The following is a 127,212-nucleotide window of genomic DNA, read 5'->3' as shown; positions in this document are numbered from 1 at the left end:
TCTATGGGTGATACAAAGCATGTTCATTATGCTTTTTTCCACAAAATAATTTTCAGGTTTTAGTCTGGTCAGTTCTGCCTAATTTGAGCTCCTTTCAGAATGAGCTGTTTTAGGGCGTCTTGTCACTTTAAATCTAAATAAGCAGCCGCTGGTCACCCTCCCAACTCACACTGAAAATGGCTGCAAACAGATGTACAATAACATAACTGTACATCTTCAGAAAGCAGAAGTGGAGCCTAATGCACAAACAACAAGAATGCAGTAAGTGGTTTCTGAAAAAGACAAAAACACTTGTCTTTTCCAGCAGCCATTGTACAGCGCATACAGTGGTAAAACCAGTTGACCAAATGTACTGGTGCCTCTCTTGGGTTGCTAGGTGATGGAGGGTGCCTGCTGTTTTGTGATATTCCCGAGGTTTTTGAAATGGTTTATTTGGCTCACATGATCATTTGGTAACATCAGGATGTTGTCCCCTAACCTCAGGCAGAAATTACGACAGACGACACAAAATAGTAGGAGGATGATGGTTTGTTTTTGGTTCCACCAGAGCTCTCACAGCATCAATCAATTCATAGAAAGTTGTGTCATTCATCACTCCTCTGTAAAATCACAGACTGCAATTTCTCTGCTAACACCATGGATGAATTATGAATATATCTCATGTTGCTAGCATGATTTTTAATTACTTATCGTGTGAACAAAGTTATTCAGATTTTAATTTTGTTTCTTATTTAATGGAAACACCACAATTGCAAATTGTGTTTATTTGACATTAGGACAATATAAACAAAGATTTGTGCACATTTGTAATGGAAACGCAGCTACTGACAGACTGGCTTCACTGCCCTGTGGTGTGATGTAGTGATGACAAATAGACCGGGTGAGCTTTGAGGAGCCAGCAAGACCAGTTGACTGAACCACTTCAACTGAGTCTTTTTGACGCCTCTGCAGTGCTGTCATACTAATAGCTATATCTGTTAGCTTTTATCAGATATCTTGTTCCTCCTCGTGATCCATAACGTATGATGCATGCAGAGGGCTGAGACATAGATGAACTGGTAAATCAAAACTTCTGACTTTTAACTCTCCTCTTTCTTCATCAGGACCAGCCAAACTTGCTCTTTATGAAGATGATTTATGTAATTTAGCGCTTGCTCTTCTGTCATTTACTCTCCAGCTCTTCCTCTCTGTCCTCTCCTGCCTCCTGGGTCAGGTTATGCCCTCTCTCTAAAAAAACCCCTGGCCGTAAATCAGAGCCACAATGAGGGCTGAGAGAAGCGAAATGTCTCAGGTTTGCCCCGTGCATGCCAATGCACCGGGTATAAATACATCGGTCACAGGGGCCCCTGTGTATTTTCATGCATCCGCTAAACAGCTAATTTGAAGTATCATGCAAGGCCAGAGTGTTAACTAAGAGTGTGAGGAAGGAGATGAGTGCAACTTGACCGGTACGGCAGTGGTAATGCTGTGTAAAGGTGTATAGTGTTAAAGGGCTATCAGCAGTGTCAACAGGAAGATCTGATGAGGAAGAGTGTAAAGTTTCAGCTTTAAATGCTTCACGCACTTCAAATCAAGAATATAGAAATGTCATTGAAGAAGACATCACTGACCATCTACTCATAAAACAATCATGCAAATATGAATCAAATTTGACTTTTTCACAGCAGTCTGAACGGCCCGATTCCAATATTTCCCCCCCAAAAATCTGATTTGTGTTACGTGGTACTAAATTGGATACATCCAATTATTTTTTAAAGTGTCTGCAAACTGAACGGTGACATTCCTTTTTATCTGACTTTTATATCATTGATGTCTGACATGCATCATAATTCTGCACTACAGAAACCAGACCTGGTCCATCTGGATGTAAACAATGGCTGAAAATTATAGTTATGAAAATTTAAAAATTATTAAAGAAGACTGTTTCAGTGAAGCGCATGACATCACAATCCCTCCACTCCTGGCTCTGACTGCACATCCAGACTGACTTCCCTACAGTAGTTACAGTCAATGATCCACCTACAGTCATTGCTATACCACTGATCACCTGCGTCAAACTACTAAATTTAGATCAGGGAACCGCCATTTTAGTTTCGGACAAACAAGAGCAGTAAGCTGTCTGAACAGCTAATTTTGTTTGTGCTCCACTGATTTAGGTTATTAATATGTACAATTAAGTGCCCGGCAATAGTTGTTTGATAACGACAAATCAAGATGAAGAACTGTTTTATATGAAACAGAGCTGATAAAGTAATGGTGAGAGCTGCTGAGTGTTGCTCACCAAAGCTCGACAAGAGAACAGGCATTTCCAAATTGATATTTAATTGCAAAAATGAACTGCAAAGCATCAAGAAATCAATATTTTTTTTAACTTGCAATTGTTGTGGCACAGGAACTTGGTTTAGTAATCAAAGTTAACTTAGTGCTAGCAAGTGCTAATGCTAGCTGTCATACGTCCATAGCTTAAAAAAAATCCCCTACCTTTCAACCAACGTTTCCTTCTTTCTCCTCACGTTGAGTCCTTTGCATTTCAACCATGGTTTAATCTTTTAAGTTTAAAGCACTCATTTCATGACCATGAATAATTTTCAATATTTAGTATATTATTGATAAAATAAAAAGATTTTTGCCACTAGCTAAATAGTTAGTGCCCTGTATTTAAAGAAATGACAAACAAAATATAAGCTAACAGCGAGAAGGATGGCAGCATTCGACCGGAAGACAGCTCAGCTGTTGCTATGGCATCTTAGTGGCGTTCTGCTTAAACGTTATGGCGGCAGGGAGCATCAAGGATTTTATTCGGAGGCACACAGGGAGCCATTGCAAGGATAGTAATGCTGCTGTTCGGACACAAATGGAGGAGAATGAGCCATTAAACCGAGACAGACCAGCCGACTGTCAACATCACCGGTGTAACTAGGTACCGGCAGCCAATTTTTTTTCTTTAGATTTTTGGTACTCTAAATGCATTTTTCTACTAAGTGTATTACCAGAAAAGAGCAGAAAAAATTTCAGCCCATTATCTCTAACGGTTTTTGAGATTTTGGGGGTTAGGTGTACCTTCCCACAAACGCACTTTGGAGTAGAAAAAGATGTGGTTTTTGAAACTCGATTACTCAAAAAATAAATCAATTTAACACTTATTTGTAATTACATTCTTTAAATAGATATAAATTATATTGTAAAACATGAAAATGTGCAGTATAATTAGCTTACTTTAAAAATGAAGGTTCTTTAAAAAATTGAATTTTTAAAATAACTGAAATTTCAATATTTACCCTGACAGCAGAGATGGCATGTTTGGGATATGATATTAAAAAATATATATTGAAACTAAGGCCCAAAAGCCATTTTTACCAGGCTGCTATGTGATTTTAACAAGCCCAATTTTTTGTAGGGGTCTGAGACAGTCAAACAAAAAATTATTTGGCTGCAAAAATGCTTCCTAAGCTAATTTGACCGACGGAACAAAATTTCAAAAATAGACAAAATTGAGTATTTTTTGACCACTCCTCAAATTTGTATCTTTCATTGGATTTCAATGAAACTTCTTTAGTACAAGTAAATTAGCTTGCTGAACATTATAAAGACATCCATTTTTGGCTACCTTCAATAGTTTCCTTAATATTGCAGGTAGGAAAGATGGATTTTGAGGCGTTTTTTTTTTTAAATTCGTATTTTAGACAATTTTTGACTTGCTCCAAAATGTTTGTTGTTTTATGCGTTTCATAGAAACTTCCTTCCTAGATGTCAATTAGGCTGCTGCATCAGATAAAGACATTTACTTAGGGCTATCTTCAGTAGTTTTCTTAATAAAGCTGGCACAGAAAATATAGATTTTTCCTTTTTTTTAATGGAAAATTCACTATTAGCGACCATCTGAAAAAGTGCCAAAGAAGGTGCCATTTTTCATAAAAATGGTCTAGAGTTAACGAGTAGTAGTCATCATTCACTGAAAAACAAGAAAGCAGCAATGAATATTCTCAATATCAAATTTTTTTAAGCTTTACACGTATTTGAGCTTCTACTGAAATTAGATACCCTGATTTTCTTTATTGCTCACGTTGATTTTGATTATAAAAATGAACACATCTTATTGTTAAAAAAAAAACACAAAATAAAACTAATAAACATGAAAAAACACCATGTTCATTTGTTTATTTTTTCATCCATGAACTGTCATGTCGGATGTTTTTCTGTACACAGACATTGGGAAATCGATCGATTTCACAGACTCTCGTCTGTGAAACCTCGCACGTTTGTGCTGCGATGTCACCAGACAAGTAAAATTAAATAGTCTATAAAAAGAGTCCGATATGAGAAATGAAGTAACAACGTATCTTTAATAACTAGCATGTATAATGAGCATAATTCGTTCGCTATTTGACGAAGTTTTGATACTTTTATGATTTACAAAAAAACTAAAAAAATAATCCTTGACAAACCGGGTATGTAGAGAAAGCCTATAGTTTAAGGTTTAATATGATATCACTGTTGACTCATTTGGTCATATGTTCGTGACGCGCCAACTGATTTTCTTGAACTATGTGTCAGGAGGGGCGTTCGAATTAGCATAAATAATGCGGCTTTTCGAAAAAATTATGAAAATTACTGGGAAATTTAAAGTGTTTAATTTGCTTCAACATACATAAAACTGGTATCATTGGAAAGGAAAATCAATGAACTTTAACACAGTAGTGTTGCTTTTGGAAAAAAAATATTCTAAAAAGGACTTTTGATGGTGGGAAGTTAGGGCATTTTCTATGATCAGCGCGCGTTCTCTCCCATTCCTGAGTGGAAAGAGCGTCGCTGCCGGTACCTAGTGTAACAGATCATAACATCTGATTTAATATTCAAAATGTGTCCTCAGACAACTAAAAGTGTAAAAGTTATGTGAACATTCTGATATTTTACAGAGTGTTACCAAAATATTTATATAAATGAGTTAGGTTTGGAGGCTGGTTCTAGACCAGATTTACCACAGGGGCCAGGATAGTCGATGTTTTTCAATGGCAACACTTGAAAAAGAATGAAACAAAAAAACCCTAGAGGTCAGCCCGTAGACCAACAGGACTCACTATGAACCCTAGAGGTAAGCCCGTAGACCAACAGGACTCGCTATGAACCCTAGAGGTCAGCCCGTAGACCAACAGGACTCGCTATGAACCCTAGAGGTCAGCCCGGAGACCAACAGAACTCGCTATGAGCCCTAGAGGTCAGCCTGGAGACCAACAAGACTCCCTATGAGCCCTAGAGGTCAGCCCGTAGACCAACAAGACTCCCTATGAGCCCTAGAGGTCAGCCCGCAGACCAACAGGACTCGCTATAAAGCCCTAGAGGTAAGCCGGTACACCAACAGGACTCGCTATGAAGCCCTAGAGGTCAGCCCGTAGACCAACAGGACTCGCTATGAACCATAGAGGTCAGCCCGTAGACCAACAGGACTCGCTATAAAGCCCTAGAGATCAGCCCGTAGACCAACAGGACTCGCTATGAACCATAGAGGTCAGCCCGGAGACCAACAGGAGTCGCTATGAGCCCTAGACCAACAGGACTCGCTATGAAGCCCTAGAGGTAAGCCGGTACACCAACAGGACTCGCTATGAAGCCCTAGAGGTCATCCCGTACAGCAACAGGAGTCGCTATGAGCCCTAGAGGTCAGCCCATAGACCAACAGGACTCGCTATGAAGCCCTAGAGGTCAGCCCGTAGACCAACAGGACTCACTATGAACCCTAAAGGTCAGCCCGTAGACCAACAGGACTCGCTATGAAGCCCTTGAGGTCAGCCCGGAGACCAACAGAACTCGCTATGAGCCCTAGAGATCAGCCTGGAGACCAACAAGACTCCCTATGAGCCCTAGAGGTCAGCCCGGAGACCAACAGGAGTCGCAATGAGCCCTAGAGGTCAGCCCGTAGACCAACAGGACTCGCTATAAAGCCCTAGAGGTCAGCCCGTAGACCAACAGGACTCGCTATGAACCATAGAGGTCAGCCCGGAGACCAACAGGAGTCGCTATGAGCCCTAGAGGTCAGCCCGTAGACCAACAGGACTCGCTATGAAGCCCTAGAGGTCAGCCCGGAGACCAACAGAACTCGCTATGAGCCCTAGAGGTCAGCCCGTAGACCAACAAGACTCCCTATGAGCCCTAGAGGTCAGCCCGCAGACCAACAGGACTCGCTATGAAGCCCTAGAGGTCAGCCCGTAGACCAACAGGACTCACTATGAACCCTAGAGGTCAGCCCGTAGACCAACAGGACTCGTTATGAAGCCCTTGAGGTCAGCCCGGAGACCAACAAGACTCCCTATGAGCCCTAGAGGTCAGCCCGGAGACCAACAGGACTCGCTATGAAGCCCTAGAGGTAAGCCGGTACACCAGCAGGACTCGCTATGAAGCCCTAGAGGTCATCCCGTACAGCAACAGGAGTCGCTATGAGCCCTAGAGGTCAGCCCATAGACCAACAGGACTCGCTATGAAGCCCTAGAGGTCAGCCCGTAGACCAACAGGACTCACTATGAACCCTAGAGGTCAGCCCGTAGACCAACAGGACTCGCTATGAAGCCCTTGAGGTCAGCCCGGAGACCAACAGAACTCGCTATGAGCCCTAGAGATCAGCCTGGAGACCAACAAGACTCCCTATGAGCCCTAGAGGTCAGCCCGGAGACCAACAGGACTCGCTATGAGCCCTAGAGGTCAGCCCGGAGACCAACAGGACTCGCTATGAGCCCTAGAGGTCAGCCCGGAGACCAACAGGACTCGCTATGAGCCCTAGAGGTCAGCCCGGAGACCAACAGGACTCGCTATGAGCCCTAGAGGTCAGCCCGTAGACCAACAGGACTCGCTATGAAGCCCTAGAGGTCAGCCCGGAGACCAACAGGACTCGCTATGAGCCCTAGAGGTCAGCCCGTAGACCAACAGGACTCGCTATGAAGCCCTAGAGGTCAGCCCGTAGACCAACAGGACTCGCTATGAAGCCCTAGAGGACGGACAGGAGACCAACAGGACTCGCCATGAAGCCCTAGAGGTCAGCCCAGAGAGAAACAGGACTTGCTACGAAGCCAATGAGGTTGGACAGGACTCTCTATGAACCCCTGGACGATCACTTCTTCATTTAGAAGTACCACCTTTCGACCCAGTACCTTAGAGTTCCTGATTGGTACATTTTCAGAAGTGTGTTGCAGACGCCTCCTATCACACGTCTGAATGGATGTGGCTTCTTCTGTGGCTCGTCTGAAACCCACTGGCTGTCTTTGTGCGTTTCCTCTTCAGATGGCTGCTGGTTTTGTTGTTCCTCTATGTCTCTCAGCCTTTTGTTCAGCTGTTCTACCTCAAGCTCCAAGTTGGCGTTTTGCTCCTCCAAGAGGTTGTTTACCTGCTCGAAGTCAGATTTTTCCAGCTGCAGGGCGTTGTTTTCCTCCTTCATCGCGTTGTTTTCCTCCTTCATCGCGGTGGTTTCCTCCTTCATCGCGGTGGTTTCCTCCTCCATCGTGGTTTTTTCCTTCTTCAGTGCGGCATTTTCTTTCTTCAAGACAGTGTTTTCCTTATCCAGAACCTTCCTTTCTTGCCTCAGGTCGGAGACTTCCTCGGCAAAAACTGAGTTTTCCACCTTCAGGGCGGTGTTTTCCTGCTCCAGGGAGGAGTTTTTCTCCTCCAGAGTGTTGACTTTCAGCTTCAGGTTGATGTTATCCTCATCCAGATCCCTGAATTTCTGCTTCAGGGTGCTGATTTCCTTGTCGTATTCGGCATTTTTCTTTTCCATGTCTGTGCTTATCTTCTCCAGTGTGGCATAATCCACTTCTAAACTGTTGTTTCTGTCAATCAGCATTTTTAATTCTTCGTCTTTATCCCGAATAAGCTTGTCTTTTTGAAGTGCTGCTTGTTTTAAGTTCACTACTTCAATCTTTAATTCCTCATTTACTCTAATTAGTGACTGTGTCTCAATGGCCATCCTGCCGACATCTTCCAAGATTTCACGGAGTTTCTGCGTTTCTCTCGCTAACATCTGTTGTGTTTCTTCTTCCTCTGAGTCAGAAGACGACATCTTGCTGCTGTGACTCGTGGTTAATTCTTTGTCTGGACAAATCGTTTTCAATCGTTCTCTTGTTGGGATACAATCCTTCTCCTTTCTCTCCTGGTTCTGCAATAGTTATGACAGTAGAATTCAAGAGTGCAGCTTTTTGTCACTCTTTGTGACATCATATTGCGTGATGTCACAAATTGATGTCACTACTTCAGCAGAACAACTAGAAAACTGCTCAAGTTCGAATAAAAACAAACTTTACGGCTGAATGCAGCTCGGTTAAGCTGATGGCCATTGGAGACAGTTCAGCTGGTAAAATATCAACAAAGCTGAAATCCACACTTGGGAGACAGAGGCTCTTGAGGACAATGGACTGGCACAGCAGGGTGCCAGAACCAACTGTCAAAAGAAAAGTTTGTGCCCGAAAACAGAAAAAGGGGAAACGGGCGAGCGTGTTACCCAACTGGTGCCTATGAAGCCACCAATTCTGACTCTCTTTCTGGCTAATGTCCGCTCACTGGATAAGATGTTGGACTTGTTACATCTGAGGGTGAGAGTTTCTGCAGAGATGGACTGTGCCATTCTTTGCCTAACGTAAACCTGGCTTAACAGCAACATGCCGTTGAGCCTTCCAGATTAACAGCATTCAGTTATCCCAAGCGGACCTCGACCAACACTCAGAAAAAACAATGTATGTCAGAAGGAGCAGGACAATGTATGTAAGTGAATGCAGATTGGTGAACGAACTGTGGACTGGTTAACAGTTGTCAGCCATCCTATCTGCCTCAGGAGTTTACTACGGTGTTCGTCACCATTGTTTACATTCCACCGGGTGCTAACGGCAACAAAGCATCGAAAGAGCTGTATGACACCGTTAGCTCAATGCAGATGAAGCACCCGGAGGCGTTTTACGTGAGCTGGGGGACTTTAACCATGTGAAACTGACGGACACTTTGCCCAGTTTTTACCGGCATGTCATCCATCTTACACTCTGGACTGTGTGTACACACCAACATTCACGGTGCGTACAGAGCTCTTCCTCACCCTCATCTTGGCCTCTCCGACCACATCTCCATCCTTCTGGCGCCAGCATATCGTCCACTGATGAGACAGATTGGACCAACGAAGAAGACAGTCACTGTGTGGCCTAGAGAGGCAGCCTGTGTGCTCCAGGACTGTTTTCAGCACACAGATTGGCAGATCTTCTGAGAGGCAGCTACTTATGAGGGAGAGGTGGACCTGGAGGAATACACCTCCTCTGTTCTTGGGTTTGTCTCTGTAACACTCACTATGTGATTACAGTGCTAGACTCAGAACAGGACCAGTGCTAGGTTCGGCTACGGGAGTAGGGAGAAGTGCAAGTGTATCAATGACCACAGACCAGAAAATAAGTTTAAACTGCCGGCTTATTATTTTTGTAGAAAAGAAAATAAACAACAATTATACAAACAGTTTACATACAATGACACAAATTCAATACAAAATAGTTTCCCTGTTCCTTTCCAAAGGTTTTATTTTATATAATCCCTTTTTTGAAATTGAAACCTATCGTTAGGTATTAAAGGATTTTATTTAAACCTAGGTTATAGTTCTACTTAAGTTCAAGTTGATACTGTTAATCTATTTAATTTACAGTTTGTTTAAATCTTTTAAATCTATTTTAGTTTAGTGTTCTTTTAAGAAGTTAGTTTTTTAATTTTCTGTTTAACCATTTCTTATTTATATTTTAAACCCAACAAACAATTTCACATTCCACATACTGTAACAACAGACATTGAATGTGGTTCAAAGGAAAAACCCAATAAAACATGACACAATCCAGCAGAAGACCGAATAACTTGTGCTTCAAATCAATGTTTTTTTCTCTCTGATGATCCTGAAGGGTTAATCCCGTTTCTCTGAATCCACTGCTATTTCAGCAGGAAAACATGGGCAGGTCATACCAGTTTGGATGATGCGCAGTATCCAGCAAAGGGCGCAGCTCCTGCTAGACGGTTACAGGACTCCTGGGTTACGGCTCGCCATCTTGTTTCTCACTAGCGGAATCCAACTCAGTAATCTACTCGGAATTTCCCGGTCCAATTTCCAGCAGAACCTCAAAAAGGAGTGGTTTAACCAACAAAGCATAACAAAAGTTCTGCTTAACTCTGCTTGGTACTGAATAGAGTAGTATACTCGCCGATTTGGCGGTTGAACATCGTGTGTGGGTGGGGGGGAACATGCTTCACCCACCTCAGCTCATCCGTTACTTCCACAGTTTTTGAACATAAAACAACATAAATGCACTACTTTACCTTTCCGTTTCAACGAAATAAAGTACTTTACAAATACGTTCTTCTCAGAAAATAAAATACACTTTTTAACTCACCAAGTCCAGTTCTGTAACATATAACACAATCCCGAACGCAGTCAGGTTGAAAAATGCAGAACGCTCCTTCTCCAAAAATGGAAAAAATGTTTTTAATCGTCGATTTCTTTTATCTTTTTCTCGTCCGCAGCTCAACTCTCTTAGCTTCTTCGTTCTATGCTTCTTCTTCTGGCGCCAGAGAACATAGCAATCCGGTTGGCTGGAGCTAGTCACATGGGCTACACATCAATGTGACCCTTCAGAATAAGAGATTTATCTCACACTTGACCGTTTTAGATGCTGACAAAATAAAACTGTTTTATACAGATTTTTAACCAAATAAAATATCATAATATGAAATACAACACATGTCTGTAATTATTAGTTTTTATATTTTTAACTGTTTTAAGACCTATTTATTCTCTATTTATTCTCCTATTTATTTATGTCCTATTTATCTATTTTATAGCTATTTTTATGAAAAGGCTTACATTTAGGGAGGATTATGTTAACCTGGGTTACATCTCCAATTGTGCTGATGATGTCACCACCACCAAGACAGAAACCTGCTACCCGAACCAGAAACCCTGGCTGAACCCTGGCTCTCGCTGAGGTGAGAGCTCTGCTGAAAGCTAGAGACGCTGCGTTCAGGACAGGCGAGGCATCAGCACTCCGAGAAGCGACCCTAAGGTTAGGGTTAGCCTAACCACCTCACTACCAGATGCACTTATGCTCTACTTCCGCTTTGAGCATCCTAAAACCTCCCTCAGCACCACTTCCTGGTGACACGCCTCTCTGTGTGACCACAGCAGATGTGAGGAAATCCCTCCAGGAAATTAACCCCTGTAAGGCTGCTGGTCCCGGTAATATCCCAGGGCGGATTCTGAGGGACTGTGCACGTCAGCTGTCTGAGACATCTTCGACACCTCACTGTTACTGGCACCTGTCCTCTCCAGCGTAAAGACCACCACTATTGTCCCTGTCTCCAAGTGCTCCACAGTGACAGGCCTGAATGACGACCGACCAACAGCCTTAACATCAGTAGTCCCCACTAATTTAAATATGCAGACCCATGTATTAATCCAATTTAAAAATACTTTTAAAAGATTAATTTCCTCATAAATGTAGCCATGATAGTTGTTTGAATAAGGTTTCTAGTAAAAAAGCATGAAAATCTGTTTAGGATTTAGCGAGTTATAATTAATAAAATGCGATGACACTTAATTGTGCCTCAAACGTACAAAGCTGAGTGGAATGGGCGACCACTCCAAGATGGCGGCCCTACATCACGTCAGCGACAGTAGGTAAGAGTGGCCCATGAGGCGCCTATTCTTTTATTATGTCTATCATTGACATAATAACGTTCATACAATTAATAAACCTAAAACCAGTTTATCAAGGTAGGAGTTCAGATTAATGACTAGTTCTCTGTCATTAATCTGAACTTTATTTGAAAATCATATGTAGAAATTGTATTACCCTGATCCTATCTCAATACAGCAGCTAACAGTGCGGTACTATAATTTTTCATTCATTGTTTAAGTAAAATTGTGAAGGTTAAATAAATCTACCACTAAATGTTAACAAAACACATTTAGTATAATTTCCTCAGTACCCCTTCCGGCCCCCCTCTAGGACCGCCTCTGGCCTGTAGGTCTGTGTCTGGTGTATTTTTGCTTGGCATGTTTTTTTCTTCATTGATAGGAAGTCAGCTTATCCAAACTGGTAAATATAATAGCGAAATAATAATAATAAAATGACCACTGTGCCCTGAATTCTCAAAACAAACATTTTCAGTTATCTTGCGGCTTTCAATAAAATATAATTCAATTAAAATAAAATAAATGATGTAACTCGGCTAATGCTAATGGCTACTTCCCGTTATTATTGTGGCGATGCGATTCCGATTTTCAGTTGCTCCTCGCTGTGATTCTGTATTGAAGAAACGAAGCTGCTCTCCTCATTTTCCAACGTTGCACGCTCTTCAAATGTCACCATTTATGTTTATGCTCTTTCTGTCCGCACATCCGGGCAACACTGACGTCATCTGCGATCAGTGTCTTCAGTTGTTCTTTGTTTTTATTAGCTTCCTTCGTCTTGTTCGTCTTGTATGATCGTGTGACAAGTCTGTTATCTAACATTGCTGAATAACTTTTCTGTCATCCATATGCAGTGGGATCCATTATTTCTGTAACAGAGCGCAGTTGTGTGACGTCAACATCCTTCTTCTGCGCATGCGGGTCGCTTTGGGGTCATGACCGTTTACTGAAAAGCCTGACTGCGGTTATTTAGTAGCAACAAGGACTACGCGAAAAATCGGACAGAAATTTTTTTGTTGTTGTTTTTGACCTTATTCTAGTTAGCTGTTAGCTTGACTCTAGTTAGGCGTTACTTTGGTTTTAAGTTGCTGTGTATTTGACTTACAGGTAGATGTGTATAATCAGAAAATGCCATAAAACAGAACTTGACTGACATCAAGAAGTAGGCGGAGATCAAGAAAATGTAAAATTATCTCCCCAATGTTAAATAAAGATCATAAATCTCCTCCATGCCTGGCTCATCATTAGCTTCAAATCTAAAAATGTCCTGCATTCAAGTGATTTAATCATATTTTGAGTGTTTATAGTTCAGTCATAACTTTAGTGCAACTTTTGGCTGTATATTCAGTTTCTTTTATTAAGCTTTAAATTAACATAATGATTTATATTTATATCTAAAAATCACTAGGTGCTGATTTAATTATAATGAACGCTGAAAAAGACCAAAAATGGAACAAAAATAATAAAATTGTTACTTTTCAAATTGTAGATGTAATCTGTATGAACAATTTATAATAAATAGTGTGTAGATTATACATTTTCTTTGTTAAATTCAGTTTTTCTGCTTGGGGAATTGATACAATAACTAATAGATATGAAGAACATATCAGGAGAAACCCGGTGTGGAGTAACCACCGCCTATTATTAGACCTACTAATTAGTCTAATATTAGCTGAATGGGCAGGTGATGTGCGGTGCTGAAGCATTGTGACAACAGATGGAGCCTTTGATATATATCCTCCCCTCAGATCTTTATTGAAATGACAAAAACAAAAGCACGTTTGCAGCTATGTATGTACCATAAAGGACACGTGGCGTCCTTGTGTCCCCTGACAAAGTGAGACACGGGGGACACTGATGTTCTGGACTCCGACACAAGATTAGCCTATACACCAGTGTCTAAAGCACAAATAGGATTACTTTGGCTGCAGAAATATCCCCCAGGCATGTGCCACGCTCTCTCAAAGGCAACTAGCCAGCTTATTACAGCAGCTGCTTTTTCATGGTGTTTATGTGTTAACAGCATGTTGACATATCTGCAGCTAAAATGCTTTAAATCACCAATATGTATTATGGATTATGCTAAATTTAGACTGGTTGTTACAGTCCAAGCACTAACCGACACCAAGGGATTACCAAGTTCGGGCCAACAGTGCTTATATTTTCCTGTTGACGCCTGCGGGAGAATGCTCTCCTCCGTTTTCCTGAAGGAACACCAAACCGTTTCAGGCTAATATGAAGGGATCTGTGGGTGTGTGATTGAAACTGGCGTCTGCGAAAATGGCCAGAGTGCCCACAGTGGTGAAGACGACGAAGATCCAGAGGAACATGCGGTCCACCACCATGGCCACGAACTGCCAGTCCTCTTTCAGCTGTCGACAGAGAGGGATTTAGGAAATGTAGAGAAGATGGAAACCAGAGAACATGAGGATTAGTCTGCAGGGATCTTGTGATGTAACCAGAGGACAGGAAAACTCACCGCTTCGTAGTCTTTCTCAGCCTGCAGAGCCTCAGCGATGTACGTGATGGCGTCGATGGCCGACTTGAGCTCGTCAGGCAGAGTGAGGTAGGAGCTCGGGCCGTCAATGAACTTCTTCAAATCGGTGCAAAGCCCCTCTGGCTGGAACCTGCAGAGCAAAGGACATAACGGCGTTTTGCAGATGATGAAAACGAGTCAGAGATCCAGAGAACATCTGAATGAATGTAAAGTTTATAATAGAAACTCTGTTGCAGGGTTTGGTTACCCATAATGCTTCCTTGAACAGGTTAGGATAGGTCTACGGCCTGTACACAACATTCTCATAAAAAATTTTTTGCACATAATTCTTAGATAATGAGATTTTAGTCTGATCAGTTCTGCTGATTTTGAGTTGTTTTACGGCTTCTTGTCACTTTAATCCAAACAATATGCTTTTGGTCATGCTCATGGCTGCTTGCAGCACATAAAAATGGCTGCAAACAGATGTGCAATTATACAACCATGCATCTTTGAAAAGCAGAAGTGGAGCCTCCTGCACAACCAGCGAGACTGCAGCAGGTGGTTTCTGGATGGTACGTCAAGTACAAAATGGTGTCTTTTCCAGCAGCCATTGCACAGCTCATACAGTGGTAAACATGCTGGAGTTCCACTTGAGTTGCTAGGTAACGGGCTGGGCTTCAGTGGGGTTGCTAGGTAACGGCATAAGGCCTGCTGATTTGTGACGTTACATTCCAGAGGTTTGAGAAATGGCTCATATTCCAGACACCAAAAAACATCAACTTATTGCCAAAAACCGGCTGGGTGTTATTTTGTACACTTCACACTGGAACTGGAAAATATTTTAGATATCCAAAAAAGACACAATAAATAAGATGGAAATAAAAATCACACAAACCATAGATAAAATAGATTATGAAGTCTTTGTAAACAAAATTACCCTTCAAAAAATATTTATCAGAATGAAATGATCAAGCTCACTTTAATTTATTTTTTAAATTTCATACATTTGGGACAAATATATTCCAAAGAGTAACATTTATATTTCCAAACTGTAGAGACACACTGGGTTGCAGGTCTGGTCCAGGTCCAAACATAAATTAAAGTCTATAAAGCTGTGAAGCAGGCAATACGTCTGGCTTCCTCTCTTCTGCCAGTCAGAGGAATAAAGGGAAGGTCAGGAGCGCCGGTACCGCTGTGGGAGCCGCTGCTTGGATCCTGCTGACCGCCCAGAATCTCTTACGTGAGAATGTGTGAATGTTTCAGTGTTTACTTGTTTCCCTCAGTTACCAGCCATCAGCCGGTGCCAGGAGCCGCTGGGGGAGGCCAGGAAAACGCTCTGAGGCCGCCTTGCACAGCTGCCACTGAGAAATGTTCACAGCCACAGTAATTCAAACGTTCTTTCCCCGCCGTGACATTAAATTATATGGAAAAGGGAAGAGCAGGCTGAGAGCTGAAGCACAAAACGCAACCACAGTTTCTACACTGAGCCAAAATATTAAAGAATATCATGACAGAAAATGTGACACGGTTTCACAAAAATACTCACATTTTTACCAACAAAGGACACAGAAATACAAATTTAACACAACAAAGAGAAAACAAAACTACATTTCAAATAGTATTTTGTAGTTCTGAACATGAGGTTAACAACTACTTATCTACAATGGAGGATTATGGAAATTATGAATAAAAGAAGAAATAGAGTAAGTACAACTTTCGCCAAAAAACTTAGATCAATTTCAAATATGTACAAGAAACAATGTGGAAATTTTCTGATATTGAAAACTTAAAAAAATAAAAAAAATTCCACTGTGTTAAAAATTACTGTAGTAAAATTATGACTTCATTCTAGTGTTACGACTTAATTCTCATAATATTATACCTTTATTCTGGTAATTTTCTGACTTTATTTTTGAAATATTATGAATTTATTCTCAAAATATTATGATTTTATTCTTGTATTATTATGGCTTCATTCTCCTAGTACTATGATTTTATTCTGATAACTTTACATCTTTATTTTGGTAATTTTCTGGCTTTCTTGAAATATTATGAATTAATTCTCATTTGTTTTGTTTTTCTTAGCCTGGCCCTGAGACTTTGTCATAACGATCCAAAGTATTCGTATTTATAATTATTTCTTGACAAAATAAATAATAATTTTTATACATTTTAAAAATAATTTTAGTTTTTGTTTAGACACTGTAATCAACCAAGCCGCTAAGCCACTGCAGACTCCGTCCACCAGAGGGCAGCGTTGCTCTGTGGCTGCATGCGGCAGTGTGACGAAAACGACCAGCTGCTTGGTATTCTGCTCATGACCTGCTGAGTTTACGATGCAGAGCTGCCATCACGGCGCTCTGAGCGCGGCAGGTGAGCAGGCTGTGACCTCAGACAGGTGAAGCTCCATCAGGTAGACGGAAACAGGGAGCGGGGAAAGGATGGAGAGCAGATACAGTTTGACCTTTCAACCCCTTCCCTGCTCTTCGTCTTTTATGACTCAGAGTCACACTTCATCAGCAAGAAGAAAATTACTATTCAGGAGATTAATTTTAAGGAAAACTGGCCAGGTCTGGTGCCAAGACATCCACTAAACCAATTAGAAAGGTGCATGTGAGTGTATATATGGCCGACCGGGAGATACTGCTGTCTCATCAGATTGTTCTGACACAACCGCCCCTCCTCTTACTGAGACACACATCTTCTGCTCTCCTGTGTCAGAGTCAATTTGTGCGGGTCATTATTATTTCAGCGGCTGTTCTTTTCCCTCCAGACATATTTTACTTCTCACAGAGGACAGACGCGCTGCTGGGACGGTTTGGAGAGTTTAGTGGGAAAAACATGAAGAAGGGATTGAGAGTCTGGGAGTAACTAGTTACATTCACTCAGTTACATTCGCTTGAGTAACTTCATTTGAAATTTTAAAAAAGGAGTATTGTTACTTCTACTTTAATAGTTTTATTATGAAGTACTTATTCTCTTACTTTAGTAAAATTTCTGGATTTTCTTCCCACTGAATGAAAAACAAACATGTTTTAACCAGAAATCCATCGGACTCAGACACACACCTGCTGTTTTTGTTAAAGTTTCATCAGTTTTTTATTGAAAGAAACTGATTTGGAAAAATTTATTTTGTCTGATTTTACTTATGTGAATTATTGTCATTTTGGTCTTTAAAACATCAAAATTTCCACTTAACTTTACATTTTGGTCAGTCTGATGATGTAATTTTTAAATATTAAATGATTGATAATTTGATCAGTTACTCAGAACTTTTTACCAAATGTTTTTTTACTCTTATTGAGTAATTTCAATAAGTACTTTTTACTTTTACTTGAAGTGCTGTTACTCTTACTTGACTGTAATTTTTAGGTTCTCTGCCCACCTCTGCATGTACCGATCTCCAAACTAATGCTACACACCGAGGGAATCTGTGAAACTCGAGATGACAGGGAGAAGCTGTACCGTACAGCCAGCAGGCGCACACACAAGAGTGATTGACAGCGCTAAGACCCGCCTTCTGGTTTTTATTGGTTGTTTCTAGTTAGTGCTGGGAGAAGGCAAAGGAGCTTGATTTATTTGTCACAGATTATCTGTCTCTTTCCACATATTTCAACAAATATGTAAAAAAGAATATTTTTTATTGGTGCTGTTTTCCTTAATTTTGGGAGATCGGTGATTGGGACCACTAGCTCCTTGTAAGTCAGATATTTCACACGTCTGCCTGCGTCTGAACCAGTTTAATTCCAAATCAAGCTGCTTCTTTAGCAGCTAGCTGGTCTTATCCCGTTGGCTCGCGCCTCAGGATGCTCACCTGTTGGGCTTGGGGAACAGGATGGACAAGTCCGGCTTGCGGATGAAATACTCGTCGGCGGCTTTGCTGATGGTCATCACCATCTGCTTCTCCCTGCGGGGAATCATCTCGAGGGAAAGCGGCGTCTCCACTTTGGGACGCATCATGTAGAGGTAAGGAGGCAGCATGTGGATGAAGATCTGGGTGGAGAGTGAAGGGCTAAGAGTTAATCTGACAGATTATGACGATACAAATGCTTTTTTCTTACTAACTAGATTATTTATGCTTCACACTAAAGCTGTTGTATTATTTTTTAAGTTTCAATTTCTGTTGTATTTATATCACAAAAGACTGTTTAAAGTTAAATAACTGTTGGCTAATATATTCCAACTGTTATTATCCGACACCAGGGGTGTTCAAACTGCGGCCCGGGGGCCATTTGTGGCCCTTACAATACTTTTGTGTGGCCCTGACAATGCATCCAGTCGATGCAGATGAACGTTTTTGTAAATTTAAAATTAAGTACAACACAATGAATTTTTCTTTTATTAACCTTTTTTCTTTAAGTTTTTTTTCCCATAAACATTCAGCGACTTTTTACTCAACAACTGACTAAGGCCACCGTCCATTATATTTTGTTAAATACAAATATTATTTTAGTTTTATATTCCAAAAAGTTAAATGTAGATACAATGTTAATTTTTTTTTATTTTAAAATGGAATTGAATTGTTTATTTGTATCTTAATGTATATATAAAATTGTATAAAAGGTCTTAAATGAAAAACCTGCAGAATGAACCTTTTTATTATTCAATTACTGTTAATTAATCGTGAGAATAATCAGTTTCTTAAATAACCAGCCCCATCAAGCCCTATCAATCAGCCCTAGGTTTTAGTTTAATAAATAACAATTTCGTCACATTTGGCTCATGAATTACAGATGGCTGAGCTTTTAAATCCCTGTGCAGGGTGCTGGTTGGTTAGGTCTCCAAGCTCATTTCTTCTACCTTCTTTGCTCTTGTTGTACAAATTCCCATTTACAATTTTGCTTATTTATTGAGTAAATTAGCAGCAACACGTCCGTTCAGTCTGATTATAAACCACTGCTCTGTAATTCATGTTGCTCTGGAGAAAAAAAACAAATTCCTCTGGATTTTCCAAAGAAGCACTTTCAGTTGAACTCGCGTTGGGCAACACCCAAGTTTCTGCTGTTAAATTCAAATTTACAGTTTGGTGGATCAATGTGGGAGAAGGAATATTTGCCTTTTAAAGAACGAGCAGGGCGATAAAACAGCTCATCATATGGACAAACGCTGGCCTTGATCGATTCAGTAAAGGTTTTAATCGGCTCATTTCTGCTCTGTTTGATGAGCTTTAAGATGCTTTTTAAATAACTCATCATGGGCTTAATGATAAAAATCAACCGGCACTGAATATGTAACATGATTAGGTCACAATAATCAATAAATCAATTAATTGCATGATAAATCAAAGCAAACCCGATAATTTCCATTGGCATGATATGTTGTTTTTCTGTTTCTACCAAAAACTGGATGATAAAACTCTTCAGCTGGTGTTTTGTTTGCAGAGACTTTGTTATTAATTTGTTGTTTCTGTTTATTTATTCTGGATATTTAAAATGGCTTCCAGTTCCAGTGCTAAAAGTTCATGAGGATCTAAAGTTTTTGAGAATCTGTTCTAACTTTATTTTGCCATTATTTCCATTATATTAGTTGAAAACAACAATATTATCATTTATTGGAATAACATCTGGAACTATTTGTTACTATTTGATTATATTTAATGAATTAAAAATTATGACCTCAGAAACGAATATAAAGTCTTAATTTTTTACTTTTTCATAATAAAGCTGATGGTGAACATCAGGCGGGTTTTGTTAATTCAGAACTGGAAATATTTCCTACTTGATGTTATAAATGTATTAATACATATTAAACTTCAACAAGCTTTTCTGTTCCAGGTGAAGAAAATAATTTCTAATGTGACACATTAGAGACCCTTCAAGAGAAAAAGAGTCTATAACTTTAACTTTGTCCTTTAGCTACTTTCTAACTAATTTATTGGTATTTTTGAATAATTTCCCATTCAAACTATTTGTCTAAACTTTAACTTCTTAGCTGATGCTTTAATATTTGTTCTTTTTTTGTCCCTCCAGAACTTCAGAACTGTTTTAGTATTTTTGTTTGTTTTTGCAATCAAAATTACAAATTAGCAAAATGTATTTACTTAATGAACCCCTTCCTATGAAAGTGTTCAACTGCCAGAACTTGGGGAAAAAAATTAATGAATTGGAATTTCACAATATTTCCAAAAATATCAAAAAGTTTTGGAAATGTTTCTAAAAAAATATATTTTTTTAAATCTCTAATTTTGATTGTAAAAATATTTTTTTTTTAAATCAGGAGGGACTAAGAAAAGAGCAAAATGTGGACATGTTAAAGTATCAGCTAAGTTAAAATAATTCATTATAACAAAGTTTTCTGTTGAAACGAGAAAAGAAACTTGTTAAAATCAGATTTCTTGTTTTAATGAGAAAGTTTCTCAATTTAAGAAGATATAAAAATAAACTTTAAAACTTTAGATTCTCCTAAATTGTTTAAAGGTTCAGTAATCATAGTGACTGAAGAAAAAAAAATCTATTTCTCACTATTCTGGGATTTAGCAAATAGAAATATTTTGGGTTTTAAACAAGAAACTTTTAGCCCGATTTATGTCAAAAAGTGAGAAAAACAATTACTTTTATATGCAGTGAATATAAATATTGACTTTAATTGTAAAAACTGGTATTTCTATCTCTAATAAAGCCTCAAACAGGCATAAATGTGCTTTTTGTTGTGCAGAAGTTTACTTCCTCCATCATGTTATGAACCCAGTGATCTTCTGGAGAGCAGGACTGGAACAAGCTGAACATATAAAGGTCGTCTCTTCCAGCTATGCTCCATTAGACCGTGTAAATCACCTGTATGCAAGTACTGAGGTACAATCTCAGGTGAGCGTTCCCTGAAAGATGTGACAGACCGACGTAAAGAGCCGTAATTAGCTTCACATTATGTACAGTGAGGGCAGCAGCAGCTGATGGGGGTTAATGGTACAGGGTGACATTTACATTGGCGACTCTTAATCCAACAATTGCTGCCTCCTCACACAGATTAATGCTAAATTAAACCCAGTGCCGTCTGCTGGAACAGGAAGTTGTAGTCGATAACATTTAACTTGTTTCAGCTTTAAAACTCAGTTAAAGTAATGATTAATCAGTTGTTAGTTTGTTATATTAACCTAATTTATGAGAATTACTTCTGAATGATGTCTAAGGTAGGTATGATACTCCAGTAGACTCGGTTTGGACCAAAAATTAAACATTTGTTACACTTTCAGCTGGTGTGGTTCTCTTTCACACTGGACTGCGTCAAATTATTCAAATTCACCTGTTTCCCTCCTCGCCTGTTCCCCTCCTCGCCTGGGGCGGCGCTGCAACAAGAACCACTGAACAAATTGACATGAAAACCTCTGAAGAAAATACTGAGTGCAACTTCCTTCTTCCCGAAATGTAAACAAAAATGGATCGGCGTCAGATTTTTTTGTAGGATTTCTCATTTGTCTTTGAGTCTGGTCCGCTTGGTGTTCACATATGCATCCGAACCGGACCAGAATTCACTTCAACTGAACCAAGACTTAGGTTTTAAGTTCACTTCTTTGGTCCTCACCAGTTTGATTGCGCATTTGCCCTTCTATAAAGAAACTGAACTTTCTAGGTAAATGAATTGTAGTTTGATTCAAGTGGAATCAGGCCTGGTGTGAATGCAAACTAAGGGTGCATTTGTACAGTGAGGTGTGACTGCGCAATCAAACTCCAATGCGGACCATTAAAGCAGACTCTGGTCCGCCTACAAACCTTGGTCTGGGTTCAGTTAAAGTGAACCTTGGCGCGGTTTTGATGCAGATTTGAATGCCAAGCGAACTAGAAAGCAGGAAGTGGACTACAATGCAGGGCATTCTGGGTAAATACTAGAGATGTGTAATAATATCGATATTGCGATATATATCGATATTTTCTTTCCTAGAAAAAAATCAATATTCATCCGCAAGTATCGTAACATTCTTGCCCACTCACTGCTTGCTTTACCAGGAGAGTGATTAGGTCATCAGGCTTAGAGTGATTCCTTCAGATGTTAAATGTCAAGGTTAAAAAGGTATTAAACTATTCAGAGCAGGGTACTTGGTGCACTTTATTTACTTTACAAATGCATATAAGCTACAGTTTGTACTGTTTCAATTAAAAGAAACATGTTTTCTCACCACTTCTTTGATTCATTTTGTCCAACTGTCGACTCTAAGTCTGTGTCCATGTCCAACCAGAGCCAGGTATTGTGTAGTTGGTGCTTTTAATCAGTTTTCAGTTAAATTAATTAAATCCAACTCTATAACAGTCACAAAATGTCACCAAAATCACTCTGTCCCTCTAAAATCTTTCAGAAAATTGCAAAAGTGTATTGAATTACATCGTTTGCTGAATATCACAGTATATATCGCATCGTGAGCAGAATATTGTGTATCATATCGTATTGTGAGATTATTGTATCTCATGATTTGGGTTTTAAACAAGAAACTTTTAGCCCGATTTATGTTAAAAATTGGGCTAAAAGTTTCTGTATTTACAGCCATAGTAAATACAACTAAAACAAATGCTGTAGTCCAGCACTAGATGAAGAAATAGCTCATGCTCTTTTGCCAAAAACAGAAAAGAATCTGATGCCGGTCCATTTTTGCATAGATTTTGTGAAGAACGAAGTTGCTGTCAGTGTCTTCTTCAGAGGTTTTTGTAACATTTCCTTCAGTGGTTCTTGGTGTAGCGCCCAACCACAGGCGAGGAGGGGAGCAAGCTTTTCAAAGAGTTTGGTTCATTTGACACAATGGAGTGAGAAAGCAAAACACAGCAGGCGAAAATGTAAAAAAAAATTAGCAATTTCAATCCCCAATCAAACCAAGTCTACCAGACTGTCAGCTGTTTGTGTCCAGATTGTGACAGTTTCTAAATCCCCAGTTTGGTTTTATGCTTTTGCGTCTGCGAAGCTGACCTTGCGCACCCACATGGGCATCATGTGGGTGTTGGGCGAGCGGTGGTGCAGGTTGAGGACGACCACGCTCAGGATGACGGAGCAGGTGACCAAGATCATGGTGAACATGATGTAGTTGACGATGATGGGGACGCCCAGCGAGGTCTCTGGGATCTTATCGGCCAGCAGCAGCAGGAACACAGTCAGGGTCAGCAGCACATTGATGGACAGACCCATCTTCTCTCCTGGCAGAGAGGGAAACGGTTGAGCATCAGTTGGATCAATCCCAGAGTCAGTAAAAGAAAAGCTGTGTGTGAAAAATTAAGTTGGTGTTTGATTCACGATGATCATTAGTAGGTCTATAAAAGCAGGAGCTTTCAGTTGTTTCATCAGTTTGGTAAGAGTCATAACCAACCAATTTGAAGTCTGTCTTTCTGAATTAGTGTTCACTTGCTTTGATTGGTCCGCTTTATTCAAACTCCAGTTTGTTTATCTAGAAAGTCTGGTGAATCCAACTCTGGTCAATCTACAAACCTTGGTCTCTGTTTGGTTAAAGTGAACTTTGGTGCGGCTCCAACACATATGTGAACACCAAGTGGACTGGCGTCTGCTCCAAAAGCAGGAAGTGGACTACAACACAGGGTATTCTGGGTAAATACAGCCAAAACAAACATGCTAGCCTAGGGCTCTTCGTGGGAGAAAGGGCGTACAGTGTTTTAACAAACACAAAAGAGAAATCCTACAATAGCTAATATCTGACGGTACTTTATTTTAATTTGCATTTCATGAAGAAGAAAGTTGCCCTCAGTGTCTTCTTCAGAGGTTTTCACACTATTTTCTTTAATAGCTTTTTGTGCAGCGCCACCACAGGTGAGGAGGGGAACAGGTTCTTCAATTAGTTTGGTTCATTTGACACAAAGCAGTGAAAAAACAAACCTCAGCAGCAGAAAATGTGACAAATCTTACAAATTTGTTCCGTAATCGAACTAACGGACTATCAGGTGTCAAAACACCATGAAACTGTTAGAGTTCACTTTATACCCAAATTGTTTTGGTTCATAGTAGGGGAAACATTTCTTGAATTTATTAAATATTTTTTCAAAACTACCTGTATTGCAAGGTGTGCAAAAGGTGTGCATCTTGACATTAAGTTATGCTGCAGGTGGGAGTTAGCATCACTTAATCCCAATGTTTGTTGCAATTTTGGTCCCAAATTAAACCAAATCTACTGGACTACTAGGTGTGAAAACTCCTTATGTAGAGATGTTGGGTCATGTTCGGTGAAATAACACTGTGCCGACACTGGACTTTCTTGTAATCGTTGAGTTGAACATGAATTTTTCAATATTCCAAAGTATGCGAGAGTGAAAAGTGTTTACCTGCATCTGGAGGCAGGTAGAAGTTGAAAATGGCGATGATTGTGATGAGGATGCAGGGAATGATGATGTTGATGATGTAGTAGAGAGGTTTTCTCTCTATGATCAGGTAGAAAGTCATTTCCTCGTACGTGTCGTCGTTCGTGATCTTCCTGCTTGGCTTGTGTCTGATGTACCACTCGCTACTCTCTCAAGAAACATTAAAACAGGAACATTTTAATTCACAGACACCTTGATAATCTCCAATACACTGCAAAAATACAAAATACAAAAATAGAAAATAGTACCAGTTGAAATAAGATGAAACTAACTGACGAGTATCTTTCCACCAACAGCTGGTTTTAAGTCAATAATTCATTAATACTGATGAAGAAATACTAGTTCTATTCACAGGTTAATTCACTTATAACAAGGAGGAACATTTTGAAGCTCACCACTAAAGCCTCCATCCAACTGGATCTCCTTGATCTCCTTGCCTTTCGAGTCTCTTGCGTACTGCAGGTCAATCTCCGTCGAATCGTACGTGTAAGAGCGAAACTGCATGGTGCAGTTCTGCCAGTCGAACGGGAAATATGTAACCTGGAGAAAAAAACAAACAAGCACACGTGTGTAAGGGAAAACAACAGGAAGAGGAGAAAATGTCTGCCCACCTTGACTCCACAGGAGCTGCAGTAGAGAGCGGGAGGCGTCCATGTCACCCTGCCGTTACTGTAAACCTGAACGTGGACCTGAAGGGCAACGTCGAACACGCCGTCGTTACTACAAACAGAACACGAAGAAAACATTTACCACTTTTACAGCTTTTGTTTACCTTTATTTGATGCTTTTAGTCTAAGTGATTTGCAATTGTGAACCAACTTTGAAGGTTCAGGAAAGTGGTTAGCTTAGCTCTGGCTAGCTGTTAGCTTAGTTCTTGTTACTAATGACGAGTATGACTGATTGTTGCTTTTAGCTTAACTTTATGTGGATGCAAGATTACCTTTGATCAACTGTTAGCATTTATTTAATTAGCTGTTAGCATCAGTCTGCACACTGGCTAGCTGTTAGCTTAGTCCCTGTTACCCCTTTTCGTGACTAGCATGACTGTGTTGCTTTTAGATTAACTTTGACTGTTAGTATTTCTTTAATTAGCTGTTAGCTTTATTACATGATACTGTTTGCTTCACTCTGAGCACTAGTTAGCTTAGCTCTGGCTAACTGTTAGCTTAGTTTCTGTTACTCCTTTCCGTGACTGGCATGACTTTTTGTTGCTTTTAACTTAACTTCATGTAGCTGTTAGATTAATTTTGATTAGCTGTTATCATTTCTTAAATTAGATATTAGCTTCTCTCTGGGACGCTGTTAGCTTCAGTCTGAGCAGTGGTTAGCTTAATTCTGGTTAAGTGTTTAATTTTTATCAAAGCAGCTATAAAAAATGAACTGAGTATGTTTTATTCTCACTCTTTTTCAGTGTTTGTTCAACTCTCAGTAATTTTGATTAGCTTTGACTTTACTGAGCAATTAGCTTGGATCTGAATACCAGTTAGCTTGACTTTGTGTAGCTATAACCTTGACTCACACAAGAAATATTTTTCTGATTCTACTGAAATGTAAAAACAAGATAATAAAAAAATGGATTATTAAATAAATAGCCACATTAGTTCTTTGTTTTCACCAATTTATACATCATGTATATGTAGATATTCCTCCATAAAATGTAGCTTCACCAACATGGTTAGAGAAGATTTCACTTTCTTTTTTACAAACTTCTTTCCGAGTTTCCTGTTGGCTGTAGCCTCATTCTGACCCAAACTCACAACATTTTATGTGGCATAAGCAGTAAAGACCAAACATTAGCTAAGCAGTTAGGCCGGCCAACGTTGGATCATGTACACAAAGCTTCCCTGGCAGATAAACACAGACATCAAGTTAATTAGAGACTGATTTAACCTTCTCACAGTACACAGTTTTAGGCTTTTATGATGCAGGTAATTGAGCAGACTTTGTGTTAGCCCAAATAAAACCCTACTATCTGTGACGGCGCTGTTGAAAAGAGCAGTATTGATCAGCCATATTGGGAAGCTCACAGAGGCTTGTGTTGATGCAGATATTTGTGTGTTGATGTTCCAAATGAAGGCCTCGTGTACTGAAGTTGCTGAATGGCGCCAACAGCCCAGTTATTAGAGAGCCGTGCTGCTTAATTGCCTATAAAGTGTTGATAAATAGAGCAGTGGGGACAGTTACAGTGGTGTTAATGGGGGCATGCACATGTGTGGGGATACGAGGAACATAAAGGCTCCTCTTTCTGCTCTTTGAGTCTCTAATTTGATGCATTCCCATGCAGTTTTAATCACTGAATGAATGCTGTAATGCACTGGTGTTCAAAGTGAGGCCCACGGCCCATTTGTGGCCCTTGGGCTGATTTTGTGTGGCCCCCAACTGCAATTCAAAATTGCTACAAATTTGGCCTTTAGATGTAGATGGAAGCTTTTAATTTGTAATCAGTTTAAAGAATATGTTACCAACACAGTTTTCTTACACAGGAAGATGTAAAGTACAATAAAATGTATTTGTTTTTGTAACAAAGTTTATCCAGAGATTTTCACCAAAAAGCCAACTCTGTTGCACCAAACCAGCTTTTATTCTTCCTAAACTTGGCTAAGCACAGCCAGCGTTTTTGAAAGAATTTGATCCAAAAGAAACTGGAAACTAGAGGTCTTCATTTTAATACTGCAAACATGCAAAATCTACTACAGTGAATTTGGGCCGCTGTGGGAAAAAAAATAAAAATAAATATATATATATATATATATATATATATATATATATATATATATATATATATATATATATATATATATATATATATATCTGTTCATCCTGGCCGCCCAGGAACAGGCCCTAAACACCAGAGCAATAGAAGCTCAGATCTACCACACCAGACAAGACCCAAGGTGTAGGTTGTGGAAGGAGGCCTCTGAGACAGTCCAGCACATAACAGCAGGGTGCAAGATGCTGGCAGGGAAAGCATACATGGAACGACATAACCAAGTGGCGGGCATAGTGTACAGGAACATCTGTGCAGAATATGGACTGGAAGCCCCGAGGTCAAAATGGGGGACACCCCCAAAGGTGGTGGAGAATGACCGAGCTAAGATCCTGTGGGACTTCCAGATCCAGACAGACAAGATGGTAATGGCGAACCAACCGGACATTGTGGTGGTGGATAAAGAACAGAGGAAAGCCGTTGTGGTGGATGTAGCAATACCAAGTGACCACAACATCAGGAAAAAGGAGCAGGAGAAACTGGAGAAATACCAGGGCCTCAGAGAGGAACTGGAGAAGGCCTGGAAGGTGAAGACCACAGTGGTGCCTGTGGTCATCGGGGCCCTCGGGGCAGGCACCCCCAAACTGGAGCAGTGGCTCAAACAGATCCCAGGAACAACATCAGACATCTCAGTCCAGAAATGTGCAGTTCTAGGCACAGCCAAGATACTGCGCAGAACCCTCAAGCTCCCAGGCCTCTGGTAGAGGACCCGAGCTCAGAGGATGAAAGAGACCACCCACAGAGGGTGAGAGGGGAATTTTTTTTTATATATTTTTTTTTTTACCAAAAAACTAATCTCCGAAAACTTCTGGGAAAAAAATTATGACATTTGCTAGAAAAAAAAATCTAATTTTTAGATTAACGTCAGAAATTTTCTAAAAAAAAAAAAGAAGAAAAAGAAAAGAAAAAGAATTTAAATCAGAATTTCAAATGTCGAATTTCTGAGATTAGTCACAAAAATGATGAATTTTTGGAGGAAATGTATTCATTTTTGTCTCTCTACAGTGGCCCTAATACATTGTTGTAGAAATCCCTTTCAAGTTTTGGATGAACAAAAATAATGAGCTACTTTATTTGCTTGATTTTGTTTTATTTTAAGGTTTGATTCACAATGGACACTAGTAACATTTCCCAAAAGGCTAAAGGTCACAGATCAGAAAGAGAGGCACAAGAAAATAAGCATCTGTTCCTACTGAAATCTGTATTATCACCTTTGGAGGATTTTTAAATATCATTCAATTCCATTTGACAGCCTTTTATTTTCATGAACATGAACGGTTTTGTTCACATTTGTCATGGTCTCTCTACAAGAAGCCTTTAAATCTCCAGGTAAGGTGCTGGTTTGCTAGGTCTCCAAACTGCTGCTCCTTGACATTTCACCTGATTTTCTCCTTCTACTTGGACATATCGCCTTTTCCATCTTCACCTTATAAACTCAGATTTGAGCTGAACTTTTTATCTTTTTTTTGGGATTGTTCTTTTGGTTCTTCATTAATGCCCATATTTGGTGTTCCTGTTGGGACATCACTGCTGCTAGGCAACGTTTGGCAACTTTGAGCTCATTTCATTCCTCTGATGTAAAAGTTATAATAAATTAATTTATCATGTCAGAAGAAATTTGAAAAGAAAAAGTTGTAAAGATCATCATATCCCTCTATTTACATCAAAGTACAAATAAAAAGCTGATTTACTTACTTATTGATGAGAACGATGTCAGGAAGCCACACCTTCCCAGACGGGACGCGCAGCACCTCAATCCCATCGTGCTGCTTGGGTTTCCAGGTGAGCCGATAATCCGTCCATTCCTGTAGGAACAGAAAGTTTGTAGATGTTTAGAAAAACAGCAACAAAAAAAAACAGCAGGAAGAAACTTTACCCATTCAGTACAAACGCGAAGCATTTTGTCATTTCATCACTTTTTCTCCCTCTTCTCGTTTTTCCGCCACTTTAATTCGAGTCCTCAGGGGTGATTTTCCTTGCATTTGCATGAAAATAACAGTATTTGCATACGCTTTAATTCTGCCTGGTGAACTCCAACTGTTCTGTTCTGAATATGGAAACGACCGTAAAATGTGATCAGAACCAGAAACTACTGAGTGGTTCTGGACCAACAAACAGAGCTGAACTGCATTAAACTTACCAGGTTCATGACAACAATGGTGCTCATTTCCTCATTCTTCATATTCTGAAAGGAAATGTGAAACAGCGCGTTAATAATCTGAAACATTTCAGATTCTCTGACAAGTATGAAACTTTTATAACAAAATTTTTTAATGTCATTTTGTCATGACAGTTTGGAATGAGACAGAGAATCTGTGAAAGAAAAAAGTCTCCAGTGATGTCTAGAAACAATCAGAGCAAAGAGGCGGGGCTTAGCGCTGTCAATCACAATGCTGTGTGCGCTCTTTAATACGCTGCAGCTAGTGTAGCGCATTGAATGCTAAGGCTAGTTAGCATAGCTACAAATGCTACAAATGTTTCTCCACTATTAGCAGATGTAGCAGTGAGTACATGAGGATGATTGACAGCGCTAAGACCTGCCTCCTGGCTCTGATTGGTTGGTTTGGTGTTTTCAAACAGTAATAGATGGAGGAGAGTGATAATTTCACAGATTATTTGTCTCATATTTTACTGTCACAACATGGCAACAGTTTTAACAAACATGCAAAAAATATGTTTTTATATAAAAGTTACGTACTGCACCTTTAAGACAAAAACCTACGTGTTTCAATAAAAAAACAGAAAACTGTTTGCCTATGTCTTCTGTTTTGAGTTCAACATTTCGTGAAATTATGGCAGCTCCTATAAAAAAAATATTGACATCAGAGTTGTAACAAACTATGCAGAAAGTTGACTTGAGTTGTTGTATGAAGCAGCCAATCAGGCGTCAGAGTCTCCCGTAATCCCGCCCAATAAGTTTGAAAGTTGTAGGCACAGCTACATGAAATATGTAGTTTTTAAAATGAAATCAATATATTTAACAGAGACAATTAATACTATATTTGAATAAATGGTTTCATTTAAATAATTATTTAAAAAGTAATTTATTTATTGGAATGTGGCATGATCGACTCTCCGTATATATGTTGGTCAATCACACCAAAACCCCCTAAAATAAATTAAAGTTTTTGGTTGCAATATGAAAATAAATGGAGAAAGTCACTTATGTGCACATGAACTAAATTAATCCATTATATAAACATAGAAAGATGTAAAACAACAAGTAAAAAACTGCAACGGATCCAACAAAAATCTGAGTTAATAATAAATAAATTGTGTTTGAATGCAGCCGAAAAGGTTCTGCTTGCAAAGCAAAACATGCTTGTTGTTGTCAGACAAGCACAATAATGGTCCAAAACATCATAATATTGATAGTTTTAAAAATATTTTTGGAAGAGTAAGCTGAAGCTGAAATGATTTCCGTACTTCTGTCTCTGACTTTCTGAGCCTGACCGGCTATTTAAAACACAAACAGGAATGTTAGCAAGGCAGCTGGAGCGACATCAGAGCAGAGCGGGGCTCTGAAACACATTTGTGCCATTACTGACAACTGATCACCTGTGGACAAACAAGCGTCTCGTTTCCAACACATCGTCCCTTCAAAGCCAAAAGAGTCCTGTTCCTTTAAGGAAGGCAACCGGGGCTTCAGCTGCTCCGTATCCTGACGTCTACATCGATGTTATGAAGCTTTAATCACCAAAAGCCACAACACTCTCAATTTAAAGGGGACCTGTAATGTAAAATTTATATTTTGTATGTTTTTATTCTTCTATTTGTTTCTCAAGTGCTTCTAAAAGCAGCCAAGACTGAGGAGAGTGGTGTAGCCACATAGTCTGTACATCAACAGGAAAGTTTTCTAATGGACGTAACAGGAAATAAAAGGTAAAATATTTGCTCACCAGCCCAACGAAGGAGGAGAGGATCATCCCCACGCGGACCACCACCCTCTCTTCGGGGGTGCGAGCCGGCCGGACCTTCAGGTTGTAGTCAGTGAAGACTTTCTTCATCAAGGCCTGCTCTGCCTCCACAGCGCCTCAACAACACAAAGAGCAGAAAACACCATGGGAAGGAGAACGTGGAAGAAAAACAGATAAAAAATCAACGGTTACCAGGAAACAAGACATCTTTAAAACTACGGTAATGTAACTTTTATAAAAAAAATTTTTTTTCCATATTTGTTAAACTGTCACCATGTTGACAATCTGTGAAAAGATCAGTCTCCTCCACCTCTTCCCTGAAGAAATGAACCACTCCCAACCAAAAACAGCCAATCAGAGCCAGGAGGCGGGTCTTAGTGCTGTCAATCAACCTCATGCTGCTAAATGTGGAACTTACCGTTACAGAAAAACTGCTTAACTGAAAGAAGAAAGCAAAAGAGTGATTGACACGCTAAGACACGCCTCCTGGCTCTGATTGGTTGTTTCTAACTAGCACTGGGAGAAGGCAAAGAAGCCAATTTTCTTCACAGATTATCTGTAACAACATGGTGACAGTTTCAACAAATATGTAAACAAATACTTTTTTTTATAAAAGTTGCGTACTGTAGCTTTAAGATAAATTAAAATAACCCAACTTAACTGTCAATTAACGCAAAATCTTTGAATATTTAACTAAATTAACTAATCGAGAACTCCTTCCAAAACTCAAAGTAGTCAGATCTTAAAAAACTCAAAATAGTTGATAACTTGGCTTTAAACCCTGTGCCGTTATTTTAGAGTGAAGGATCTTTGACGACTTCAGTGCTGCGCTATTAAAACCACATTTCTTCCCCTTAAACTGAATTTCTGCACACAAGTCGCCCCCATTTCCTTCTTGGTGTTGGAAGGTTAGGAGCATTTATAATCAGTGGCACTGGTGACGTGGCATCCATCACGTTTGGCTTCGCTGTGGCTCCAGCACAATCTGACCTGACAGGAATAAATGACAACAATCACCCAGCGAGGCGCAGCTATTAGCGAGGCTCAGGGAGGCGATGCTGCTCAGAGACAGGAGGAGGTTCTGACTGGCTGCTTAACGCAGAAATACCAAGACTGGATGCAGAACAACAACCAGAACTCTGGTTTTAAAACAGAAAACAAGCTGTAGTTTCTTTAGCGAGGATTCACATAAAGTGTGTTTCACTTCTTTGCAGCTCTTTAAACTGAAAAAGGTGAAGAGCATCATTTAAAAACGGGCAAAAACTGGTTTGGTTTAATCATCACTGTCAGAAGAGTTTTACTCCGTTTCGTCGAAGGTCCATCAACAAATCAGCTGAAGTCAAGAAAATCATTGATTTCTGCAAAGAAAGGCCCTCAGATGGAAATTGGATCAGTACGGTTTCTCTGTTTGTAATTATTTGATGGTATAATGATAAAAATAACAGAATTTCAAAATTTTAAAAGAAGTTTAAAATTTTTACTTATAGTTTTTATTTTAATTTCACTTTTTCAGTTTAAAATAAAAAAAGTGTTTAACCCCTTAACTGGCAGGACCAAAATCACCAAAAATGCCTGAAAAGACATACCCAAATTAAATCAGCTGCTGTTCTTGAACAATTTGGAGTACATGCAAAAGCTTGGTCTCTTTTTGAAGAAGACAAGCTAAATTTTCCATTTTTGCAGTCAAAATACTCTAACTGTAAGTAGTTTGTAGCTATTATGTTTGAAACACACAAAAAATTGAACAATTTTGCTTCAACAAAATCTGCTGAATAAAGTATTCTGCTCGTGGATTTCAAGAATGATGATGAATAGCACAAAAAATAAATGTCATTTTGGACATTTATTTATGAGGATGTACAGGTGTTGTCCAAGTGTGCCATTCGGAGTCTCCATTCAGTATCTCCAAACGGCACACTTGGACAATCACTGTCACTAATCAGTGCTTCAACACTGGGGAGTCACAGTCCTCAGCATGGACTGAGTAAAAATTAGCGTACATTAGCGGTACATTAGCAGTACGGCGACCTCCCCACCCCCCAGCTAAAACTGAGGTGATCCTGCCCCCTGCTGGTCAATGAACAAAACTGTATATTTTCATAGCAATGTACAAATAAAGGAATACATTTATTATTATTTGTATTATTATTATACATTAACAATTCCTGTCCGTTTCTGGTGAATATTTGATAAAAAAAAGTTTGGTTGTTTATTAAAGTTTTATATTGAAAGAAACTGATTTTATTACTCAGTACTTTAGTAGACATTCTACCAAATATATTTTACTGTTATCTGAGTGACGTTTTGGACAACTACTTTTTACTTGTGTTTCAGTAAAAATATGTCGAAGTAACGCTACTCTTACTTGAGAACATTTTTTGGGTACTCTACAGTCCTCTGTTTAAACAGGAGGCTCAATATTTTCGTTAACTTTATCATGTCCAGGTAAAAATGACCAGTTAAATTAATAATGAAGTGTTTACACATAAAGACATCAAAGAAAATACATTTCCCAGAAAAACACCAACAACATGCTAATGTCGTCTTGAAAAATAGCCAACGTTACTAGTAATAAGAACATACACAGGTGTTATGTCAATCCGCGTTTCCCCATCAGATACGGTTCCCCTTCGTCTTCTTGCCGCTCCGCCCCGCCCACGCGGCAAAATACGCGCGTGCTCGTGATGAACACTGAGAAAGCACGCGCGTAGCAAGCACATGCTTGTTCGTCGCGCTCATCTGGGGATGTTTCGGCAAAGTTGTCACACTTTCTTCATGTTTTTAAGTGAAATTAATAATAATACTAATAATTATAATAAGTAATATATATATAAAAAAAAATAAAAAAAAATTCCCTTCTCACCCTCCACGGGTGGTCTCTTTCATCCTCTGAGCTCGGGTCCTCTACCAGAGGCCTGGGAGCTTGAGGGTTCTGTGCAGTATCTTGGCTGTGCCTAGAACTGCACATTTCTGGACTGAGATGTCTGATGTTGTTCCTGGGATCTGTTTGAGCCACTGCTCCAGTTTGGGGGTGCCTGCCCCGAGGGCCCCGATGACCACAGGCACCACTGTGGTCTTCACCTTCCAGGCCTTCTCCAGTTCCTCTTGAGGCCCTGGTATTTCTCCAGTTTCTCATGCTCCTTTTTCCTGATGTTGTGGTCACTTGGTATTGCTACATCCACCACAACGGCTTTCCTCTGTTCTTTATCCACCACCACAATGTCCGGTTGGTTTGCCATTACCATCTTGTCTGTCTGGATCTGGAAGTCCCACAGGATCTTAGCTCGGTCATTCTCCACCACCTTTGGGGGTGTTCCCCACTTTGACCTCGGGGCTTCCAGTCCATATTCGGCACAGATGTTCCTGTACACTATGCCCGCCACTTGGTTATGTCGTTCCATGTACGCTTTCCCTGCACCCTGCTGTTATGTGCTGGACTGTCTCAGAGGCCTCCTTGCACAACCTACACCTTGGGTCTTGTCTGGTGTGGTAGATCTGAGCCTCTATTGCGCTGGTGTTTAGGGCCTGTTCCAGGATGAGGGCCTCTGTGCTGTCCTTGAGTCCAGCTTTCTCCAGCCATTGGTAAGATTTCCTGATATCAGCCACTTCAGTTATTTGTCGGTGGTACATCCGATGTAGGGGCTTGTCTTCCCATGATGGTTCCTCCAGCACCTCGTCCTCTGTTCCCCATTGCCTGAGACATTCGCTGAGCACATCGTCCGTTGAGGCTTTGTCCTTGATGTATTTATGGATCTTGGATGTTTCATTTTGGACAGTGGCTCTCACACTCACTAGTCCTCTGCCTCCTTCCTTACGGCTTGTGTACAGTCTCAGGGTGCTGGATTTGGGGTGGAACCCTCCATGCATGGTTAGTAGCTTCAGAGTCTTAACATCCGTGGCCTTTATCTCTTCCATTGGCCAGCTAATTATTCCGGCAGGGTATCTGATTACTGGTAAGGCATAGCTGTTTATTGCACGGATCTTGTTCTTGCCATTGAGCTGGCTTCTCAGGACTTGCCTTATTCGTTGGAGGTATTTGGCTGTGGCTCCTTTCCTTGTGACCTCATCGAGGTTGCCATTTGCTTGTGGTATTCCCAGGTACTTGTAACTGTGCTCTATGTCTGCTATTGTTCCTTCTGGGAGTGAGACCCCTTCTGTGCGGACGACCTTCCCTCTCTTTGTAACTATCCGGCCACACTTCTCTAGTCCGAATGACATCCCAATGTCAGTGCTGTAGATCCTGGTGGTGTGGATCAGTGAGTTGATGTCTCGCTCGCTCTTGGCGTACAGCTTGATGTCATCCATGTATAGGAGGTGACTGATTGTGGCCCCATTCTTGAGTCGGTATCCGTAGCCAGTCTTGTTATGATTTGGCTAAGGGGGTTCAGGCCTATGCAGAACAGCAGTGGGGACAGAGCATCTCCTTGGTATATGCCACATTTGATGGACACTTGTGCAAGTGGTTTGCAGTTAGCTTCAAGGGTGGTTTTCCACAGCCCCATCGAGTTTGCAATGAAGGCTCTTAGAGTCCTATTGATGTACATCTCTAAGCATTCAATGATCCAAGTGTATGGCATTGAGTCAGGCTTTCTTGTAATCAATCCAAGCGGTGCACAGATTGGTGTGTCGGGTTTTGCAGTCTCGGGCGACTGTGTGGTCTACAAGGAGCTTCCATGTTGTAGAGAGACAGGTTATTGGCCGATAGTTGGATGGGACTTTGAGGGATCCTTCTGGATCAGGATTGTGCGCCCTTCAGTTAACCATTCAGAGTGAGTCCCATTCTGTAGCAGCTGGTTCAGTTGAGCTGTCCAGTTTTTCAAACCTGAGACTCTTTCCTGGACATCTGCCACAGTGATGGTTACCGGGGCTTGTTCAGGACCACAGCACTCTAAAACAGGGGGACCCACTCTAAAACAGGGGGAACGCTATCTGATGGGTGAAATGTCTCCATCAGATAACGTTCCCCCTGTTTTACAGTGGGAGAACGTTATCTGATGGGTGAAATATGGCCATCAGATACCGTTCCCCCACTGTAAAACAGGGGGAGCGCTATCTGATGGGTGAAATATGGCCATCAGATACCGTTCCCCCACTGTAAAACAGGGGGAACGGTATCTGATGGGTGAACTGTGGCCATCAGATAGTGTTCCCCCACTGTAAAACAGGGGGAACGCTATCTGATGGGTGAAATATGGCCATCAGATACCGTTCCCCCACTGTAAAACAGGGGGAACGGTATCTGATGGGTGAACTGTGGCCATCAGATAGTGTTCCCCCACTGTAAAACAGGGGGAACGCTATCTGATGGGTGAAATATGGCCATCAGATACCGTTCCCCCACTGTAAAACAAGGAGAACACTATCTGATGGGTGATTTTAACATAGGGGGAACACTATCTGATGGGTGAAATGTGGCCATCCGATACGGTTCCCCCATTTTAAAACAGGGGAAACGGTATCTGATGGGAGATTTATGGCCATCAGATAGCATTCCCCCACTTTAAAACAGGGGAAACGGTATCTGATGGGTAATATTGAGCATTAAATTGCATTGCCCTGTTTTTAATTCATATAGCACTAGGCTATCTATCTATCTATCATAGTTATAATATATACAACATATTATAATTATAATATATACAACATATATATATATATATTATAATTATAATATATATAGCATATATTATGTATTATAATTATAATATATGTATAAAATATATATTATTTATTATAATTATAATATGTATAACATATATATTTATTATAATTATTAGTATTATTATTAATTTCACGCAAAAACGTGAAGAAAGTGTGAAAACTTTGCCGAAGCATGTTATTTGAGCTTTCACAGTGTCCGTAGTTCCCCAGATAAGCGCGACGAACAAGCGCGTGCTTTCTCAGTGCTCATCACAAGCACGCGCGTATTTTGCCGCGTGGGCGGGGCGGGGCGGAGCGGCAAGAAGACGAAGGGGGAACCGTATCTGATGGGTGAAATATGGCCATCAGATGGGGAAACGTGGATTGACGTAACACCTGTTATGTTGCCAGTCGGATGGTCTGTCTCGGTTTTGTGGCTCATTCTCCTCCATTTGTGTCCGAAGAGCAGCATTACTATCCTTGCAATGGCTCCCTGTGTGCCTCCGAATAAAATCCTTGATGCTCCCTGCCGCCATAACGTTTAAGCAGAACGCCACTAAGATGCCATAGCAACAGCTGAGCTGTCTTCCGGTCGAATGCTGCCATCCTTCTCGCTGTTAGCTTATATTTTGTTCGTCATTTCTTTAAAATACAGGGCACTAACTATTTAGCTAGTGGCAAAAATCTTTTTATTTGATCAAAATTAAACTAAATATTGAAAATTATTCATGGTGATGAAATTAGTGCTTTAAATTTAAAAGATTAAAATCGGAATCGCAGCGCCACAATAATAACGGAAGTAGCCATTAGCATTAGCCGAGTTACATCATTTCCTTTCCCTTAGTGATTTATTTTATTTTAATTGAATTATATTTTATTGAAAGCTGCAAGATCACTAAAAATGATTATATACTTTAAAAATTCAGGGTACAGTGGTCATTTAATGTATTATGTTGTTATTATATATAATTAATGTGGTTTACCAGTTTGGATAAGCTGACTTCCTATCAATGCAGAAAAAAAACATGCCAAGCAAAAATACACCAGACACAGACCTGCAGGCCAGAGGCGGTCCTAGAGGGGGGCCGGCAGGGGTACTGAGGAAATTATACTAAATGTGTTTTGTTAACATTTAGTGGTAGATTTATTTAACCTTCACAATTTTACTTAAACAATGAATTAAAAATTATAGTACTGCACAGTTAGCTGCTGTATTGAGATAGGATCATATGTTCCATTTGCTAGATCAGGATCTGCAACCTGAATCTCTGTAGACACAAGTGGCTCTTTGCCTCACTTAATATATCAAATGATGAAATATTGATGGCAAGTTTGGTGAAGAACCAGCCTCCAAAGAAAACAGTAAAGACCTTTATGTATATGTATTTTAACCAGCTATAAGGGGCCAGACATATATCATCATCATCTTAATTCAGATGGTAATTTGTAATGCAAAATATTATGCTTAGTGATTTTTTCCAATGGGCAATTTTAAGTGGCAATGATGTACTTAACTAATTTAGAATTACTTTTGTGATATTTATGAATGGAAATTGTATACAGTATTGGCTTTATTTATTTGAAGATTCCTTTGTAGTTGTTCAGTACAAAATGTTGTATGTGTGCAAAATATTTGGATCAATAATGGGTTAGTCTGATCCTGGTCCTTAGCCTTGTTAATTACTCTTGTTGCTCTGTTTTGAAGTTTGATTAGTGACTGTTGTGTTGTTTTGTAATTAATTTCCCAAACCTCTCTGGAGTCACTTAAGGTAAAACTAAAGAACAGTGCATTAAGTCAAGCTGTTTCTTTGTGATCAGAAAGGTGTTTGGTACTGAAATTATGATAGACCCACTTAATGAACTGTGAACTGAAATAATAAAATTCTGACTCATAATTTCTACTTTTCCACAGATGAACATACATTCCTGTTTAAAGAAAAAACGCCAACAGCCACATAGCGTTCAGATTAAAATCAGGGTTATGCAATTTCTACATACGATTTTCAAATAAAGTTCAGGTTAATGACAGAGAACAAGTCATTAACTTGAACTCCTACCTTGATAAACTGGTTTTAGGTTTATTAATTGTATGAACTTTATTATGCTATTATGGACCACTCTTACCTACTGTCACTGACGTGATGTAGGGCCGCCATCTTGGAGTGGTCGCCCATTCCACTCAGCGTTGTACGTTTGAGGCACAATTAAGTGTCATCGCATTTTATTAATTATAACTCGCTAAATCCTAAACAGATTTTCATGCTTTTTTACTAGAAACCTTATTCAAACAACTATCATAGCTACATTTATGAGGAAATTAATCTTTTAAAAGTATTTTTAAATTGGATTAATACATGGGTCAGCATATTTAAATTAGTGGGGACTACTGATGTTAAGGGTGTTGGTCGGTCGTCATTCAGGCCTGTCACTGTGGAGCACTTGGAGACAGGGACAATAGTGGTGGTCTTTACGCTGGAGAGGACAGGTGCCAGTAACAGTGAGGTGTCGAAGATGTCTCAGACAGCTGATGTGCACAGTCCCTCAGAATCCGTCCTGGGATATTATCGGGACCAGCAGCCTTACAGGGGTTGATTTCCTGGAGGGATTTCCTCACATCTGCTGTGGTCACACAGAGAGGCGTGTCACCAGGAAGTGGTGCTGAGGGAGGTGTTAGGATGCTCAAAGCGGAAGTAGAGCATAAGTGCATCTGGTAGTGAGGGGGTTAGGCTAACCCTAACCTTAGGGTCACTTCTCGGAGTGCTGATGCCTCGCCTGTCCTGAACGCAGCGTCTCTAGCTTTCAGCAGAGCTCTCACCTCAGCATTCAGCCAGGGTTTCTGGTTCGGGTAGCAGGTTTCTGTCTTGGTGGTGGTGACATCATCAGCACAATTGGAAACAAACCCAAGAACAGAGGAGGTGTATTCCTCCAGGTCCACCTCTCCCTCATAAGTAGCTGCCTCTCAGAAGATCTGCCTATCTGTGGGTTGAAAACAGTCCTGGAGCACACAGGCTGCCTCTCTGGGCCACACAGTGACTGTCTTCTTCGTTGGTCCAATCCGTCTCATCAGTGGACGATAAGCTGGTGCCAAAAGGATGGAGATGTGGTCGGAGAGGCCAAGATGAGGGTGAGGAAGAGCTCTGGACGCACCGTGAATGTTGGTGTGTACACAGAGTCCAGAGTGTAAGATGGATGACATGCCGGTAAAAACTGGGCAAAGTGTCTGTCAGTTTCACGTGGTTAAAGTCCCCCTGCTCACGTAAAACGCCTCCGGGTGCTTCATCTGCATTGAGCTAACGGTGTCATACAGCTCCTTCGATGCTTCGTTGCCGTTAGCACCCAGTGGAATGTAAACAATGGTGACGAACACCGTAGTAAACTCCTGAGGCAGATAGGATGGCTGACAGCTAGGGCTGAAACGATTCCTCGAATGATTCGAGTACCTCGATTACTAAAATTCCTCGAGGAAAATTTACCTGCCTCGAAGCTTCGTTAATTTATGTTTTATTAGTTAGCGCACCGTGTTCCGGCCGGGACTTCATTTGCGTTGCGCGGAGCTCTCACTTCCGCCTCTGAGTTGTTGACAAAAGCTAAGTCTCAGCGGCATAAAGTCCAATCTTCAAGATTGGCCCGTGGGGATTTTATTGATTGATGATAACGCCCGACTTTTTTATCGTTTTTGGGGAACCAATAAGCATCCTTAAAATGACTGGGGGAATGCCTGGAGTACGGCAGCATTTCTCCTCCGGGGCTGCTGGTTGAAAGCGAACGGCGGGAAGAGCGCTGAGGTGAGCGGATAGCCTGAACAGGGCGGGCGGCTGAGTAGCTGATGCTTACCGTGTAAATGTAGCTTTACCGACGAACCGCACAATAAATTTCATATCCCGGTCTGAAGAAACGGGTGGCGGAGCGCATCGTACATGGCTGGTAGATGAGTTTCTGAGTGTGACCAGTGAAGGTGTCGTAAATATCCCGTATGGGCTCTTTGCACCTCAGCTTCCGCATTCGGGGTAAAGCGGCTCGATTGTTTGATCCAATACAAATATCATTTACATTAGGTGCTTGCAGTGCTTGGCCAAGGTTTGTACATCGATCCGAAGCCCCAACAAGTCAGCTGAAGAAAGGTTTTAAGATGTTCGCCTCGTTATACATTCACTGACACGAAGGTGAGTTTTACTTAAATTTTGTGGCTAACATTAACGTTAGCTTATGCTAGTAGGCAATATTCTCGGACATTGTTCTTGTAAAATGTGCTATTTAAGTATCTAAACATTCTAACGGACAATGTATTTATCTTATTTTCAAGTATATTATGTGTGTTTATTGTCGTTAGTGTCACAGACTAACGGGGAGGTTACGGTTCGGGCTTTTTACTTCCGAAGCCTGACGGAGCTCAACAAGCCTCATAGCTTGACAGTAGCGCAGCTCTGGTGTCAGAGATCTGGTTCAGCTGTTCAGGTTCAAAGTTGCTGCTTTTAGAAAAATATGACCGTGTTGCTTCATGTCTCTGTGTTATTTCGTTTTATTACCTTTGCATGTTTCTTGTGAAGAGCTCAGATAGGACGGTGTTTACAGCAGGATGTACAGGCGGCTCGGCTGTCTGGCTCTGGTCTGCTCTCTCGTTCCCATAAACTCTTTCAGGCTGAATATAGAAGTGATTCCATGGAAATAACTCAGGGAGGCTCCTTTATTTACCATCCGTATCCCCGGTAGTTTTAGGCTGATCCGGAGTGAAGTGAAGGCTGCAAACTTTGCTGTGCGGCGTTAGCTGGTAGCGACAGATATTTACAAGCCAACTTCTTAATTCAGGATCTCTTGTAAATTAACGAAAACTTAAAAGCCCATTATATTAGGAAGACAACAATGTTAATAGTATTGTTTTTTTGCATCTGAAATACGACTTAGTCTTTTCTACCAGTCATGGTAACTCAAAGCGGAAAAAAGTGAGCCGCATTAGCTCCTGGAGATGTGACGTCAACGCCTTAGGTGCAAAGAGCCCATTGCTTCCCCCCCCCCGTGTTCGTCCCCCGGTCTAACGGTTCATCAGTCCGCTGGTCTATTTCCTCCCCTCCACCCCATCTTACGTTCGTTCATTCGCCCTCTCCTCCCACTCCAGGCGGCATTTCCCGTATTTTCAAACCCAAAGCGTGACAGGTTAGGTGGCAAGGTGAGTTTAATTAATCTATTAAACTCACTGAAGATGAATACATAAACTAAAAGCTGGATTGTAGACATTTTTTATAAGCATATTTGTGAGCCTGCCTCTTTGTTATTAAATTCAATATAATTTCAGATTTTTCTATAACTTTTCTTCTGGTTAACTTAGAAAGTGAGCTATTATTGTTACAGGTTAGTTTTCTAAACTACAAAAAAGCAACTGCTAGGGATGCTCAAATATGAAAAATTGGACTGATATTGATATCTGATAGTAACACCGGTATTATGCCAGATTTACCAATATTTCATTTTGTAATTTTTTTTATCCGATTACTCGATTAATCGTAAGAATAATCAATAGATTACTCGATTACTAAAATATTCGTTTACAGCAGCCCTACTGACAGCTGTTAACCAGTCCACAGTTCGCACACCAATCTGCATTCACTTACATACATTGTCCTGCTCCTTCTGACATACATTGTTTTTTCTGAGTGTTGGTCGCGGTCCGCTTGGAATAACTGAATACTGTTAATCTGGAAGGCTCAACGGCATGTTGCTGTTAAGCCAGGTTTACGTTAGGCAAAGAATGGCACAGTCCATCTCTGCAGAAACTCTCACCCTCAGATGTAACAAATCCAATATCTTATCCAGTGAGCGGACATTAGCCAGAAAGAGAGTCAGAATTGGTGGCTTCATAGGCACCAGTTGGGTAACACGCTCGCCCGTTTCCCCTTTTTCTGTTTTCGGGCTCAAACTTTTCTTTTGACAGTTGGTTCTGGCACCCTGCTGTGCCAGTCCATTGTCCTCAAGAGCCGCTGTCTCCCAAGTGTGGATTTCAGCTTTGGTGATATTTTACCAGCTGAACTGTCTCCAATGGCCATCAGCTTAACTGAGCTGCATTCAGCCGTAAAGTTTGTTTTTATTCAAACTTCAGCATTTTTCTAGTTGTTCTGCTGAGGTAGTGACATCAATTTGTGACATCACGCAATATGATGTCACAAAGAGTGACAAAAAGCTGCACTCTTGAATTCTACTGTCATAACCATTGCAGAACCTTGAGAGGAAGAAGAAGGATTGTATCCCAACAAGAGATTGAAAACGATTTGTCCAGACAGAGCATTAAACATGAGTCAGAGCAGTAAGATGTCGTCTTTTGATTCCAAGGAAGATGAAACACAGCAGATGTTAGCGAGAGAGACACAGAAACTCCGTAACATCTTAGAAGATGTCGGCAGGATGGCCACCGAGACACACGCACTAACTAAAGTAAATGAGGAGTTAAAATTTGAAGTCATGCATTTACAACAAGCAGCACTTCAAAAAGAAAAGCTTGTTAAGGATAAAGACCAAGAATTAAAAAAATTGATTGACAGAAACAGAACTTTAGAAGAAAATAACGCCACACTGCAGCAGATAAACACATCCATGGACAAAAAAAACACCGACTATGACAAAGAAATTACCACATTGAAGCAGAAATTCAGGGTTCTGGAGGAAGAGAACATCAACCTGAAGCTGGAAATCAACAATCTGGAAGAGACAAACACCGCCCTGAAGGAGGAAAACGCCGCCCTGGAGGAGAAAAACACCAACTTGGAGGAGAAAAACACCACCTTGGAGGAGAAATACAGCGTCCTGCAGCAGAAAAACTCTGTCTTTGAGCAGTTAAACTCCGTCTTAGAGAAGGAAAACGCAAACATGGAGCATGACAAGGAAGAGCTGAACAAAAGGCTGAGGGACATAGTGGAACAACAAAACCAGCAGCCATCTGAAGAGGAAACCCACAACGACAGCCAGTGGGTTTCAGACCACCCACAAAAGAAGCCACATCCATTCAGACGTGTGATAGGAGGCGTCTGCAACACACTTCTGAAAATGTACCAAACAGGAACTCTAAGGTATTGGGTTGAAAGATGGTACTTCTAAATAAAGTGAACCTGTAGGGCTTCATAGCGAGTCCTGTTGGTCTACGGTCTGACGTCTAGGGCTCATCGTGAGTCCTGTTGGTCTACGGGCTGACCTCTAGGGCTTCATAGCGAGTCCTGTTGGTCTACGGTCTGACGTCTAGGGCTCATCGTGAGTCCTGTTGGTCTACGGGCTGACCTCTAGGGCTTCATAGTGAGTCCTGTTGGTCTACGGTCTGACCTCTAGGGCTCATCGTGAGTCCTGTTGGTCTACGGTCTGACCTCTAGGGCTTCATAGTGAGTCCTGTTGGTCTACAGTCTGACCTCTAGGGCTCATCGTGAGTCCTGTTGGTCTACGGTCTGACCTCTAGGGCTCATCGTGAGTCCTGTTGGTCTACAGTCTGACCTCTAGGGCTCATCGTGAGTCCTGTTGGTCTACGGGCTGACCTCTAGGGCTTCATGGCGAGTCCTGTTGGTCTAACGGCTGACCTCTAGGGCTCATAGCAACTCCTGTTGGTCTACGGGCTGACCTCTAGGGCTTCATAGTGAGTCCTGTTGGTCTACGGTCTGACCTCTAGGGCTCATCGTGAGTCCTGTTGGTCTACGGTCTGACCTCTAGGGCTTCATAGCGAGTCCTGTTGGTCTACCGGCTGACCTCTAGGGCTCATAGCAACTCCTGTTGGTCTACGGGCTGACCTCTAGGGCTCATAGCGAGTCCTGTTGGTCTACGGGCTGACCTCTAGGGCTTCATAGCGAGGCTTGTTGGTCTACGGGCTGACCTCTAGGGCTTCATAGCGAGTCTTGTTGGTCTCCGGGCTTTCCTCTAGGGTTCATAGCGAGTCTTGTTGGTCTCCGGGCTGACCTCTAGTGTTCCTAGCGAGTCCTGTTGGTCTACGGGCTGACCTCTAGTGTTCCTAGCGAGTCCTGTTGGTCTACGGGCTGACCTCTAGTCTTCTTAGCGAGTCCTGTTGGTCTACGGGCTGACCTCTAGGGCTCATAGCGAGTCCTGTTGGTCTACGGGCTGACCTCAAGGGTTGATAGCGAGTCCAGTTTGTCTACTGGCTGACCTCTAGGGCTCATAGCGAGTCCAATTGGTCTACGGGCTGACCTCTAGGGCTTCATAGCGAGTCCTGTTGGTCTACGGGCTGACCTCTAGGGCTTCATAGCGAGTCCTGTTGGTCTACGGGCTGACCTCTAGGGCTTCATAGCGAGTCCTGTTGGTCTACGGGCTGACCTGTAGGGTTTATAGCGAGTCCTATTGGTCTACGGGCTGACCTCTAGGGCTTCATAGCGAGTCCTGTTTGTCTCCGGGCTGACCTCTAGGGCTTCATAGCGAGTCCTGTTTGTCTCCGGGCTGACCTCTAGGGCTCATATCGAGTCCTGTTGGTCTCCAGGCTGACCTGTAGGGTTTATAGCGAGTCCTATTGGTCTGCGGGCTGACCTCTAGGGCTTCATAGCGAGTCCTGTGGGACTCGCTATTAAGCGAGTCCCACAGTCCCACAGTCATTTCGAGTCGGTTTTATTTTTTAAATTTTCTTTTTAACAATGTCCCAATTATGCTAACGTAAATAATAGACCATGTGTTCTTAAAATCAAAGACACTGATGCACTCGTTGCAAATAAAGCCCAGTAGTTTTGAATTTGGATGTGCTAAAATAAATATCTGTCAGTCCAAGTGTGGTTAAATTTACAGCTAATTTCACATCTCAGTATTGGTAAAAACATGTTGCGTGAATCAAATTAGCCAGAATCACTAACCAAGACACAAAATAATGTGGTGCATTACCATCCGGAAACTCTCAGAACTACCCCACAGCGTTACCTTCAGGATCCTGACAACTGTACATTTTTTTTTACTTTTACAGCAATTTTACAGAAAATTACTGGATTTTGATTTGTTTTTCTAGCAAAATTATACCACATGGAAATTATACCACCTGGTATTTCAACGACCATCACACCGCCATTTGAAGAGTTATAACTGAAAAATCAGTAGACTTAATGCACTGACTGCAGTAAACAATTATTTATTGTCAATATTATTTCCAAACATAGATGTCTTCAAATACACCCATACCTGTCAAATTTTGGATTTGAGAAGAATATGGGAAATGTCTCTGTCTGGTGCTACTGTCAGAGGAGGGGGGGCAGTAAAACTAACGTAAGAGCCGTGGGGGGGAGGAGGGGGTATTTAAGGAAAAACACAACAGGAGCAGGGTGGGAAAGTGTTGTAAAAACAGTTTCCCTTATGAATCCACCATCCATCAATAGGCGTAAATCCCAGGAGGATGGTGTGGGGGGCGGGGGAGCAGGAACCCCCCAATCTTGCTGTATGTTTTATTTTGAAATGTTTATATATTTTATGAATTCATTGTTCAGCGGTCATTAATGCACCAGACACAGACCTGCAGCGGTTCTAGATGGGGGCCAACGGGGTACCAAAGAAGTTATACTAAATAAATGTCTCATGTTGATACTTAGTGGTGGATTTTTTTTAACCTTCACAATTTAACTTTAATAATTAATAAAAAATTATAGTGCTGCACTTTTAGCTGCTGTTTAGGATCATACTTTCCATCTGCCAGGGATCTGCAACCTGGATCTCTGGAGACGCAAGTGGCTCTTTGGCTCACTTATTATATCAAATGATAAAATATTGCTCTGGTTTTTTGTTTGTTTATTTGTTTCGTTCTTTTTCAAGTGTTGCCATTGAAAAACACCAACTATCCTGGCCCCTGTGGTAAATCTGGTCTAGAACCAGCCCTTATTTATATAAATATTTTGGTAACACTCTGTAAAATATCAGCATGTTCACATAACTTTTACACTTCTAGTTGTCTGAGGACACATTTTGAATATTAAATCAGGTGTTATGATCTGTTACTCAGAGGTTTACCAAATACTTTTTACACTTGCTTAATTAAACATATTTAAAGTCTACTACTCTGACTGGAGTACAGTTTTGGGGTTCTCTAACCGATCTATATGCATGAACGGTTGCTCTATGGATCACTTTTTAAAGACAAAAAACACTGCCATAAAACGATGTCTATCACTGCAGCGGACGTCCCACCCCGTGAGAGTAGGATGACGCGCCGTGGGGGGCGTCCCTGATTTTGATTTCTGAAAGGTGGCGACCCTAGGTATGGTGACACCCATATGGTTAGCAGCAAGTCCACCTCCATTACAGCCTTGTAAACTAAAATGTTTAGTAAGACTGAAAGATATTTAGACAGTATTTGCCCTAAAGTTAAAACAATGTTACCATTTAACATTTTTAGTAGAGTTTCAGGCAAAGTTGAGGTTTATTATCATTGTTTATATTCTTCTGCTGTTGGTTGTCAGAAGTTGATGCTGCTTTTATTTTGAAGGTGAGAAGAAGTTTGTGAACGAAGATCAAATAAATCTTTTGGATGTTTTTAAATCAAAATAAGTTGGGTATTTTAGTTTTTCTGTGAAATCAACTACAGTAGAGCAACAATATTACTTCATACTTTTTGTTTTGATCTCTATATGAATTACATCTTGATCGCAGCTCCGGTTTGAGTTCGTTCTGTGATGTGTCTTACCTCCTAACGCGCTCAGGCTGAATAAGCAACATGCTAGCAGCCACTTGCTCAGCAGGTTTTCCATGCCGGACCTTTGGACCTTCAAACCGGTTAATCCAACTCCTCAGATTTAGATTTTCTCTCTTCTGATCCGGCAGAGGGGAGCGTTTTGACGCCGAGTTTGGTTTGGCTGGTTTGAGCTGTTGTTGTCTGTCAGTCAGGCCCGTCTGGACAACTGGTCGTGTCCGATTACCCAGAGGAGGGAGGGGCTCCCAGCCTATGTGGGTCAGGCATGTCGGACCAAAACCGCCCGACAATGCAAAGACGTAACGGTACGATGATCAAACCAGGGACCATCCTCTGATTTCTACTGGGAAATTTGTGAATCCAGCAACCTTCACCAACCTGAGGGACATTTCTGCCTTTGGTCTGACTGAGGGGTGTCCAAAGTGTGGCGCCGGGGCCATTTGTGGCTCCTTGGATGATTTTTCTGTGGCCCTGGTGGATGCATAGGAAGATGTTTTTATTTGTAATCAGGGTAGAATTATGTCATTTATTATGTATTTGACTTTTTATAATGTTGTTTTTATAATAAGCAGATCCAGGTTGATCAATTTATTAAAGTCAGGAAGCATTTTTGAAAGAAAGTGACAAAATCCTGTCCTAATAAAATGAGTTCAATTGAACCCAAAATAATTATTTCTCCTTTTTCTACCCATTAACCTTCTTCCTTCCCATTACTTCATCATCTAATGGTTCCTAAATCCTTATTTAAACGTCTTCAGCAACTTGTTGAAGAACTGAAATCACCAAAAATGGCAACTTCATTCACCCATTCGCTCCCTAATGCTGTGTTCAGTTGCATTTGACTGAATTATATCTAATAGAATATTTGTATTTCAGCTAAATGCCAGAAAAAATTATTTGAATAATAAAAATCTGAATGTTAGCTACAGGAACACAGAAGCAACCTGTCTTTTTCCCTAACAGAGTTGATCAGATTTACCTGCCAGATGCGGTTTTATTCTTCGATGGCTCGTGAAGTGAAACGTCTCTCTCTTCTTTTAACACATTCCTACACTCATCTTTTCACGCCACTCTGATCCAACACTCATCTTTCACCGATCCACTCAGCCTTAATTTACGATCTGCTGTCTGTGCCATTTGGCCTGCGGCCAATTTAATTATGAAAGAAGGTAACTATTAACAGCTAGCAGCCAGAGTCACTCAGCACATCTGTGGTCAGGAGGGAGAAGACGACTCAGAATCACAAATGGTTCACTTAAAACGCTTCAAATTACACTTTTTATCTGCAACAAATGATCATTTCAGCTTAATTAACAAAATTACAAGTTTTAGTTTGCAGATATGCATTTGGCTAAATTTTCTCCACTTAGTTCTTGAGCTGCTATTGTCATCTGAAGACATGAACAGCTCCAAACCAAAAACAACCAATCAGAGCCAGGAGGAGGGGCTTAGCGCTGTCAATCAATCTTATGCACGCCCTTACAAATGTGCTAAAGGAGGAGAAACGGCTTACCATTACAGAAAAACTGTTTATCGGACAGTGGTCATGCTAATTGGAATTAGTATTCATGACGATGGGAGATTGATTGACAGCGCTAAGATCCGCCTCTTGGCTCTGATTGGTTGTTTCTAGTTAGCACTGGGAGAAGGCAGAGAGCTCAATTTTTTTACCATTATGCTGTACTTTCTACTTTTACTTGAGTAACTTTATTAAGAAGTATTTCTACTCTTGAGTAAAATTTCTGGATTTTCTTCCCACTGAATGAAAAACATGTTTTAACCAAATATTCACCACAGACCTGCAGTTTTTGTAAAAGTTTCTTAAGTTTTTTATTCAAAGAAAATAATTTGAAAAACTTTACTTTGCTTGATTTTGTTACTTATATGAATAATTGTCATTCTCATCCTTAAAATACCAAAATTACCACTTAACTTTGTATTTTGGTCCATCTGATATATTTTTATTATTATTAAATTATTGATAATTTGATCAGTTACTCTGCGCTTGAGTAAACTTTTAATCAAATACTTTTTAGTCTTACTTGATTAATTTATTGGATGGCTACTTTTTACTTTTACTTGAGTAAAATTTTTGGAAACTGTTTATACCAAACTGTCACAACACAAGGTCAGTTACAACAATTATGTAAAAATACATATTCTTGTAAAGTAACATCCTTCAGCTTTAAAGAGTGTTGTGAATGTAAGCACTCACCTGTTTGGATCGGATCCAGGTAAACGTGGCAAGCTGCACTTTCCGCCCTGGAGGAAAGTAAATGGTTTTTACTGACAAAGCGGCTTTCAGGACTTATCTTGCCTCCTAATGTGTTTCTCATCCACCCAAACGGGGCTCCTTATCGCATATTTGCATTGCTTTTTGTGTTGCCGTGGCTTCATACACACACAGATATCGAGGGCACTTTGAGACCCGGATGTGCTGCTAATCAAGTCGTAGATCTTCACAGTCAGCTAATGCGGCACCCGACCTGAGTGTCTGGTGGACGACAAAATAAAACAAGATAGCTCAAAAAATAAACAGTTTCTTCTAAATAATGTAACCACACACTGGGTTAGGATAACTGTCCAAAAAATGTGTTAAAGTAACCAGAGTTTGTAGTTACTTAAAACTAATAATTAGCTAGCCATGACCCTAAAACACAATAGTAGACCTTTCTTATTTAAGTAAAAATGTTAATTAAATCCTAAAATAAAGCAATAAATTGTAAAGAACCAAAACAACCCTTCCATTATCGGTCTCTGCTCGGTCGAAGTGAACTTTGTTGAGGTTTGAATGTGGATAACAAGCGGACCGGAGAATGCTCCAAAAGCAGAAAGTGGCCTACAGCGCAGGGCATTCTGGGTAAATGCAACCAAAACAAACGTTCGAGTCTAACACTAGTGGGAGAAATGGCTCGTAGTCTTTTATTAATCAAAAAGGATAAATCCTAAAACAATTAAAATGTGACACCACTCCATTTCTGTTTATATTTCACGAAGAAGGTCTCGCTGTGTGACGAATCACTGACTGGGTAGTAGAAGAAACACTGCCACCTGCAGGTGGGAGTTAGCATCACTGAAACCCGATGTTTTAATATTACTTTTTTATTACTTTTTTTTTTTTTTAAGAAAATTTGCCGTAAACTCAAGATGGATTAGCACATGAATACAACGGCGTTTTAAAGCCATTGTAGATATAAAACAAACTAAAAAGGAGTAGTAAGTTTCCACCAAGAAATATGGAAATTTCTGTTTGAAAAGTCAAAATTTTCTACAAAAAACAAGGACATTTCTGAGCTCCAGAAGTCAAAATTTTGATAGGAATCACTTCACATATTTTGAGATTAATCTCAATTTTTTCGTTTGAATAGTAAACTTTTTTTTTTTTTTTCAAAAATGTCCAAAAAGCAACATTTTCTAACTTTTCAAACTCTGAAATTTTCAGATTTTTTGTTTAGGAAAATCTCAGGTTAATATCAAAATTTTAGTTTTTTGACAAAAATGTACATTTCCTTTTTTATTTTCCCATCTACAATGTGCCTAAAATGCAGTCGTTCTTAAAAATTCAGGAATTTGTTGATTTCATTTAAATTTCCGCCATCGTGGAATCACAAAAAACTGGCGGGTGAAAGTACTACTTACTGCATAGTACTACAATAAACAGTGGAAGTACATCACCAGCGGGTTTTATTGCAGAATGATAATCCCATTAACCTCCCCATTAAAAAACTCTTCAGAGACAAGTGTTACAATCATACAAATATATTAGTTTGTTTTATTCAATTATATCCAATAATACATCTCCGTTGACTTTGTGTAAGTTATTATAGAAATAAATACAGATCATATTGCAAATGCAGAGAGTTTGGGATAGTGAGAAGAAGATTAGGTGGTTAAAGGGGGTCAAAGAGTAAATACTGGGTAACTCCTGTCCAGTAAATGATCAGCGCATGCATGCTCACAGTCCCTCCACTAGGATGCAGTCTGAGCTCCAGGGCTCTCTCTATGATCCCCTTTTAGCTCCTTTGTCCCCAGTGATCCGTAGGTCTGGATGGCAGAGAGTAGCGCCGTTTTTCCACCCGACTGGAAACAGGAAGAGTCGCCCCGTTTCCCCCGGCACGCTTGCATGGATACACATATATAGAAGGAATATATTTAGATATATGTACTTTTTTGCCCCAGTAGAATATAAAAATAGTCTCATTGTGGCTTTGATAACTGGAAGCACTCTTTTTGCATTTGGAAGACGGGAATTGAAACAAAACGTTTGCGATGATTTCTTTACCGTTTCTCTGGAAGACTCACACAACAGTTAAAAGATAATAACATGAAGAAGGTGTTTGTGGATAGATGACGGTTGGTCAGTATGAAACGTTTCCTCTATAAGTCAAGGTTTCGTACTCGCATGTGCCTCAATGTGGAGGCAAAACACATGGTGAAAAGAAAGTACACCCTCTTTTAATGTGAGAGAATCAGGAAAACTATTTGATCTTTACCTGATTTTAAAAATTAATGCAATCTTAACTTCAAGGCTACATAAAAACAGGATCCACACTGGCTATATTTAATAAACAAAGAAGAAGTCCACAGGGAACTTTGAATGTCCATATCGGCAATGTGGTACCAAACCAAACACTGTGGAACCAACAAGGGTGTCCATATTGGTTCCAAACCCTTTAGATCCAACCCAAACCATATTATATTAGGTTTGGTTATGGTTTGGTTTGGGTTCGAACCAACCCAATGAGACCCACTTTGGTTCCAAACCCTTTAGATCCAACCCAAACCATATTATATTAGGTTTGGTTATGGTTTGGTTTGGGTTCGAACCAACCCAATGAGACTCACTTTGGTTCCAAACCCTTGAGAACCAACATGGGTTGGGTTGGTTCCAGGCGGACCAACCCTTTCAAACCACATTGGTTGGTTTGGTTTGGTTCTAAAGGGACCAACCCTTTGAAATCATACTGGTTTCCAACCAATATGGGTTTGTACCCAACCCATATTGGTTGGTTCTGGAACCAACATGTTCTTCATGAACCAAGAGTTTTTCAAAGGATCGTTGGACATAGTGCAGTGTGAAATCAAACCGCACAAGCCGATCGATCGAACCAAGTCTACCAGACTACCAGGTGTGAAAACAGTCTTATTAGCTGTGTTTCCACTAATAAATGCAGCAGTTTGTTTAGTATTTGTGCATATAACTGCACTAATTGACATTTCAAATATAAATTTGCTCAATGAAAATATGCCAATTTAAATAAAGTCTTTATTTTATTTGGCCATATCGAATTTTGTGTATTTCACAAAGCTGCAAAGGAATCACTGTTGCCATGTCGCGCGAGTCGTGTGTTCAATAACCGGATGCTTCTACTGGCGAAAACAATCATGATAGGAAGTAGTTAAAGGATAATGGCGCTGCATGTATTTTTAATGACGGGTGGCGTGAACAAACATGTGATTTTATTTGCGTTTATTTAATGGAAACACCAAAATTGTGTTTTTCGTCATTACTGGAATATTGATATTTGTAATGGAAACGCAGCTTGAGAGATTTCCTGTTTTAAAGTTACAATTTGGCCCAAAGTTGGTCATAAACAGGAAACAGGACTATTTTCCCAGAATCAATAAACTTGCAACATGATGACCGAAAAAGAAAATAATCAAGGTGCCTCAATGGTCCAGTCAAACTCCAGACCTTAAGATATTGTAATGGGACCTTCAATGTACTGAAGCAGTGGGCCAAGACACAAAAAACGCCTTCTAACGGTTCTTTAGTCCATTTCTGCTGGGTTCTGGTTCGATAAATACAGTCAGACAGGATCCTGTTGTTTCGTCTTGTGCACTTGAGGTTAAATTCACACAATTTTAAACGTCAGTAAAACCAGATCAGCTTGACTTCAGACATCAAATGAACCAAAAAACAAAAATCACACACATATAGACCGAACATGGAATTACAATGTCGACACAATTCACAGTAATTCCACCAATAAATACCAACATCACAATCCATATTGCCTTAAAATACAGTCAAAACAGCCAGGGACAGGTCAGGAGGGAGCTCAAAGTTTCAAATAAAAGTGAGTTAGCTGCTAAGAGGTGGAGTCCCTCCCCGGCCGTCGTCCTGGTGGATGAGAGCGATGCAGATGTGCCTTAAAAACTTATTCACGTGAAGTTAATCTGTTGCTACACAGGATGTGACAGTAGGCACTCTGGATTCCAGTATAAAAGCACTTTAATGAAGCAGCTAAACCAAAAGTCTGTCTGAGTCAGAGCCTCTCTCTTCCTCCCTCTCTCCTTTTCTTTTTTTTTGTGTTTTCTGCTGCATTGCAGATGTGGCGGAGGGACTCCACCTCAAACTAATGCACGCACACTTAAACAGCTGCCACACCGAAAGGGACAAAGCGTCGGGGAAAAATAAAAGCTGCAATAAATACACACACTTTTTTCCTCCAGATGATGTGGCTGCACCTTGTTAATGAACTTTATTGCTTTCCGCCCAAGGACCCGCGCGTATCGATTTCAATTTCTCACATGTATACAAAAAATTTCACACCAGGCGTCTCGCACATTCGCTCTGCCTCCAGGTTAAAGGGAAGGTGGGCTTTATTGGAAGCTAGCGTCTCTCCGAGTCCTTCGAAAAAAGAGAAGCCGTGCGTGACCCTCCCTCTCTGCAGCTGTAATTCGCCCCGTAAGCAGAGGGAGGCCCTGACTCGAGAGAAACGGGAGTGAAGGGAGTCCCCGGGGAGAGAGGTGTGTGTGAAGAGAGCGGCTGAATCAGATATACATCATTTAACTCGCTTTCAGTAGCCGCTCACACCGACTCCTTTCATCCGGACAAACGGCGACGCCAAACTCTTACGAGGGGAAGACGTTTAACGTTTCGGGTTCTGGAACCCGGAGACGCTAAAGGCGGTGAATTCGGTTCACCAATCAAACCTCTGATAGATGGGAAACTTTACACGGTGTGACTCGATTGAAGGTTTGGGGAGGCAGATCCCACGCTCATGCAATCATGCACTCCACTCGCAAACACTGATCCAGTAAGGTGTCATGATGTGATAATCAAAATGAATCAATAACCCTCCAATCAGGGAGTCACATACTTAAAAATCTGTATTTACTGCTGAAACGCATCAAATTCATTCAAACTACCAGCAGATAACAGGAAGGCCAAAGGCATTAGAGCTAGGGGGTGCCGTTTCATCTATACTTTTGAAGAGTCAGTTGATGGAAACAATAAAATTTGAAAAACAAAAAGTCTTCTGTAATTTCGCAGAGAGGTTTTTACTTTCACTTCAGATGGTTTTTGGCTTTTCCTAAAAGATGGAAACATAACTGCAGAATAATTTCTGATGTAGCGAACCTTCCCACCCTCTGGTGGGCCTCTCTGCCTTACCAGAGGAACAAAACTCAGAAAAATGTCCAAACCTCCGGCTCAGGGAGAGGGACTCTACGTCCTTCTGAGGTCCATGCTAGTTTTCATCCTCTACTTGCTGTCTGCTACAGCCATGCGTAGCGTCACGCTTTCTGTAGCCCGGCTGATCTGCTTCAAACCAGAACATGGGAACACAGCTAATTCACATTTTCTTCTTTGTTTGCATAATTTTAAAAGTTTAATGAAAAGTTACTTGTGCCAGATTTGGAAATGTTGGTAGCCTTCGGAGATTTTAGAGTCACGGTAAGAATCTACATTATGCTAAATGCTAATATCTGATGCTAACAGCAGTTTAAAATGTCAACTCTACAATCACTTTGTCTTAAAATAAAATGCGCTGAATGTTGTTATATTTTTCTATATATAAATCAGAACAGTGCAGAGTTAACATGGAGAGGTCAGTGATTATCTGGCCTTCTAACATGATTCTTAGTTAACAGCTAAGAGTTAAGATTAGACTGAAAATATAACAGCTAACAGGTAATAAAGTCCAGCTCAAAGCTAACAGAGCGAGGCGAATGGCTACGCAGAATGAGGCTAACGGCTAACCAGAATCAAGCTAATGGCTACTTAAACTAACATCAAGCTCACAGCTACTCAGAGTAAACAGTGATTCAATGTGAAACTGTTTGTAAAGTTAAGCTTTAACTGTAAGAGTCAAGCTGTTACTGGAGCTAACAGCTAAACTTAATAAGAGTCGAGCTGAAAGAAGTGATCAGAATCATGCTAACAGCTATGAGGTAAGCTAATGGTGAATCATTCTTAAAACTAATCTGGAAGTTCAGGGAACAAAAAACATCTGTTTTTAATTTCTATTAGTAATATAAATCAATCTTTGCTATGCTAACATGTCACATGGGTTTTATTAATGTCTTTACAGATAAAACTATATGCTTACCTGAAATCTGTAGATACAATAAAATATCTCTGATAAATCCTGTAAACTTAATTTTATATGCGACTTTTGTTTAAAACAAAATAAATCTCTTAAACAAAAGCCTTTAGCAGTTTTTCTCAAACTTGAATCAAACTTTGATTTTTTTTTAAACTCTTTCTCACATGCTGTTTTTATTTTAATTATGTAAAGCACTTTGAAATGCCTTGCTGCTGAAATGTGCTATACAAATAAAATTTGATTGATTGATTGATTTCCAAACTTCACAATGAGGTTACGGTCATTTTTACTAAACTCTTTCCAAACATCTACCTAACATTATCCAGTCCCAGTTTATACTAACCTTGGGAGCCCCAGTTAATTAAACGTTTAAGTAATTACTTAGCAAAGCATTGAATATAGAGAGCCGTAGAGGCCGTGTGTTAAACACAACCAAACCAAAGCTGGTGGTTAATTAAAAGAGGTTTTAAATGTAGCCGGAGTGAAAAAAAATCAACAGATGCTGAATTATGAAACTCTTTTCTTTCTTCTTTGCTTCCTCATTTTGTCTCCTTGTATATTTCAATGTTTTATTTTTTATTCATTACCTAACTGCTTTCGATTTCCTCTGGAAAGCTTTATCTCCCAGGTAGCAGATTACTTTGCTCAGCGCTTCGCCCGATTTGGTTATCACTTATTATTATTTACAACTACAGGTTCAAGGGAGCAAAAGATTATGCATAGGAGAAACGTGCAAAAAGGAGCGAACGTCCAGTGCAGTAATTCCCTCTTCAATCTCTTTTTGTTCTGCTTATCATCACTAATTACCCTCTTTAAAATGTCCTTTTGCCTCCTTCATCCGATCCATTTTTCTTCTCCCAGATCTTCTACGTTGCTTTACTTCCACTCATTTCCTATGATACATTACTGTTATGCTATAAACAATTACTCTTTTGATCAAATTGTACAAAGAAAGTTTAATGTGGAAAAAATGATTTAATTATGTCTCCAGTTCACATCGTCCCATTTGATGATATTTATCTATTTTGTTGTAAAATCCTAGATAAACAGTATAGATTTAAGTTTTAAACTCTGTTAATAATGTTTAAATGTCGGTAAACCTGGAGGTCATGCAGAGTAAAAGTTTGTGGGAAAGTTTCGACACATATGGAAGTCCGCATTGGTGAAATATCACCTTGAACATTATTACCACCCTGTAAAACTAGACAGCCAAAAAAATTACTTCTTTATCAATGTTGATGACAATAAAAACGTAATAAGACCATAAAGTCACTGCCGTCCCCTGCGGCTCACGCACATGATCCAGCCCTTAAATTTATCTACATGAAGCCCAGTTATGAAAATAATTGAGTTACCTTGAATGTGGAGGCAGAAAGGAACTTTGGTTCTTAACTTTGGATAAATAAAATATTAGAGAGAACTTGCTCAATTAGAGAGACAATAGGTTTCAGAGTTGGGAAATATTTCTTCCAACAGGTTCTGCTCTGGACAATTATTAGAATAATTGTAATTAGTCCCTGGCGCCACTTTAAGTGGCTACTAGACAATTTCTAGACTCGGAGCGGCTGTTAGCTTCACTCTACATAGATGTTAGCTGTTAGCTCAATTGTGTAGCTGTTACCTTGACTTTGAGCTGCTAGTTTGAGTCTGAGAGTAAATGTTAGCTTGAATCTAATGCGTTGTTTCCCCTGGAGGTTGTTTACAAACCGAACTGCACCATCCCGTGACGTAAATGTAGCATCAACTTTGAGTAAATGCTAATTTGACTTTAGATAGCTGTTTGCTCGACTATGAGTAGCTCTTAGTTTGACTCTCAGCCGTTATCTTGACTCTGAGTAGCTATTGACTCAACTATGAGCAGCTGTTAGCTCAGCTTTAGAAAATAGTCGGTTTGGCTATGGGTAGCTGTTCACTTGACTAGGAGCTGTTAGGTTGACCCTGAATAAATTGTTGCTAAACTTGGAGTGACTGCTAACTCCGAATAGCTATTAACTTGGCCCTGGAAAATTGTTGGTTGACTCTGAATAGCTGTGATCTTGACGATGAGCTATTAGCTTTACTCTGAGTGATTGCTAGCTCAACTCTGAAAAATCGTTAGCTTGGTTCTGATAAATTTGGTTCTGGATAGCTGATAGCTCCACTCTCATCTATTAGCCTGACTCTGAGTAGCTATTAATTCAGGTAGCTGTTACCTCGGCTTTGAGTAGCCATTAGCTTTCTTCTCTATGCAGCTAAGCTAACTCCAAACAGTGGTTAGCTCAACTGAACAGTTGCTAGCTCAACTGCCTAGCTATTAGCTTGACTCAGGGTGGCCATTAGCTTATATTTAAATAATTATTAGCTTGAGTTTTGGGATCTGTCAGCTTAATTGAGTTTCTTTGACTCCCCATTGATACTGTTGTCTACTGCATAGCTGCATGAATTGCCATTTTTCTGTTCACCAACATAATCAAACATCAGCATCCCGTTGTCATGGACGCTAACCAATCGATGTGGGGCTTAAATATCCATAAAACTAATGTGGACAAGTTGAACTGGCTCTAACATGCTCAGTGACGAGCGCATGGTCAACAAAATGCCTGACCTTTTGACAGTGTGGTCGATAATCTGCCTGTGCAGCTCAACACGCGTTTGTAGCAAAGTTCAGACTGGTAGAAAAAAATAAAAAATCTGTATATTTAGTTTGGCAGCAATGACATGCAGATGCTATGTTGCCCTGGAGGGTTTGTGCAAAAGAAAACCCATTGCAATGCAATCACAACAGCTCCATTACGACTCGTTATGTCTTCCATCACACCTGCTGCCACTGAGCGAATGCATGTCATCGTAATGGTCATGAGATCATTTTCATATGTAAGTACAACAGAATACATATGAGTGTGTGTGTGTGTGCGTGTGTGTGTGTGTGGTTGCGGAGTGTGTCGAGGGAGTGATTGGCTGCTTGTTTAAGGGTCGAAAGATTCTGATCAGCCTCTGACTCCATTAGCAGAGCCAGAGGGACGGGAGGGAGTTTTATTGTGCCGCAGAGTGGAAAATTGAGTCCATGTCACAAACTAATCAAATTGTGCCAAAGGTGAGTGAAAAAGAACGGAAAACACTGTGATATGTACACACAGACACACACACACATTCACACACCACACGCCTGACGAGAATTCAGGCCATCTTTGAAAGTTGCTGACGCAAACAGAAGATGTGGACGCAGCAGATGGCCGAGGAACTGAAACAGTGTGACAGCCTCACATTAACATGGCTTTGTGTCAAGCTAACATTAGCAGAAAACCCTGCAGGGAGATAAAAACCCATTTGTGAAGAATGTGCTGCAGGGGGACATATTTTCTCGTTGCACCCGTGGCGGTGGAACCAGGAAGACCTTGCTGGGATATTTGGTTGACCGGAGGGTTGCTCGCTGGCGTGACGGCTGGAGGGCGTCCTTCCAGCTGGTGAGACAGGCTGTGGTGACATGCTTTAAAACACTAGGCCACTGTTCAGCTCTACACTGAGTTATTGCTTATACACCCCAGGTTCAGCTGACCATGGAGGGCAATAAGGTGGAGGGCTGGTGTGGTGGAAGACAAAAGGGGACTTCCCCTTTCCCAGCATCCCCCTGCATGGACCTTTGGACACCCGGACGTTTCAGGTCCACATCCCGAGTCCAGGTTTGCTGTCCGCTGGTGAGCGCCGCCCCGCGTCGTCCACCCTGTCCTCCGTCTCTCAGTGCTAGGAGGAGGTTTTGGTTTTGGACTGAGCTTCTTTCTTGCCGTTGTTAAGCACGGGCGAGTCACTGGAGGTCTTCGGCGTTTTTCTGGGCGGACTCTGTTCGGCGACGTCGTGTAAGGAGGGCTCCCTGTACATCGCCACTGAGAAGGGAAGACATAAAGACCATAAGTTCATAAAAACTGGAAACAAAACCTTGTCAGACCTCTTTATTCGTTGGTTAAACTGGTCAGTTTGGTTCCATTTGGGTCAAACGGTGCCTAAGCAGTTGAATTCTCCCGTTTGTTTAAAATCTTTATGTCACCAGTTGATTTTTTAAAATAAAAAAGTTGCTAGAGGGGCCTGAAAAGTTGCTAACCACAGCGACAAAGTTTATAAGTTAGCGAGCGTATAGTCCCTCATCCCGACTGCAGCTCGTCTCATCACCACATTTGGCCACGCCCCTCCGCTTCTCTTCGCCCCGCCCACTTTGGTGAACATTTTCAGGTAGGCGTTTCCAAAGCGAGGTGTTTCTCAACAGGTACACCTGATTGGACAACCAAAAATCAAGGAGCTCCTCAAGTTCTCACACCTGATTGGACGAAATTAAAGTCTGTTATTTGACTTTTTCTCATTGTAATTATCAGTAGCTTACTTTTCTGCATGAATTACTTTAGCTTCAGGACTTTGCTGCTGTAACCCTTTGGGGTTAGCTACACTTTGAATATGCTGATATAATAACAGCAGGCTGAATGTTAGCTGGCAGAGAACGTCCGGCTTCTTTCACTCTGTTTTAATAACTAACAGTTGTGATTTTTCATAGATGTTTATAAATATTGAGATGTAAATGTTGATTCCTTGCCATTAGAAATAATATCCATTTTCATTACTAAAATAATGTAAAACTGACATAAGCAGCTAAAAACAAATAAAAAAGATGTAAAAAACAAACAAACAAACAAATAACCTAAATAACTGTTTGTCGTTTGTACCTTCGATGAGTTTGGGCAGGAAATGAGCAGCACCCTTGGTCTTCTTGACTCGGTTTCCCTTCATGACCTGGCCGTCCCGGTTGATGCCGATGTACCAGGCTCGCCCCGACTGGGTCTGCCGGTACAGGATGGACGAGTACGTGACGTAGTAGTTCTCGAAGACGCACTCCTTAAACTTACACTCTGGCGTGAAGTGTTCCTGTAAGACACACAAACCAGAACGCATAGGCAGAGGTCGGTAGCAACTAGTTACATTTACCTGAGTAACCTTTTGGAAAAATTCAGCTTTACTGCGTAATACTTTTTATTTTTACTATGAACTATCACTTTTCTTACTAGAGTAAAGTTTCTGGATACTTTACCAACTTCACTAAATGAAGAACAAACATATATAACCAAAGATGCACTAAATACAGAAACACATAGACATCCCAAAATAGTATTACCATTCATCTGATATATAAAGTACAATGCAACTTTTATTTAAAAAAAATAAAGTCTGGGCCACCCCCAAAATTTGCGGCCCTGGGCTACCACCCTTTCTAATGTTTGTTCCGGCATAAAGAGAGCGCTCTCTCTCTCTCTCCGTCTCGTTACGTATTCCATCTTTCATTCCGCCTCTCCTCCTCCTGCGCGTTCCCTCCGTTTCCCCGTCATTTGGTAACCTTGTCGGGGAACAAACCAATTTGCAGGATTGATTTGGAGCCTTGATGTGACGGAAAAAACGCCTGAACAAGGAGTTTTCTTTCTCTCCCTCCCTCGCTCTGATTTCTATCTCTTTTCTGCGTCCCTCTGTCCGTCCGCCCGGCATCAACACTTACAGCACAGAAACAGTTACATCGCTCTTTAATTGCACATCCATTAGTTTCTCTGCCACTCGTTACTTTAACTCCATTACAGCAAATGAAAGTGTAATCAGATTACTATTCCTGTGTGTGGTGCAGAGCGTAATGCCTGATCGATATCTTCCACACGATCTGAAGAACTACCTGGATCATTAGGTGATTAATCCGGTTAATTAAACTGAATATCTGTGGTGCGTTTGCGCTGTGGGAAACCAGAGCATTCATCAGATCCTGACCAAACTGCACTCAAAAAGTTCAAGTTGTTGAATGAAAGGAAGAGGAAAGAAGGACAAGAAGTGGACAATCTGTTTAAAGGACAGTTTCTCTATGAACTCGATAAATCGCCGTGTTGTTGATAGAAAAAAGGAGCAAATTTCTGCCAAAAATCTCTGAAATTTTGAGATTAATCTGAGAATAAAAAAAAAACACAAAACAAAAATTTCTTAGCTACAAAAGTTGACAATTTTTAAATTTAAAGCAGAAATTTCTGAGATTTTTATGACATTAATCTCAAATTTTAAGATTTTATTTATAGCATTTTTTTACATTTCAAGCTAAGAAACTTTCTTCTTTTTTCTTGAAAATTTTTAAAATTAATCAAAAAATATCAGATCTTTTTTTCTTGCAATAATCTGACTTACGGAGATCAGAAAAAAAATACTATTTTCTTTTACTTAAGCAAATAATAAAAAAAATGTTCCTATGTTGGATGAGAAGAAAAAATACTTTATAATTAATTTTAACTTGCCCTTGAGGTACAAGCCAAATAAAATAATTATATAGATGAAATTGAAATAAAAAAAATCTTTTCAGCTCTGTTGGTTGAAAGAAAAATATATTTTAAATTTAATAGAAAAACACATGGGTCAAATTTTGTAGATAATATTTGTTTTTATGCAGGAACAAATTGTTCCTCAAGGGAAAAACCCTTTAAAATATTTTAATCTTAAAGATTTTTATTACTATCCCCTTGAAAGTCGGGAGAAAAAGAAAACTTGGCCAGACCTAGAAAATGGATCCTTAAAATTTTATTTTATTTTTAAAAATCTGTACTTCTTAAAGCAGACCCACTTAAAATAAATATTCATATTTATAAATTATGATTGAGAACAAGCTCTTTCAAATAATAATGATCTAAACCTGATAAAAAATAAGCAGCATGGAATAAGTAAAACGGCGACAAACACAGAAATAAACTAAAATAATTGATTTTATATATGAACCGATCAAAGTTTCCTGCCTCATCGTGTAAAACTAGTTTGAAAATTTTCTTTCATTGCAGCAGTTTTGAAAGTCAGACTCAAGGAGTGAGCAGCTTAATGGGATAACACACGATTAGGCCTCGCCGTTTACACGTTACTCTCACTGCCTGTGCAGACAGATGCACATCTGTCTGGAAGACAACAGGAAGTGCTTTGACAGGTCACTTCCTGTTTGTCTCCCAGGACAGGCGGTGCACTGTCCTCTCACATTTACATCCTGAACTCCAAACCAGTTTGATCCTCCATCTTCTGCTTGTCCTCCTTTCTCCTCCTGCTAAATCACCCAGACGTTATCAATGGTGCAGTTCCTCCTGTGGCCAGCAGGAGGCGCTCAAAACAAGAAGTAACTATTTTTTTGCCTCTGAAGATCTGTGTCTGTATCTAAAACAACTCAAGACATAATCTAAACTACATTTGTTTTTAAAGTCCATTTGAACATTTTTAAACATTTAAACTCAATGTTTCGTTAAACTTAAGTTAAAATGTCTCATATGACGAAGTGCCACAGACCAGGGCCGGCCCAAGCCTTTTGGGGGCCCAAAGCAGATTTTCATTTGCGTCCTCCATCAACAAATCAACCCCAGATGCTTCATTGTGCCTAAATACTCTGTGTGTGTAACATACCTACTATGAAATCCAATATCTGTTAGCACGATACATGGCTGTTAGCTTGATTTAGGCTAGCTATTAGCTAGCCTAAATCTATCTCTGTATCTGTATCTATCTGTATCTCGATGTATCTATCTCTGTCTATTAGCTAGACAGAGGTAGATACATCGACAGGCAGAAAAGTATTAAGGGCAACTATACAAAATGATCGTTTGTCTTTCTTTGAGCTCTTGTTTAAACTAAACTACATTGTGTTGCCTTTTTCAAATAATTAGCTTTAAATACAAATCCTAGCTGCAATATCTCCTCTGGAAATTTGACCAAAGTTACTTGGTAAGATTTTGTACAGATACATCGACAGGAAGAAAAATATTAAGAGCTGCTGTAAAAACTGATATTTGTTTTTGTTCCAACTGAAATTACATCCTTTAGGATTGCCTTATTTAAATAATTAGCTTTACATAAGAATGTCAGCTTTAATTATACAAAAAGACAGACAGAGAGAAAGAGAACTGAGGTAAATGGAAAATGTTAAATAATAGTTTAATCAAACACTGGTTAATTAAATTAGGGGGCAAAGTGAGAGACAGTTTAAGCAGCCAGATTTTTTCATGTGTGTGTGTGTGTGTGTGTGTACGTCCACTCATGCATGTCTGCTGTTGTGACAGAAAGACATGACAGATCCCCCGTACATCAGTGGGAGGCCACCCAGTGCCAGATGACACACACTCACACACCGACACGCGCAGCATCCGCGCTGACGGATGGACCCTCTCCGTCCCTCATCACTCACTCCCACAGACAGGCCGCGCAGAAACAGGAGGGGGAGAAAGGGACCACGAAACGGCGGGAAAACGACATGAGAGACGAGCGGGGAGAACCAGACGCGGAGTGGATTAGTCTCCGGTGGCGACACAGACGGACTCCTCGTCTTATTTTCGCCGGCTGACATCATTCAGCGGCGCCGCTGAACGAGCAGCCGCCCGTTCACTCAGAGCGGGGATTGATTCCTCAGGAGATCTCTGCCAACAGTCAATAAGCATCAGAATGAAAATAAAAACTGGATCAGGCGTTTATGGCTTATGGTGTGAACAAACGGGCTGGTCCAGAAACTTCACAGAACCAAATATCATCGTCTGGAAACGCTGAGTTACATTATGTGAATATTTATGTATTTACTGAAGTGGGTGGAGTCACCAGATGCTGTCCTCAAGTCAGAGTAGAAATACTTCAACGTATTTTTACCAAAGTAAAAGCAAAAAGTAGCCATCCACGAAATTACTCAAGTAAAATTAAGAAGTATTTGGTAAAAAATACTGAGTATCAATCATTTAATTTTAAGGATCAAAATGACAATAACTAATATAAGTAACAAGACATAAAATCAGGCGTGATAAAATGTTTCCACATCAGTTTCTTTTAGTAAAAAACTGATGAAAGTTTAACACAAACTGCAGGTGTGTGTCTGTGTGCTGAATTTTTGGTTAAATCATGTTTGTTTTCCATTCAGTGGGCAGAAAATCCAGAAATTTTACTCAAGTAAGAGTAGAAATACTTCATAATAAAATTATCAAGAGTAAATGTAAAAATACTCCTAAATGTACAAAAAAGTTACACAAGTAAATGTAAGTAGTTACTTCAAAACTCAGCCAATAATCCAGAAATTTTACTCGACCAAATATTGCTGCTCAGCTCGTTTTGATTGGTGCTCAGAAAGTTGGACAGAAGATGAGAAAAACATTTTTGGAAATATTTGCAGGTTCATGTGACTGAGAACTTTGATATATTTTTATTGAAGCAACATATTTGTAAGATATTAGTTTTTATAAACATTTATTTTCAAATCCGTCTTTCTCATAAAACCCACTGTGTTCAGTGAGGTTAAGCGTTTTCCCGAGCTGCTCTTTGATTGAGATTAATCGTGTCATCGAAGATCCAAGGGATAAATCTGGCTGCAGACGCTTGAGGCCGCCGGCTGCCTGTCTGTGACATCACATCCTCAGCCTGAGGTCATGACCTGCTGTCTGCTCTGCTCACAATCCAACCGAGCCAAAACGTTTCCTGTGGCGCCAAAACTCCAGCACAGGGGCTGACGTCAAACTGCCTGCACGTTTTAAATAACAGTTTTTAACTCTTTATGGACACTTTCTAAAACTTTCAGGTTAGTTTTGGACTTCCAGGTTGTTCTTCTGGACTTCTAGGATGTTCTTCTGGACTTCCAGGTTGTTCTTCTGGACTTCCAGGTTGTTCTTCTGGACTTCCAGGTTGTTTTCCTGGACTTCCAGGTTGTTTTCCTGGACTTCCAGGTTGTTTTCCTGGACTTCTAGGTTGTTTTCCTGGACTTCTAGGTTGTTCTTCTGGACTTCCAGGTTGTTCTTCTGGACTTCCAGGTTGTTTTCCTGAACTTCCAGGTTGTTCTCCTGGACTTCCAGGTTGTTTTCCTGAACTTCCAGGTTGTTTTCCAGAACTTCCAGGTTGTTTTCCTGAACTTCCAGGTTGTTTTCCTGAACTTCCAGGTTGTTTTCCTGGACTTCCAGGTTGTTCTTCTGGACTTTGTGGTTGTTTTCCAGAACTTCCAGGTTGTTTTCCTGGACTTCCAGGTTGTTTTCCTGGACTTCCAGGTTGTTCTTCTGGACTTCCCGGTTGTTTTCCTGGACTTCCAGGTTGGTTTCCTGGACTTCCAGGTTGTTCTTCTGGACTTCCCGGTTGTTTTCCAGAACTTCCAGGTTGTTTTCCTGGACTTCCAGGTTGTTTTCCTGGACTTCCAGGTTGTTCTTCTGGACTTCCCGGTTGTTTTCCTGGACTTCCAGGTTGTTTTCCAGAACTTCCAGGTTGTTCTTCTGGACTTCCAGGTTGTTTTCCTGGACTTCCAGGTTGTTTTCCTGAACTTCCAGATTGTTAATTTAGATGGGCTTTTCTAAACGATATATGTAAGCAGCTCTGTTTTTGACATGGCCAGAGTTTTGTTTTGTTAAAAAAGCTCAACTAAATATGTAATTTTTAGGCGTGTTGTTCTTTTGGCAATTGGCTCTTTTTGTGTCTGTATACTCCAGATAAATCGATAACTAAATTAGCTGAAGACTATTTCAATAATTGTTTCAGTGAAAAAAATAAAAAGTTATCCTTTTACCAGTAGTAGAAACTCTGCATCAAATGCTTCTGCATTACACAAATTGCTTAAATAATGTAAAAATCTGATGAATAAACCGCAGAGCTTCAGATTTTAACCGAAACAAACGGGATCATTTCAGGAAGTGAGCGACGCTCCGGTCAGCAGGATAAGAATCAGACGGCGGTGAAGGTTAGCCTCAGAAAACATCAGCGAAGCTGATTATTATCTGAGCAAATGAGCAGAAAAACAACTTTAATTGAGGACAAATAGCTGAGGAAGCATCACAGGGGGCTGCAGATCAATTCTCTGAAGAAAGGCGCCATTATAGTTTATTACCGGTAATTAAAAAAAACCCGGACTAAAGCAATCTGCTTCGTCATCACTGCTGCAAGTTGATCATCAAGTCTTTAAAAACTTTGAACCAAAAGATGAAAAACGTCGACATTCGCTGCCTTTTGAAGTCGTTTAGTTTAGCTTTCAAAATGTCTGCTTCAGCTTTATGCGTCACGTTTTCTGTCTCAGTGGGAGACAAAAGGATGAAGACGAGACGTTTGAGGAAAAGAGACGTTTCCCCTGAGGCTGCAGCAGAGGAAACAGCATCACTCAAAACGTTTAAAACTTACGTAAAAATAACAAGTAGTGATTTATATCATGAAAAGATCAGTTTAATGAGACTTTAATGCTTTCTTATAAGGTAAGAGGTTCAGAAAGGTGATTTCTGAACACAAAATGAGCAGTTTTACCAAAACTTTGTTGGAAAGAAATAAGAACAGAAAATCTAAAGAGTTATAAAAAATAAAGTCTCTAAAATAAAAGTAGAACATCTTTTTTTAAATTATTTTGTTCCGAAATGAACATGAAGCTACTTTATAAGTCCTATTGGCTAAATATGGGGGGGAAAAAAAATCTAAAAATGTATTAGTTTAGAAATAAAATAAATCAAGTAAAAAAATTCAAATAAAAAAGTAAAATAAGAGAAATAATAAAAAAAATACATCCCGAAACAAATTTTGTACAAAAAGAAAAGAAAAATTAAGCTAAGTAAAGTAAAGTAAATAAAAATAAAGAATGTATGAGAAAAAAGAACCAAAAATGAAAACTTAAACAAAAGAAAATAGGTAAAGACTAAAACAAAATAAATATAAAAATGTCTCAAAACTAATTTCAGACAATTTCAGAAAAAACAAAACAAAAAAGAAACCAGTTTAAAAATTAGACAAAATACACATCCATTTTCTTTACACCCTTGTCCCTCAGTGGGGTCAGGAGGGCTGCTGGTGCCTCTCCAGCTATTGTTCCAGGTGAGGGGTGGGGTCACCCTGGACAGGTTGCCAGTACACACACTCACACCTACGGGCAATTTGGAGAGGCCAATTAACCTGATAGTCATGTTTTTTGGACTGTGGGAGGAAACTGGAGAACCTGGAGAGAACCCATGCATGCACAGGGAGAACATGCAAACTCCATGCAGAAAGACTGGGGCTGGGAATTGAACCAAGAACCTTCTTGCTGCAAGGCAACAGCTCTACCAACTACACCACTGTGCAGCCCACAAAACAAACACAAAACTCTAAATAAAAATCATGTCAAAAATAGAATGTATAAAAGAAAAAAATAGTTTAAGAAATTAAACCACAAATAAACCATGAAAGGAAAACTAAAAACTAAATTAAATAAAAACAGAAAAAAAGTCATTATATTTCATTTTTTTCAGCCGCTGTAATCAGTTCCCACCCAAAAAATAAAACAGTGACACAGTTACTTTTAATAACTCAGAAAATAAACTGGATGTAAATCCAACCATCAGGTTTTTCTGAACTCAAAGTTCTTCAAAATCCTGATGAGCCACTTTGAGCTGCTGACAAGGAAAATGCAATAATTTCACACCTCAAGCAGAAACAGAGAGAGAGAGAGAGAGAGAGAGAGAGAGAGGAGAGAGAGAGAGCAAGAGAGAGGAGAGAGAGCGAGAGAGAGAGAGGTGTTTGGTCTGCTGTGACCTCTGACATTTGGTTTGGTTGGACGACACGGAGAAACCGGAGTAATGTGGCGTCTGTCAGGAACAGATGAAATAATAAACGAGATCTGAGCCTGAAACACAACAAACGAGGAAAACGAGTCGACAGAAAACACAGTTATAATGAGAACAACTGCAGGGGGAGGAAGAGGAGAGACGAAGAAGGGATGGAGGGATGTCCTTTGGTTCTCACCTTGCCCGCCTGACCCTCGCCGTGTGTTTGGGGATTTTCCAAACCTCCCTCCCTCTTCATCTTTCTCTAACTTCGCCCCTCCATCATCCTCACACTTACATCACCGCACAGCAGAAAGAGCGGAAAAAAACAACAAAAAAAAGGAAAGAAAGAAAGAAGGAAGGAAGGAGAGCGGAAGAAATACGGACGGCAGGAAAGGAAACAAGAGTGCTGACTCAGAGGAAAGGAGCCGGCGTTTCTCCCATCCGAAGAGCCGGTGAGGAAGGTCAGAGGAGGAGGAGCGGGAGGTCTGACCGCGCAGAGAGAGAGAGTGGGTGTGTGTGTGTGTGTGTGTGCGTGCGTGCGTGTCGGGTTGTTCTGAGAAAAGACGTTATTGAAGGGAACTGACTAATTGCCAGTTTAGCAGCTGTCAAAAGCAGCTGGTTGAGAACGAAACAGAATCTGCTGCAGAGGCATTAACTTTTACTCTATATCTATAAATACGTTTATATGCAAATAACTGAAGGTAAATATATGAAAAATATTGATTTCTGTTTTTACTTTTATGCTACTTGGTGTGTTGTGACAGCTGAATAAAATTCATAAAAATTTAGTTTCATACGATGGAGTGTTAGGGCGAGACACATAGGAAGAAGGATTACATTTCTGTCAAAAAACTCAAAAATTTAGATTAATCTCAGAAAATCTGTAGAAAAAAATTTTAATTTCTGAGTTTGAAAAGTTGGAAGTTTGCTAGAAACATAATCAGAAATTTTGAAATTAGCCTCAGATTATTTTTAGAAAACTTTAAAATTTTATTAGTCTCGAAAATAAAATAAAAAATCAAATTTTGACACTAATAAAATGTCCAAATTTCTGAGATTAATCTTAAAATTGTTGAGTTTTTTGTCGGAACTGTTTTTTTATTGTACCATGGCCCTAGTATTCCATTGTAGTCTTAACAGTATTAATTTGGTTATTTTCTTTCATCTGTCAGTCTAAATGCACTAGAACAAACTTTTCTAAACATTTTATAAAAAACATTTCTGCTCTTTCCTGACCTTGCCAAAAGGGGGCGGCAGAAACAACCAGCAAGCGGAAAGTTGACCTAAATTAGAGTGAAACACCAACACACTGCCACTTTTTACCACTGTCAGATCCCCATTGTTAGGCTCTACGTGAAAACATCTTAATTACTTTCTAGAAATGTTTACAAGTCATTTTTTCCAAAAGTCAAGTCAAGTTTCAAGTCTCTGCTGACTGAAATAAACATTTTATAAGAAAAGTGTATCAATAACAATATATATCGCAATAGAGATGTGATTAATATCAACTTTGATCCAGAACTGCACAGCATTCTGGGAGATGTAGGCAGAGGAAAGACTTTAGCCACTCAACCTCTCATGGCCATTAGCTAAGCTAGGTTGGTGGAATCATCTCACTCACTCTGTGGTTACCTAGCAACTCACTCACTCTGTGGTTACCTAGCAACGACCTGCTGAGTAACTGCCACAGCAGCAGTTTCAGGTTTCGCCTCATAACTGCTTAAAAAATAAAAAACAAGGACATGGAGTGAAAACTGTGGATACAAACAGGAAGGTCACACCTCCAGCTTGGCAGCATTTAAAATATTTAAAACAAAAACTAATCAATAATTATAGGCATCGACTGATATGAAACGCTTATGTTTTTCAGCCATGTTGTCTACCCTTAAGTGAACTTAACTTAACTTTTTTTTTATTTAAAAAATCCTCCAAACTCAAAGCTATTATATAACCTAACAGCTGAAATCAGAGGAACAGCTTCGACTTTTAAAGCCATGAAAAACCCGAGCAGAGCGTGAGCAGCGCGAGCCGAAGAGGCCATCCATGCTCTCATTCTCACTCTCAGCCGGTCTCTACAGACAAACGAAGCGCTCTCAGCTACACAGCGCCGTCCGATGATGGATGTGGTAACTCTCTCTATCACCAAAGACCATCCATCCCAATTAACTGCTTCTGTGAGGGAGGAAGCTGCTGCTGTATAAAACTGATGAAGAACAGTCCACTTACAGGAATTAGCTCACGCTGGAGAAAAAGCTTGTGAACTTCTCAGGACCATTATGGTAGGCGTTTCGTAATGACGGTGTAAAATGCGCCATAAATACACCTTTCTCGTGTGTAGCAGTTAAATCCAGCCTTTCAGGGCGTTGAGTAAAGCCGTTAAAGGCAGCCAGGTTGTTGTTATTGTTCCTCATAATAACACTGAAGTAATTTTTGGAGTCCAATATATTTAGTTTCTCTAGATTACTGTACACTGCTTCCTCTAATTCTCCTGCTCATGTCTTTGGCTCAGCTTCAAGGAGAGTCATGTGAGCAGAGGAATTCCCTGTTTACAGACCAGGAGCTCCATCCGTCTGCTAACAAGTCCCCAGTGGAGAGCTGAGGAAGGGCCACAGAAAGAGCAAAGAGGAAAAAAACAAACAGGAAGGTCTTAGTAAGCGTTACTAACAGAACTCCCTTTGGGTCCGGCTAAAGGGTCTTCAACATTACCACCAATATCCAGACTAAGGCTGCATTCCCACCAGCCTATAACCCCCAGTCTGTTTGTCTGTGAAGTCCAGTTCGTTTGGGGAGGTGTGAATGCGTAATCAAACTCTGATGAGGACCAGACAAGTGAACTCTGTTCCATTTTGAATTCATGCCTTAACTCCAAGCAAACCAGAAACTGCTCCAAAAGCAGGAAGTGGACTACATCAAAGTGCATTCTGGGTAAATACAATCAAAGCAAACGTTTGAGTCTAGGGCCAGTGGTAGAAATTTTACCAAAGACAAAAGAGAAATCCTACAACCGCAAAAATCTGACGCTGATCCATTTTTCTTAACATTGTGTGAAAGAAGGAAGTTGCGCTCAGTGTTTCCTTCAGTGGTTCTTAGTGCAGCGCCCCCACAGGCGAATGGGGGAACATGTTTTTCAGTGAATGTCAACAGCTGAAAATGTAACAAATGTTGTAATTTTGTTTCCAAATCGAACCAGTTTACTGGCATAAAAACACCCTCAGAGTCACAATAACGACTGTTAATAGCAACTGGTTACTTAAGCAGTAAAACTTTAGGCCAACACCTTCTTTATATTGACTCAGTATTCAAATTTTAAGCTACAAAGTACTCAGCATTAAGCAAAAAGAGACTAGAACCAGTCAAGCTAGCAGAGTCCAACTACCAGTAAGTCAAAGTATAACTGTGTTTCATTTGACCACATAAATGTGTAAACTGTAATTACGAAACTAAATTTGCTTAATGGAAACACCAATTTTAACAAAAACTCAAGTTTTTCGATGAAACTTTAGCGATAGGATAAGGTGTTTTATTTTTTTGGCCTTATCAAAATTGGTGTATTTTACAAAACTGTAATGGAAACACCGGATGTTACTACTGACGGAAACAACGAAGAACACAACAGGAAGCGATAGGTTTTGTTTCTTACTTACTCATTTACGTGAGTTTTAAATTCTGTTACTTATTTAACAGAAATAACGCAATTTCAAAACAGTGTTTTTCCGACATTAGCAGAGTATCAGTGAAGCTTTGCACACATTGAATTGGTTTTTCAGCTTGTTCCAGATCTGCCTCTAAAACAACCCAACAACACATCACGGTGTTGTTTCCCAGAGCCGGGTGTTTCCAATCTATTAAGGCGCAGTGTTCCTCCAAAGTGGGTCTGGACCCGTCTCTCCTCTGTGTGCATCCCTGAAGTCATCTGAGGGAAGTTTAGACTTTGCTCAACTTTCCCCTGTTAGCTGCAGAGAGTTTGGCCAGAGCCGGTCCCGGGTATCGAGTCCGACCCAATTATGTCTGCCTGCCTCTGTCAGATTGTTTATACCTGGCTGCACTCGTGTGTTTGTGGGGATGTGGAGGAAAGTGTGTGAGTGTGTGTGAGTTCATTTCTTCCCGTGGCTTAGACTCTCCCCATCAGCCTGTTAAACCATTCATCCCTCCCTCCACCCGGAAGGCTTTCCACAGCTAATAAAGTGGGCCAGGTCCGTGGCTGAACACTATTTTTATCAGGAAGTAATTTCCAGGTGGCGCCCGCAGGTAAGCAGCGCCAGCAGCTCTAAACAATGGAGCCGAAACCGGGAGTCCTCCATTAACCTCAGCTGGTCAACATGTCGGCCTCGTTCTGTAACAACTCAGCTTGTTGTCACTCATTTCAGAAAAACATGGATTCATTACGCATTCATTTGTTTAAAACTGAAAATTATAATATTATATAAGAATCAATTTATTTTTGAAAACAGAAAAGTCATGCTTCTTAAAAGTATTTTCCTTTTTCATGAAGTGGTGCATCAACGCAGCAGGTATTGCTATGTATATGTTGCTTATCACTTTTTTTCTCACAATATTCATATTTTTAAGCTACTGCATTTATTATTTCCACCCAGTTTTCTATAACTTTTTAAAACAATTTTTATTTTTGAGTTGCTGCATAATTCCACATCATCCTTCCACTCAACTTTCTAGGTACATGCTATTCCATTTTTTTCACCACCTTCTACATTTTTGAGCTGCCACACTTCTTCCTTTCACTCAACTTTCTATGTATATATCACTTTTTACACGATATTCTAATTTTTAGAGAAGCTAAAGTTTTTCTTTCCACTCAACTTTCTAGGTATATGCTGTCACTTTTTCACAATAGTCTATTTTTTGAGCTTCCACACTTTTTCCTTCCACTAAACTTTCTAGGTATGCTATGACTTAAAAAAAAATCAACAAAAAAAGAAACAATATTCTAATTTTTTTAATTGTGTTTGTGCTGTGAAAACGTCTTTGTCCCTCAGGGATTTCTTCTATTTTAGTTATTTTATCACAGTTAAATGTTTCAGATCCTGAATAAATACATAATAAATAACTTAGACTGATAGCTGTGCTACATGGCTATCAGCTTATCTGACCAAAGCACAGATGTGAGGCGGTCGTGGGTAGAAGAAAGAGAGGAGAACCGGACAGACGTAGAGGACAAACCCAGGACTCACGAGAGGAACACGCAGGATCCATCTTCTGAATTAAAGAGGTTCGCAGGATGACAAGAAGCAACGGATGGTACAAAGAGGAGAAAAACGACAAGCCACAAGAGACAGAGATGACCAGACAGGGAGCAAGACAGACTGACAGGCGAGTAAAAGCTGAACAAATGAGATGGGGGGGCGGAGGAAGAGGAGGAGGAGGAAGGACGGAGGTGGTTGTTGTTCCCAGAGGAGACGTTACGCTTGCTCCCAGTCCGGTCCTGTCAGCCCATTCGTCTCTCCTTTTTTTACTCCAATCTTTCCATCATTCCTTCCCTCCAGACAACAATCAGCCCATTTGATGTACTGGTGCTGAGATCCGGTCTGTCGCGCCGCTCAGCCCGACCCGACGGCCCATTTCTCTCAACCAGGCTCAAATATTATGCAGATCAGCACCAGGAAACGAAACCGCAAGTAAATAAACATTGAAACTTCAAATTTTAAACTATTTCTTGTCCTATTCTATTGTATATAAACGTAACTGTTTAGCTTTAGAAGAACAAATGTCATTTACACACCAGCAGGGGCGGTCCCAGCCTGCTTGGTGCCCTGGGCGAACACGAGGCACCATCATGGAGACGCTCAAATTTATTTAAAGCTGAAACTTTTATTTAAAAAAGGTTTTTCTTTTTCACGGTTGTTAAAATTGTCACTAAATTATGCCAATTTATGTGACAGATAATCTGTGAAAAGTTTGATCTCCAACTGCTCTGTGAGCGGCTGAAGCCATCTGAAGAACCAGCAACAGGAGTGAAGTAGGGGGGTACGGCAGGGTACTGCATACCCCTAAAAGATTTAGCGACGTGGTCAGAAATGTCTCAGTTTATTAAAGGTATTGAGGGAATTCAGACAAAATGAAAAAACAAGCAGTCCGAGTGAAATAAAGACAAACGACGGGGTGGAAAAGTACTTTTTGTCTTCCTGTGAGTCACTGCTGGCCGCCGACCAGCAGGGAGGGGGAGTTTTATTTCCCAATCCTTTAAATAAGTGTTGTAATTATCTCCTTATCTGTGTGTGGCTGCAGAGGGAGAGCAGCGCGCCACAGAGGTCCATGAAAGATTAATGCCGCCCGGCAGAAACGCCACGAGGGTTACTCCAACAAAACCTCAAAACCTCCGCATCAGAACGTCCCGACTTCAGAGGAACAAGATCAAGACCAAGTGATGCATCTAGGCAGCAAACTGAGCGTTTCTCATGTCGTTTCTTGGCTACAAAACAAAAGTTTGGATGTTGGAGAGAAGAAAGTGTGGTGGCGGTTTGTCCGCCGTCGGAGGGATTTTCTCGGAGGATTCTCCGCCTGCTGTGGTTGTTCCCCTCAGTGAAAGTGGGTCACCTTCTTCTCTGTCAGGAGAACAGCCGGGAATACGCCGGCTTTCTGGGGGTGTTTATGTTCGTACCACATTTCACTTTCTGCAGGTAGAGGTTACAAACGCCAGACACGTTCTGGAGCTCGTTAGAGGAAAAAGTTTGGACGGTTTTAAAACATTTAAAGTGGTGATTTTATGTATTTTTCAGGCATGCAGTGACATTTTACAGCACAATAAAGTGACTGTGTGGCCTTCAGTTGTTATAAAAAGAATGCAGAACACATAAAACATGACTTAAGAGAAATTTCATTTTACATCATGGCTGTATTTGAGGCCTTGACATTGGGCTCCCATCTCTTTAAAGGTGGCCTATTATGCAAAATTCACATTTTGTACATTTTTATATTTCCTTTTGGCTCTCAACTGCTTCTAAAACAAATAAAGCTTAAATAAACACCCAGATGTTTTCTTTGGCCATAAGTTAATCTTTTAGCTTTCTGGAAATGCAGCTGTTTCAAGCCAATGTTTCCTAGCAACCCCAGCCAAGCCCAGCCCGTTGCCTAGCAACCAAGCAGAAATCCAGCACATTTAAAATCTATGTAATTAATTAAGTGAAATTAATGCATTAAAGTTCAGGTCCTAATTAACGTTTAATGCATCAGTCAAAAAATGCATCATGAAGAGGGAAAAAAAAACATTTAAAAGCCAAATGTAACTATAAGCAAAAACACTTAAAAAAGTGACTCATCGTCCAGAAAATATGGTAAATCAATTTTGTGCCTGACAAAGACATATATAATTTTTGTTATTGTGTTATTTTTTATTGAATTTTATGGACGTACAAAATGGAAACACATTGGAAGTACTACAAGATTAGCATAAAAACAAAAATGATTCCAAGAATTTTATTTCTCAACATGGGATTTTTTTATCCCACTTATTTCCAAATTAAAGTTTGGATTTTTCCACATTTTTTTTAGTGAGAAATGAAGCTGTTTCCATAAAAGCTGAGCTGATTTTACGTCTTTCTAAAGACCAGCTTTGACCTGAATCAGGTGAACTCAGTGTGAACGTGTGTGAAGCCGGCAGGACGACATGAAGTGGCGCGCGGTTCTCGACAGCTGAGCCATGTTCTGGTTCTGTTTATCTGACAGCATGAGAACGGTTTTCATCTCCGCGGTTCCTCCTCACCCGTTTTCGGGTTGCTGAACGTGACAGAAACCCGTTCTCCTCCGCTCAGGCGGCGCACCGCGCTGCTTCACTTCAAAACGGCCTCACACACTCCGCTGTCAGAGGCAGGAAGTGCTTTAATTTGGATTCAATCCACCTGTTAAATCTGACGCTTCTCACCTGCACATCTATGCTAACCAGCCCAGAGGAGGTTTTGTTTGAGCCGTTTCAGAGAAAGCAGTGCCGCAGTCTGCTGTGAGTGAAAAACAGGAACCTGTTTGGTACACAAATGTCAAGCAAAATCTCTGATGTTCAAACGTCAGTAACGTAGGCACCGCGGCGTGGAAGCACAGGACTACAGGACGGGATTAGGAACAAAAAGAAATCTGACTTTTTTTACAGAGTTCTGATCTTCTGAGATCAAGTCAAAAATCTTGGGGGAAAAAAGTCAAAATTCTGGCGGAAAAAAATCTGAATTCTCAAAAATATGTAAAAAATTCGAACAAAAAACATCAGAATTCTGAGAATGAAGTGCGTGAGTGACTTTTGACTCTATTTTGGCTCACATGACAAAATGCTTGGACACGTCTGGTTGAGTGGATCCGACTGTTGGAAAGTACTTTAACCGAAATCTTTGTTTTATAAGAAAAGTTTACATAATTATTGTAGAATAGAGAAAAAAAATGTAACTGAGAGAGATTAAATGAATTATAATTGTCTAAAAACAATGTTTTATTGGCACTAGTGGCAGGAAGAAGGGTTTGGGAATCGAACCCGGCTCCGCCTGGCCCCCCACTGGGGACGCCACTGCTCAAAATGTGTTTCTGAATGTGCAGAGCAGTTGGTTCCTTAAATAAAAGTATATGTTGTACTGCAGTTTGCTGCTGATGTAATGATGTAATTTAAACTCTAACAGATCTCAGCATGAAATATTGGTAATAAGTGAATATGAGGCCATCAGTGTTCAGCCTGATACTCAGCTGAGCAATTCTGCCACACAGTCCGACTTTAAAAGCCCCCATAAGCACAAGGAACCTGTGAAATATGTGAGCATTACATCTGTTAGAAGGAGCCTGGTTCCTCATACTGGGCTCATCTCAAACAGCAGGCGTAAAATCAGCAGGTTCTCCAGCCAGGGCGGGTTTAATGACATCACATGTGGGGTTTCTGACCGTACCGATGTGTAGAGGTAGCCCTCGCTGTTCATGGCGACGTAGAGCCCCGTCTTGGTGCTCTGGATGGCCACTATCCTGAGTCCCACAGGAATCAAGTTGAACTGCACTGCAGGACACGAAAACAACAAACAGCGTCAGAAAAATAATAAGTTCATCCAATGAAGACAAGAAAACGAGAAAAAAGGAGTAAAAAACGAACTCTTGGTGGTGATAGGCTGAATCTGCTCGAACCGGACGGCAGAGAGAGATACTTCAGCTGAAGCTTTGCAAACTCAATAAATTACAAAGTGACATCGTGTGAGTCTGCTGTAAACTGATTGTATCTTTACTGACACAGTTAAACTGAGTCGGTGATGCAGTTTACTGGATCCCCTCTTCAGGAAGCCTGGATTTATTACAGCTCCACAGATAAACCCCCAAATTCAATCAGAAGACAGAAAAACATTCAGGAAGCTACCAGCAGCCACACATCCTTACAGAATAGAATAGAAATAACTGAATAGAATGGACCACAACAGTAGAGAAAGGAGCTGAATAACATAATGAAAAATAAAACAAAATGTCACAGTAAAGACAACAACAGTTGCCACTTTACTTGTGTTTGACATTGATTTTATTTTCTTTTATTGGATTTTGCTCTGGATTTTGGTGTTTCTAAACATTAGGATCTATCTGTACCGCCATGATGACATATCTGTGGTTGAAGATCTTTGTTATTTTCGCATCTGCAGAGTTTAAGTCCTCTGAAGGAGCTGCTAACAGGAAGTGACACGGCCGGCTGAGTGATGTTGACATTTACAGCCTCCAGCTGCTCTGTCATAATGTCACGACGACCAGGCTCCACCATAAAACACATCACAATAAAAATTAGATAGATAAAAAGTTTAATGCTGTGCTTCTGCACTTTTCTCTTCCACATTTTCTGGCTGGGAAGGAAACGTCTAACTCCAGGGACTGAGACAGACTATTTCCTGGATCAGGATGGATCTGGTGCAAACATTTTATAGCCATAATCCACATAAATAAATTATAATAATATAATAATAAATTCAAACTGGTCCGTTTAACTGTTAGTGATGTTATACTTTATTTAATATTGATATTTTTAATTGAAATACTAATGAGAATCTGATAATATCTAAACATGTATCTAGACAAACCAACGTGTGTATATATATATATATATATATATATATATATATATATATATATATATATATATATATATATATATGTGTGTGTGTGTGTGTGTGTTTGGTGTGCTCTTGGTGGCCCCCTGGTGGCGTGGGGGTCCTAAGCAGCACCTTAACCCACCAACAACTGTCGGGTTTCTATATTGAGAAAATTGCTTTTACCACCTGCTGTGGTTTTATTTTGGTCTCCACAGCAGAGTATCCATCCCTGTTTTTTTATTTACCTCTCAGGAAAGAAAATAAGACGTAAACGAAAGGAGTTACTTATCTATTCACTAGTTGCAATCTTCAAACAGACTCTCAAGGGAAATTTGAAAGTCAATTTCTTCAGAAGCTCTCTTCCACATTTCATGGTCTTAATCAACAGAAAGCACTTTATCGATTAGTTTAGTTACTCTCTAATGGAAGAGTCTGTAATATACATCTGTACATAAAAACTTAGTTATGTTGTTAAAACCTCATCAGCCGTAAATCTAAAACTTCTGGGAAGGTTACAGATGAAGGTTGAGTTATGAGACTGTCCAGTAAAGATGTCGGCTCTGAATTTAAGAAAAGTTTTCAATTTAAACTGCAGGAACATTTGTGTTAACAGAAACTTTCAGGTCGATTTTAAGGCTAACGCTAGTAAATTTGGTGATGTTTGTAAAGGTGTTTGTGAAGTTTTCCTGTAGTCCACAGTCCTGTCAGCCCAGATCGTGATGAGTGCCCAGTTTTAAGGTTGAAATAATGGTAATAAAACCTGACCGTAAATCTCAGACCTGCACCTTTTCTCTCTCTACCTTCCTTCTCTTTATCTCCAGGGCTCCGCTCTTCTATTTGCTCGATCGATCCCTGCATCTCAAGCAACGCGGGTTTCGCAAATGAACAAGGTGTCACCAAAGAGTGCAGCCGGGATGACAAATAGATCAGGAATTCACACACACACACACACACACACACACACACACACACACACACACACACACACACACACACACACACACACACACACACACACACACACACACACACACACACACACACACACAATGCCTTTTACTTTGTTCCAGTACTCTCCCACTCTTATTCTTCCTACTTGGTGACCTCACAAAGTGCACAAACACATAAAAATCCCCATGTAACAAGATGCCGTCCTCTTTTATGAAATAAAAATGAAGGAACAATCACTCAGCGTGGATCCAAATTGGGTTCAACATGTTTCCAACTAAAGAAATGCATCAGAACAAATACAAAGGAAGAGGGAAAAAAAGATCATGTCTACAACAGGCTACTAATTAGCATCTAGAGCTAACAAGCTTACAGCTGTAAAATGTAAATTACAGCATTACTTAAGATGATTTTTACCAATTTATGAAGAAACATTTTGCAAACTAAAGAGCTACATAATAAAATATTTAAAGAAAGAAAAAAATTGTCTCTAAAACAGGCTTACTGCTAGCATCTGGAGTTTTACTATTTTACGTAAAATTTTAAAAATCATTACTTATCAAGAGTCAAAGAAATGAAGCTAGCTAGCTTCATTTCTTTGGTGTTTATGAAATGAACACCAAATGAACAACCATTTTCCTGATTCAAGCAGATTAGATGGTAATTTTTCCACACCAAATAAATATATTTTCAGATCGGTAAAGAAAAGATCATCGGTAACACTTTATTTGAAGGGGGTTGAATAAGACTGACATAACACCTGTCTTGAACATGAATAAGCCTTCATGAAATGTTTAAACTTTATCTTTAATAACATAAAGTTACCTAATTTTTAAAGTGCAATCAGTAATACTTTTATAACAAATTTATATCAGTATTGATTTCTTGGTTAATGTCAAGTTGTCATAACAAAGACATTTTGAATAATGTCAACTTTGTATTAAAAGTGTCATAATTTACCAAATGACGCTTTATGACAACAGTCATAAATATTCATGAAGGCTTATTCATGTTCATGACAGGTGTTATGTCATGTTTATGACGGTGTCATGACAGTCTTATTCACCCCCCTTCAAATAAAGTGTTACCAGATCATCTCCCCCCCAAACAGACTTTAGCATCTGCGGCTAACTACAGCTCCTTAATTAAACTCTTTACATAAATGGGATTTTGTTGCCAAGTCAAACTTACAATTTGTTGGATTTTAACACAAAAGATTAGTGTATTTATAAGACATAAATGCCATGAGTTCAGTATGACAGACTGTATTTAAATTACACCAAATTTGCAAGAAAACCCCTGCCTACGTCACGATTCATTAAAATGTTATCATCCATATAATAAACGGCCATCATAACTCCATTTTCATTACATTTTATAAGAGATACTTTCTTACCCCAATAAAAAGAAAAGTGCTTATCACATGGTTCTCATAACTGCGTCTCTTTTTAAGCCTTTTCTTCCCCTCTCTTTATCTGTCCTTACATTTGAATTACCTGCTTTCCTTGATAGCTCAAAGCAGACTTCTAGTTTAATCAAAAGTCTTTGGAGGGAGGGAAAATGGAGGAGCGGGGCATGGAAATGAAAGGGAAGGTGTTGCCAAATCAATCCCACAAGTCAATTTGAATCCTGAGATCAACTGTATAATGAATAAACAAGGAGAAATTGGACGAGAGAAGGTTGAGCACAGCAGGACAGACAGGACGTCTGAAGGCTGAGCTGCAGATTTAACCCGCTGTAATGTGAGGAAACATCACAAACTGAGCTTTATGACATTTCCTCTTGTGTGAAGCTGTTCACATTGAAAGCATTGTGACTAAAAAGCAGCACAGCTATCAAAACACTCTCATTCAATGTTTGTCTGGACACAATTTTTCAGGCTGTGGGAATGAGCTGAAAACACATTGACTGGGCTCATTGAGATGCATGGTTGATTTTAGAAGTGGCCAGGCGGCTGGTGAGTCAGCACATCAGAAAAATGACCTTTAACTCGCCATCATTAAGAGATGGCTTAAATTTCCTCTAAAGTAGCAGCAACTGTGGAGTTTATCTGAGCAGTCAGTATCTTACATGATTTATACAACTTTCATTTTAGGATGGATGGATGGATGGATGGATGGATGGATGGATGGATGGATGGATGGATGGATGGATGGATGGATGGATGGATGGATGGATGGATGGATGGGTGGGTGGGTGGATAGATGGATGGATGGATGGATGGATGGGTGGGTGGGTGGATGGATGGATGGTTGGATGGGTGGGTGGGTGGATGGATGGTTGGGTGGGTGGATGGATGGATGGATGGATGGATGGTTGGATGGGTGGGTGGATGGATGGGTGGGTGGATGGGTGGATGGTTGGGTGGGTGGATGGATGGATGGATGGATGGATGGATGGATGGTTGGATGGGTGGGTGGATGGATGGGTGGGTGGGTGGGTGGATGGATGGATGGATGGATGGTTGGATGGGTGGGTGGATGGATGGGTGGGTGGATGGGTGGGTGGGTGGATAGATGGATGGATGGATGGATGGATGGGTGGGTGGGTGGATGGATGGATGGTTGGATGGGTGGGTGGGTGGATGGATGGTTGGGTGGGTGGATGGATGGATGGATGGATGGTTGGATGGATGGATGGATGGATGGATGGATGGGTGGATGGATGGGTGGGTGGATGGGTGGATGGATAGATTCTATTCTGGTGTAAAGCAGCAGACAGATAATCGAGCTCCAGCTCTGCATGATTCTTTGCTAGCTTATTTTTCATGATGACCGGACCTTGAAAACACTCATATCAAATTCCAGACTTTTCCAGACTGTTTATAAACTGGGACAGAACCCAAACCTTGCTTGAAGTAGACCCTAAAAACTGTTCCAGAAGTCCAGCCGGGTCAGGACCGAAGCATCTCTGTGCCTTGATCACCAGATTCTACATCTTTTATTATTATTATTGGTGGATCAGACAGGAAGCCCCCATGCAGGCATGAAACCAACAAATAAAACTAACTGCCTAACCAGAGGACGCTATTCCACCAGTATGTCTATTATTTTTATAGCATTAATTAATATTTATGATATTTAATTAGCATCCTGATTCCAGTAAGGCCGTGAGAAAATGAAGTTGAGTGTTTGGCGGAGAGCCCTGAGCGTTGGGATCATTAAAATGACACCTGAACTAATAAGGAAGGAGAAATAAAGAGACGTCTGGACTGGAAACTGCTCTGTTTGCTCATTTCTGTCTAAAACACCAGAGTTTAAAGGTCACGTCTGGTTTCCATGGCGCTCTGTCCATCCTTCACGCCATGAATTAGCAGCCCACTTCCTAACTCGCCATGTTGTATTATTTTATGTATGCTGTTCCATTTTTTCTGTCCCTTGCCGTTCCCTGTCATGTGAAACCAGTCCTTTTTATTCCCATGCATTCATCTTTGTCCCACTTTTGCCCTGCAGCCTCTCCTGCCCGTCTCTTTATTACTCCCTCGTATTTGACTGCTATCCTCGCCCCATGTTGTGATTGTTCTCTTTCTTTTTCTGCTTCATATCCCACAATTCTTGGCTTTTCTTCCACACCCAGCCAGAAATCAGGAAAAAACTAATAGACGTTTTTTTGTGTTTAGGCCACACATGAACTCTGATTTACATTAGGGCTTGAAAATAAGTTAATAATATTTATTGCGATAGATGTATGATCAAAATCCGTTAAAATAATTTCACTGAACTTAGAGGAAAGACATTAGCTACTCAAGCTCTCACAGTTAGCCAAGAAATGTTGGTGGAATCAACTGACTCACTCGCTCTTTGGTTACCTAGCAACCCACTCATTCTTTGGTTACCTAGCAACAACCTGTTGAGTAACTGGCGCAGCAGCAGTTTAAGGTTTCGCCTCATAACTGCTTAAAAGCAAAACACAACGATGTGAAGTGAAAACTTTGAACAATCATTCCAGCAGGTTGGCAACATTTCAGATAATCAAAATGAAAAACGAATCGATAATTATCGATATCGACTGATACAAAATGGTTGTATCGTGATACGTTTTTCAGACATATCGTCCAGCCCTAATGTCAAGTTTTGATGGATTTCATGGGTGGCTGTGATAGCCAACCACTATCAATACTGATATTGACAAATACAATTTTATAAAGTCAGTTGTTTGTTTTTGTTTATTCCTTCAGCTAATCCAGTAATAAATCGGCATGTGATTTAAAAAAGGTAGAAAACTACACTTGAAAACCCCTCATTAAAGTTGGACGTAGAAAGAAAAGTTAGTCCACAAAGGGGACTGTCTCATTCTCTTCTTGTCCAGATCCAACCTCTCCGTTATCTGGACCAAAGAGAACCAGGAGGCGAGGCGGGAAAAAGGAAGCAGCCAAAGCCCTGAGGGGATCTAATGAAACAAAAAAGAGAGAGACGGGAGCTGCTTTAGTTTTATCACTTCTTCTTTTTGTTATGGAAGTTCCCCTAGGGCTTCCCTAACTAGGTGATAGTTGTCACAAAGCTGAAAGTGGCTCCGTGTTAAAGCACAAAGTGAGACGGGGGACAGAAACAAAAGAACAAGAGGATCAAACAGGAGGGAAGAGAGAGAGAGAAAGAAAGGAAGGCGACCTGCTGTAGAAAAACGAGTCAGCGAGACAAGATGAGCTGGCAGGGGAAGAGAAGGAGAAATGTAAAAAAAATAAAATAAAAAATGTGAGGATGACAGAGAGGAAAAGAAGGAGGAGATGCAGCAGCTGGCATGGAGCTGATGGCTCCTCAATCACTGCGTGTCCCCCTCTGTAGGGAGGTCAGAGGAGCTGCCACCCTCCTCCTCCTTTCCTGGCTCCTTTAGGCTGTTATGTAACAGAGCGAAAAGAAAAATGAGGCGAGCAGAAGAGAGGACAGTTCTTCCTTTTACTTAGAAAGCAGTTGACTTTTTTTTTTTACTTTAATTACCTTACCCTTAATTCTGGCTGAAGTGGGTCACTCTCTCAGGACACCAAGTCCCCAACCAGAAGTAGTAGGTTGTTATCATTTCAGATGAATCAAAAACACAGAGGACTGTGTTTCACAGGTCTGACGCAATAAGCAATGAATCGCTTGATAAATTAAAATTAGCTCAATAATTTTCTTTTCAATAATTGTGTTTACCGTTTCAGGATATTTTTACATTTCTTCAGGGCAAAATGATAGTTTATTAGTCTCTGAGGGGTCAAACTTGCATTATTATACCACGATCTTTGAAAGTCGTATCAAAACAATTATTATCATTTATTGCGATAATTTCTGGGACGATGTTATTGTAACAGACATATCAGTAGAATATCAGTAAAGTCGCATGTTACTGATAAAGCCGTGTTTCAGAGATGCTTCTTGGTTAACAATGACTCTTCTCCAGCCCAGGTTTCGTCTCCATGGCAACCAAATGCTGACCAATGAGCTGGAAGTCTCTTACCGCGTAACTCACATTTTCACCACATAATCTGAAGATACAATGCAGTAGAAGTCAGCTGTTATAAAAAAATGATGTATATCAAACATTGCTGAAAATAAATTTGACTTTAACGAAATTTGACCCAATTTAACGCCTTGAAATTGGGCTTCTGTCTCTTTAAGAAGCTCCTGCCGTCACTCTGGTTTCAGCACGTCATCACAATAATCTTTTGTATTAAGCCTTTAGCAACATTTTTACCAGCGTTTCACTGAGAAATAGTTAATATAATGAACTCAGTGCCGCCAGGAGTTGCTAGTTGCTAGTCTGAAGGAGCTGAGTAGCAGCTGCTCTGTGAGGCTGAAGCTTTGAGGAGGAGCTGTGCCTTGAAGGCGGGGCTAGGTCCACCCAGGGCGTTTTGGACAGCTGAATGTTTGCCATGGAGATTAAAAGATTTCTCAAACATGCATGAAAGAATGAAAGCTACAGTACAGGTATGATGAGAGAATAACATTATGACATGACGTAGCTCATATTAATTCAAATCTTTAAAGAGTTATTTAATATATTAAAACAACATTTCATTTCCATCTCGGATCAATAAAGTATTTTTTAATTTAAAAGCTTAAAAAAGCCCATTTTACATAACACCACTCCTTTAAAGCTGGTAGATTACATCCCAAAGGTTTTTGAAACGACTCATTTTCCAGACACCAAAAAAAAACATTAAACCTACTGAATGTTTTTTTAGGGCTGTTTTTAGAAGCAGTAGAGACACAAAGGAAGCACAAAAACATGAAAAATTTGAATTTTGCTTAATAGGCCCCCTTTAACACACCACACCCAGCAGGAATATCTCCTAAAATTATCTTAAGAGCCGTCATGATAATCAGGGCATCATTAAGATGGTCAGAAAGGGAAAATCGGGTAAAAACTTGGAATAAAAATCTTAAAGGATTCTTGATTCAACAATTAGAAAGGTAAAGATGGCTCCATGTTAGAGCATTTATAAAATCAAAACCGTAAAACGAGCTGGTGGAAACCAAAGCGTCTAGCAGCAGCTGATTGTCAGGAATCTCCCCACATCTTAGACGTGACAGTGAGGAGGAGCTGCAGCTGTAACAGGAGGCTGTCGGCTCTGAACTAACGTTTCACAGTGAAGGTCTCCACCGTCTCTTTCATGCATGTCCCACTCAGCGCTACAGAACATGCTCACACAGCAATTTCCCCTCCTCCTTTAATGCTCTGTGCAGTCAGGTAGATGATTGTGCTGCTGATTGATACCGGTTTCCAATGATGTGAGCGACTAAATAATCCAACTCTGGCAGGAAGGGAACAATTTCCGAGCTGTGACTTGAGAATGTAAAAAAAAGAAACGGAGTGTGATGGAGTTACAGCCGTTATAAAACGAGCCGGCGAATGCGGGGGTGACCTCCGCTGACTGATGTTCGACGCGCCACCACATGAGCAGCAAAGCGGCGTTACACAACAACAATCTTTACACCTGTCTGGGAAATGAGCCCCGCTCGCCTTCGGATGTGCCCTGCGGTATTACGTGATGAATATTTCAGATTGGACATGAGACTGTTTAAAGTTCAGCCGCTGAGCGTAGGTGTGCGGTTACATAAGAGCGGGAATAATCGGAGCTTTGTGGACGCGGTCGGCGTTGCCAGGTTGGGCAGGTTTCTGCCCGAATGGGCTGATTTTGAAAATGTTTGGCTGGATGAAGAAAAACAACAAGTTGTTAAAATTTGGGCTGCTTTTCACAACATTTGGCAGGTTTTTAGAAGAACAAAATTCTTTAGAAATAGTTGTGATTGTGTGGCAGAAAACACAACAAAACTTTTAATAAAATCCTGTTATACCATTGATGTTGGTTGCTGTGGTAAAACTTAATTTCTGAGATGTTGTAGAAAGACCTGAGAAATTGTCTCAATGTGAAATTTTATGCTTTTAAAAAAAGATGGGAGGGTATTCTTGATTTTCTCATATTTAAAAGGTCAGTAATGTGAACCAGAATGATGTAGACCTTTAAGTTTATATATACATGGGTTACTATTTTCATGTTCTGTACATGCCTCCTGTTTCTGTTTTAGATATTCAAAATATCTAATAAACATGATATTACTGCAAACTCAATTGTGTTTAAAGAGTCAAGATCCTAACAGTCTCAATGGAATTTGGTTCCAATGGGTTTATAATAAAAAACGACCAAAAATGTTTTTAATTTTCACAAATCTGAGTGCAGTCGATGACATATGGGACACAATATCATACATACATATTTACATGTCATACATTTCATTAGAGGTTGAGTTTTGGGTTAGTTTGTTTTTTTAGTTTTTGGGTTTTTATTTTGTTTTGAGCTGGAAACTGTCATTCAAATCTGACAACCCTGGATCACCAGGGCTGGCCCAAGGCACATGACAGTTAAGGGGCTGCTTAGGGCCCCCCCACCACCAGGGGGCCCCAACAGCAAAGAGCTAGTGTGATATAAAAATGCATAAAATTTGAAAAAGATTGAATAAAACAAACTAAATGCTACTATACATGGAAAAAAATTGTAATATTATTTTCATAGTTGATATTTAATAGGTTGATCTCTTCCTGCTGTTGGGGAAATATAAGACGTTAAACTTGTTAATTTGTTTACTGTAAATTTAGTGTTTATCAGCTGATGTTACTTTCACATAGTTAAAATAATGAAGCACACCTAAAATTAAAATATTTTGTTTAGTTTGCTGTTCCTCTCAGGTTAAAATCAACAGCTATACTAGCATCAGTATGATATAAGCTAATTACAAATGATGCTAATGACAGTAGTTTTGTTGGAGTAGTTTAAGAATGATGAAGCATCTGACATGTTGATAATGGGGGGGCCCCAAATGAAGATCTGCTTAGGGCCCCAAAAAGGCTCGAGCCGGCCCTGCTGATCACATCCTCATCTCTGCTGCTCTTCCTCTAAACCTGGTGAGACGTTTTCTCCTCTCACCAGGTTGACAGCTGACTGCTGTGCTTGTTCTACTCGTCAAAACCCAAACGAAGACGCTACAGGAGCCCGGCCCAGCTTCAGGACAAATGTTTGGGTTCTGAGTTTGGAAACACTTCAGCTGCTGCCACATTCTGACATTTCAATATGAAATGTACGAGCTTCAAACTGTGATTTCTCTTTTTCCCCCGCCCGCCTCTCGCTCTAGGTTGTAAATGTGAAATTGTGCCGACTAGATGTTTTCCACCTAAACTGTTGTTTTGACAGAAAAAACCTGCTGTGTTGCCACACCAGGGATATTGTATAATATATTATTGATCTGTGAGGGAGCGCTGAAGGGATTCCTGTGGTCTGGGATCCGGTGGATTTAGTCAGTAATCACAGAGGAGGCAACCCACAGAGGGCCTGTGACGTGTTTCTATGGAAATTGAAATTGAAAATAACAGGAAAAACGTTGAGGTTTTATCCCAGTTAGTATCACTGTTGGATATTTTTTAAATGCTGGTAATTATTTAGCATGGCGGGTGAAGTTCTGATCTTTAAGAGAAGATAGTTACACTACAAAAACACACACAAATTAAACTATATTTAAAGCTATTTGTCTTTCAACATCGAGCTGAAAAAAAGAATAAATCTTATGAATTACACTTAACAACAAACCTCTGATAACAATCTCCTCTCTTGAAGCAAACAAATCTGGCCTAGTCCTGTCTTAAAGTTTTTTTTATTTTTACTTCTAGGTTAATTTTCACACCAGATTAATGACCCACTACAAAAACACAACATTTTATCAAGTATATTTGTCTAACTTCTATCTTAGTATACTTGAAATTAGGCAAGACCAAATTAAAAACAACTTTTCACCATTATATATTCTTATTTTTAGTAAATAATTCTTAAATATACACATAAAAAAGTAGTTGTTGTCTTTATCTTTTAGCTCAGCTTTAGTTGTTTAACATTTACAATTATAAGTATATAATAAAAACTTACATGGTAGTTCAATTTTTACTTAAATGAAGAACTTTTAAATCAATTTTAAGGAATTATTGTCTTAAAACAAACCTCCATATCTTGCTGAAAGTTACTTGTAAGTTAGTTTTGTTTTATTTCAAGTGTACTGAGATATTTGCTGCAGAAAGACCAAAACACTTGGTAAGATTTTGTGTTTTGCGGTGTTTGAACTCATTTTTGGTTCAGTAACACATCATATCAGTGTTATTACAGCTACTGATTTTAACCTTATAAGAGCAGCAACCAAGCAAAGATGCTCTAATTAATTTGCATTTTGCAGACAAACACTGAATTGACAGTAAACGTTATCAGGTTTAATATCTTTTGAGGCAGTGTAAAATGTGAAATCTATCACCACAAAATAAAATAAAACGTTCTGTGACTCACAAAAGGAGCTGCTTTCGTCCTTTGTGCCTTCCATGGTGCCATCCGGCAGCATCTGGAGGTAGAATCCGTGTCTGCAGTAGAGCCGTGTGACGATGCCCTTCAGCTGGGGCTCTGCAGAGCAAACACAGTGTTAACAGCACATGCTAGCCTCCAGGAACACACACATTCACACACACTTGTCAGGTGGCATTTATCAGAGCAAATGGCCACCTCAGAGCCTAGACACTGACTAAACAAGAAGCAATTCTTACAATTTACCCGGTTAAACGTTTAGACGGAAAGGGATCTATGTGTGTTAAGCTTTCTTCTTTAGCTTAGCTTGTTTATTTCAAGCCACACATTTGGGACGAGAAAGCACAAAGTAAATGTGTTGCCAGATGGAAAACTAAAGGAAGAGACATACTTTTAGCAAGACTTTCATTCATCATAATTAAAACTAAAACTAGCTTTGGCCTGCATGAGGTGTAGCTAATAGTTTTCGTCAACGTTAGCTTAAAATAGCAGATAAATTATTCTAGCCAAACATGTTTTGAAAGTTGACTATTTTACCTAAAAAGCGCTTTTCACTTGATAAATGTTGTATTAAAAGGTTGCAGTAAAAGGTTAATATCCAATTTATAGTTTGTTTATTACTTGCTAACTGAAATGCTAGCAGTTAGCACCTGGCTTGTTTGAGCTAGCATGAGTTTTTCTTCAGGCTCAGAAGTGCTGAGGAGAGCAGATGGAGGATCAGACGAAACGTTAGGGTGGTGAAGAGTGTCCACAATCAACATTTAATGAATCTCATCAAATATGAAGGAGGATGGAGGAGTGTGGGGCAGCTGACAGTTTGCCCTCGGTTGACAGGAAGCATATTTTAATGCATGAAGACTAAAGAAAGATAAATCTGCTCATTTAAACTTTTCAAGTCGTACAAGCAAACAAAGTCTCTGTGGTTTGGTCAAATGTCTTCTGTGTCTCCACACTAAAATTGCAATTTCACTTCTTTTTTTGTTATTACTCTTAATCATATGCAAATGGGATTAAAGATGGAGATTAGCCATTTGGCTAAAATCTGATGTGTTTGCATGTAAATGTTTATTAATAGGTAATGTGTGTTTATAAAATACACTTGAAACAATCAGATTGGCCAAAAACATCTTGATGATGGCTAAAATCACAGAGAACAGATGTTCCAACAGGAACTGGTGAAATTCAGGTTGACTTTATTTTACATTCATAACCATCATGTTATGGACTTACTGAAGATTTCCTCTTTTTAATCCCCACTTCATACTAAACCTGGCTGCATCAATCCTTATCCAAGATGAGAGCCATCATCCATCCATCCATCATCCATCCATCGCCGGCTGACTAGACACAGAAGGTCAGTGTGGTAATCTGTTACGTATTAATCTCAAATTAAGCTGCGTGCCACACAGCGAGCCATGTGCATCTGCTGGCCACGGAGGATCTGAGCAGCAAACACGCAGCGCTGACCTTTAGCGAGTCTCTGCAGCTGCAGTTCAAACAGAGGAAATACTTCCTGCACACAGCGAGCACGACATCAGCAGCAACACAAGGAGCCTGCAGATCCAACGTGTGAGACGCATTTTACTGGCAAAACTATTCACACCTCCTAAGACGTATGAACAAGATAGATTATCCAAAAATTATACTCAAGTAAGAGCAGCACGACTTCCAACATTGTTTTACTCAAATAAGAGCAAAAAAGTATTTGGTAAAATATCTACTCAAGTACTGAGTACTAATATTAATATTTAATATTTTTGATACTAAATATTAAATATCAGTGTTTAATATTTCAAATATTACATAATCAGGTGGACCACAATATAAAGTTAAGTGGAAATTTTGTATTTTAAGGATCAAAATGACAAAAATTCAAGTAACAAAAAAATAACAAAATCAGTAAAAATTTAATTTTCCCAAATCAGTTTCTCTCATTATGAAAATTAACAAAACCTGTAGGTGAGCCTCTGTGTCTGGTGAAGTTTTGGATAAAAACATGTTTGTTTTTCATTCAGAGGGAAGAAAATCCAGAAATTTTACTCAAGTAAGAGAAGAAACACTTCATAATAAAAGTATTCTAGTAAAAGTAAAAAGTAGCCATCCAGGAAATTGAAAAAATATTTGGTAAACGGCCGGCTCAAGAAATGAATAACCGATCAAATTATCAATCATTTCATATTTAAAAATCACATAATCAGACGGATCAAAATATAAAGTTAATTGGAAATTTTGGTATTTTAAGGATAAAATGAAAGTTACTAAAATATAACATTGTCATAAAATAACAAAATAAGACAAAACATTTTTCCAAATCAGTTTCAATATGAAATTGATGAAACTTTAAAAACATCTCCAGGTTTGCGTCTGGTGAAGTTCTCATTCAGTGAAGTTACTCACACTGGGTTGAGTAACTTCAACCCAGTGTTTTAGTCACTGGCTTGACATTTTGGTCAAGTCAGAGTAGAAATACTTTATAGTAAAGTTACTCAAGTAGAAGTAAAAGGTGCAGGAACTGAATGAACACGTGATGGAGACGTGTGAGGAGTGCTAGAGAGCGGCGTGTTCTCTATTTGAACGGCAGTTCAGCTGAGAGCTTAATAAAGAAACGGGGATTAATTTCCCACATTAAGAATCTCAACCATCAAAGTCTCTCTGAACCCTGAAGCCTCATAATGTCAAATGACAACTGGCCTTATTTTTACCTCACTGTTTATTACCAGCGTGGGCAACAGAGACGAGCGCAAACATGACCGGACCTGCGCTGAACACAGCAGGCTAAGAGCCGCAGCAAAATTTATTATAAATCGTAAAGTTTGTTCAAAGAAAAAAACATTATACCGAAAAAAATAGATCTGAAACTGACAAAATGTTATGAAGCCGAAAGAAAGTTTGAAACTGAAGAAAAAAAGAATTTAAATTGAAAATAAATATTTGAAACTGAAATTAAAGATTTGAAACTAAAGAATTTTAAAACTGAAAAACATTTTATGACAAAACTGAAAATAATTATTTGAAACTGAAAAAAAGATCTCTGAATTTGAAAATTATTTTAAATTTCTTTTTCACATTTCACTTTTTTTTTTTTAGATTAAATTTTATTTTAAGTTTCATTTTTTTTCTTTTTAACAAACTTTATGGCTCCAATTTAGCTCCATATATTTTTAGGAACATGAAATAAACAATTTTCAAAATATGTATTTTGTCTTTGATTTGTAGGCTGGTTTAAAAAGTCTTGATCAATATTTCTTTCACATTTTTATAGATCTTAAATAAGTAAATAATACTTGTATTTAAACCAAAAAAAGCAGGAAAAAAAGGATTTAAAATAAAAAATCGAGACATTTTATTACCAAGCTTGAGTGAAATATTAATGCAGAAACTTTTGCATGAGAGCAAACAGTGAGAATACATTCAGGCTGGTATATACATTTGAATTATTTTCTAATCTTCAGGCTGTTATTTAGCGATAACACATTGTCAGGTTTTGCATTTTACATACATTTTAATAGAACTGGCATTTATCAATCCCTCCTTGAATTAAACCCCAGTTTCTGCATAATGTAACTTTTATCAACCTCCTCTCGGCCTCTTCCTCTTCTGTAATTTTCACCCACCTCATCCCTAAAACTGCAGAGCTAATCTGCAGGGAAACCCCTTACTGCTGCTGTTTCTGAAGCGGCAGCACTTAGCAGCTGAATGACAGACTGTCACTCAGAGGGAGGAGGACGGGGCAGACCGAGCCGCAGATGAAGCTGAAAGCTGAGCATTTAAAGAGTCTTTTAAACAGGTTTTTGGTTCACCTCAGCAGGTGTGCTAATTCTTCTCTTTCCGTCCCGGTCGGACCGCTTGAAGCCGACGGATTGTTATTAGTCCATCTGTTTATCGGGTCGTTTTCTGAAGCGCTTCCCGTTCTGTCGGCGTTGGCGTCCCCCGGGGAGCCCAGATGTGCATCAGCACTGATGAATTATGGTCACAGTAGTTCATCAGGGTTGGGTGGAGATTCTTACAGAAGCTCTTCCCAACATTCACAGTTACACTCGGGTGAAAACATCATTTTTCCTCACCGGCTGTGATTCCATCAAACATAAAATTGCACATATTGGACGAAAATACGACAAGATATCAGGAATAGAGTTGGGGTCCTCAATAAGTCAGGGTTATATTTGGTTACAGCTTCAGATGTCTGAAAGTTTCACGTTCATCTGCTGAAATAATTAAATGTCATCATGAACAGCATCAAGGTTTCCCCCAGAAAACTGTCTGAGCCCCGTGACGCCAGGGAGTTCACCCAACAAGGTTTTTCTGATAAAATATGTCACAACTTTGGAAGAAATTTGAAAATATGCCCAGGTATTCATGTCCTAAAAGAGGCAAAAAAGCACACACAAAGAAAATTCAAATAAAATAAATGTAATTGTTTTGCATTTTGGTTAAACCCTGATTAAGTAGTTTGTAATTATGGTCACATTTAATCGTAAAATAACTTCAAAGAAATATCACCCATAAAGGACAACTAGTTAGCATATTAACTAAATATTACAGGCTACAAAATCAAAGCACTTATTGTATTATCTTTTCCTAAATCCGACCATTTTCATTAATGTCTGCCACCTGGCGAAGTAATTTAATTTGCTGGTTGAGATTAAAATATGAATAAATAGCTGTGTCTGCACCTGTGTCTTAAAATGAAATAATATTGGACGTGTTTTGAAACTGATCAGTCCCTCCAGGAGTTAGCAAATCTTTTGTTGTTGTTTTCTTGCAATGAAAATCACTGATTTGTGAGATCATTTAGAAATATCTGCAAAATATTTTATAATATTTGCGGATATGCATGATGGTATATGTGACTTTTGATTATTACTTGACATCTTGTAAAGCTGAGGAAGCAATGTAGCAGAAATAAGAAATACTGCCACCTGCAGGTGGGGGTTAGCATCACATAAACACAATGTGTTTTTTTTAACCATTTTGGTGGAAAGTTTGCGGTAAACCCATAATTTAAGCCTTATCGTGTGATACACAAATGAACCTGACTTCACTATGAAAAAATAACCCCAGAGATGAACATGTTTTGATGTGAAATGGGAGCATCAACCCCAGAGTGGAAGAAAAACACCTTGTTCACTCTGTAGCTAGCTCTCTGTATTGTTCGCTTTTCCCAAAACACACAAATAACTGAGCTTTTCAAACAGCTGACGGCTGGATAAACAACAGTTATTGGATGTATTGGGTTCATTTAGGGCGTTATAAAGCATAACTCCGCTCACAGCGGCGTGAACAATGTTTAAAGTTTGACCAAAACAAACTCTGTCAACAACCCGAACAAGATCAACATGAGGCGCCAACACCACCGCCGAGGTTTTTCTATCCAATCTCTAAGCTGCCAAGCTGAATTGAATAGTTAACACTGCACCTGAGACAACCACTGTAAGTCAAGTCTGCGCGCTGACAGATTGTTCTTTGTGCGCTGCGACAGAGGGAAACAAAGCATAGTTGACTTCTTCAAGTAATTACTCCTCCAGGCTGAGCAGCACTAATTTACAGCTGCACGCTGCTCATGCAGTAAGGGAGTAATATTTCTGCTCTGCCTGTGCTGCTGCAGCACACAAACAGAAACACTCTATATTTACCTTCCTATTGCAACTTTCTGTTTATATTGTTCATAAAAATCACCGTCTAAGTCAGACTGTCATCACAAAAGGTGAAATAATGTCGGCTGAGAGAGGATTTTTTATTTTTAAACGCAGCTTTGTGGGGAAGTTCCTGCTTGGTCTCCGCTACTTAACATGCAATGCCTCTGCACACCAGTCTGAGAAAATTTTCTCTCTCTACAGTTAATAAGCTTGTTACTCTCCACTGACTGTAATATTGTCTTTCTCACCACTTGCCTAAGAGCCTGAAGCCATTAATCCATGGACATATGGATTTTACAACTAGTTTTTCATCTTTCATTTATTCTGGCCAGGATTCTTCTGGCTCAGAAGAAAACACGAGATTTATCATCTCCAGAACTGGAAATGAGTTCAAGTAGGGGATTTATTAACCAAAACAATTAACCAAACAAAACAAAACAAAAAAAAAACATCTAATGTAAGGCAAAAATTGCATAAAATATGTCCTATTTCACTTTTCACATTAAGTGGAGTAGTAAATTGCATAAAGCCGTGGGCTCTCAGTATCCCCGGCTGACAGTGAATAATGGCAGTGAAGGCAGGTTGAGCCTATATGGTAATGACCATATTTACAAGGACCATCAATCACATAAAAATCACCATCCGCCTCATCCCTCATAGGATGCAGAGGCAAAAAGAGGCGGGACGCCCCCAAAACAAACCGTCTCTCCCTGGTTTTTATTCGATCTTTTTCTTTTTCTGACTACAGTCAACCATCAGCTTTCAGCAAAATCAATACTGATAAATAGCAGTACATTAATCAGTTATTATACATGTTTGGCAGAAGTTAAAACCTCTGTACTTTGGTTAAAAGGGAGAGGTCAATTTGCTAAAAACGAAGCTACGCTAATTTGCTAGATAAAGTCAAGCTAATGGTTTCAGGGGAAGTTCTATGGTTCCATGGGGAAGGAATATCTGTGGTAATAGATATTATCAAGCAAATAAAGGCTCAAAATCAAGCGACACATTGATTGGTTCATAGCTTCTAAGAGGGATGCTAACAGTAACCAAAATTCAAGCTAACAGCTACTCAAAAGCTAACAGCGAACAGTGAGGAAAAAGTGTAAAGCAACTTTTTCCACAAAGTGTCTGAAGACACATGGGATGGACACATTTTTAAGCAATCGTCTTATGCTAAAAATGGCATAAAATTACACTGGAAAGAATGACTTCACATGCTTAAAGGTAACCAAACAAAATTTAAATACTTTTCACCTTCAAACATGCCAGCAGCACAACGGAGAAAACAAAAACAGCAGGAAAGTTGAAGCCACAGCCTCGTCATAAATCACCGGCATGCAGTTTGAGATGTTGTGGATTGATTAGAAAGGAACTTTATTCTGGTGTTTTCCTGAAGCTTAATGATTTAAAACATTGATAAATGACCCACTGATGGAGTCAGAAACAAAGGGAAGGAAACAATAGCAGCTGTCTCCCAAAATTAGTGAGTGAGAGAATGTGGAGAGCAAGATAAGGACAGAGGATAAAGGACGTGACTGAAAAATGGACAGAAAGGGTGGAAGACTGGGACAAAGATGTGAGGCATTAATCAGAAAAACAGTACAGGCAGCAACTCAGGGAGGAAGATGATGCACTTGGGGTTGAAATGGAGACAGAAATTACAGAATAAAGACTCCAAATCATGCAAGTTAAGCAGCATTTATAGGTAAAAACTGTTGCACTGGCACAGCTTGCTAACAAAAACATAAAGTTGGACGCCTAATGTCATTTTTATTTAGTTGGTTTCACTGTAAAAATGCTCAGCTGTCAGACAAGGTCATTTTATTGTAAAACTTTTGGTGAAGAAAGCAGCCGCCAATCATAAATAATTCAAGGAAAGAAGATTAATGATAAAACACTTCACAAGTAAATAAAGTTAGTAAGACGCAATCAAATATTGGAGAACGTGTCTAATCGTTAGTAACCAAGGAGAAAATAAACTGGTAACCATGTTTGAAGAAAACTGTGTAATATGAGCTACAACAAAACCTAATCTCCCTCTGGGATGAATAAAGTATTTTTGATTTGTACTAATTCTTCAACAGGAGTTAATCAGAGGATTAAAACACCTGAGGCACCAATCAGAGCTGATGCTTTAACTTCCTGACTTATTTCTCTTTTATAGAGATGCTGTATTTATTTTAAAGTTGTGCTGCTGCTGGTGCAGAGGAAGGAGACGGCGCGTTGCGTGAGCCACACTGTGAGGAGGTTTTCCGCATCCCAGGACCCTTTTCACTGAAGTTAATTACAGTAACGATCGAGAGCCGGACCCTGCCCGCCGTGCGCGGCTCACCGCCAGGAACCAATATCACCTGAGACAGAGCGGCGAAGAAGGACGAAGACACTAACATCAGGCGTTTTGGCAAGTTTTTAACTGCCTAAACCAGACTGTTGACCTTCAGTTCAGAGTATCCTCTATTTTAATATAAATTCATTTGTTGCAGTTCCGTGTTCTACCATTGGGTGGCGATATAAAGGGAGGGAAAGAGGAAGCATCTTATTTTTACTGTTTAGCTGATTTATGCAAACATTTGAGGGTATTTCTTTTTATTACATGCATCGTTAACATGTTGTGTTTTATATTTGTATCACATGATTATTGTCTTGTTTTAAAAACAAAACAACCTTGCTGGGGGTTTTTGCTATTAGCTTAAACATGTTAGCATTAGCATGTTTAGCTGCTAGCAAAATGGCAATAGCATGGTAACTATTCATCTACTACATTATTTTTCACTTTTTCTCCTTTTTTCACTATGCACCTAACATTATATAATCAAACATTAACTGTGCTAATAATTCAACACAACTGCTGTGTTAGAATTATTTATCACAATTATTCTGCTCTTTTGCACAATGATTATGTGAAGAAATGCAAAAACAAAAACTAAATTTGAAATATTTTTAACAAAAGAAAGCCAGACTTTTCCGGAAAATGGATCTTTGAATGATTATTCAAGCAAAACATTAAAAATGTGGTCAATAAAAGACATAAAAATTTTGACTTGTCAATGAAAATCTCACCCAAAAAATGTAAAAACTTGTAAATAAAATGTTTTGTTTACTGAAACTTGTAGGTACCAGGTAAGTTAGGAGCAAGTGTTGAAGAATTAAAGTGAGAGGAGATGGAGTGAATAACAACGGAGGAAAGGGAGCGGAGGACGTAGATGGAAAAACCCCGTCAATGGTGGAGGAGGAGGGAGATAGAGATGAACTACCCGAAAAATATTGTAGAGGGAGGAAAGAAAATCGAGCCAGTGAATTAACAAGAGACAAAGGAGCATAGGGTGAGCACGACGGGAAAGAAAAGGCTGGGAGAAGAATGGAGAAATCAATCACCAGCCGCCCTGGTGTTGCAACGCTGAAAAAGAGTCAATGGCCAAGAACCAAACTTTCCACCCACGCACTTTTTCTCTCTTCATCACCATCGCCGTCACCTCGCTCGTTCATACCTTCAAAAGCCCCAGCTTCAGAGTTTATCGCCCCCTACCTCCCCTCTCTCTAAACAACACCTTACATCCTGCAGCTTTTTAGCATCATGCCATAATTCTGCCCCTCCTGGTAAGTGCTGACCCATACGGAGATAAACAGAAACATTCCCTTAAGAGCCATTAGAGCCAGAAACAAGCCGATTTCCAGTCTGTAGAGGGTCTCTGGATGACACTTCAAGCATATGATGCTGTAATTCACAGCCACACACAACTGGAGGAGGAAAATATTCAACATAAAAACTTGAAAGAAAGTCGCAAAGTGGTCAAAATTCACAAAATGTATAGCTTCTTGATGATAAACGTCTGAAAAAGCTGATATATATTTCCCAAGGGGAAGTTCTTACCATAGTAACAGTGAGTTTTTTATTATTGACACAATGACCATAGACTGGTGTTATATACTGCAAACGAACGTATATACATTTGCAGAGTTAGTGCCATTTGTTGCAGTTCTACTTAATATACAAGAATGTGAGTCACTAAATGACAACGAGAATTGATTCTCTCCTCACATGAAGTGACAGTAATAGAGAAAAAATATTAGCAAAAGTTAAAAACTGGCCCTTTGTTTTCATTTCTTTCCATAAGAATGCAAAATAAAGTTAAAAGAAATGTGTACAAATAGTGATTTGGTGTTTTCTCCGAGGAAGGAAACTAATATTTAGTGACAGTAACAAACAGCAGGTTAGAGAGTGTAGGAATTAGCTAGTCGGTGTCCAGCTAAAGGTAGTTGGTGTCATGCTAGACAGAAAGTGAAGCTAACGGCTATAAATAATGACGGTCCAGTAAACAGTCAGAATCCAAGTTACAGCTAATCAGTCAGTACATCTAACAGGCATTCACAGAGTCCGTGTCCTGCTAACAGCTAGTAGTCAGAGGGTCTAGCTAACAGCTAGCAAGCAAGATCAGTTAGTATCCAATCAATAGATAGTCAAAGTCCAGTCAACAGCGAATCAGAGTCCATATAACAATGTAATCGAGGGAGTGCAGCCAACTACTGATCAAAGCCAAGCTAACAGCCGGTTAAAGTCACAGGTCAGCAAACAGCTGGTCAGGGCCCAGCTAACGGCTAGAGTATCCATTTACATATGGATTCAAACTGTAAGCCTCCGTATGAGAGTTTGTCTGATTCTCCAAACTGAGGTCAGCCTTTCTGCTGCTGTTGGCTGGTCACACATTGACTGTTCACATCCTCTGCCCTGGGCCAGCGGCATTAGACACACCCTCCCTCTGTGAGTTAGTTAATGGCCAATTGCTATCCTCCAACAAATGCACACAGTCACAGGTGGGCTATTCACTCTCAAGTGGAGACGGTGGAAGTGTGTCAGAGCAGATGGGTAATGGGCCGCAGGGAAGGGTGAATTTCAACAAACCAGAAGTTCTTCAGCTGGACCTTATCCAAATGAAGTGGAAATAAAGAGCAGGCAGATTTGCTTTAAGATTGTTATCACAATGGTTTTACTGTCCTCTGGATAATTGTCAGACACACTGTGAAACCTTGACGTTAAGGTTAATCTGGCTATTTCAGATAAAGCATAAGCACTGAACTATTCTCTCTGAGAAAATGCTAGTTTGGATTTGTTTGTCGTATGTAACTTGAATTTGTGGGACAAAGTACTGAAATCAATCGAAATGTACAAAGAATACAGCTTGATTCAAAGTGAAACCAGTGGTAAAAGACGCCTGTTTCTCTTTCAGTCATGCAGCAGAAAGTCAATAACTTGGCAGTGGCTGTCAAACCAAAGTAAAAGGGAGGAAACTAAATCTGAAAAGTGACTAAAATACAAATTTACAGCACAGTTTGTGGTGTTTGGCACTTTTGACAAAAACTATGCTGTGTTTTTGGGGCTGTTTTGAAAACAGTTTAAAATCTGCAAGTTAAAATGCTAATTTACATCAACCCAGAGTTGTGTTTTCACACCAGATAGACTCGGTTCGACTGGGGATGAAAATTGCAACATTTGTTACATTTCCAGGTGGTGTGGTTCTCTTTCACACTTCACTGTGTCAAGCGATCCAAACTAATTGAAAAACCTGTTTTGCTCCTCGCCTGTGGGGGCGCCGCAACAAGAATCACTGCAGGAAACAGCACAAAAACCTCAGAAGACAACACTGAGTGCAACGTCCTCCTCCACAAAATGTAAACAAAATGGAGTGATGTAGGATTTCTCATTTGTCTTTGTTAGAAGGTTATTCATCATTTCTCCCACTAGCATTGACTAGCACATTTGTTTTGAGTCTGTTTACCCAAAATACCGTGCGCTGAAATCCACTTTCTGCTTTTGAAGTGGTCTCTGGTCCACTTGGTATTCACATATGGATTTGAACTGTACCAGAGTTCACTTAAATCAAACTGAGACCTAGATCTGCATACGGACCAAAGTTCGATTTTTTGGTCCACATCAGAGTTTCATTATGCGTTCACACTTCCACTAACAAACCAAACTTTCTACACAAACGAACCAGAGTTCAGTTAAAACGGACTAAATATGGCTGGTGTGAATGAACCCATTAAGTGACTCCATCTTATCTTTACTACTGAAGAAGCCATTATAGAAATCTTTTTGAAAATGGAAATACAACTAAAGTCTGCTAATTTAAACAACTATTTAACATTCAGTTATCTCTTTTCCACACTTTTATAGACCCTTCATGACGGCACAGGGACATTTTATTTGACAATTAATGCCAAACATTATTGCTTCACAGCTCAAATGAGAGCAGCTCAGAAAATGTTTTTCTTCTACCAAATTAGTTGTTTCCGATTTTTAAAGTTCTCATTCGTCTTCTTTCCCAGCTCTCCTCTTCCTCCTGCTGAGTCAGCACTTCTCTCCCTCCATCTCTCCCTCCATTCTTATCTTCCTCTTTCCTGAAGCTTCGGCAGCGAAACCCCAGGCACAACACAGATCAGCCCCTCATGCTCCTGCTGCGCCTCCATCAGAGCGAAGAAGGGGAAAACCTCGTGTAACAACGCACTGGAATCATTTGCCTCATGCTTTAATTCTCCTCCATTTCTGTTTATTCCTTTTATGTTAGCATTATATCCCAAAAGAGGCAATCAAAAGCCGTGTTGCCATAATTCTGTGTTGTCCCTAAGGTTATAATACTAATATTCCACAGCCATCTGTCATGTAGACTCAGTTTATCTCTGTTTGAAAGCTGAACAACAATATGGAGCTAAAAACAGGCTAAAATGAGGAAATAATGTTCCGTGCACATGGAGACACAGCTGTGGACACTTAATAAGCATTTTAAATGCTTTAAATGCAAGGTAAAGTTTGAATTATTTATATAAGTCAAGGTTTCCCCGGGAAAACTTGCTGTTCCTGATGTTTGGGCGCTAGGGCAGTCATTCATCCAGTGGCTCATCGTCTTTTTGAGTTAAAAAATGTTTAAAGTTGACAGGAAATTTAAAAATATCACTTGATAATTATGTGTTATTAAAAGATTGGAAGATTAATACCTAAACACCAACAATAATGTCTTAAAAAATGCAAACACTTTAAAAAGACTTAAATAAATAAGCAATACTCAACCTGGTGGCCCGCCAGGCTTATAATACACTGGGGGAAACACTGTAAGTGTGTCATGGGCTAGAAGAAGCTTAAGGAAATAAGAACTAAAATACTTTTAAAGGCAGATAATTTTCCCTATTAACAGATCTCCAGTTTTCACTTTTCGCTGCACTGAAATGTTTCGGATTTCAGTTTTTAAATTGGGATTTTATGCGTCTTTGTTCGATTCCACCAGGCCTCATTTTAATGGCTCATTAGGGCCATTGTAGATAGAAAAGTAATTTGAAAAAGGAGTGCATTTATGCTTAAAAACTCTGGAAAAAATGTTCAAAAGTTCAAAAATCTTCTAGAAAAACACCTCTAGGTTTCAAATGTCGAACAATCTTTCAAATCTATAATTTTCAAAATAAAATACAGCTCAGAAAACTGAAATACTTAGCAATGCTACCTGATATGCTGTTGCCTGCTGTATGCAACCCAGCCAATCCAGGAGCACCATTCAGTAGTTTGAACTACTGAAAAAGTTGAAAGAGTTTTTAGAAGTGGTCATGGATTTAAGAGATTCACGAGCCGCTGTGGTCCCGTAAACAAATTTATGAGATGCATCTGCAGTGGATGAACCTGACCCAGATGTTAGTGGCTGTAAAATCCAGTTTTAAATCTTGAAGCACCATTAGTTGACTCCAATGTAAATTCACAGTCATTCCCTGACATTAATATGAGTCGCCGCCTGTGGTGTAAAAACTTCTCCTCAGCGTTCCCGCCGAACAAAGGCACTCAGCAAAACCGCAAATATGAACACATATCCTCCAGCAGTTGTGCAGCAGCATCTTTGAGACCGTCCTAATTATCCTCTCAGCAGCAGACAGAGAGGTTTTCCTCACACGTACACAAAGCGCCTGACTCAGGAGGAAACATCGAGACAGGAAACACCCAGGGTGCATCTGCAGTCTGAGGAGCCGCATTGGGACCACCGCGCTTCGCCCACCGGCGGCTACAACCGCGCGGTTTCTCCCAGATCGCTCTCTATGTGCTGCGCTCTCCATTTGTCTCCTCGTCCTGTGTAATCATATCCTTTACACCATCGGCTTCCCATCTAATCTCATGCATCGATACTCTTTAATTAAACTGATTCAGAGAGACTGTCCTCAATTCAATGGCGGCCCCTCGGTACCAAAACGAAGGCGGCGCGGCGCCTCCTCTCTCCTCCCGGGTTGGCGATATGTCACAAAAAGTTCCTCCTAATTATTTCCTGATTTCAGCGCTGAAATTGCTCTTTGATGGGTGACAACAAACAGCGGGACGCACGACGAACAACCACCAAGGAGAACTTCAAGGGAGAGGAACCGTAGACTAGCTGCTGGTCGAGTTAATGTATGAACAGAAACTCAACCGCTGTTCTGTTGGTGTAGCAAACCGAATGCTTGCTTTCAAAGCTGTCAATTTAACCTTCTTTATCCAAACGTTATACCAATGTTTATGATGCAGCATGGTGTTTTGATAGGTGCCTGTTCAATAGAGATCAAAACGTTCAGCTTGATCCCGAGAAGGGAGCTATTACTTTTATTTAGAGGGATTTCGAGTTAAAATGACGATATAAATTGAGAAAAAAGAGCAAAAAAACGAGGCTCAGTGTCTGACAGAGATAGGAATCTTTCTCTCTGAAACACACACACAGCACTGTGGATTTCTGACTCCAATACTCTTTTTAACTCGCCCTCATGGGCACAAATATCGCCCTATTAGTCTAAAAGTCGGTCATGACATAGATACACATCCCTGCTCCCGTAAAATGTTTTCAAAAATTTGCTAGGGCTTATGGTTTTTTGTCAGGGTCCTTGAGACCGACGCTGGTTGTCTCACAAGTATAGAAACTGTCTCCAGCATCCTGTCTGACAGAGAGAGCCAGGCCAGATAATTAATTACCATAGCAATTTTATTATTTTATTATTTTTTTTAAATAAAGAACTACCGACTGTCTTTATGTTCTTTATTTTGGACCGTGAGTGAGAACCACATGTGCGAACCTTATAGTCGTCAGTCCCGAATTGAATTTCATTGTGCATGATGGTTTAGCCATTGTACTATAACAGTAAAACAGATTGGCTATAATACAATGATGGTGGACCTTGTAATACAGGGGTGTCAAACTCAATTTCACCGAGGGCCACTTCAGCATATTGGCCACCCTCAAAGGGCTACATTGACGGTACAAATCAGGAGTGCCCAGCTGCAGTCCTTCAGACTGCAACTTTTAGATGCATCCCTGCTAAAACACACCCCAGGCAAAAGGTTGACTTCCCTCATTAGCAGCAACTCAGTTCTGTAGAGCCTTATAATGAGTCAATGATCCAGGTGTGTTAGAGAAGGAATGCATCTAAAGTTGCAGATGGTAGCTCTGGAAAACTAGACTTGGGCACCCCTAGCATAAAATGTATGAAAATACAATGTTAAAAATAAATTGAACACCTCATATTGTTAAATAACTCTTTGGAGCTCCTGGTTAGGAAGCGCATTCAAAACCTTTGTTTGAAATGGCGCGTTAAATTCAAGTCTCCATTACAGACCAGAGAAAACTAAAAAGAATGCAACTTTGTGTTAATCCATTTGAGGAGCCGGCAGTTTATCTTGAGGAAATAAATGACGATGCAAAAGTTAATTAGATTGTAACATGCGCAGTGCGCTGCTCAACCACTGCGGAGGCAGTTACGTTACGCCACTGCGAAGAATTAAAAACCGCTGGGAGTAACTCATCCAGCGGATTTAACAAATGGAGCCTTCTGGGTTCACGTTACCCAGGAGAGCGGCGCTCTGGAGGAGCTGCAGACGTGACATCTGTCCGTTTCGGAGAAGCGGAAAAAAAAAAAAAATCCTTAAAGCGCACACCGGACCCCGCAGGGTAAAACACTCAGAGTTCAGTTGATCTGTTTGGATCAGACAGATCCAACTGACTGATAAATTAGCGCAGATTTTTCTGCAGATTTGAACTAGGAGGAAGTGCGTTCAGACCCCAGCGGGTGAAGTGATGCTAATTTAAGTGAAGTCGCTTAATTTAATTTATTAAAAGTTATTGGGGCCTCAGTCAGTGGTTTTTTTGTCACTACGGAGAAAATTAACTAAACCGCATAAAATGTGGCTAAATAGCCGATGTTAATATGATTGTAATTTCACGGATAAAAATAGTACAGGGCCAATTTTTTTTTTTTTTTTTTATGTTGTCGGTCAAGATAACAGATAACAAAAAAAGTCTAGCGCGACCTGCCGCCCTGACACCAACGCACACATCTTCATTCACAGTCTTACTTGTAAATCGATGTTTCTTTTCTTGGACGTTTTGATGTTAGCTTGTCGATGTCTCAGTTTTATTCGCTGGTAAAATCAATAAGCAGCTTAAGGTGACTCTGCTGCTCTCTAGTGGCGAGAAGCCGTAATGTTGGCTGGTAACAATCGGAATGCATTATGGGAGATGTAGTTTGTCGTCAATTCGTGCTCAAAACCTATTTTACGTCAATCATGGACCTATAAAACGCTGGGGGGCCACATAAAATGACATGGCGGGCCACATGTGGCCCGCAGGCCTTGAGTTTGACACATGTGTTGTAATAGCTTCAGTCATTGCATTCTGGTGAACCATGTCCAGTATGTTAGTACTGTATGGATACTGTGCCCCTGATACTTATCAAAAGCAAGTTTTGTAATGTGAGCTGTAGTAACAATGCAATGGCTCACTTCAGCAGGCCCCATTTAAATTTCTTCAGGAATTTTCTAGTTTTCATATAATCAGTTTATAAATCGGTATGGTACTGGACTAAAAATAAGGGTCACACTGACTGTATTGATAATAAATTAACAGAAAAGTTACTGTAAATCAAAATGATCTCATCAGATCATACTTAAAATAAAATAGGAAAACCGCATAAATATCCATGTGAATCGCTGTATTAGCAGTATTTTTAATGTTAAAAACAGACTGTGAATATTTAATTTTGTGACGTATTTTCTTAGGTTTTGTTTCTGGACTTTATTTAAGTCTGCAGCTTATGATGAACCTTTTGAGAAACAGTTGGACATTTCCTCCCACTTTCCCACTGAAAACAGCAGAAAACTGACCAATAGTCATTTAACAGTTAAACGTTATGCAACATATTTAATCTAAGTCAGTTTGGGGAAAGACCTCAAACTTTAAGGAAACATTCAAACACCAAATTGAACGGACAAAAATAAAAGTTTGCCGCTCCGATCAGAACGCTGGTTCTGTTTATAATGGGGAAGCCCAGAGTGGGGGTTTCATTTGGTTTCATTTTATTTTATTTTAAATCCCGCTGCAGCTTATCTTTGCAAACAAGGAGCAACACTCCAAGTCCTCCCGCAGCTAGCTCCCGAGCCTCGCAGTTTAATTTGCAGAACAAAGATAATGGAAAATGTGAAACTACAGAACGCTGCGCTCTTCTTTTGAATCCCCCCTCTGTCCTCACCCGCCTATCTACCTTCCCCTCCGTTCTCGTCATTCCCACTCCGGTTTTAACGGGATTAAATCCCCACTCCGGCTGGTAAACCACACCGTCGTTATGCAAGCTGCTTCCCTGAACTGGACGGAGACGGGTTCCCCTTTAAAGCCCACATCTCCTTCCTCGTGTCAGCAGGTCATCTTGTCTGACTTGCTGCTTTCTTACCGGCGCCATGCGTGTCGTCGCTACAGATTAAGCCGCTCCAATCCCATTAGATAGCCGCATACCTGCACAGAAACACTTGTAATTCTGTTTAAAGTAGTCTGCTATAAAAGCAGGTTTCATTTTAAGGAGGATTACACGTTGATTAGGGATGAAAGGTAACTCTCTTTCAAAAACAGACACAGTTAACCGACAGTTTTCTCATTCCAAAGGCCGGTAAGCAATAATAACTGGTAGTAAGCAAAGATAAGTGACAATAACTGAAAATATACCTGAAAATAATTTTGAATCTTTAAAATTTTGAAATAAAAACTAATACTAAGCCAACATTTGCCAAAAATATATCAACAGAAAATAGATTTAAGGTGGATGTCTATTTAAATAAGGTTCTCTACTCACTGATGTAAAGAAAAACAGAAAACAAACAGGATCTGTGGAATTGATCTGGGATTAAAATAAATACAAAATACACGAGTTTAAAATGTAAAATGGTCAGACCACTAAACATGTTATTGGTGCTATTCGCTATGATATCGGACAAATAATTTCGTATCAGGACGATAATTATCAAGATGATAATTATCAGGGCGATAGTTATCGTTCTCCCATAATTTTGATTAAATCTGTATGTAATGATCTCTCTTCATTGGTAAATTTCCATTTGTATGTTTTAAACCCCGAAGACGTTTAAACATCGTATCACCTAACACGATGCTCCAATTATCAGCAAATGCCACTAAAATACCCACAGAGAATAAAAATTGGTTCAACTTATCAACAATGTTTCTATCAGAATGGTTTAAATTTCCAAACAGTTTCACCTAAAAAGGACAGAGAAACTCGTTGGTGCTTGAGAAAAAGGAGACGTTAATGACCGTATAAAGGCTCAGATTAATAAAAAATATGGATTTTGTGCAGCTGAAGTCACAATTTAAGAGGAATCATGAGAATACATAAGAAAATACAGAGACTTGTGGGCAATATTTGACAGAAAACGTGTAAAAACCTTTATTTTCTTAGGCTTCCGTCTTCGTTTAGCAGTTTAAGGCTTGAGAGGCGCGCTGACATTCAAAGGTCATTAGTCAGATTTAAAGTGATGAAGCTGTAGATGAGGATGACTCACTGAGATTATGGCTCTCTGATCTGATTCCTGTTCTCCTGTACTTCATGTGATCCATTTTAACACTCACTTAGAAGAATTCAGACCTAATAACGACAGATTATTACGGAAGATTTTTACCTCATTTAAACTAATCTACAATAAGGAGAGTCATTAAGCCACATATTAAGGTTTAAGTGAGACATAATCAGGATATGATCTCCTGCAGCTGCAGATAAAGAGATCTGACCAAGTTTTCAGGTTATTTCTGAGGATTAATGATCAGATCAAAGAGCTGCTGGATGAATCTGATGCAGCGCCTGGTGTGAAACAGGCAATGTTTCACACTATTTTCTGTAAAAAATAAATAAATAAATAAATATTTAATATAAATATGTACATTTTTACATTTAATCCTGTTTTGTTACAGAAATGTGACCAAAGGAAAAATAACTCCAAACCACATGTTATCTTCTTTATTATTACCACTTTATTCTCACAATTGTCCTTTCTCTCGCAATATTATGACTTTATTCTCAAATTTATTTAATTTTTTCTTAGTCTGAACTTAATATTCCTTCTTAGAGATCAAATTTTGAAGAAAAAGGAGCAGAAATGATCACAAACATTCAGGTTATCGCTTGAACGAAAACACTTTGTAATCCTCTGATGTGGTTTTGCATAAAAGTTTTAAAAATGCGTTTGATTCTCTATGTGTGCGCGTGTATCGCCAAGAGATTAGAGCCTGGTGAGGAAAAGATAAGCAGGCTTATTAAGAGGTCATTAATAAATTTGTTAATGAGCTCTCCAAGTAAGACAATAAGAGGGAGAAGGAAAGGAAGATCATGCGTCTCCGTATGTGTGTGTGTAGGGGTGTGTGTGTGTGTGTCATATTCCATATCAACCGTATCTGCAGGCTGCGATAAGTTATCATTATGAGATGCAGCCTGTGACACACACACACACACACACACACACCTCCATTTGCATGAAGAGGGCTTTTAGCGATGCCCTTGTACCCTCAATGACAGTATTTCTGCATAATTCAATAAGCGTGCAGATACACACACACAGGGAAACCTGCACACACCTAAACACACATCAGGGAATGATTGTTTAATGTATAGCTTATGTTAAATTTCTATTACTGGTTTAGATTAAAGAATATTCATGTGTTAGAATGGCCCAGTCAAAGTCCAGACACACATTTAGCTAGTTATCTGTGGCAAGTCTGCTAAATATGATACTACGGAGAATTAGGGACAGACTAATAACAAGAATAAACTATAAATGATACAAGGCAAACCTGTCAATAATAGGAGATTAAAGATGTAAATAATGTATAAAATCAGATCACCAAAATAAAGTCGTAATATGAGAAAAAAAATTTTAATAATACCAGAATTTAGTAATAATTTTGAAATAATACAAAACAAAAGATGTACTAATAGAAAAATAGTTGCAAAAGCATTAAAAAGGTCTTGATATTACCAGAATAAAGTCGTAATATTAGAACAAATTACTAAATTTATAAGAACTCACAAATAAGGAAATAATTAATCCTTTAACATATTAGCATCTGATTATCAGTAGCAGAACTTTGAAACGACTGAATCTCTCTCAAATAAACCATTTAACTACAGAAGCTTTTTCTCTCATAATTTTACTACATTTTTTGGTCATATTGCATCTTCATTCTACTAATATTATGATTTTTTTCCTCATAATTAACAGTACTCAGCCTGCCCCTAATGCTCTGGTGTACTAGAGAAATGCCACAAAAGACAAAGAAATGCCTAAAAAGTGTTTCATAGAGAAAATTATTAAATTATATAAGCTGAGTTTACAGCCATGAACAACTGGGGAAATATTAGAGCGTGAAGCAGCAACTCTGTAATCTGTAGTGTCAGCATGATGTGCAGCCTGGAGTTTGTCCTCTAACAACAAGCTAAAGATGTTTCTCTGAACTTTCCCTCTGTAATGATCAGAGCAGCAGCAGCTTTTCCAGCACGAATAAAAACATGTTGATAACTTTTAACGTCCCGCATGTGGACGACGGTCAACACACACATCAACACACACATCCAGTGATTTGTCAGGGTTGTTTTACAGGGTGGTGAGAACCGCCGCAGGCTGGAAGCGGAGAAATGCTTTGTGTTTGTTGCGCGAGTAAAGATTTCTGAGTCGGGTTCGATGGTCAATATATGCCGAGTCGGCGCTTTTCAAGGCTGTGCAACTGGATGTGGAGCAGAGGGAGGACGACTGCAGTTTACAGACCAATGCTGTTATTTTATTCATGCTACACCACATGTAGCGGCGGTGAGGGCTGGATGCACTGCTGGTAGAAAGGCAGTTTGTTTGGATGGCAGAAATGAGACCTTGATGGAGTTTGTTCAGATTTAATTTAACATGTCCTGTAAATTTAAGCTAAAAAATAAGCCAACATTTTCAATATCATGATTCCATAAGCTTTCACCTGTGATGCAACCTAGATATTTAGCGCGGTAGCCAAATATTTAGGTTGCAAGCTAAATATTTAGTTATTAACTTAATTATTTAGTTAGCAGTCTATATTTAGTTAGTAAGTTGAAAGATTTAGTAATCAAGCTAGATATTTAGTGACAAAGCTAAATATTTAGTTAGCAAGTTAAATATTTAGCTAGTAACCTAAATATTTAGTTAGCAAGCTAAAAATTGAGTTAGCAACCTAAATATTTAACTAACAACCTAAATATTTTGCTAGCAATTTAAATGTTCAGTTAGCAAGCTAAATGTTTAGCTAACAGCCTAAATATTAAGCTAGCAACCTAAATGTTTAGTTAGCAAGCTAGATATGTAGTGACCAAGCTAAATATTTAGTTATCAAGTTAAATGTTGATTTAGCAACCTAAATATTTAGTTAGCAAGCTAATATTTAGGTATAGGGTTAGTTTAAAAATTAAATGTTTAAATATTTATTTTCCAAACTAAATACTCCAAATTCAACATTTAGTTTGTAAACTAAATATTGTGAATTAAATATTTAGTTTGGAACTATATTTTTTAATTTATAAAAACGTGGTGAAAATATGACTTTGAAAAATGAACACACATTTTTTTCTCTATGACAGACTAAATAAATCTAAATACTGCTGTTAATATTTTACTGCAAGTCTTTACAAAAAGCATCTCATGCTCTCAGTCTTAACACCCAACAGTCACACCTGAAAACCAAACAAACTACTGGAAATCCTCTCAGATGCATGATGGGAGACAACACCTAGCAGCCCAATCAGCTAATGTCCTTAACGTCACTGTACACAACTTCAACTCAAGTTCCTGTGCATGAAGATGTAAAATGTAATTACTAAACTTCTGCAATTAGAGCAAAGTAGCCGATGACTCCCTCAACCAGTATGTCCTGATCGCCGGGCCTTCCCTCTGATTAAACAGAAAGGAGGCAGAGAAATCAAAGAGCAAAGCAACAGAAGAGAAGTGATCGCCTTATTGGAAAGCTGCCTCCCTCCCCTTTAACCCTCTGCAAGCTCTAATTTATGGAGGAAGGGAATCTCTGAGGATTTTAGAAGGAAGCAATTACCTCTGTTTTGCCTCGCTGTAACATGACAGTAATGATCGACCTGACAATAAGTCATTATGGCTTCGCATTTGGCTGCGAATCTGCAAGTGACCTGCAAGGCTCCGGTTCGCTCTCCTGGGAAACACCCAGCACCGAACTGTAGCTTCTCTTCTACTCTGCACAAACTTTGTATAAGAAAAATGATAAAGAATGCAAAATACAAAGATAGAAAGTCTGGTATTAATAGTTTTCAGACTTAGGGGTGTCCAAATTGTGGCCGGGGGGCCATTCGCGGCCCTCTGGAAGATTTTGTTCAGCCTCTCCAACTACAATATATATATAATTTTTTGTGGTACTAGACTATTTCTGCTTTAATTGATTAAACTTTACCAAATACAGAAATCCCTGACAAAATTATTAAAATGGATGCAAAAACATTTGGAAAATTATTTTTCTGTCTTTTTAAACTGCCCAACACCGTTTTTATGTTTTGGATAAAAAATAATTTACAAATGTGACATCAGTCGTGCTTAATTTAAATTATTAATGTGTATATTTTTTTTATTTTGTGCTCTTAACTTGACAAAGTGTATTCAAAGCTGGTTTATAAAATGTGGGTTAACTGAAATAATGAACACAACTTTCAATATAGCATTGTTAGCAGCCAGCGAACAAGACTTCACACAGCCAGGGCTTGCTTTTCTTACCCTAAAAATCTATTATAAACTGAATGTGTTTTTTTTTTTTGTTGTTGTTGTTGTTGTTGTAGTTTTTTTTAACTGAAATACAACAAAAAGGAAAAATACATTAACGGCTAATTCAATCATCTTATTGCAACATTCAAAACATTTTTGTAACCGAAAAATCACAGAATGAAGAAAAATAGTTACTGGCTAATAGGCTAACTTAATGTTACACTAAAAAATTATGTATACTTCTCTACATTTTATCAACCAACTTCCAAAACATATTAATACTTACAAAGACGAAAGTTTTCCAAGGTACAAAGCTATAAAGTCAATTCATCGTGTTAATGAGCCGTTTACTTTCTCCTAACGGCCTAAAATCTTGTTGACATGGTTACCGGAGAAATATACGTCGAAGATAGTTTGTCGCTAAGAGTGCTCACTAGGTCGTGATTCAGAAAATACATTCGAAAATACACTTTGACAAAGATCTCTTGTAATACAGATGTCCCACTCATATCAAATTTGAAACCCCTCAAAATTCTAACCATTCCTAACATGAATTTAGTCATAAATGTATGACTAAATATAAAGTCATAACTATAAAGTCGTAAATTAGTTTATTTCTACTCTAAACTAATTTACAGTATTTGACTGAATGGCATCACAGTGATGATTTTCTAAAGTAATTTTGCTCTAATCGGGTATAATAATCGGGGTATAATAATCACAAATGCTCAAATCTCATGTAATTTATCGTCCTGTATTTTATCTGAAGGTGTTGTATTAAATAACAATCCTGCTTATTTTGACTCCGATTCCTGTTGAGTTGATTCGGTTAGAGCTAACCTCCTGCTGGTAGATAAGATTTACCGCTGTCATATAACCCTATTTCCTCACAGTACCCACATGTGGGCAATATTAGATGCATCCATTCAACGCATAAATTGGGCATAATCACACATTTTTATGTGACAGAAGTTTGTACCTCCTTTTCTATCCCTCCAACTGTGTGACAGATAATATAATGTCTGAAGGAAACCCTGAGTTTAAAGGAATCTCTCCTTCGTAGTGAAGAAGAACCTCTTCAAAGATTAGATATTTTCACAGTTTTTACTGCGTGTGTGTGTAGGTTGTGCTCTGGCTCGAATCCAGCCTTCCAGATTGATGACACATTAAAGTGAAGGACACGTCATGCAGCTCTGCTCGCGTGAGCCACATGGGAGCTGCACACAGGTAGACAAGGTGCTGCAATCAGCAAGGTGTCCCTCACATATCAAAGACACTCGCTGTGGGTCTCACCTTCATTCGCTCAGGTTTATTTCAAAGCAAGCACAACCATTCATGTGTTAGGTCTGTATTTATTTCCTATTCACAAACACACACGGTGCACAACCTGCTCCAGGCACAACACAGGAATAGAAAATTATATATAAATGTTTATAATGACTGCATTTGTTTGTATTTATAGGGGAAATGTATGTAATAATTGCATTTACTGTTACAGTTTATTTTTACACGTTTGACCAAGTTAGTCAAGTTTTTGTGAGTATCTTTATTACCGGTATTTATTTTACATTGGTTATTCCTAATTGTAGTTATTAAACAAGTGAAAATTGTGTTGTTTTTACACATTTGACCAAATTCTTGAGAAGATATTTGTGTGTAAGTTGCTGTACTGGTGCATTTATGTCTGTTTTTGTAAACAGAAAGTTTTAAGTAAATTCAGCGCTGGTTTTCTGTATCGGATTGGTATCGGCAGATATTAAACCTCAGATATCAGTAAGCCCGTCGCAATTAGCAAAGAATTAATTAATCGCATGATGAATTAGAACAAGCTTGACAATTTCAGTTCTGATTATTAATAATTTTTGAATGGAAATTTAGTTTACAGAGACTTTATAATCCATTTTAATTATGACTTAAAGGTGATTTTTATTTCCTTTTTATTTATTGCGTTTAATTGCCATGTTTTATTTTGAATATTTAAAGTATAATTGTCCTTTACAAAATAAAAGTTTATGCGTATTGGAGAGGAAAAACCTGCATTATTATTACATTGTCAACATATTACAATATCAAAACAACAATTTTATTGCCAGCCTCTGTTCTTTTATGGAGGTCTGACTGACAGACTGGCCCACCAAGTCATGTCTGCACATTTGCAGTTAACAATAGTCGCCCCACTGTTACAGTGACTTTCTTGGTATATTTAGAAACACTTCAAATAAATGGCATTGGACAAAATCTAAATCATTAAATAGGGTCAATCAACATGTTAGGCTTTTTAAAGATGGGTGGTCGGCCAGAATACTACAACTCCTACTATGAAGTCTCTAAACAAAATTGTCCTTCAAAAAAGAGGCTAGTTCAGACCAAAGCACCAGACTGAAAGCTTTTGTCATCCAGTTTTTGGTAGAAGCAAAAAACGATAAATTATGCAAATGGAAATTATTCACATTGTAGGTCTCAATGCTCAATTCCGATTTAGTTTTTTTTTTTTTTTGGCATGGCCGTTCACCTCCAATATGCGACCTGCATGTGAACTGCAAGCGACCTGAAAGTGTCCCGCATGCGCAATAGAGGGCGAAATAACGTCACACAATAACGTTCTCAGTGTTTTACCAACCGCCATAAAAGAGACGAAGAAGAAGCAGTGCTCAGTTTTTTTGCGGAAGTAAACATGGATGCTAACGGCGGAGCATAGCTTACGGTCTTAAAGCTATTACCCAACCGGAATGAGCATATAACAGCTTAATCCTCATTATAGTCCATTATGGTTGTTGCTTTTCTTCCCGCTTGCGCACATCAGGACGCAGAATAATGACGTTTGTTGAGTATCAGTGACGGTCAGGGCGGATGAACGCAACCTGGCCGTTCAGGATGTGGGTCATATTTGAAAACATAAGATACATATCGGATTTAGGAACACATATACAAGTGGCCTGTGTTGTTCAGATGGTCATAAAAAGATCAGATCAGGTCGCATTTAGACAAAAATAAGTCCGATTTGGTCACTTAACCCTGTAGAGTGAACGTAACCTTTGATTTAACTCGTGATTTATCTATTTATTGTTTATAGCGATAGGCATAAAAACTAGAAATGAGTCAGTGACGGTTTCTAAGTTTCTGTCCCAGAGGTCTGGTCTGTTGCAGCACCTGTCAGTAACTCCTGCGCCGCCCCCTCTCCTCCTCCCGGCTGCCTCTGTGATCAAAGTAAATTAGCTCGTAATCAGATACATACGCAAGCAGAAAAGCATGCACACGCAGTCTTTTCCCATAAGGCCAGTTTGTTCTGTGGTTTCACGGACAGCAGGTGTGTGAGAGGTTAACACGCACACACACAGTGAGGAGGAGCGGCACCGTGTGATTTAAAGAGCTGTCTTCTGGACAGTGTTGCTCCGGTCAGGGACGCTGTGGCGGCGCTGAGAGAGAGATCAGACTCTCCACACTTCGCTGGGATTCCAGCTCCTCATCTCCCCGCAACGTTTTGCCACGCAGCCCTGAACCGCAGCCGCCATGTGGCACGCGTCCCGCTCAGCTGTGCACGCAAGCCATGCGGCAAATTGATGGCATGTGAAATGCTAATGCGAGCTTTACTGTCCTCTGCATGTTAATATCGCAATTTAAGCCATAAGATATCGATTAAAAGGGCCAGCGCACTCTTCTTGTGACACTGAGGACACTGAGGTTTAAGAGCTCTGAAGATGTGGCATGCTTGGGTAGATAAAATGTGCGCGGCACAATCTCAGCTGGAGGTCATTTCAAGTGTAGAGCCACCAGATCCGAGGTCCCTCTGCTTCATTGCCCTGCTCTAATTACACTTTGGTGTTGTCTGCGCGGTTCTGTGCCAACAGCGATCCACACAGAGTCCAAACAGCTCCTCTTGTTCCGAGAAAAACCAAACATACACCAGATAAGACTGACTGATAGAAATGGAAGCTGTTTGGAGGGAAAACAACCATCACCAAATTATGAGTTATGCCTGCAAGTTGAGGCCGTTTCAGAGAAAAGAGAGAGTCTGGTTTACTTATGGTGATGTATAATGTAAAGTACAGAGCAGAGGAGATATTTTAGGCAAAACCGAAGGTTGGTTGTCATCAACAAACTTCTGGAAAATTGTAAAACAGCAGAAACACTGAATTCCTTTAAACCTAGACTAAAACCCTTCTGTTTAGAGTTGATTTTGTGCCAGAATAAGTGAAGCACTAGCAAACATTTTGATGTGTAAATGGTGGCACTTGGAAACATTTAATGTTTCAAGTACTGATTTTTCAATTACTGGAGCTGTACAAATCTTGTTTGTACAGCACATCCTTCAGACTAGCCAGAAGTAATTAGCAAACACCTGGTGGAACTATGCATCTTATTTTATGAGCTTAAATGTTGGTAAAACTATTGTGAAAGGGTTAATAGAGCAGCGGTGTTGGAGACCCAATTTCAATCAGGAAATAAAATTTTATTTAAGTTTGATTTATGTAGTATTTATCTAAGAACTCGAGCTAACATAGTTGCTTGATTTTGCTATAAAATGGAAAACACATAAAACTGTCCCTACATATTGTATTGATATAGGTATTACTATCAGATCGGTGCATCTCTAGTAACAACTAGACTGAAATTAGAGTGAAATGTTGGTGACTGGGTAAAATCTCCATCAGGAAGTCAGTAGCGGAGGGTCTGAACAAAATGCAGGTTTTTACCAAACTAGCTGACATGGCCATCATCTGTGTTATATTGTGACTGGACCAAAGACAAGATGATTAGGCACAGTGAGAGGAGAGAGCCGGAAAGACCCTGGGACAGACAGTTATAAGAGTCTAGATGTCCTTGAGATGATAAGTGTGGAGGGGGATCAAGGCTGTGGCAAAGAGGGAGAGAGAAGAAAGGGAGGTTAGACGGAGAGAAGAGGAGTGAGGTGATGGATTGAAAGGAGGGAGGAAGATAAAACAGTCCTCACTGAACGTGGATTGTCCACAGCGTCCGCCCAGAGATGAGGCAGTAAATTTCCCCGGATTCAGTGTGCGCTCTCCAAACGCCGCTGCACATTATTGATAAATCAGTATGTGTTAATGAGAGAAGCCGATGTGGTCTGATGAATCATGACACAACAATGAGCCTTAAACACACACCCACACACACAGAAACTAATTTGCAGCACCAGGACGGACACTTGGCCCCTTCGCCGCAACAACAGCAACTCCGAGTGTTATTCCAGCCTGCTAACATCGAGCTATTTCTGTTTGATATCCAATAGGCGGCTTATCATCCTCATTAGATTATATCACACACACACACACACAGAAAGCCGGGGTGAAATTATCTCTCACCTACACTCCCTTCCTCAATTATCACAGAATCTCATCATTTGTTTGTGTTTGTGTCGGCTGATTTATTAGTTTTTCTAAATGTGTGTGGGTGTGTTTTGTTTTGCTGTGATTCTTGGTACCTGTGTGTGTGTGTGTGTTTGTGTGTGTTGTTGCAGGGCGAGATGACCTTGTTATAAGCTGAGTGGGCTGTAGTGCCGGGGCATCATTAGTATGGGTTAGGTTAGCCGGTGTTTGTGTGTGTTTGTGGAGGTTAGAGGGTAACACAGAGGGGGAGAGATGGGGAATAGCCATATAAGAGCGAACCAAAGGGTCAAAAAGGGACACACAAATTTGTCACCACCGCCATCCGTCACGTAGAGGCAACAACTGTTTGAGGAAACACACACACACAAACACACACACACATGCATTTGCTATATTGTAACACCTCCTCCTCTCCTACAATAGCTTCAAATGGCCTTCAGCAGCACAAAGGGAGCCTGAACAATCCGGTCACAATGTAATGACGCAGTAACAGACAGCGTTAGATGCATGATAACGTCTACACACAGGGGAAGGTGTGGGCTTAAAATGGAGAGAACAGATTTTTACACTGGAATCTAACAATGTGCCGACACACTGAGCGTGCATTCACCCCAGTTTAATCAAACCGGTTCATTTGAGGAGATGTGAACGCGCAATTGGACTCTGGTCCGCCCAAAAACCTCGGTTTGGTTGAGGTTCGAATGCATATGTGAATGCAAGCGGACCAGAGACTGCTTAAAAGGAGGAAGTGGAGTATTTACCCTGGGCATTCTGGGTAAATATAATCAAAACACACAGAAGAAATAATTTGCAGTCTTTTGCCAAAGATTGAAGTATCAAACGCACGACCTACCAATGAGTTAAAATGAGTAAAGCTAACAGGTAATCTGAGAAAAGCTATAGGAGCTAATCTGAGTAAGACTAACTTCCCTAATTGTTTTGTAAGCTAACTTACATAATTGTTTTATGGTGTTCAAGACCCATCTAGAGACATGCATTGCAAATTAGCTAAGGGTATAAATGAATATATTAGCTAAGCTAAATTAGCTAAGGGAATAAATGTTTGTGTTTATACGTAAAACTTGTCTCCATGGAAAGAAATAATAAAAAAAGAAACAATTTCTCTGAGTAAAGCTAACAGCAAATTAGAGTCAAGTTAAAATCTAATCAGATTCAAGCTAACAGCTAATCAGAGTCCTGTTAATCTGAGTTAAGCTAACAGCAGTGCAAAACGCCTGGGTGGACCCAAGATTCTGTTAGCTTGATAGCTAATTACAAGCAAGCTAACATCATCTCTGAGTAAATCCAAAAGCTAATCAGAGTAAAGTTAAGAATTAAGAGCTAATCAGTCACACTATTAGCTAATCTGGGTCAAGCTAACAGCTAATTTGAGTCAAGCTAACTGCTTATCTTAGTCCAGCAAAGGTAAATATGGGAAAACCAGCTCTGAATTCAATATTACAGAGAAATTTACTAACCTAATATCTAGTACATAAATTTGTGATTAGATGCAGTCACTGATTTTTTAAATTGGTGCGTCTCGAAATCACAGATACTTACAGTAAAACAATCACATGCAGGAACATATTTTACCATCCAGATGAAGATGGCAAAAAAAAAAAAAACAACAAACACATTCTATAGATTCAGAACAAGACTGCTACTACTACCAATATTTGCAAGATAGAAAAATGACAAATATTAACAAAATTAACACAGAACTGTTTGACTAATATTTCAAATATGTAGCAAACGCTTCCTCAGTTGTGCCACAGTGTTAAATAAAGATGTGATAGAGTGCAATATTTCAGTAAGAGAGGAAGAGGAGGAGAAAGAAGAAGAGGAGGACACGGCTTAGGAATATTCTAGTCGATTATTCTTGGCCAAGGGTCAAACGTCGCCTAAGGATGAAGCTCAGCGAGGGAGGAAGAAACTCAGATGAGGAGAATTCACACTCATACACACATATTCATGGCCAGAGGTCAGGAGTGTCCTACATACACCGGAGTGGAAAAGTATTTCCCCATTATAGTCTTCTTTGCTATGTCATACTTAATAGTTTCAGATCATCAAAAAATAATACCAGACAAAGACAGTCTGACAAATACAAAGCAATCTTCAGATGATTTTGTTCATTGAGAATAAAAACCTACCAAGCCAAACCTTGATAGGTGATAACTGGCAGTAGCTGAATTTCCATTGACCGTAAAATAAAATAGAGAAAATCTTCTAAAAGGCAAACTATTTTGCACAATACTGCATACTAAATACTCAGAAACCTCAAGGGAAAGATGGAGATGAATGTAATTTACACACACTCAGTCATCCCTGCGCTCTTATGGATAAATATGTCACATGTAGCCCAGTTTCAACTGAATCCATACGAAGCGGTGACGCTGTTTGAGTTCAGTCCAAACAATCGGTATTACTCACGTGTGGCCTTTTCTCAAAGAGCCCTCACTGCCACGGCCTGTCCAACAAATTTTACAACCATAATTACAATAAGAGAGCGGCCGCCTCCATGGCAGCTGCTGCTTCCCCGTTAGAGGTTCCCTGCGTAATTATCATGATGAACTTGGCACACTCAGGTAATAAATACCACGAGTCACTCACACACAGCTGCTCTTACACAAGGTGGAAGGCGATACACACATTATGTGAAAATGGAGTCAGGTAGAAGAAGGAGCAGCAGTCAGGAAACCAGGAAATGGGTAATAACATGAAAACATGATTCACATGAAGACTGGGTCCATTCAAAGTATCATAAATGAATGTTTCTTTCATGTGGAGAGCAGAAAAAACTAATTATACTACCCAAAAAATAATTTAGACAAATAAAGTAACAAGAAACTAACTTAAACACCCCCCAAAGGAAAAGAAATGTGAATTATAATAATAATAAACAGGAAGTAGAGGTTGCAAACTAGCATGGACTACTCAGAACTTATTTGGAAAATGTGCTTACAAAAAAAGCCAAAAGCCACCGCAAGTGAACATAAAATCTTTTTGGTGAAACTGAGGAATTTATTTAAAAAAATTTTCAAAATCCGTCAAAATTTTCTAATGCTGATGGAAACACGTTTAAAAATGGAAATAATTGTAATGATACTATTCTTTAATAAGGAAACAATGATGTGTAACTTAATATAATTGTTTACATTTTATTCAAAATGTTGATTTTTCTCTCTACTTAATCTTAAGACTTAGATAAATTTGGTGTCTAACAGAAGCACTTTATTTGGTTTTACATTCATCAATCGTCTCTAACGAATGAAAACAGATTAATCTGAAATTATAACACTGATTTGATTAGCAGCTCATTAAAAAACAGTTAAACCGAGAAACCATCCAATCATCGATCTGTTCATCATACTGAGGGTCGATGGAGCCTTTTACCCAATCAGACGACTTTGTTCGATGCTGGGAAACGGCTTCCCTCCAAATAAACGCCAATATGATTATTGATTTTAGGAGGAAAACCCAACAAGCACAAAGTCAAAGGTCAAGTTGTTCATCTGCTTAAGGAAACTGCCATTTTCACATGAACCACGTTTTATCGTCTTTATTAAGTTTTATCCTTGGTGGCATGGTTTAACACCAAGGAGTTCCCTTCAACAGATATATTATGAGAAAAAAATCAGAAATTTGTTTTTCAGTGGCTCTAATCCTCTTCTGTACGAAAACAATACCTTATTTGTCATTTATGTGAATGAAACATTTCTATTTAGCAAAGTCAAACGTAATTTTGGCAGATTTTAGATAGAAGACCTGGACAAACATGCTTTCTCAAATATATAGCCTGTGTTTAAACTGAAGTGGCAACAGCAGAGTTTAAACTAGGGGTGTCCAAACTTTTTGCCAAGTGGGTCAAAACTGTCAACTCCAAAGACGTTGCGGGCCAAAAAAACCAACATAACATCAACCAAATAAAGTAGCTCGAAATTTATTGCAGATCAAAAAGTTGAAAGTGATTTTTATAATGATGTTTTAGGGTCATTGTAGGTAGAAAAAAAGAGTAAATTTCCTCCAAAAACTCAAATTTTGTGATTAATCTCAGAAATTCTCTAGAAAACATGAAAAGTTTCTAGAAAAATGTTCAAAAGAAATTTTTGACATTTGAAATTCAGAAATTTTCGAGTTTTTTCCTTAAATCTCTGATGTTAATCTAAAAATGTGATTTTCTAAAAATGTAAATTTTCTTGTTTTTTCTAGAAATTTTCTGAGATTATTCTCTAAAGTTATGACTTTTATTGTCAATTTACTGCCTTTTTTTTCTACAACTGCCCTAATACAATTTTACATGTATTAAAATAAATACATCTAGTTTCCAGTTTCTTTGGTCCTCAATTGAATAAATTTATTATCAGTAACAAGAACAGGATTTGGGTCTCTCTCTTTCAAAATGTTGCTACATTTAGCCAAGTCTAAGAAATAATAAAAGCTGATTTGGGTGCAGCAAAGATGACTTTCAGTAAAAGTGTCTTGGTTTCACCTTTTGTTAAAACTTAGTTAGAAAAATAAGAAGCTTTACATTTTCCTGTGTAAGAAAATTAGGCTGGTAACAATTTTTACCCTGACTATAAATTAAAAAGTCTCATCTGCATCTAAAGGCCAAATTTTGTCAACATTCTTGAAGTTTGGGGGCCGCACAAAATAAGTCCAATGGCCACAAATGGCCCCCGGGCCACAGTTTGGACACCCCCGGTCTAAACTAATGTTTTGAAGTGGTTTTATGTTTTTGAAGAATTACGCTGCAAAAACACCAAATCTTACCAGGTATTTTTGATTTCCAGTGCAAATATCGTTACACTTGAAATAAGAATAAAATAACTTTTAAGTAACTTTTCAGCACGATATAGGAGCGTTTTAAGTAAATAATTCCTTAATATTGATAAAAATGTGATAGTTCCATTGGCAGATTATTTTACTTATCAAATGAGAAAAATGTTTTAAATAATCTTCCAATGGAACTAGTAGTTTTTCATCAATATTAAGGAATTATTTACCTAAAACAAGCCCCCATTACTTACTTGTTATTTTATTATTTCAAGTATACTAAATACTTTAAGATTTTTTTGTTTTTGCAGTGATACTTTAGGGTTTCAACCTTTGAAACCTGCCCAAAATGCCCAAAACTAATCGCACAGCAGGAAAACAGGTAAATATTTGGCAAAAGCTTGGATGAAACCGAAGCAAAATTGTTGTTTCCATTGTTTTGTAATAATCACAATTAGCTGCAACACATGTAAAAGTGTGTGTGAGCTGCCTTTAATAAAGCCCTGGCAGAGTCCCGGCCTTCAGAATCAGAAATGAGACGTCTCCTGACATTTTTATTTAGCGCTGTGAATCACTGTCGGTTAGAGCCAAGTTCACTGTGTGCCTCCAGATTTACCAGCATGTGTCCGTGTGCCGACACGTGCCCCAACAGAGCCATCTCTGCAGTCACAACACGGTGGTCAGTGTAACTGAACCGTGCACGTTAAGCTGGAGTTTACTCCCTTCCTGCTGATGCTGTTATGCAGAGCTGTGAGGAAGGATTGGTTGGGACGTTTTCCATGTTCAGATTAAGTTCTGAAGTCCGAAATTAAAGGGCTGTGCATGTACTCTGGTGAGGCTTTACAGTTCAGGATTAATCAAAATCCGTTTAGCCGCAAAACTCAGCGAGGAAGGACAGAAAGTGAACTCACCCGGTCTTTTTTCCATTTTTCTCCCTCGACTGCCACATAGTCGAACTTTTGATATCAATATGAGGATTTGTTTCTGGCAGAGAGACTTGTTGCTCTTCGGGCACGGCTTGCGCTTGCTGGCAATCTGCCGGTTTGCTTGGGGGTCCTTGACCTCCCTTCGCTGGCGAATGAGGGAGCTGGCGAGAGCGGCCATCTTCCCAGCGCCGAGCCTTACCCCGCTTTGCCGGCCTTTGGCGGCTTGGCGGCGCCCAGGTGTCCAGGGGTTCCTCGGGCCACCCCCACCGCCCGCTCACCCAGGGCGATGAAGCACCGCTGAGGGGAAAGCTGCAGAACGGATGAAGACGTTGGGGTGGTTCCGATTCAGGACGGTCCAAAGAAATAAGGATGAAAATGTGAATACAAGGGTGGCTACTTCAAAATCCCAGACAGATTCAATGAAAGCAGGTGAAGAAGGTGAAGAAATCGATGATTTTTTTGGTTTGAAGTCGCCGATCTTCTGCTGGGACGAGCCATTTCCAATTCCCCCGAGAGCACTCCTGGCTCTGGGCAAGTTCAGCTCAACCAAGTCCGAAAGGACACTGAACCATCCGCCACATCGTGAGCCCGAACACAGATCAGTCCAGATTTCAACCCCTTCACCTTCTGTCCTTCACCAGTGAAATTTCTCCATCCGTGACTGCGTCGGAGCAAGACGAGTCAGAAGAAGCAGTCCCGTCCGGCCCGAGTTATCAGGTCTGCAAGCTTGTCAAGGGACGCGGTCCTTGATGAATGGAGCGTGCCTTGATACCAGGCTCTCTCCAGCTCCCCTGGCATCACCCCTCCAATCACTTGCGCGCTGAGAGAAGAAGGAAAAAGAGACACACAAAGGCTTGATGAATCAACTACTGCCCAGAGACAGAGGTGACATTCAAAAACAAGCGAGAAATAATGAAGGGAAGAGGGAGGGGGTTTCAAGAAAAAGAGCAGTCAGTCTCTCGTATCCCCCCCTTCTGTCCGATCGAGCTCTCCAACTCTCAGAGCGGAGCGCGGCGCTGTGTCCTTCAGCCAGGCATGCCGCCTCACAGCAGGGGGACGGGGGATGAATGAATGTAGAGGAGGAGATGAGATGACGAGGGTGGGGGTTAGTGGAGTGATCTTGCAGGTAGATGTGCCTTACTCTCATGCGAGAGTCTCCGCCGGAGGGGGACAGTGGTCCGGTCCGGTTGGGGCGCAAGTCTGTCCATGAATGTGTGGAGAGGAGTCAGTGGTCGGGGGGCGACCTCTCCGAAAGCGCACGTGTAGATGGAGCGGTGGCACAAGGTGAAGGTGTGTGACACAGGCATGTGAATGTGTGAGTGTGTGTGTGACTCGGCGTCTCATTCGTCCCTGTTCACAGTGCATTACTGAGCGAGTGTGCTTCACACACACACACTCCTGCTCTCTCTCTTTAATTCATTTCCCTGAACACTCCTCTTTCTCCTTCCCATTTCTCCTCCCCCTCCGTCTTTCAGATCCCGCCTTCCACGTCGGAGATTTTAGGTCCCACCTATCGCCTGGGACGGGGTTGGGTTGGGTCGGGCTTGGCGGGGGTTGGTGGGGTACCCCTGGCTCCACCCCTCTCCCCCCTCAACACCAAGCTCTGAAGTGATGTTGGCTTAAAGAGACAAACTGAGCCAGCCTGTCAGTGCTGAGCTCTGAGCTCTGGAAAGGACGTAAAGATGCCGTGACACAGTCTGGGCCAGTCAGCAACCTTACGTCACCGCCGTCATGTACGCCAAACACTAAAACGGTCCATCAAACACTTGTACCGCCTGGCTCAACATGACAAGAAGTCGGATTTGACCGGATATGGACAAGGACCTTTGCACAAAAACTGTGGTCTACAGAGATCCCAGCTGCTTGTGCTAAAGCCAACTTTCAAAATTTCAAAGATCTGAATGCAAGTATTTGACTGTTTCTCTTTTTTATGCTTTGGTGATCACCTGATGATTCATAATTTGTAAATCATTATGTACTAAATGAGTTTTTGTCATCTTTTTGGTTCAAGACACTTATGTCATAGAGATTTTAATTCTAAGAGTGTTTTTACTGCTTTAAGATGACCTATTATGCTTAATCAAACAGCTTAGGAGAAGTCTATTGGCTAAAATGAGTCTTAATAACGAGGTTGTATTCTGGTAAGTTCTGCCTATTTTGAGTTCGTTTCAGAACGAGCCATTTTAGTCACTTTAAATAAGCTGCTGTTGCTGGCCGCACCCCCCAGCTCAACTTTTACACTCACACATGAAAATGGCTGCAAACAGATGTGCAATTACACAACCTTTGAAAAGCAGAAGTGGAGCCTCCTGAACAACCAACAAGAATGCAGCAAGTGGTTTCTGGATGGTAAGTCAACAACAAAACACTTTTCTCTTCCAGCAGCCATTGTACAGAGCATAGAGTGGAAAAACCAGCTGCCCAAACATACTGGAGCTCAGATTGGGTTGCTAGGTAACGGCGCAGTGCCAGTCCAATGTGACCTAACAATTGGGAGGTTTGTGAAACGACTCATTTTCCAGACACCAAAAAACATTTACTAATTGCCCAAAAGCGGCTGAGACTCTGATAAAAGTATAAAATAAGCAAAATACGAATTTTGAATAACAGGTTACCTTTAATAACAATGCAGAGTGGCTCAGATTTAGAACTGCTGCCTTGCAGAAAGACGGTCCTGGGTTTCAATCCGAGTCTGGGGTCTTTCTGCATGTTCTCTGCATGCTCTGGGTACTCCTGCTTCCTTCCAACCATGAAAAGACACGAAAGATACCAAACAATATTGAATGAGTAAAGTCTTTACCCCCGTTCCTTTCCATAGCAGTGGAGTTGACAAGGCAGATTCTGTTCCTGTCTCTTAAAGTCAGGATAGTTTGCTCACTTATAGGAGAAAAGATGTCATTTTCGGAGTTAAACAAGAGTTTTAGGTTTACTTAGCAACCGTAGGAGAAAATTCACTTAGTGGAGCCGCGGTGATAAACTGCCCACACAAGCTGAAAAAAAGGGTGTAAAATAATTTCCGCTCTGATGTTATACAAGGTTTGCATTAAACTGAAATGACAGCTAAGCAAGAGTGCTCACCCTTTGGAGCAGCCGGCGTTCCCCCAGGACGAAATGTAAAGCGATCGAGGGAATCTGTGATTTGTGAGAGGAAATGGCCTGCCGCTCTATTCCTCTCCGTTCCTGCTGGCCTCGTAAAGAGCAGCAGGAGAAAACCCTGCAGGATTCCCCCCTTTACACACACCAACACATACTCACCTATGGCAGGTTTCCTGAGCTGTTAAATAACATAATTATCTCTCCGCACTCCAGTGCTTTACTCTCACAGCAGTGTCCATTGTGGGAGGCATCCACAACATTCACCATGAGGATCAACGTGGTACCGACTCAGAGTCTGCCAAACGGAAACAAAACACTGGCAAATTCATGGTGAATAACATAACGGGGCTCCTTTGGGGTCAATTAGGGTGAAACTGTCAATTTCTGTTAGGAACCTAACAAGCAATCTGGCAGGATTTTCTCTCCCTAAGCACCAGAATAAAAAACTTGTATTAACTGTTTGTTGTGCCTTGGACAAGTTTTCTATTGCTTTAGCAAAACTTTAGCTAACTTTAGCACACTTAGCTTCCTCTAAATCAGAGGAGTCAAACTCATTTTCGTTTTGGGTCAAATCAAGATCATAAATGCTCTTAAAGGGCCGGTTTTGCCAGAACGTATTGATAAAACCTGTTCAAACTGTTAAAATAATGGATTCTTAAAATTCAATAATATTATTGAACATCCAGGATTTTACAATTGTTTTGTGATATTTGCAATAAAAATCAAAGTGTTTGTGGTACTAATTTGGAAATATTTGCGCTTATTTATGATGGTAAATGCTACTATATAATGACATCAACTAAGGCCCCCTGGTGGCGTGGAGGCTTAACTCGCATCGGCTCTGCTGTTGGAGCTACTGCCTGCGTCACAAGAGCAACTTTCTTACAATAATCATAGCCGCCATCTGTAAAACCTTACGACTGAGCGTACTTGGAGCTTTAAGGATGAGTCGAGCCACACTGAACAAACACAAAGTGAAAATAAACCATTTGATTGGCAAAAGGAGAGACTTACCCAGAGTTCTTTGCATGGAAGACCTGAGTATTGTAACCGCTGCCTCCAGGGACCAAAATAAATAAGAGGTTAAAGGGACACTCCTGTTTTAGTTTTACACAAAGAAACAGAATTGAGCCTAAGTAATAGAGGCGAGAGGTGAAATGGGGATTCACCCTTAAGAACAAAGTCTCAACAAGCAAAGAGTGGAAAATACAGACGCCAGCAGACTGGAATGAAGACATCATTGTACACAAACCAGCCGAGACACAGTAGAGGGAACGCCAGGGGAGAAAACAGCAACGCTA

The 127,212-nt window shown here is 39.9% G+C and overlaps 2 protein-coding genes and 1 long non-coding RNA gene across 3 annotated transcripts; all 3 read right to left on the bottom strand.

Moving 5' to 3' along the window:
* Positions 1-13,411: 13,411 nt before the first annotated feature.
* On the bottom strand, positions 13,412-47,875 carry chrnb1 (cholinergic receptor, nicotinic, beta 1 (muscle)). The gene is made up of 11 exons (XM_015011090.2): positions 47,403-47,875; positions 31,115-31,248; positions 29,356-29,400; positions 28,911-29,020; positions 25,060-25,168; positions 24,844-24,988; positions 24,413-24,598; positions 23,055-23,278; positions 17,980-18,158; positions 14,166-14,313; positions 13,412-14,058 (listed from the first exon to the last, which is right to left on the bottom strand). Exons 1-11 carry the CDS (start codon positions 47,464-47,466, stop codon positions 13,912-13,914), a joined length of 1,491 nt encoding a protein of 496 aa, XP_014866576.2. The 5' UTR covers positions 47,467-47,875; the 3' UTR covers positions 13,412-13,911.
* A 3,276-nt stretch (positions 47,876-51,151) lies between these two features.
* Positions 51,152-60,623, bottom strand: LOC148154169 (uncharacterized). Its single transcript, XR_015765994.1, has 2 exons — positions 60,430-60,623; positions 51,152-59,601 (listed from the first exon to the last, which is right to left on the bottom strand). It is a non-coding gene; the product is annotated as an uncharacterized LOC148154169 (long non-coding RNA).
* Positions 60,624-77,045: 16,422 nt separating this feature from the next.
* On the bottom strand, positions 77,046-124,668 carry LOC106932400 (fibroblast growth factor 11-like). The gene is made up of 3 exons (XM_015011088.2): positions 122,801-124,668; positions 89,059-89,169; positions 77,046-77,245 (listed from the first exon to the last, which is right to left on the bottom strand). Exons 1-3 carry the CDS (start codon positions 122,991-122,993, stop codon positions 77,046-77,048), a joined length of 504 nt encoding a protein of 167 aa, XP_014866574.2. The 5' UTR covers positions 122,994-124,668.
* Positions 124,669-127,212: the final 2,544 nt, after the last annotated feature.

Source organism: Poecilia mexicana, unplaced genomic scaffold, assembly GCF_051168715.1.
Source record: "Poecilia mexicana isolate PSO_F unplaced genomic scaffold, ASM5116871v1 scaffold_18, whole genome shotgun sequence".
Classification (NCBI taxonomy): Eukaryota; Metazoa; Chordata; class Actinopteri; order Cyprinodontiformes; family Poeciliidae; genus Poecilia; species Poecilia mexicana.
The sequence above is the reverse complement of the archived record's forward strand: the minus strand, read 5'-3'. Positions and strand labels throughout refer to the sequence as shown.

Coding starts and splice junctions, on each gene's coding strand:
- chrnb1 (XM_015011090.2), bottom strand. CDS start 47,466: ATGGAAAACCTGCTGAGCAAGTGGCTGCTAGCATGTTGCTTATTCAGC. Junction 29,401..31,114: donor TCTCCTCCTTCGTTGGGCTG/GTGAGCAAATAT, acceptor ATTTCCTTTCAG/AATATGAAGAATGAGGAAAT. Junction 18,159..23,054: donor TGCCCATGTGGGTGCGCAAG/GTCAGCTTCGCA, acceptor CTCTCCACCCAG/ATCTTCATCCACATGCTGCC.
- LOC106932400 (XM_015011088.2), bottom strand. CDS start 122,993: ATGGCCGCTCTCGCCAGCTCCCTCATTCGCCAGCGAAGGGAGGTCAAG. Junction 89,170..122,800: donor AAAAATGGAAAAAAGACCGG/GTGAGTTCACTT, acceptor TTTGCTCTGCAG/AGCCCCAGCTGAAGGGCATC. Junction 77,246..89,058: donor GGACGAAAGCAGCTCCTTTT/GTGAGTCACAGA, acceptor CGTGTCCTGCAG/TGCAGTTCAACTTGATTCCT.